We start from the raw sequence: 144179 nt of genomic DNA, 5'->3' as shown, positions 1-144179 counted from the left end.
TGGGCCGCTATGCTAGCCATGCTGGGCCGCTATGCTAGCCATGCTGGGCCGCTATGCTAGCCATGCTGGGCCGCTATGCTAGCCATGCTGGGCCGCTATGCTAGCCATGCTGGGCCGCTATGCTAGCCATGCTGGGCCGCTATGCTAGCCATGCTGGGCCGCTATGCTAGCCATGCTGGGCCGCTATGCTAGCCATGCTGGGCCGCTATGCTAGCCATGCTGGGCCGCTATGCTAGCCATGCTGGGCCGCTATGCTAGCCATGCTGGGCCGCTATGCTAGCCATGCTGGGCCGCTATGCTAGCCATGCTGGGCCGCTATGCTAGCCATGCTGGGCCGCTATACTAGCTATACTGGGCACTTTACTAGCTATACTGGGGGACTACCTACCCATATTGGGCACTATACTAGCGATACTGAGTCGCTACCTACCCATACTGGGACACTATACTAGCTATACTGGGCACTTTACTAGCTATACTTGGGGACTACCTACCCATACTGGGCACTATACTAGCTATACTGGGACACACTGGGGGGGGATCACGCGGCCAGCATTTCCTACCCCCGGCTTATATGGGGGTCAATCATTTTTTCCTGTTTTTTTCAGGTAAAAGTTGGGAGGTCGACTTACATGCGGGTCGGCTTGCTTGCGAGTATATACGGTATATACTGATGCAAGTGTTTCACCTTGCTTCATGAGAGAACCAGCCCTGGGTGACGCTATGTGCTCCCTGTAGTAAAATTTTGTGTCCCGGTGCCCAGCCGCAGCCCTCAGCCAGTTCCCTTCCTCCCTGATGTCCTTCCCTGTAGTCAGGTCTCCCGGTCCCCAGTATAGGCAATCCCTCCCTCTGCAGGCAAACTTATGGCATGCAGAGCATTTCCTCCTTTGTTCCCTGAAATGTCCCCCCTTTGCTCCTTCCCTCCCCCTGCAGACTGGCAAGCAGAGCATTACCGATACAGCAAAAGAAACTCACTGGCTTCCAACTTGCCAGTGTTAACATCTCTCCTCAGCAGCGCCCGGCTTCCTTTCCTTGACAATGGCAGCTCTTGTCATGTGATGCGCCAGGACGTGCACGCGCCACATGACAAGAGCAGCCATTGTCAAGGAGAGACCAGTGAGCTGCCCTCCTTGCAATAAGCTAGGTCTTATTTTGGGGGAGGGCTTACATTTCAAGCATGTTTGAAATATAAGCTAGGTCCTATTTTCAGGGAAAGACGGTAGCAGTCATCTATTAAATGTTTAATGTTAACATGTCATACACTCTTCCAGGAGCCATATCTGCGGTCAGTTATTACTGCTCTGAATATCCTGGAGAAGTATGGCAAGAACCTTCTCTCGTCACACAGGCCTAAGTTCTGGAGAAGTGTTAAGTTTAACAACCCTGTTTTCAAGACCACAGTGGATGCTATTGAGGTACCATATCTTCTAATAAATTACAATCAGTGTGTTTTTCAGTGGACATTTATTTAGAAGTATTACCATCATATTTATTTTAGAGTACACCTATTTTAGTCGAAACTTTGCCGATAAAATGCATCCCAAACTAAGCATCAGTGCTGCTCATCCGGATATCCAGGTAAACCGGATATCCGAACTTTTTGGGGCTATCTGACCGGATTCAGATTCCGGATACCTGGGCCCAAATCCGGATAGCTATCTGCGGATATTGCGGGTATCTGGATCCAAAATACTGTAACGAAGGAGATGACGTCCTGGATCCAATCAGAGGGCTCCCAGCAGAATCCCTAGCAACCAATCACAGAGGGGAACCTTGGCCAGCCCCACCTGACCTCATTGAGCCAATCAGAGGCCTCGCAGCCTAAGCCCTGGCACCCAATCACAGAAAGGAACACTGGCCAGCCCCCCTGTACAATAAGGAGGGCTGCCATGATGAGACAGATCGTCCTAGCTTGCTGAATGCTCACTGTGAGACATGCTCCAGTGCTGATGGCCTACAAAGGGCTGTACGCAGTGATAAACCTAAGCTGTTCAGTGATTAACCCCTTCACTACTATCACTACAATATTGTTAAATCGTTAATTAGCTTGATTGATGTCATAGTGTGGCAATTAGTGTGTGCTGCAGTGCTGCTAGCCTAGTAAGGGCTGTACCCAGTGATAAACCGAAAGCTGTTAAGTGATTAACCCCTTCACTATCACTTCACTATTGTTAAATCATTAATCAGCTTGATGTCATTTGTGTGACAGTCAGTGTGTGCTGCATGCAGCTGCTATGTGTCTGTGTGTGTGCTGTGCAGTGTGCACAGGCCAGCTGCTGCCTGCTGGCCAGCGATTAGCCTTAGGTATAGGTTAGTTTAGGGATTAGGGGATAGGATTACTGTGTTATTGTGTAGTTAGTACTGTAGTACAGCAGTCAGTGCTAGTAGTTGTTAGAGTAGTAGTACCGTGTTAGCTTTCTACAGAACTGCTGTACTGTGAGCAGTGCCAGTGTTGACAGTTAGTGTGCACTAGTGTCTTCTCCTCTGCTGTCTGACTGTCATTCGGCACTTGCCACGTGTCACGTGTTTAACATGGACACTAATTTTTACTTGGTAAAACTGCATCAGACCTCTGCACAACTGCTCTTCATATCTTACTGCTGATACTGGGAAAACTTTCACAACTACTTTCTTAAACTTGAAAGTGGTAAAATTGGCCAATCAAAATTGGATGTGTGTGCACTATAAAGCTTGTTCACAATACCACTTCTGCAAGATTATGCATGTTACCACCTCTATGTATTATGAGGGTTTTTCCTACACAATCAAATATATTTATTGACCTTCATACTAAATGGAGGTGGTAAAATTGGTCAGTGATTGGCCAGTGATTGATAGTTGAAAGTGTGTACCAGGCTTTATTCACTGTGCTGAAACTGTATTTAGAAAACCACAGATTGCAGTATACAATGTGGTCATGTGAACTGGCTCAAAGTAAACAGTAGGGATGGTCAATGAGATGCAAATCATTCCGAGCTGAAAAATTAGTATGCAAATAAAAAAAAAAATATATCCTGTCAAATTCCCCTTTGATTGGACTGGTCTATTTTCAAGTTGCATACATTTGCATAATCCCACATCAATTTAACCATTGTTGGACCACGTCACACTGATAGGCATGGCAGCCCAGGACCGCCTAATGCCGATCGGCGTAAAGTCCTGGGGCTGGCTTTTGCAGGAGATTGCACGCATCTCCTGCTTGGTAGGCAGAGCTCCGCTCTACCTTCAGTCTCCCAGCGGCGATCGCCATTAGGAGACTGTTAGACGGCGACCGCCGTCTATTTAGTACGCAGAGCACTGCGATATTAGGCAGCGCTGTACAGGGGACAGCCGTGTCACTCGGCTGTCCTCTTCAGAGGGACAAAAGCGATCCGCTGTGACAGGCTGAAGCCTATCACAGCCGATCGCACTGATTGGCTGGTGGAGGGAGGGGAAAAGGGGGGGGGGGGGAGGTAAAAAATATTACAAAAATAAATATTTGTAAAAACATACGTTGGGGGAGCAAAAGGAGGGGGGGGATTCACTTGTGTGCTGAGTTGTGCGGCCCTGCATTGAGCTCTTAAAGCTGCAGTGGCCATTTTTGTGAAAAATAGCCTGGTCTTTAGGGGGGGTAAAGCCTGTGGTCCTGAAGAGGTTAAGACGCTTTGCATCTCAGTTTCAATTCCTAGTAAACAATCATTTCTAACTGCATCGTATACTCTTAGGCGGGGAGCACACTTGCATTGATGATTTCACTGGCGCTTCCGGGAGTTTGTGGTGCTCTTCGTTTGCGATTTTTTCCTACTTACTTTTTTCATCATTGAGTCACAATTTTTCAGATTACAGACTCAACTTATCTGTCATAATTGTCAATATTTTGTCCCCAAATTTTTGGATACAGGGGCAGTCCCAGGTCATATGCTCAAATGTGCCCAGGCTTTGCCCACACCTCCATCAAATATCACTTACACCTCTCGAAAACTTAGAGATTTAAACAGGAGTATAATATCTGATGAAACCAGCGCAGATGAATCAGCTTATCTCGAGAGTTTGAGATATCTCACCATCCCGCAGCTTTTGAATTTTGAGTCGTGAAATGCCCCAACCATTGGTTACTAAGGGCATCCATCACAAATAATGTGATTTAGGAGAGGGCTGCCCAAACTGTGTCTTTAGGAACAAAAAAAATGGCTTTAGCACATTAATTGGACAGAAAACCTTAACAATATTACTTTACCTTTAAAGGTAAAATTATTTTAATTTATTTCATTTGTTGTGTTTTTAATTTAATAAACCACCTTTCTGTTCTGTCAGTCCTTGTATTTGCATATCTGTTCTTGTGTCATGAATTGTTGGTAACTCCTGATTTTTCCTTCTGCCTGTCTAGGGTGGTCGCCATGTGCTGTCACTATATGGATACACACATTCTCTTCCAGATGGACTTAGCTTTCCAGAATCTATGCAAGAGCCTGACAGTGCAAACGTTGCAGCTGTAACTGCTGATGTCATTATCCTTTATCGGGAGCTCAACCTTCTAGTCTCTGTGAGTATTGTGTATTAGTTAGGTGGGTACTTGTGTATTAGCCTGCCTACCTCATAATCCGCATGAATGCCTATTAATCAGAAGATCTAGTATTAGCCATCAAAGAATTGAGATTAGTGTTAGGCATATGAGAGGTGAAGTTGATGTTAGGTATAGGAGAGATGAGGTTAGTATTAGGAATTGGAGAGATGAGGTTAGTATTAGGAATTGGAGAGATGATGTTAGTTTTAGGCATTGGAGAGAGGAGGTTAGTAGGTCAGTTAGTTAGGCAGAGGAGATAGGAGGACAGTGTTTGGCACAGGAGAGGGTAGTGTTAGGCATTGGAGAGATGAGGTAAGTATTAGGCATTGGAGAGATAAGGTTAGTATTAGGAATTGGAGGGATGAGGTTAGTAAGGCATTGGAGAGAGGAGGTTGGTATTAGGAATTGGAGAGATGAGGTAAGTGTTAGGCAGTGGAGATAGGAAGACAGTGTTTGGCACAGGAGAAGGTAGTGTTAGGCATAGGAGAGATGAGGTTAGTGTTAGGCATAGGAGAGATGAGGTTAGTGTTAGGCGTTGGAGAGATGAGGTTAGTGTTAGGCGTTGGAGAGATGAGGTTAGTGTTAGGCGTTGGAGAGATGAGGTTAGTGTTAGGCGTTGGAGAGATGAGGTTAGTGTTTGGCGTTGGAGAGATGAGGTTAGTGTTAGGCATTGGAGAGATGAGGTTAGTATTAGGCATTAGAGAGATGTTAGTATTAGGCATTGGAGAGATGAGGTTAGGGTTAGGCAGAGGAGATAGGAGGTTAGTGTTTGGCTCAGGAGAGGGTAGTGTTTGGCGTTGGAGAGATGAGGTTAGTGTTAGGCGTTGGAGAGATGAGGTTAGTGTTAGGCGTTGGAGAGATGAGGTTAGTGTTAGGCGTTGGAGAGATGAGGTTAGTGTTAGGTGTTGGAGAGATGAGGTTAGTGTTAGGCGTTGGAGAGATGAGGTTAGTGTTAGGCGTTGGAGAGATGAGGTTAGTGTTAGGCGTTGGAGAGATGAGGTTAGTGTTAAGCGTTGGAGAGATGAGGTTAGTATTAGGCATTGGAGAGATGAGGTTAGTATTAGGCATTAGAGAGATGTTAGTATTAGGCATTGGAGAGATGAGGTTAGGGTTAGGCAGAGGAGATAGGTTAGTGTTTGGCACAGGAGAGGGTAGTGTTAGGCGTTGGAGAGATGAGGTTAGTGTCAGGCGTTGGAGAGATGAGGTTAGTGTCAGGCGTTGGAGAGATGAGGTTAGTGTTAGGTGTTGGAGAGATGAGGTTAGTGTTAGGCGTTGGAGAGATGAGGTTAGTGTTAGGCGTTGGAGAGATGAGGTTAGTGTTAGGCGTTGGAGAGATGAGGTTAGTGTTAGGCGTTGGAGAGATGAGGTTAGTGTTAGGCGTTGGAGAGATGAGGTTAGTGTTAGGCGTTGGAGAGATGAGGTTAGTGTTAGGCGTTGGAGAGATGAGGTTAGTGTTAGGCGTTGGAGAGATGAGGTTAGTGTTAGGCGTTGGAGAGATGAGGTTAGTGTTAGGCGTTGGAGAGATGAGGTTAGTGTTAGGCATTGGAGAGATGAGGTTAGTGTTAGGCGTTGGAGAGATGAGGTTAGTGTTAAGCGTTGGAGAGATGAGGTTAGTGTTAGGCATTGGAGAGAGGAGGTTAGTATTAGGAATTGGAGAGAGGAGGTAAGTATTAGGAATTGGAGAGATGAGGTAAGTGTATGGCACAGGAGAGTGTAGTGTTTGTCATAGGAGTGGAGAGGGGAGCGTAGTGTTGGGCATAGGAGAAAGGAGGTTAGTGTAAGTATTTGGAAAGGAAAGGTTAATGTCAGGCATCGGAGAGGTTAATGTTGGGCATCAGAGTGGAGAGGTTAGTGTTAGGCAGAGGAGAAGGGGGGGTTAGTGTTGGACAGGTGGCAACATGTTTAGTACTGGTAGGTTATCGCAGCAGAATGTTTGTTTGCTGAAAGATCTAATGCCAGTAAAAAAGGTCTCTGGTATCCCAGAATGCTCAGGAAGGGGGTGTAAAATTCTGCATAATAAAAAGCCTAGGCTAAGCCTCAGTGGGACGGTGGGCTACACACCAATATAGCTAACGGAAGTGTTTCTGATGTTGAAATATATTTGCTGGACTGGAAATCCAGTGATGTCCCCTTAATTGTCATGTACCAGCTCAATGCAGAGGCCATAGAGCAGTCAGGTGGGTTAAAATCTGGACTGCAGACAAATCACTACCTGTTCTTAGCAGTCTTTCTGGAAGCTCTGTACTCACTCAGGAAATGTCACTCAGCCTGTTATTCCATATATGGGTTGTGGGGAGAACGCACAGGAGGAGCCATGTTTTAGTGTCATATAAAACTGTACCACTAACTATGTTCTACGACAGCTATACTCACGGCTGGATTTCTGGAAAGGCCCTATAGGCCTGGGCCTTGAGCAGCTGCTGCCCAAGAGGGCTGCTGGACACGGAAAAGATATTGCTGCATATGGAAAAAGAAGCTGCTAATAGAGAGGGGAAGCTGCAATGAGAATGAACACACGGTAGGGGGCAGCTTTTTGTACCTATTTGCTAGACATGGAAGAGGGGGCTGCTACACGTGGAAAAGTCGCAAGAAGAAGAAGTTGGCCTAGGGGTGGAAATAGCATAAATTTGGCCACGTCTATACTCCTGCTATATTTTCAAATAAGGTGATTACAAACTATCATGTTGGGTGACTAAAATATAATGAATGTATACGGTTTTAACGTGGACATTAGCGATACAATTTGCCAAATGATAGTTCTTTTCTGATCATTCGTATCATCGATCTGAAACAATCGTTCAGGACCACGAACTGACGAATATCTCCTAATCAAACCCATCAGATTGGCGCGATTGATCCAAAAAAACTATTTCATTAATCCGATCGGATTTGTTAGATTTTTGTCCATTAGTGGACCGAACGGATCATTTTCAATCGATAAACCAATGATTGGAAAGAATGATCGCTTTGCCGAATTGTATCGTTCATGAAGAACAGCAGGTTTGGAAGCCTACAGTTTATTACTGGAATTATTACAGTGCTTTGCATAACTTTACTGGCACATTTACCATTTAAATTCAAGATACAGTAAGGATTTTTGTTGCCAATAGTTGATTTTCTTTACCAGAATGTACTAAATATTAGATTAAAAACTGTACATCATAACTGCATGATAAACAATGTTGCAAATAGTGCTATTACGCAAAGAATAAAAAAACTGTGTCACCATGGTGCATGTTAAATGAAAAATGATTCTGTTGACATAAAATCACTAAAATGCTGATGTACCTTTGCAATGAATTTCCCTTGCAGAATTCACACCCACATCAAGAAGAAGCTGTACGAGACCTGGGAGCAAAACTGCCACAGGTGAGATATAGGGCAGGAATAAAGCTAAAATTGTGGTAAATAATGGGAAACTCAAGTACAAGTAAAAGTACAAGTAAACAAAATTGTTTCCACTTTCATCATCCCTTACTTGTCAGTGCAATGTGTTTACATAGTTTTGATATTTTCTGTTTTGTGATAGACTGCATGAGGTGAATTTTTGTAAAAAATCCTTGGAAAAGTCATTTTCAGTGGCCAAAGTTGAAAAAAAAAAATACTTTACCACTTAATAAAGTTATGCAGTTCACCTACCTTTTCCTCTTTACAACCCCAGTGGAAGCCACTATCATAGTAGATCTAATATCATAGGTCCCAATGACAGTCCATGCTGCATGTTCTGCCCTTTTGCGATATCCTGCTGTCACAATTGCCTGACATCACTTGACTGACAGCTTATGCCACCTGGAAAGCTGCATGGTCACTTAATGATTTCATTTTAAAGTTTGCATCAGACTGTCACAGCTACTGCTTAGAATGCACATTCTGCCTTGTTAAGCTGAAAAAGAAGCAGAAATAATGACCCTTTGAACTTTCCTGCAGTAAAACCATATTGTCTGCCTTTTCCTTCACAAATAACAGGCTTTTGGCTTTCCTTTACTTTTCAGGGGACTTATTTCACAAGCTGTTCCACAATCTTTTTTTGCATGGATTACCTTCTTTTACTCTTCCTGTACTGGAAAACAGAAAAGGACTTCAGACAATTAGAACTAGCACTATATGTACCTATGGTTATCTCATCATGGGGTTGATTCACTAAAGAATATTAATCTTAACATATGCAAATAGTGCGTGTTAAGATAACCGACATTTATGCAATTAACATAGCGACTTGCGCAAATTTTTGTAAGTCAATAAGTACGTTGCATGAATGTCTGTAATCTTAACGTGCACTATCTGCACAAACTAAAATTAATGGTCTTTAGTGAATCAAACCATGTCACATGTCACTTCAGGAATGCTTTAAGAAATGATCTGCTATTAGGTGGCAAAACATTGCAAACCTTCCCTGAATCATCTTAGATCATACTGCAGAAAGGATTTAAAAGTTAGTCAAAGGTAGCCATTCTGTTAGTTAGACGCACGCATAAGAAATCAAAAAAACTGAATTTATCACAAAATGTTACCTCCACAGATGTATTCACTTAAATTAGATGTCACATCTGCTTTTTCACTACATTTTCAGTAGTCCTTGGTATGTCCCATGTGAGGATTGCAGTGTTATTATTGAACAGCACTTCACTGCTCTACAGCCTTGGAAAACCGTAGCAAGTCAAGTTTATTGTGCCCCGTTTTGTAGGACAGTAGGCGTATGCCAATGGTACAGGAATTCAGGTTTATTGATCAGTTGAAGATGTGTCCTACCTAGAAGATCACACGATTTTTCCATCGATAGCTTAGGTTTTGTAAATAATTTTTACGTTAAGACATGGTAATTTAAAATGTTTTGTGTTTGTCCAATAATACTATCTGTCTCCAATTAGATTTAAATGAGGTCTGGTAACTTATTAGGATATTTTCAGGCAGAAATGTATTGTGCATAATTATTCTCTGTATTTTGAATACACAAAAGATTGCAGAAGGAATGTTTTAAAACACAGCTATCTTCTTTAAAATGCTTTGTATTGTTTTCTGCCCTTCTAGCAGTCCTTGGTTACAGATTCCATTCCCATCTCACAACCTCACAAGTCAGGTAAAAAAGATACTTATTTACAGTGAATTTATAGTTAAAAATATCTAGTTAAAGAATAATGCATTTCTGCAGACTTTTTTAGTTAGCGGTGGCTGGATCGTGTACTGGTTAAGTAAGGGCTCTGCCTCTGACACACGAGACCAGGGTTCAAATCTCTGCTTTTCCTGTTCAGTAAGCCTGCACCTATACAGTGAGGAGACCTTGGGCAAGACTCCCTCACTCAACTTCCTTTAAAGCGAGCCCTACTGGCTGAAGCTCTTGTGCTTTGAGTCCACCAGGTGGAAAGCGCAATATACATGTGTCTTGTCTTTAGTTTCATTCTTCCCTTTCTCTTTAATTAAACTACCCACCAAGACCTCCATTACACTCAATGTTTGAGATCACGCTATTCCCACTCTGCATTGCACTTTAGCGTTTATTGCACTTTACTGGTTCTGCCCCTCCATAAGTCCCCTGCGCTGTGTCCCAGAACCTCCCATGCTGATCTAGCATCGTCCCCCCCCCCCCCCCCCCACCTAGACTGGAAGGGGATGATCACTGGCTGTAATAGCCACTCCTCTTTGGAATGACACAAGTGGCATGCCCCCACTCAGAAGTAACAGTAGAATGCTGGGCTGTAGCAATCATTTTGCAGCCTGGCTCCCAAGGCTGACAGAGACCTCAGTGTCACTACTTTGCTATTACATTGCAATTCTGCATCAGCATAACTGGGTTTTGTGGGTGGGGATATCATGCTGAGTGTTAGTGAGCATGTGAGGGTAGTAGGAATAGAAAATGAATACAGCTAGGCTGTAAGATACATTTTTATTGGTGTCACTTATTGCCTGCCCCTATTGTTACCAGTAAAGCAGTGGAGATCCCAAAAGAATGAGTGACGCCGTACCCTCTAATGGAGGATGTAGACAGCATGAACAACCCGACATGTTAAAACCTCTAACTACTCTATTTAAAACTAACACGAGTGATTTGAGCACTGTAATGCATTCATGTGTCAGATTACTTATGCTGCAAACAAAGCTATTGATTAGTTAATAATTTGTATTTCAAAAGGTGCCTCAGCTGGATGTAGCCTCTGTGGTATGAAGAATAATTGCATATTATGCTCTTCCTGTAATGAAACCCTCTGTGTGGCGTGTGATCAGAGAGTACACAGTCACCCCAACAGATCAAATCACCGGCGTTCACCGTGCACCATATCTACTACTCTCAGGTACTGTTTTCTTGCATGTTTGTCATTTTGCCTTTAGCTTAGTTATTTAAGATTGGCATGATATTATCTTGTTGGTTTTGTTTTTCCTTCAAGGCCCAAGGAGGAGGAGTTTATTTCCCACGTGTCTTCTCGTCCTCCCTGGTCATGCATGACTTGTCACACATTAAACAGAGGAGGCTCAGTATTATGCATGACATGTGAACGTCCCCGAGGGTGTAACAGCCAAATGTCTAGCATGGTATCAGACAGCTCCATACAGAAAGACATGTGGGAGTGCCAAGCATGCACCTTACAGAACCCCTCTTCTGCTGTACTCTGTGCAGTTTGTGACAGACCTCGATTAGCCCGAAAACCATCAAGAGAAATGCCTGAGCCCAGTACATCATCATTACCTTGGAAAACTGGCATAGAAACTAAAGATCACTACAAAACAATGCCAAGCCCTAGGAATACAAACTCACTGCTGTCGGAGAGCAAAACAGCAACACCGGTTGCACTTGGTGATAAATTGCATAGCATGGACCCAACTAACCTAAAGTCAGAGGTATACCCATCAGGAGATAGCCGTGCTTTACCAGTTAAGGACATCTTCAGCAGTGACTTTGACCTCTCTTTAAAAACCAGCTTGGCAGTTTGTGACGAATCTGCAAGAGAAAGCACTGAAAATGAAGAAAAACTGAGAAGATTGGAGGTAACAGTGTTGTGTGTATCCCAATTATATGGTATGTTATTATGTTCAGTAGAATGTATTTAACTACTGTCACATTATCTCTAGAGTTGGCAGTGCCCCCACTGCACCTTCTGCAATACACATAGTGGACATGTCTGTGAGATGTGTGCCCGCACCAGTGAAGTGGTTATTCCTGCTGGAGGGAAGAGCACTTTGGACTCACAGAGTCAATCTCAAAACCAGGAGTTGATGAGACAGAAGCAGCTGAAGGAGAGTGGAGCTAAATTAGTGGCCTTGATTAAGGTAGGTGTTAATCACTATGCTACACATCCTGAATTGCCTATTTATAACACTGACTGATGATTAGTTAATCACTTAGACCTAGTGCACACCGGAGCGTTTCCGCTGCGGTTTGCGATCTGCTTGCGGGTGCGGATCCGCTAGGGTAACGTATTTCAATGGGCTGGTGCACACCAGAGCGGGGGGCGTTTTGCAGAAACGCATACTCCCGGGCTGCTGCAGATTTTGGATTGCGGATGCGTTTCTGCCTCAATGTTAAGTATAGGAAAAACGCAAACCGCTCTGAAAAACGGCACTTCAGAGCGGTTTGCCAGGCGTTTTTTGTTACAGTAGCTGTTCAGTAACAGCTTTACTGTAACAATACATGAAATCTACTACACCAAAACCGCAAAACGCTAGCTGAAACGCTGCAGAAAAAGAAGAAAAAGCGTTTCAAAATCTGCTAGCATTTTGCGGATCTGCTAGCGGTTTTTGGTGTGCACCAGGCCTTACAGAACATTTAATACTCCCTATAAGTGTTAGTGGATGACTGGCTTTAGATATGTAAGGAAAGGGACCAAGACTGAACATTGTGACGTAAATTGCCTTTCACAACCTGAAATCTGAGTGGGATCAAGTGAGTGATCAGTAGATTGCAGGTTAAAGTGAACCAAACTCTTGCACAGTAAACAATGAAAAGTCTTTATTCCACATACACAGTAGTTGCTGAAGAAATCCACTGCTCTGTGATGTTTACCCAGATCAAAGTTTCTAATTAGTTCTGATCAGCAGTGGTGAATAGACTGCAGGAGCAAGCAGCTCTCTCTCCATACAGTAAACACAGAGCCTTAACCCATTCAGTGCTCCCTGCAAAGTGAAACCATGTTCTAAACTATTTTTTCAAGGATTTTCCATAGTGAAGAAATGTTTTTGTCCATAAAAGTTATCATGCTAATCTTTTTGAGCAGAGAGGAAGTTCTGAGTTTAGATTCACTTCAAGCAATTATTGGCTCATGTGGCTAGGTGTAGACAGAATTTGGACAGTAAGGGCTTGATTCACAAAAGAGTGCTAACTGTTAGCACAGCTGCTTTCGCGCGAATTTTCGAATTGCGCGCAATCGCGAATTTTCACGCTAAACGATAACGTTTTCGCGCGCAAACGATATAGATTTTGTGGTAAAAATTACGTTTGCGCGCGAAAACATTATCGTTTCGTGCGAAAATTCGCGATCACGCGCAATGCCAAAAACGGCCGTGCTAACAGTTAGCACTCTTTTGTGAATCAAGCCCCATAATTATTGAATGGAGTGATGAATCAAATAGTCTGTGGTTCAACTCTCCACCATGTTCCTTATATAAAATATCAGTTCTTTGCTGATCTAACCTTTGTATAAATCCTTCACATCACCCCAGAAAAAAGTCTGAAACTGAATATTTTACATTTAGGCTAGACTTGGTGTTTAATTTGCTTCTGTTCATGTCAATATTTTTTCCTGTGACCAACAGGAAGGGGAGGCAAATGGTGTTTCCCCTGAAGAGGTGTACAGCGCAGTTCGATATTCTGGGACTGAGGTGCCCTTACAGTGGCTGCAGACAGAACTCCCTTATGTCCTGGAACGAGTGATTGATGCAGCACAGAAAGTGGCGTCTGACCTGGGAGCTTTCACAGCAGAGGAAGCACGTAGTGCGTGGGTGGCAAGTGGTGGCGACCTGGAGGATGCTGTGCATTTATGTATTATTCAACGAAGGAATAAGGTATTATGAAGAAGATTGTTTTTGATTTTCGTTTTTCATTATAAAATAAGCCTGCCTCAGAATGCTCTATTTCTCCTTCTCCACAATGCTAGCTCTCACTACAATTCCTGAGCATACCATTCAGACTCCTGCATCAGACCACTGTGCATCCACAGACCCCCAACCATTGTACATAAATGTCTATACGTATTCCTTTTCCCCTCCACAACACTTGGCACTATATTGGTTTTAATTGTAAAGTCCCTGAAACTTGGTCTGCCTCAAAACCTGATTTTTGCACACAATGTTTTTCTGGCTCTGTGTAACAACTTATTTTCATCTGTGCATAGGCCTAAAGTCAAGTGAAATACTTTAAAGGACAACTGAAGTGAGAAGAATATAAAGGCTGCCATATTTATTTCCTTTTAAACAATACAAGTTGCCTGGGATTCCTGCTGATCTCTTTGGATGCAGTAGTGTCTGCATCCCACATCTGAAACATGCATGCAGCTAATCTTGTCAGATCTGACAATGTCAGAAACACCCGATCTACTGCATGCTTTTTCGGGGTCACGACGCTGAATTCACAGCTTGGTGCCCTGGGGAGGGGGGGGGGGGGTGCAGACAGTGGGTACATAGGGGGACACAGAGGCATGTAATGCCGCAGGGAACATGCCTCTTTCCCATCTGCTCCCCATGCGCAGCCTCGGTTACACTTTAAAAAGGAAATCAATATGGCAGCCTCCGTATCCCTTTTACTTCAGTTGTCCTTTAAAGAGAGTCTGAAGCGAGAATAGATCTCGCTTCAGACCTCATAGCTAGCAGGGGCATGTGTGCCCCTGCTAAAACGCCGCTATCCCGCGGCTTAACGGGGGTCCCTGTCCCCCCAAATCCCCTCCGTAATGCGGGGGAGTGCTTCCGCATTGGGGCAGGGCTAACCGCCGCAGCCCTGACCCACGCGCGTCTGTCAGCGCGTATCTCCGCCTCTCCCCCGCCCCTCTCAGTCTTCCTTCACTGAGAGGGGCGGGGGAGAGGCGGCGATGCGCGTCTGATAGACGCGCTGTGAGGCAGGGCTGCAGCCGTTAGCCCTGCCTCTAGGAAGGGCTAATCTGCGACCAAGAAGACGACCAAGGTTTGCAGGGGGTGGGTTGGGGGGGTCAGGGACCCTCGTTCAGCCGCGGGATAGCGGCGTTTTAGCAGGGGCACACATGCCCCTGCTATATATGAGAGCTGAAGCGAGATTTAGTCTCGCTTCAGTGTCTCTTTAAAGAGAACCCGAGGTGAGTTTGAAGAATATTACCTGCATACAGAGGCTGGATCTGCCTATACAGCCCAGCCTCTGCTGCTATCCCAAACCCCCCTAAGGTCCCCCTGCACTCTGCAATCCCTCATAAATCACAGCCACGCTGCTGACAAACAGCTTGTCAGAGCTGGCTGTGTTTATCTCTATAGTGTCAGTCTGCTGCTCTCCCCGCCTCCTGCAGAACTCCAGTCCCCACCTGCATCCCTTCCCTCCCTGCTGATTGGAGGGAAGGGACGGGGGCAGGGACCAGAGCTATGCAGGAGGCGGGGGAGCAGCAGAGACTGACACTACAGATGTAAACACAGCCTCACAGCACGGCTGTGATTTATGAGGGATTGCAGAGGGCAGGGGGACCTTAGTGGGGTTTGGGATAGCAACAGAGGCTGCGCTGTATAGGCAGATCCAGCCTCAGTATGCAGATAACATTCTTTAAATACACCTCGGGTTCTCTTTAAGGGCTTTTTTCCACTGCACCCAATTTTTTTATTGCAATCCCATTTTGACAATTGCAATGACCGTTGAGATCACTTTGCTTTGAGTATATATGCTGTTCATGACCCTGCTATACTAGTCAGTAGAAATTTGTACTCAAACTAAAGACAAGTAACCATGTACACTAGCAACTGAAGTCCGGTTCATACATAAAGGATGTTGAACTGTACCTGGCCAGTGAATCTGCACTGGGCTTTGCGGTAGCAAAGACTGAAGGCCACAATTTTCTCAGACATTCCTGTCTGTATCCCAGCCTACTGCAGTTTGTAGATGCAGACAAAGGCGCCAGAAGAATAAAATGTTCTAAAAATGGTAAAAACGAGAGGAGCCAGTGGTGGACTTACCTCCTCCAAGCAAACACACACGAGTGTTGTGTATATTCAAAACCACAAAGATTGTTTTCGCAGACAGAGGTTACTGAGCTTTGTACCAGACCTGTTTGAGTTTTATGCTCCTTTTCTATTGCCTGATGAAGTGGGAGATGCCTGCGAAACGGGCTGCATTTGCACTTTCTGGAATAAATAAATCTTTGTTGTTTTGAATATACACAATACACGTGTGTGCGCTTGGAGGAGGTAAGTCCACCACTGCCTCCTCTCGTTTTTAACATTTTTAGAACATTTTATTCTTCTGGCGCCATTGTCTGCATATACTGTACAGTTCCTGAGTCCACCCTTGGTGGAGAGGTGTTGCCCTTACTTCCTATCTACAGAGAGCAACTTCTTAATCCTGAGTGGGGACAGGTCTAATCTCCCCACTTGCTGATATAGTGGTTACCTGGAAAGTAACCCACATTTGTGAGTATAAATATGTACTTACCTGTCCTATCCATTTACCAGCACATACTACACTATATTGGGCTCTCCGTGTCTCCTATTTGTGTTCTTACTGCAGTTTGATCAGTGTGATGATTTAGAGGCAATACGTTTTTAAAATGGGATTTTAGCTGCAGTACCTTTTTTTTTTTTTTGGCTGGAAAAATATGGCAGTGTGTAGATGTTTTGGTAACTAAGTTTTCAGACTGTATGTGTGGAAGTCTAATCTCCATCCATTTGGCAGGTGGAAGAGCTATGTGCTATGGGATTTCAAGACATAGATAGGGTTGTTGCTGCCCTTTTTGAAGGTGCTGGAGATGTTGGAAGAGCACTCTGCGTATTACAAAGATGCCTTTTGGAGCCTTTTATGAGGCGAGTATGGGAAGATGTAGATGTTCCCTTGCAGCTGGATTCAGCAGACAGACAGGTAAATCTACAATAACTGTAACACTAACCTGTTGCCCACATAAAGTGTAGGGCACAGCCCATTCATTGAATGGAATAGTATATTGTATGTTTGTGTTTCCACAGGCACTTCTCCGCAGATTGCTAGCAGAGCACTCTCTACATAGCTGGGGCCGAGCTGAGCTGGCTTTATCCCTGCTTCTGGAAGGGGAAAATCGTTATAATGTACAGGATGTTGTTGAAGCTGTGAAAGAGTCACAGGACCGAGACTTTATAAAGAGAATGCTCACCCAGGAGTGTGCTGTCTGTGGATGGGAGCTTCCCCGCAACAAGGTGAGTACTCCTCCACACACTCCCATAACCTATTGCCACCTGTCACTCCTTTACTACGATACAATATTATAGACAGGAGACCATTAACACCACATAAAATCACGTCTCAGTGTAGACCATTGTCAAGCTCAAGTACAAATTGGGTCGACATGTAACCCTGGGACCAAGTCACAGGCCAACTTCAATGTCTAGTGGCAACCTCCCTCCCCTGTTAAGTTCCCAGGTGTCTAGTGCTCCCCTTCCATCACCTATACAGTTCCTTGGTGTCTAGAGGCCTCTTGCCTCTTTTCTACCGTTCCCTGGTGTCTAATGCCTTCATCCTCCCCTATACAGTTTCCTGGCATCTAATGACCCCCTTCCTCCCTTAAACAGCTCCCTGGTTTCTAGTGGCCCCCCTCCCACCCCTAAACAATTCCCCAGTGTCTAGTGCTCTCTCTCCCTCCTCCCCCCCCCCCCAATATGGCTTCCTTGGTGATCTAGGGCTTTGCCTCTAATATAGCTTCCCTGGTGGTCTAGAGTGGGCCAAACATGATGCAAAGATGCAAAGTGGGGAAATCACTTGTGGACCTGCAGCCAGAGTTTAACATGTATAGTATAGACCAGGGATCAGGAACCTTTTTGGCGAGAGGGCTATAAACGCCACATATTTTAAAATGCATTTCCCTGAGAGCCATACAATATGTTTCAAACTGGGACAGTGTGCATGCGCAGGAGAGGGCTTTCCCTGTTGCCATGGAGATGTGTATACAGTTGATTCGCCCGGCAGCAGAAGTGTCACACACGTCTTCAGCTTCTCTTGGATTTCAGCAACATCAGCAATTTCCCCGAGAGCCAGGCTGGAGAAATACCGATTAACAGCTTGTACATTTAGCTAGCTTTGATTCACTTTGTAGGACAAGATCCCCGCACTTTAGCCCAATAGGCTGCCTGTTAAATGACTTTGTAGAATGAGTATCTCGTTCTACAAAGTCACTGGACTTGACAGGGTCCAGGGTGGGACAATTGGACCGGCTGTTAGTTGGGGGGGGGGGGGGGAAGGAGCGAGTAAGTTCGTAGTACCTGTTACAGCAGTAGAGTGCCTACTTTGAAAATTTTACTTGTGCTGTCACACTAAGTTACGCTGCTTGAGCAGTGTAGCTTAGTGAATCAACCCCTAACTGTGAGCCAGGTGTAGCCATCAAAAGAGCCAAATCTGGCTTCCGAATCATAGGTTTCCTACCCTTGGTATAGACAACTTATTTTGACTAGGGTTTGAAAAGATATTTTATTTTGATTAAGGTATGAAAATTAACTCTTGTGATAAAAATCAGCTGAAAAGTGTATTAAACCAGGGCCCAGATACCATGGTAGTAAAATAAGTACCATTCACATTTTTTGCAACTGAGCTAGTTAAATAAAAATTAATTGAATTCAAAGAGAGAAACAGAAATATGGAGACTACCATCTATGTTCAAATAGTGTTCCCCGACTGCTCCGCTCGTCTGTTTAGATTCAGTAGTGTCTGACTAACGCCTGAATCCAGCATGCTGCCGCTAGAGTGAAACTTGCATCTAATCTTCATCCTTGTTCTGGGCTGTGGCTGGAAGTATTAGATGCAGAGGATTAGCAGGACAGCCAGGCAACTGGCATTTGAAATATAGCAGATTTCATAGTCCTCGTACTATGGCACTCCTGATTATCAGATGTCACAAGTTATTTTTCTTCAACCCAGGTATAATATAACCAAAGTTTCTGTATAATCTCTAATTTCATAAGGTAGTTTATATAAAAAGTGATAATGTTTCACTGAAATACACATTGGGTGAATAGTGCAAGGTGTTTTGAGCCTTTCCATTTTAATGCTTGTTTTTAAGTCCAACCATCCAAGAGCTAAAACCCCATAATGGACACTTTGTGGATAAATATATTAGCAAGTGAAAGCTTGTAGGACATCATCTCCTCTATGTTGGAACATAATATTCACATTCTAGGATGTGTCTCTACAGGTAGTCCCCGGTTAACGAACGAGATAGGGACTGTAGGTTCGTTCTTAACCTGAATCTGTTCTTAAGTCGGAACACTGTGCCATCACTGTCCCCTGTACTTCCTCTGTGCCTCCAGTGCCCCCCTCTGTGCCACATCTGCCCTCTGTACGTGCTTATACAAGTTTAAAAGCCATTTTTTCTTTGAATTTTTTAAAATCGATTTTCTCAAAAACTACAAGTCCAATTTGAAAAATTTTTTTTGGGGGGGGGCTTGTTCCCATGGAAAAACTGAATCCATGCCGTTCGTAAGTCGGGGACTACCTGTACTATGTCTTAAAAGCATGTGAGTCTATCTGCTTATTAATTGCAATTATGAACACAATGCTGTACACTCTTCCTAGTAACATGTTCGATTACAGGTTCCATGTACTGTTAAAATATTTTACTTGGAGGTACCGGTACATTTTATTTGTCAAGGTGTTTGCAGCGTGACCATTTGCCACAAGCATTCAGACAGTCTTGTCTTCAGATTTTCAGGGTACTAGTGTAATATAGAGCAACCAGGAAACACCATTTTGGGTGACTGCTTAGTGCAGTGGTTGTGTGCTCGTGCAAATGTGCATAATTACAGTCACTGATTTGTATATAGGATAAATTCAGAATCATATTGGCTGCTCTGGCCATCAAAACCATACACTTTGAAAAATAAGATCCGAAGGTCTTTTTTTTTTTTAGCGTTGCAAATAAAATAACATTATTATAAAGCTGGAGGCATCCTTACCATAATGCTCAGAAGGTTATGGCTTTTGAATACAATAGAAGCAATTTTCTGTGATCTGAATATCCATGCTGTCCTACAGAATAGGTCCAGTGACCAGACCCAGCTAACCTTCCTGCTTTCTTCTGTAGATGCGCTCTCTGACCTCGTGTGAATGTTGTATCTGCCCTGACTGTTTCCGGATGCACTTCACAGTTGCTTTGAAAGAGAAGCACATTAGAGACATGGTGTGCCCAGCATGCGAGGAGCCTGAAATCAGTGATGAGGGGGAACTCCTGCATTATTTTTCTACACTGGATATTCTGGTGAGTTTATTCAAACTGCTTTTCTTGTCCAGGTGACACCAATGCCCACATTCTGTGTGTAAAATGATTAGAATATATCTTCAACTAGGGAAGCTATCATTTAAAGCACAACTTAATCTAGAATTGAAGACCCATTGGGAAAACCTTTGTTGGGTATAGACTAGTGTTATTGCAGCTATAGCTATTTTTGCTGGATAATCTGTCATATTCTTATTAATGATTTATAAAGCGCCAACATGTTCCGTGATGCTGTACAGAGAAAGAAGCAAACATCGGGTACAAACAGTGTTGGACACAAAATATAGCCAATGGTAAATATTACAGATTTGGTAGCCATAGTAATTTCAGTGACAAATGTAACAGGATTATCAAAATGTATAGCAAATTCCAAGAAACAAAAGGATGCAAGAGCCCTGCCCTTGTATGCTTGCAATCTAAAGGCCACACTGACCAATACTGACTCTTTCACCATTACATTACAATAGCTGCATAGATGTTTTACAAGAGGGATTGGTTGGTTTTGCCATGTAAAGGTTTCATCACATGCGGAAATACAAGTAGTAACAGCTAATATCACAGCTTGCTGACTAATTTTGTGTAACAAGGGTGCACCTCTTGCTTTGCCAGTTTTGTTTTATTGATTTTGGTGGATTCTTTGCTGGTCAGTAAGAAGTGGATTAAACTAATATTTTATACTGCAATATCTTGGATTCTGCAATATCTTGGGGTTTCCAGAACTCACAGGTCACCAGTAGTGAATCAGCATCCTTTGCTATTGTCAGCAGGTACCAGGAGCAATGTAACCACATAACATAGCTGTGTCATGAGTGATTGTGGACTGTATCTTGAGGGACCACCCCTTTTCCAGCTTATACTCGTAATGTACTGCTAGTGTATGTTGAGGTGACTGCAAGTCATTGAACAAAATATAAATTCTAAAGACTGGCAAAATAGCATAGAGCCTAGTTTGTTTGTTTGTTTTTTTAGTTATGTCCCCTATCAGTGTTTTTATGCTGGCATTACACGGCTCTATTCTCAGCCATTTAGATGGCTCGATAGATAATTTCCGACACGTCCGATCTCCAGCCCGATTGTTTCGCTGCTCGATTCCGCATTGAGGACAATGTAAAAAGATAAGAAAAACGAGTGGAAGATAAGAGAATCGCCTGCGGAATCAAGCGGGGAATCAATCAAGTGCGAGAATCGAGCTGAAAAATCGAGCCGTGTATGCCCAGCATTAGACTCCTTAGTTTGTTGCAAAATTGGTGCATTATGGGAGCAAATGCCCAGAGGAAGGTTTCTAATTGGTCCATGTGGGCAATTGTTTCACGTATGCATTTTTTTTTTCACGAGTTTTGCTCCAATTTTCCTTGCACTGGTTTTGATAACTCTCCTTCACTGTTTTTTCATTTGCACACATTCCCAAAAAGCAGCTGGTTTTGAGTTTTAGGTATATTCAATCTGGGCAATCTGTAGAATCTTGTTATAGTAAACTCCGATATAGTAAACCTCTGACTATAGTAAACACAGGTCCCGACCATGTGCCTGTATGAATATGCAATGTATGACCAATTCTGATATAATAATCTACTGATCTAGTAAACTACAGCACTTGGTCAGGTCCCTTGAAGTTAACTATAAAGGGATTCGACTATACAGTAGTTTAAATGCTCTGTATACATCACAAGCATTAAGGGGTCCATACACTGGTCGATTTCAGCGATCGATTCTATAGAATTGATCGATCAGAAATCGATTCTTTCAAATCAGCAAATCGATCAATTTGCAGCCGATTTCGATCGATTTGATCTATCTTACAGGATGGAAAATCTGGGTCAATCTGCTGCTGGCAGCAGATCGATGGCCCATATAGTTGCATTGGATCTAATGGTGCATGTGCAATAATGCATTTAGATGGATTTTCAATAGATTTCATTCATTGGAAATCTGTTCATAGAGTGTGGCACACATCAGATAGATTCCTGTCAGATTTGACTTGACAGGCATCTGACAGAAATCTATCTTATGGTCGAATCTGCTGCAAATATAAGTGTATGGCCACCTTTAGCAGTTACACAGGAAGATAAGAATGTGCTGTAGTTGCTCCCTCAAAACAAATAATCACACACATTCCTGATGTAGCAATGTAAATTTTTTTTTTTGTCATTCTCTACCTGTTATTTGCACAATTGCTACCTGCTACATTTCAAATTATTTTTACTGACGAAGATGTAAAGATTTTTTTCAATTTACTTTTTTTTTTTACTGACAAACATGCGCCGTGCCAAAAAATGGTTGTGTTTATGTAACAGAACTGTCTCTGGTTACTTACACCACTCTCTCACATTGTTGTTGTTTATCTTTACTTTGTTGTCTAATCTTTACTGATATTTTACTATGTCTTAACCTAACCCTACTCTCACTCAGAACCCTCCCTCTATCCCTCTACCAATGCCTAACCCTAAGACCTCCCTCTTCCTATGCCTAACACTTCACCCCCAACCCCCTGTGGTTCATAACACTTGACCACCACCACCTCCTAACCGTAACCTACGTCCTGGGGGAGGGGGGGGGGTAAGGGGAGGGGAGTGGCCTGGCACTATTAGTGGCTACTGGCTCATCTCATGCTCTTCCTGTCCCCAGCAACTGGTAATGACAAACAACTCACTTGTCGGAGGCACTTGTGCGTTCACAACTCCGGGGCAGTGCTTCCTATATGTGGTGGGAAAGGGCGCTGGAGTTGGTGTCTGGGGGGTGGAGGGAAGTGGGACAGCGAAGGGCTGGCCTGGCACTAGCAGTGGCTACTGGCTGCAGCAGTATGAGCCGAGGGGTGGGATTAACTCGCGGCCACATCCCACCCCGGAAATTAGCAAAGTGCGCATGCGCGCAGTGCCAGTTTTGAAGCCAGCAAAGGCTGCCACTATGGCAGTTACAGATATCACGGACACAGACATTCAACAATATATTTAATACTCCGATAATCCGTAAATATATGGACGGTTGACAACACTGTTGCAGAGAAACTCTGATCCTCTGCTGGACATGTTTGAATAATGCAAGTCCGAGGATAATGCAGTGTTGCTTCCGTTTTGCAATCCACGATTGTACAGTGAGTATACCATTTCAAAAAATATTGGGTTTTCCAAGCTGTATTGCTATGGAAGAGGAAGCATGGCCGAACTGTCAGTCACCACCCTTCCAAAACAGGACAATGTAGGAGGTGTGGCCAACCCTCCACACATCCCCCTTTCCTTTCAGGTCTAGAGAGGGCTGTGGCCTTGAAAATTGGAGGAGGCATTTTACGAACAGACCAGCTTAGCCAGTCTGCTGAGAAAAGCTGTCTTGAGACTGGTGAACTACTAGGAACTATTCCAATTGACAGTTGAGGTGTTTGGGGTGCAGGGATATTATTACTTTCTCTTCTTATCACATTTTATTGAAAGGCATGTAGTGGCAGTTCCCATAAAACCCAAGTCTTCATACCAAGTAGTTGTATTTCTAGACCAGTCTCTTGCATGTCAAGACTTCCATGCACTTATCACATTTCTTATTATCACTCAATTGAAAGTGATGTTTATGTCCGGTGCTAATTTAATTAACCACGCAGGTTATCATTCATAAGTTCCAGATTTATTACGAAATTCTACCTTCGTAGTTCAGTTTTTAATTTCCTTATCCTGAATTTTAAAATGCCACAAGTTACATATTGTACTTATTCCTGAATGTACTGGTTCTAGTTTAGAAGTTAGTGAAGTGTTCTGTGAAGTTCTCTCCCCCTTTCTGGAGAAGTTACATTGTACCTGTGTCTTCTGCTTTTCTCCACAGTTGCGGGATACTCTGGAGGTGGACGCATACAATTTGTTCCATAAAAAGCTGACTGAGAGAACTCTCATGAAAGATCCAAAATTCCTTTGGTGCACCCATGTGAGTATTAAAGAGAATCTGTATTGTTAAAATCGCACAAAAGTAAACATACCAGTGCGTTAGGGGACATCTCCTATTCCCCTCTGTCACAATTTCGCCGCTCCCTGCCACATTAAAAGTAGTCAAAAACAAATTTAAAAAGTTTGTTTATAAACAAACAAAATGGCCACCAAAACAGGAAGTAGGTTGATGTACAGTATGTCAACACATAGAAAATACATCCATACACAAGCAGGCTGTATACAGCTTTCCTTTTGAATCTCAAGAGATCATTTGTGTGTTTACCTTCTGTCCCCCTGCAGCTCTCATGCACGGAAGAGTAACAGGCTTCCTGCAGACAGCTCTGCCTGTGCCTGTGTTTGTAATTCCTCAGTATGTGTCAGCCCAGCTCCTTTCACAGCCTTAAGGCCCATACACACGTCTGATTTTTCGGAACGACGGGTCGTTTCGACGTCCCGTCGTTCAGACGTCCGCCCGCTAAATCAAGCGTGTGTACAGACTGTCATTCGCGTGATAAGACTGAGTTTGAGCGATCCGCCCGGGCCTTAACAGAGTAGGATTTGTATCCAGCTCTCTTTCACTGATATCAGATAGCAGAGACGCTGCTGGCTTATGTAAATAACACACACTCTGGAGTGTGCATAGACGGGCCTGGAGAGGGTTGTGCATAGCAGATCAGCACGGAAGAGTTGGCAGCCTTCCAGACACAGGACGACAAGTCCGACAGGGGAAAGATACATTGATTTATTACAGAGACAGTGATAGTAGAAAGTGCTGCGGTAAGCCAGAGCACATTAGAATAGGTTTAGGAACTTGTAGCATGGTAGAACAAAGCATGACATTTTTGTTAGAGTCTCTTTAAGTATATGAATGTCTGGCCATGTATAGGTTAAAATAGATGCTTGCATATGATCTCCATAGCAAAGACTCTCCAAAGTGAGCAAAGGTTAAGTTGCATTTTCCTTTGTTCATCTGGCCTCTTATTCGCTGGCAGGGCTAGGTGCATGAAGCAGATAAGGGTGTGAGGACCTGAGAGGAAGGAATGTGGGGGGTATACAGAGAACTCTGCCTACTGTACTTGCCAGCTTTGCCATTCATCACTTTATCAGCCACCAAAGATACCAATTGTGTTTTGGCATCTTATCCTTTCTAACTACATGCCAAAGGTGGCAGGTTCATATGCCAGACCTTTATATTTGGAATTTTCAGCTGCCCTCATTGTATGATAGGAGACACAAAAGGCTCAGCATGAGCATCAGTTTATTTACAAAAATCCTCGAGGTAAGTGTGTATATCTGGCCAGACGTGGTATCACAAGCTCAAACTGTAACATGCACTGCACCTACTAAATATGAGTGTACTGCAAAACTAGTATCTGTACTAGGCATTTTAGTATTAGTACTAGTACTCTAAAGGTATAGAGGACTGCTTAGGCTCATATTATTATTACAGATGTGTTGTCCATCCTTGAGTAAAAGGTTGCTTTTTGCTGCGGTTGCTTGGTTGTTGACGGTGCCTATTTCTGTTAACCAGCCGGGCGGTATGGACGAGCTCAGCTCGTCCATCACCGCCGGAGGCTGCCGCTCAGGCCCTGCTGGGCCGATTTTCATCAAATAAAGAGCAGCACACGCAGCCGGCACTTTGCCAGCCGCGTGTGCTGCCTGATCGCCGCCGCTCTGCGGCGATCCGCCGCGAGCAGCGGCGAAAGAGGGTCCCCCCAGCCGCCTGAGCCCAGCGTAGCCGGAACAAAAAGTTCCGGCCAGCGCTTAGGGCTGGATCGGAGGCGGCTGACGTCAGGACGTCGGCTGACGTCCATGACGTCACTCCGCTCGTCGCTATGGCGACGATGTAAGCAAAACAAGGAAGGCCGCTCATTGCGGCCTTCCTTGTTTATTCTGGGCGCCGGAGGCGATCGGAAGAACGCCTCCGGAGCGCCCTCTAGTGGGCTTTCATGCAGCCAACTTTCAGTTGGCTGCATGAAATAGTTTTTTTTTTATTAAAAAAAACCCTCCCGCAGCCGCCCTGGCGATCTTAATAGAACGCCAGGGTGAAATCAAATGATTTTGTGTATGCCCAATATTTTTAATAGAAGTAGGCTACTATGCATAGGTAGTAGATTTTACATATGTGTTAACTATTTTATTAGTTGTTATCAGCAACTGCCAGTAGACTGCAGGATAACCCTGCCAAGGCAGCGTTCCACATAGTAAACACTGATGCTTAACCCTTTCAGTGCCTTCTGTAAAAGTGAAAACAAGTCAAGATTTTTTAGGATTTCCATAAATTATAATGAAGACTTGTTTTCCATACAGGTTCTTATACTGTGGCTAATAATTTAGAGCAGAGAGGAAGTTCTGAATTTAGCTCCACTTTTATCAGTTAAAGATATTGTGGCATGGAAAGTAAAGCACTGGTTGTTTTTCTGTTTTAGTGCTCATTTGGATTCATTTACGAACGAGATCAGCTAGATGTCCAATGTCCTCAGTGCAAATGTAGCTTCTGCAGGAGCTGTAAGAGAGCGGTAAGTCCTGGAGCCATTAATGTATAGTAGTGATCAAACTGTTAAAGCTTGAGTTTGAATTCTTCCCCTTTTGCCTGAGTTCTAATGGGCAAGCTAAGGATTGAATGAGGATGTGTTTAACCCAGCTCACTGTTCATCCTCCTTAGCGGTGTTCACTCAGCGTAATCCCTTCTCCTGATAAACGACTCATTAGTCTTTATCTAGTCCCCCCTGCAAAATTGTTTAGTTTTACAGGGTGCATCTGTTATGGAAGACGTACCCGACATTAACTCCACTGCTGCTGCCCCTTGGATGGGCGTCCTCCACTATTTCATAGTCCCAGGGCTGTTAATTCTGTGATTGTGAATTCTGAAAGGGAAATATAGTTGTATTTTCTGCACTTTTATAATTAAGCTCTTAAAAAGCCTATGGAAGCATGTTTTAGCATCCAGGAGGTTAATTTTGACTGATCAGCAAATGAAGCATCAGGGCTCAGAAGCTGCTTGTGAAATCATACAGTGTACAAAGACATTCCATAAACATAACCTGCATATTGTTTTGCCTTTGGAAGTTTTTTTTCCTGTGTCTGATTTCCAGTGCAGTGTCATAACTAACTCCTTCCTCTTTGTACATCTATCTCTTTTATTACGGTTATTCAGTGGGAGGAGCAGCACCGAGCTCTCAGCTGTGAAGATTTTCAGAACTGGAAGAGAGAGAATGATGCTGAATATCAGGCACAAGGCCTGGCTGTGTACCTGCAGGAGAATGGCATAAGTGAGTGCATCCTTTTCCAGTGCCTCTTCATCCTGCCTGCAATGGTTATAGATCTAATTTGTCTGTGTGTGCTTCATTTTTAGCTTGTCCACACTGCAAGTTTTCTTATGCCCTTGCACGAGGCGGTTGTATGCACTTTATTTGCTCTCAGTGTCGGCACCAGTTCTGCAGTGGATGCTACAATACATTTCACCTCAAGAATGTGAGTCATTTATGTAATGATATATTCCTATAACATTTTAGCAAAAGCTTCTCTGTTGCAGTTAAAGAGACACTGAAGCGAAAAACAAATGATGATATTATGATTTGTATGTGTAGTAGATACATCAGTCTAATTGTTTCCAGTGCAGGAAGAGTTGAGAAACTCCAGTTGTTATCTCTATGCAAAAAAGCTATTAAAGAAAACCTGTACTGAAAATTAATAGTCAAAATAAGCATACACAAGTCATTCTTGCCTGCTGTGTAGTCTACTCCTCAATCTCTTTCTCCTCTAATATGTCCTGTTTGTCCGCTGTGATCTATGGAATTCTCCGTCCTCCATTTTGAAAATGGCCATTACTCCATAACAGCTTTCTGGTCAGCACACAGTTAAACTGTAACATCGCCCACTTGAGCCATAGGGAAACATGGACACATCAGTTCTCCTCTCAGCTGTAACTGACAGCAACTGATATAAAACTGACAGCAACTGATATGTTTTAGTTCTGACAAAATGTTGTCAGAACTGGAAGGGATCACTGTAAGAAGAAAATGGTGAGCTTCTGAGAGAAACTGATGGCAAGGTAATTATGTAATGTTCATTTGAAGTTACCTCATGTGTTTATTTTAAATAATTTTACTCAGTACAGGTTCTCTTTAAGCTCTCCGACCAACTTAGTCCTGGAGAGGGCTGTTATCTGACTTTTATTATCTGAACTGTAATTGAACTGTTTACTTTTCCTCTAGCAGAGGAGAGTTTATTACTTGACAGACTGCTCTGAAAGACTCATTTTGAATGCTGAGTGTTGTGTAATCTGGACATATTATAGAGTGATGCAATGTTAGAAAAAACACTATATACCTGAAAATAAAAATATGAGAATATTTTCTTTGCTGCTAATCTTCTAGTAATTATTCATAGTACACAACCAATTCATTATATCATATATTTTTTTTCGCTTCAGTGTCTCTTTAAACTTGATAAACGGACTAGACTCTTGGGTGATGTTACCTCAAGGCCATTTCTGTCAAAATCAGCACATAGGACCTAAGATGCATTTGATCATTAGGGATGATCAGTGAGATGCAAGTAATTTCTCCTTTCCTTCTAATTTCATATAAAACTTATTCTGATTGGCCTAATTTCAAGCTGCATATAATTTACATGAAATTTGATTTCAAGGTAAAATCATTTACATCTCATTAATCATCAATACTAACTATAATTCAAACCAAGGTTTATAAGGGAAGAAAAAAAATCTAAATTGGGGGCGCAATCAGGGTGCTGGAGCACCTTCCTCCCCTCGCCCCGGAGCTATCAGGTCTCTATCAAAGGTCTCCAGCTGTCTTCTGGTCTGTCAGGTCTCCCGCCAGCCCTGCAGTGCCCAGAGTAGGTCACTATTAACTTTATAGAGGGCGGAAAAGGGCTTGGTTGGGGTAGACCTGGCTCACCCCTACTGTATATTTGGTTCATAAGATGCAGACATTATTCCACCCCCCCATTTTTGAGGGGAAAAGTCTGTCTTATGGAATGAAATGTACAGTGGTCAATCATCATGAGGGCAGCAAGCTACCAACTAATACATTGCAAGTATTAATTGGAAGTACTTTTAACATGTATCCCCATTGTTAGTGTACCAGAGCAGTCAAAAAACAAAGAATTGATACTTACCCTGGGCTTCCTCCAGCCTCATAAGCATGTGAGTCCCTGGTCCGCCCTCCCACGGTCTGGCACTCAGTCGCAGAGGTCCCGCCCATGCGCAGGAGACCACGACTGACGCAACTGAGCCAGTTACCAGGGCTGATCACAGCTGAACGGCAGACAGCGAGGGACTCACACGGGCTTATGGGGCTGGAGGTAGCCCCAGGTAAGTATTGATTCTATTTTTTTTTTTTTTTTTTACCGCTCTGGATTCCTTTAGGGCACGTTTCCACTATCGCGAATCTGCATGCGTTTTCTGCACGCAGATTCGCACAACCAATACAACTTAATTAGCCTGTTTCCACTTGTCAGGAAAACAGAGCGTTTTTCTGTGCAGGAAAAATCTGCACAGCAGAGCCATCAGAATTCTTACTTAAAAAAACGCAAAAACGTACGCGAATTTGCGGTAAAATTTGCATCCTTATTATTTAGTATTTATATAGCGCCATCATCCTTCTCAGCGCTGTACAGAGTGTGTGTGTGTGTGTGTATATATATATATATATATATATATATATATATATATATATATATATATATATATATATATATATATATATATATATATATATATATATATATATATATATATATATATATACACACACACATATATACACATATACACACACACACACACACACATTATATTGTCTTGTTAATAACTGTCCTTTAAAGGAGTTCACAATCTAATCTACACAATACGCATGCAAATTTGTTTTCGCATTTTCCGCAACGAATTTGCACCGCACAAGTGGAGACGGGCCCTAAAAATGGGTAAGAATGCTCAGGGTCACACAATGTCACAACCAAACACTTGTATAGGTTTACACTCCCACAGCTAATAAGCATATTTAGAAGGAAGGCGCTGGACGGCAATTGGCACATGCCAACCAGCATATGGAGGTACACTCCACCAGATAGCAGACATAAAATGACAACATCAGACCAGTAAAAGAATACATTGATTCCTTTATTTGCATTAGAGTAGTAATAGTAATAAGAATCATGCCTTATGTAATAGTTAATACATTTCTGTGACTGCACGTAACCTGCAGCTCTAGTACATAGTGTGTTTTAGTGTCAGCATTCCTCTTTGTCACACAGAAATGTACAGTCCAGTCTTGTGCAGTGAGGATGTCTCTTCATGCCCATCATCCCAGAGACTGCCTGTTCTATCTGCGGGACTGGGAAGTCTCTCGCCTGCAGAGACTTCTTACAGTAAGTAATCATTTACTTGCCTTTACTGGTCGCGTTACACGGAAAGTCTGTAATGTTCAGAAAGTGTTTATTCTTCACAAATCATGAGCAGCTTTGCGGAATCCATCGCTGCCATGTTTGGAGTGCCAGCACCATGCACATCACCTTGGCAGAATTATGTTCTCTCTCTTTCTCTGCACAGTGATTGGACTGGTTTATGTGAGTTATTTGTTACTCACAGCAAATGCTGAAAAGAGAGATTTTTTTTTTTCCAATTGAAACCTCTCACTGAAAATATTGTTAGCAGATTATTTTTGTATCTGCATTGCTTATCTTTGCATAACGTTTTCAGCAATATTAAGCTGAACATCTGTGTGTTTTAACTGATGTCTTATTAGAAATTATTTGCTAGTGAGAGGTGTACTTTTAATAGCCTCAAAAAGAAATTGAAAAGAAACTGGATTCACACTGTACCGGATCCGTTTAAATGGTTCCGTTTCTTACATTGTGCATCAGTCTTTCATCTGTTTTTTCCGATCCATTCCTTCCGCTACCCGCATTCTCCTCCTGCTGCCACTGGGGTCCCATTGGTTGCAACAGACCAATGGAAATTGTCCCTTCCCAAGAAAGAAAGATTTTCATTGGTCCACAATGAACCAATGAAAACTTCCATGGGGAGGGATGACTGATTGGTCTATTGCAACCAATGGGAGCCTGAGATGCTTTTGTTGGTGCCTCGGAATCAGCAGCGAAATGAGAACGGACACCATCTGCTCTCATAAGTTAGCATTGATTCCTTCAGCCTCCGCCACCATCCATCGATCTAGAAAAATTCTGCTGGACCCATCCTTGCTTTTCGCTGGATAGAACACACCAAACAGATCCCTTACAAAACGGACTGATGTGTACAGACCCTATTGCTTAAAGGGAACCAGAGACGAACGGTAATAAAAAATAGAACAAGCTTTTATACATACCTGGGGCTTCTTCCAGCCCCATAAGCCTGGATCGCTCCCACGCCGCCTTCCTCCGCTTCCTGTATCGGCGGTACCGGGTCCCGTCACTTCCGGCGGACGCGGCCAATTGTTCGCATCACAGGGGCTCCCTCTATACCCGTACGCATGAGCCTGCGCAGTAGGCAGCCTCATGCGTACGCATATGGAGGGAGCCCCGTGTGATGCGGACAATTGGCCGCGTCTGCCGGCCAACTGGCCTACTCGCGGCAATGACGGGACCCGGTACCGGCGGATCCAGGCAGCAGAGGTCGGCGGCGTGGGAGCGATCCGTGCGCATGGGGCTGGAGGAAGCCCCAGGTATGTATAAAAGCTTCAAACACGTCTCTGGTTCCCTTTAATGGGATCTATTTGCAGCTGTTTCGGTCCGTTGAAAGAGGAACAATTTGTATGCCAGTGTGAAAGGAGCCTTACAGGCTGTTGTCTGATCTGTAATCTGGTAATAAAACCGAGCCTCTAGAAAATGTCACTGAAAATAATGGATTGACTTTTCAAGAGAAAAAGTTATAAACATCGATAAATTGATGGTACCACGGGACAAAAAAAGAGACCACAACATTTTCTAAAATAACTTGAAGCTGATGAGTTATTGGCACCCATCATTGTTTCTTCTGTATATAACAAAAATCAGACTGCTTTAGAATTGGCACAACCTTAAAGAGAACCCGAGGTGTGTTTAAAGAATGTTATCTGCATACAGAGGCTGGATCTGCCTATACAGCCCAGCCTCTGTTGCTATCCCAAACCCCCCTAAGGTCCCCCTGCACTCTGCAATCCCTCATAAATCACAGCCGTGCTGTGAGGCTGTGTTTACATCTGTAGTGTCAGTCTCAGCTGCTCCCCCGCCTCCTGAATAGCTCCGGTCCCTGCCCCCGTCCCTTCCCTCCAATCAACAGGGAGGGAAGGAATGTAGGCGGGGACTGGAGTTCTGCAGGAGGCGGGGAGAGCAGCAGACTGACACTATACAGATAAACACAGCCAGCTCTGACAAGCTGTTTGTCAGCAGCGTGGCTGTGATTTATGAGGGATTGCAGAGTGCAGGAGGACCTTAGGGGGGTTTGGGATAGCAACAGAGGCTGGGCTGTATAGGCAGATCCAGCCTCTGTATGCAGACAATAATCTTCAAACCCACCTCGGGTTCTCAATACTATCGATGTATGCATTTATTTTTAAATGCTGTATGTTGTAGCACACATTAGGGCAAGTACTAGGAGCAATTTGATTCCTCACACAGCTGTTCCTCTCAGCTGTAAAATCCTCCCTCAGTTTTGGCGTCAGTGTTGGATACAAAATGTATCTAATACTGAGCTCCCAGAGGGCTAGACCATATCTCTGCACAGGGGAGTTGCTATCAACTCCTCAGTTTATAGTTTAATTATCACCTTGCTGAAAGAATCTTATTGATATGGTGGTAAGGGGTTAAAGATTCTAGCAATGTGTGTTTATTATCTTTGCTTCTCTTGACTGATAAAGATACTAATAATGCTAATTGTAGACAGTGGTCTGCCCCTCTCAGCAGCTTGTAAAGTGGATGCAGCCTGGAGTGAATGCCTCAAGCAGGCAGCCAGTCTGAGTGTAAACACAGACTATTGTTTATAGCTAGTTATATTCCAGCAATATTCCAGCTCATTTAGTTACCTGTTACCACCTCAGATCAGCCTATTTCTCCTCATGTCTGCTGCATGCTGTGAGTGACACAGTGAAATATATTTGTGAGCTGTGTGACAGAGTAACCAAGCAGCTCAGGGTGACCCAAACTACTATGAGCTGTGTGAGAAATGAATTTTTAAGCAGGGATAGTGAGAGAGAGACCTGGGTGAATAAATAAAGTGCCCCTAGCACTAGTGGTAATGTGTACACTAATATAGAGTATTAAAAAAAAAGTCGTTTCAATCGATAGTATTCCTTTAAGAGCAGGGATGCTCATCCGGATCCGGGTACCCGACCATTTTTACGATATCTGGGTCGGATCCAGATCCAGATACCTGGGCCAATATCTGGATAGCTCTATGCGGGTATCTAGCTGCATAATCCGGATACCCTTGGGTACCCGACGGATATCCGGATCTGGGTACTGTAACAAGGGAGATGATGTCATTGAGCCAATCAGAGGGCTCCCAGCCAATCAGAGGGCTCCCACCAGAAGTCCTAGCAACCAATCACATAGGGGAACTCTGGCCAGCCCCACCTGACCTCATTGAACCAATCAGAGGTCTCCCAGCCTAAGCCCTGGCACCCAATTAGAGAAGGGAACCCTGGCCAGCCCCCCTGTGTAATAAGTAGGGCTGGCATGATGAGACAGATCGTCCTTGCTTGTGTGGCTGGCTGGTCACTGACAGACTTGCTCCAGTGCTGTTGGCTTAGCATGTGCTGCCTGTATACAGTGATAAACCTAAAGCTTTGAGTGCTAAACACCTTCACTAGACTATTGTTGATTTCATTCACTCAGTTAGGTCCTGTCTGTGTCTGTGTGTGCTGTGCAGGCCAGCAGGACAGTATAGGTTAGGGCAGTGGTGCTCAACCTTTTTTGGCCCGAGGGCCGAACTTCAAATCAAGAAAAATCTTGAGGGCTGGAACACATGCATACAAAATTTCGATGTAAAACTTTTAACGTTTTTCTAGTAACATATAACATGGTGTTGGAAATGGAAAGAAAACGACAATCTAAGAATTGTTGTACTCTCCATTTGATGCACATTTTCTTAATGAGAAGTTTGCGGCTGTTTTTCAGAAACCAATTTCTGGATATTTGGCTCCAAATTTGTAACATTTATTCTTAATACAGATTAATGCAGCAATGGTATCCGAGTCCAGTACGGTACCTGGGTGTATGCAGTAATGAGCACGTGGCCTGTAGTGTGCTGGCTGAGGAGGCTGTCAGCTCTGCTGAGGAGGAACAGAGGCCTAATTACCCACACGTGGCCTGTAGTGTGCTGGCTGAGGAGGCTGTCAGCTCTGCTGAGGAGGCACGGAGGCCTAATTACCCGCGGCCTGTAGTATGCTGGCTAAGGAGGCTGTCAGCTCTGTGTGGGGCTGAGGGGGCTGTCACAGTGTGTGTCCCGGTGTCTGCCCGCGGTGTCCTGCGAAGTAGGAGAGGATCGGGTGGTATTGCGTACTATCGGCGCTCTGCAGGTATTGCGTCTCGCGCATACACCAGCGTGTGCTCCAAATTCAGCCCCGGGTAGCGCTGGGATAGTTAGAAAGCCTCGCTCATTGGTTACTGCAGGAACCTTCCTCCAATAGGAATTAGGCTGATTCCTATTGGAGGAAGGTTCCTGCAGTAACCAATGAGCGAGGCTTTCTAACTATCCCAGCGCTACCTGGGGCTGAATACGAGCACACGCTGGTGTATGCGCGGGACGCAACACCTGCCGAGTGCCGATACTACGCAATACCACCCGATCCTCTCTCCCTCCGCAGGACACCGCGGGCAGACACCGCGCGGGCCACAGAAACTGGCTTCGCGGGCCACGAATGGCCCGCGGGCCGTAGGTTGGGCACGGCTGGGTTAGGGAATAGGATTACTGTGTTATTGTATTGTATTATATAGTTAGTTAGTATTGCAGTTAGTTGTTAGAGAGAGTAGTACTGTGTTAGCTTTCTACAGATTACTGCAGTGCTGCTGTGCTGAGCATTGTCAGTGTGACAGTTAGACAGATAGTGTGCACTGTCTGTCCTCTACTGTGCGGTCTGTCTCTTCGTGCTGATTTGATTTAAAGGGAAGGTCCAAGCAAAATAAAAAAATGAGTTTCACTTACCTGGGGCTTCTACCAGCCCCATGCAGCCATCCTGTGCCCTCGTAGTCACTCACTGCTGCTCCAGTCCCCCGCTGGCAGCTTGCCGACCTCGGAGGTCAGCGGGGCGCATTGCGTACATTTTTACGCATTCCCGCTAGTGCAGGAACATTAACGCATACATTTTTACGCGTTACTGGCTCAATGCGTACAAATTTACGCATTGAACCAGTAATGCGTAAAAATGTATGGGTTAATGTTCCTGCACTAGCGAGAATGCGTAAAAATGTACGCAATGCGGCCTGCCGACCTCTGAGGTCGGCTAGCTGCCAGCAGGGGACTGGAGCAGCAGTGAGTGACTTCGAGGGCACAGGATGGCAGCATGGGGCTGGTAGAAGCCCCAGGTAAGTGAAACTCATTTTTTTATTTTGCTTGGACCTTCCCTTTAAAGTCTAACCCCGATTTCATTAAAGTAAAAGTATCCCACATCATCTGGTGACATTATCCCGTATAAGTTGTACTATGTCTGCTGGCACCGGCAGCCGGGGGAGGGGCAGCAAGGGCAAAAAGGACAGGGAGCAACATTACGGCCACCTCAGAAGGTCTGCCATGTCAGTGTCGACCCGAGCGGGCAGCCTACCCTCAGTAAGCGAGCTTTTCGCTCCAGGCGCCACGATTGAACTCGGGGCTGTTAGCCGCAAGGAGTTTGAGGAGGATGTTCTGGGTTTTGAGGAGGGGGGGTATGATGTTGATGATGGGATGAAGGACCGTGACTACCATCCACAAGATGGGGATGTCCGCTCTGACTCTGAGGAGGAGGATGCGTCGGTGAGTTTGGCACGGAGGATCAGCATTGCAGACAGTGGCCGTGGAATGCGGGACCCACATCCTTCTGCCGCTACCACCAGCCGCACCACTCAACCCCCAACCGCCACAGGGAGAAAAGCAGCAGCATCCCATTCAGGCCACAGGGGAATCTTCACCTCCCCAATCTGGCGGTTTTTCACTCTGCCCTCATTGGACATCAAGTTTGCCATATGCAATGTGTGCAAACTACAGATGAGCAGAGGTTGTGACCCCTGCAAGTATGGCACCTCCAGCTTCATCACCCTTCTGGCCAAAAAACGTGTTGTTGAGCATGAGGAGTTCAAGAGGCTGAAGCAAGCTGGCGCTGGCTCCCACCGCCACGGTGCCACAGGCCACTGCTGCTGATAGCACCACCTATATTCAACCCAAAACACAATTGCGGTGTAATTTTTTGGAGGTGTCTGGGCTGAAAACTGTCATGTCCCAGTTGTGCGATTGGACTTTAGACACAATGTGGGCTGCACGACCGCTGTCTGAAACCTAGTCGTGATGTTAATTGACAGCTTTTTTTTTTTTTTTTCGTTTTATGTTCACCAAATAATAGATTCGTGTTTTCATTTAAAAAAATATGATGCTACATGCATCATTTACCCTAAAAACCCTTTTTAAAGCTATTTAAAGGGCACTTCCGGTTTTTCTATCCAGATACCCGAATAGGTCAGGTATCCGCGGGTAATTTGGTCGGATACCTGAATTCACTCGGGTATCTGCAAGGTCGGATCCGGGTACCTGAATTGGATCCAGATATCTGGGTACCCGGATCCGGGCGGGTATTAAAAAGTACTACCCGAGCAACCCTGCTTAAGAGGCAATCGCTGCAAACATTCTATTCTACTTCACATATAGTAGCGCTCAGCTCAGAAGTTCCTTCTGGAGTTGGAATCCACCCTTAAAGTGAACCTGATAATGAAAAAATAAAATTTACTTACCTGAGGATTCTCCCAGCAATCTGCATTCGTCCTGTCCCACACTAATCCGCAAAGAACCTCCGGTCCCCGCCACTGCTCCATTTCTTCACCACCGACTTACAAGTCGACGGCCATTGTGCCTGCACAACCCTGGCCCCTTGCATCTTTGTTCGCGCTTCTGTGGCTGGGAGCGTCCTGTGCAGACGCAGTACGAGAAAATCTCGCCTGCGCAGGATGCTCCCGGGGATGGGAATGAGGACAATGCACGGACAGGGCTGTGCAGGTACAGTGGATGGCAACGGAACAAAGAGAAACGGAGCTGTGGCGGGGACCACAGGATTGTTGTGTACTGGCGTGGGACAGAACGGCTGCAGGGGGCTGGGTGAAGCTCCAGGTAAGTGAATCTCTTTTCTTGAAAACTTATTTCAGGTTTGCTTTAAGTAAACATAGCAAGACACAATAGTGCAGCCCATTTCAACCTGAAGAATCACCCTTTTTCTGACAGGCACACCTGATTTCCAGTGATAGGGCAAAGACATAAGAAGTTCCACCACCTCCCGGGTCATTCACTTCCCCCCCCCCCCCCCCCCTCGTTTCCCCTGCTCACCAGAACTAGTCTTTCACACAGGCCAATGTCCGCCACCATGGCTTACAAATAAGTTTGCTCTGCAGGTAAACTCAGACAGCTATCATGTGTAAAACCTCTTTTTAATAAAACATATAAAATAAGTAATTGTCCGTACATGGTAATAACCTATATGGCTCTAAATGTCACCATCCCCCTGTTGAGTAGATTGTAGCATCCCGCTTATCCTCTCCTTCGGACCCTGACTCCAGGGTCACACATCCTGAGCCAGCTTGACAGAGAGGAGCAGTAGAGGAAGAAAGATCCTCTCATGCTTGTCTCCTGAGCAATCTGCTCCTGCTCTATAAGGATTGAAGTGTGTCTGCATGGTTCAGTTCTTTTGGAGCTTATATTTTGATTATCATCCGTTCCTGGGTGCTTTTAGCTGTGTATTTTGGGTCATTATTCTTTTGGACTATGTCTTGAAACCTTTCTGACACTGGGCAGTGCATTTTGCTCTAGAATGTCTTCGTAGACTTGGCATTTAATTTTGTCCTGTACAGGCTGATGGCACACTCCGAAACAGTGAATTTGGGCGCTCAGCACACCTGGTAATTTTAGGCACCACCATATCCCACAATGTAATTAGGGGCTATGGCAGTGCTTGCAGGATAGTTTGGGCGAAGGGTACCAGATTTCTGCTATATAGCCGAACCCCAGGTTACGACAGGAATTTGCTGACTGCTTGTCCGCTATATCTTGTTTCATGACCTCTCGCTTCTTAAAACGTAATACCGAATGAGTAAAACAGAAATTATCCTTTTTCCACCGTCTCTGTCCACCTTTCCGCCTAATATAACAATAAATGTTAACAACTCCATAACTTCAGTTCCTAAAGCACGGTGCTTGGGGGTAATATTTGACTCCTCTCTCTTATTCCTCACATTCACTCCCTAACCAACTCCTATGTCCAACTTAAAAAGATATCTTGCATCTGACCTTTTGTCACTCAAGACACTACTAAAATGTTCTTATAATATCTAGTTTGGACTATTGTAATATACTGCTTTGTGGGCTACCAACTGACAGGCACCACTGCAATCTGTACCGAACCTCACTACTCGACTCATTCATCTTATTTCCTCTACTGCCCCTCTCTGGTTAATTGGCAGCCGATGAAGAGCTCAACAGAGGATCCATTTCAAACTTTTAACCCTAACCTACACAAGCCCTAGCTCTCTACAATTTCTCTCCTCTGTTCATCTCCTCACTAGTTTCCAGATACCAACCCAACTGCAATCTCAGATCTGGATATTACCTTTTTTTCTACTCAAGAATCACCTCCTCAAATTCACCTATACAAGATTTCTCACATGCTCTACCCCTCCTCTGGAATCGCCTTCCACAACACATTTGTCGCTCTACAACTTTTGAAATCTTTAAACGCTCCCTCAAAACACTCTTGTTCCTCCCCTATTCCTTTGGATTATAAGCTCACAAGGGCAGGTTTCTCTTTTGTGTCTTGGAATTTATTCATTCTGTGTCTTGAAATTTGTTAAACATTTTGTTCATCATGTTGCTTTTGTCACTGTTGTTAACAATTCTGTATTTTGTACCAATTCTGTATTATGTACCGTATCGTTCGGACTATAAGACATTCTGGACCATAAGATGCACCTAGGTTTAGAGGACAAAAACCAGGGGAAAAATGTATACTAAAACTGGTGCATCCATGGTGAAGGGGCAATCTTGTGTATTATGCCCCCTTTGTACCTCAGTCCCCCTTGCATTCTCCTTTGTCCGCCTTGTGTCCTCTATGCCCTCTGCATGGGCACAGTACAGGGAGTCCCCAACATTGCGGCGGGTTGTAGGTTCCTATTGGCAGGCGTTCACAAATCAGGAACTTTTTTGCATTTGAACTATAAGAAGCAGTGACTTTTTCCCCCACTTTTGTGGTGAAAAAGTGAGTCCAAGAAATACAGTATATTGATGTACGCTATTGTCTGTATTATTATGTACCCTATGTTTGTTTCTTTGTACAGCACCACAGAATATCTTGGTGCTTTATAAATCAATATTAGTATGGGTGCTGGAGTTCGAAGATCACTCTGTCTGCAGTGGATATATAGGCCATGGAGTTTGATTATTATATAGCTGGAGTCCAGGTAATGCGGTGGCGAATGAGGCATAGCAGCTGTGTTGCGGTATTCATGCTTGGATATACTGTAGCCAGGTGCCAGTTGTCTGATTTCAGCCCTGGAAATAGGGGTGTTGCTTAGTTGTAGTATAGTTGAGGGACGGAAATGCAGTAAATCTGCAGTTTGGGGGTACATAACTGGACACCTGAGTTTGGCTAGGTAAGGGAGGTTAGTGTTAGACATATGTAGGGGGAGATTAGTGAGATAATTAGGTTAGTTGAGGTAAGTTAGTCTCCTGGTTTCGCAGTAGGTATGGTGTACTTGCAGCTATGGAGCCCTGCTGGGTCTTCTTTCATTAAGCCTATTAAGGCCACTGTCAGTCAAACCGTGAAAGATACTGCCATAAGAATTGTTAGTATCTGTTCTTGCCATGTTGTATTTCATGCATATTGAAACAGAATAGACATGTTGTACTTTCTACTGAAATGGAACACTATACTTTATTTGGCTACAGTTTTTATATTAAACTGCATGTATACTTTAAGAATAGCAGTTCACTTGTATTTAGCAGAAAAGCTTATGGCCGGAGAAAGCCCATGATATGCTAATGATTTTGGTGTGCATGCAAATATAATACTAATTGGAAGTGTCTTGGAACTGGCCCAATACAATAGCACGTGCATTTGATTGGTTCAAGTCCAAGATGCAAACAGTTTGTATTAAACCTGCATGCAAGCTGGAAATATTAGAATACAATTAACCCTTTAGCATTCAATTTATTTAGAGGCTTGCAAATTCTTCAGGCAAATTTTATTTTAGCACATTTTTTTGTATTGGTTACATTTGCTTGCTACTAAATTGTACTGCTGTAATGTGTAGTTATGGTCACTTTCACTAGGGGTCAGTGTGAGACAATAACGGGACTTCTGCTTACAGTTTCAGTATTTTTTGCTAGTAGAGAGAGATAGAAGCATTCCAAGAATTTACAGCACTCGTTCTCCCGACTGAGGTCAAAAGCAGTGTACTTATCTCAAGCAAGATAACTCTATTGAAGCTGCTAATGGGTTAACCATCTTTACTTAGTGGCTGGATAGTGTAATGGCTCAGATCTCAGCTCTTCCTATTCAGTAAACCAGTACCTATTCAGTAAGGAGTTCTTGGGCATGGCTCCCTAACACTACTACTGCCTACTGAGCACACTCTAGGATAAAAGCACCATGCAAATGTTGGAATTACTTTTGACTATTAACACTGTGTATTTTCTTCTTTATTAAGATTTCTAATGTGCAGTTTAATACGGACCCTCCTGCTGGAACACAAGCTGGTCCTGGAGGTGAGCAATAAACAATGCATTGTAAAAGTTGTCTTGAAATGCTCAATGGGGTGATGGTGCATAGAAATACATATGCATTGTATACATAATATAGGAGGTGGGAAAGGAGCGATAAATTAGGTTTACTAATACTATACTATAGATGTTTTCCAATTGTATAGTCACCAGTAATTTCAACACCTAACCTGCCACCTAACTTAATCCCCGTAGTTTTGCCTTTGAATTACTGAAATTAACTTTTGCACAATATTCTAATTTTTTGAGTTTCACCTGTAGAGGGTGGTAGTGGGGTTGAGGCACTGGGGTGGGGGGGAGGGGGGGGGGGGTAACCAAAGGGGTCTAGATATAGCAAATAATTATGAGCTTGCCTGATATGTTGTGTCTTGAGGGCACAATTTCCAGGCTTGGAGCATGACGGATAGGCTGAGTTAGGAGAGTTGACACTTGTGAGAAGTCCTATTTGCCTAGCCCCATTATCCTAACCTTAGCTAATGAAACTAATGCTTCTCTACCCCATCCGATACTCTTTCCTTTTACCCCAACATTGAATCCAACCATGGGGAGCCATTATCTACAAAGATACTATTTCAGTTTTGCACCAGCTGAACACTGGTACCCATATCAATGTATGGTGTTTGGTTATGCAACATCTGAGCACTGATGCTGAAATTATGTGCAGTCTAAGGCTGCACTTCCACTTGTGCGGTGCGAATCGCCGCGGTAAAAATTTGCATGCGGATGCGAATTTCGCATGCAGGTCCATGCGAATTTTTATGCGAATTCGCATGGATGACGATTTATGCGAATTTAACCATGGCAATGCTGGTGTGCTTTTTCATTCTTTCTATGCGAATTCGCATGAAAATTCGCATACCCAAACCTCATGCGAATTTCCTATTAAATACATTGTATGCGATTTGCATAGCGGTATGCGAATTCTGATGGCTCTGCCATGCAAATTTTTTCTGCACAGAAAAACGCAAAGGAATCCTGACAAGTGGAAACAGTCCCATTCACTTGTATTGCTATGCGAATTTTGCGATAGTGGAAATGGGCCCTAAAAGTTGACACCAAACCAGCTGTTCAGCTACGCATGCACTATAATTATACACTTGGTGCTTCTGAGTCCGTCAACCCTGTTGTGTCTGTGGTGGTGCCGAATGCCGTGCACCTGGTTTAACTGTTTCCATGGGAAGAGGAAGAATGATAGAAAAGTTTTCTTACTACATTTCATCCTTTAATGTTTTTTGAGAAGTCACTCCCGATTTGTTATTATTTCTGTGTTAGGCACCCTGCACACTGCAAATCTGATTTGCGTTTCCCAAAAAAACGCAGCATGCAGTACTGATTCAAAATCGCAAATCAGTATTGCATGTAAAATTGCATCAAGAGTGCAGATCAGAATCGCATGTAGTGTGCAAGAGGCCTAATAATGCACTTTGCTTCCTAGGTGGGTGTCGTGTAATGGAGCAGAAAGAAACTCTTAATGGATTGAGCGATGAGGCTTGTGGAAAACAAACTGCACTGGGATATGCTGGATTGTGTGAGTGAGTATTCCACTCTTCCAGGTGTTAGTATAATAGCCTAGTGATCTATTCTACTGGATAGCACACTTACCTGGCAACACTAGGGCACTCTGGCTATATGATAAAATCAGCCCAAATTAGCCCCAGATCTCTCCAGATATTGGCATAAAAAGTCATTATACCAATCTAAACTCATGGAATTTGTTTTTAGTTGACAGAGCAGTAAAATGATATAACAAAAATGTTGACCTTTGGGGCCATTTCAAATATACTTGAGACCTTTCCTACTTACATTTTATGGTTAGAGGACCCCTGGTGAAGCCTTGGCATCAACATAGAGCTGTCCTTGCTTCCTAGCTAGTACCTTCCTATCTTTAGGCTAAAAAGCAGGTGAAAATTGTTCTCACAAATCAGAGTTGTATTGGAACTCTGCATTGCCACATTCTGAAACAGGTGGCCTGTCTGCTTAATCTAGCCTATACTTTGTAAGCATCTTCCATTTGACTTCAGCAATACCAGTTGCCTGGCTATCCTGCTGATCCTCTGCCTCTAATGCTGGGAATACACGGTTAGTTTTTTAGCTGTTTAGATGGTTCGATAGATAATTTCCGACATGTCCGATCTCCCTTTCGATTTATTTGACGCTCGATTTCTGGCAGAAGTCAATGGAAAAAGATAAGAAAAACGAGCAGAAGATAAGAAAATCGACTGCAGAATCAAGCGGCAAAAACGATCGAGAGCAGAAACGCATGGCAGAAACGAACTATGTATTCCCAGCATAATACTTTTAGCCACAGACCCTGAACAAACCTGCAGCAGATCAGGTGTTTCTGAAATTATTGGCAGATCTGAAAAGATTAGCTGAATGCTTGTTTCTGGTGTTGTTCAGACACTACTGCAGCCCAATAGATCAGCAGGGCTGCCAGACCACTGGCAATGTTCAAAAGGAAATAAATATGGCTGCCCCAATATTCTTCTCATTTTAATTGTCCTTTAAGATTGTTACATTGTGTACTGGAGTTATTTGATGTCCCAAGGTGCTAGGGAGACAACAGTAAAGTATGGTTTCCAGTTGAAGGAGGTTATGCAGAACAGTGCTGGAAAAAAACTTTATGAAAAACTGTGTGTGCAGCAGTCACATTTTTACTAAATTAAAATACCCAGACAATGGTGTGTTTATAAAGCATGCGTGTGGTTTCTCGCAAAAGGTGGTTATTCAAGTGTATTCAAGATTGATTTTTGAGACTGGCATATTTACAAATGAATTGTGTGACTTCGGCTTGCTTGTAGGTTTATTATAAATGCAGATGCATACAATATAGGAGCAACAGGTTCCAATGCGTTTCACACTATGACGTGCTTAGTCATGGAAACCATGAGTGCTTACTTATGAAACCATTAGTTTCCAGACATTTTTTTTATGGATATTGTTCAATGAACATTGCCAGAGACTATTTGTATTGCATCAGTGAGCAATATCACTGTATCTATATTCTACTTTGGTCAGCTACTGACATCGCTAGGACATCATCTCAAATCTCCCAGTAAGCTGGGAGCTAAATTCAGATGCTGATCAGTCTCAGGCTGTTTTTCTCTAGTATAAATCAGGTGTAATCTCCTGGAACTCTATTCCTGCACCATTGGTTACACCACACCATGTGGACTCCAATATGGGGAGTGTACCAATCAAACAGGGCAATCTTCCTGAATGTCTACATAGATATGTGTCCCACTTCAGTCACACAGTTCAGTCTCAAATTATCAATTTGCTATGACCAATTTGCAGTCATAGGTTCTAATGGTATGGATCCTGGTCACTGCTTCCTTGTCTGCATAAAGTAATCAGTCCAGTTCCATTGTGTTTCCCTCATAAAACAGAAAAGACATACATCCATAGCACAACCCTGCTTAGTGAATCAGAATCAGAATTAGTCAAGTCACCAGCACCCATTTTCATGCCATTCAAAAACCGTGATAACACGTGATAGTGAAAAGAGGTAACGCCTGACCCCCTTTGTAACATTCAAATCTGCTCACCGCTTTAATTGCTGTTTCATCACAAAACAGTAATATGATGCTCAGAGAGCTCTTGCTTCTGCAGAAAAGATGCACTAACTACAGTGCTAAATTATGTGCATTCCTCCTAGCCAAAGCCTATGTGGCAAAATTGTATCCGTACTAGGGATGGTCGGAATGCCAATTTCCGATTCCGCGGTAAATCCGCATTCCGTCATGCACCAATTACCGATTCCGCTTTCCGCTACCAATTTCCGCATTCCAATGCGGAATTTCCGCCGGAAATCGCGGAAATTCCGCCCGACTTTAACATCGATTTTCTCAAAAACTATAAGGTCTTTTTGAAAACTATTTTTTTGCATCTTGTTCAGAAGATTCTGTTTAATAAACCCTGAAAATTTGGTGTTTCTAGGACTTACGGGGGCTTTGCTATTAACTGCTAAAGTCGGCGGATTTTTACTGTAATGTAAATGCAGAAAATAGGCAGATGCAGACTTTCTGCATTTTACATTACAGTAAAAATCCGCCGACTTTAGCGGTTAATAGCAAAGCCCCCTTAAGTCCTAGAAACACCAAAAAAAAGTTTTCAAAAAGACCTTATAGTTTTTGAGAAAATCGATATTAAAGTCAGGTGGAATTTCCGCGATTTCCGGCGGAAATTTCCGCGATTTCCGGCGGAAATCCGCTTACGGCACTTGCATTACCGATTTCCGCATTCCGATGCGGAAATGCAATTTCCGATCAGAATTTCGGAAATTGCATTTCCGCGGAATCCGAATGAGCATCCCTAATCCGTACCATACTTGGCTGTGATAAAGGTGCACTAACAAAGGATATGGTTGACACCATGAAACAGTGTTTTAACTTGTTGTATCCACCGCACTCATTCTGATGACTTGGAACCAGGGAGATTCCAACATTTTTGCGAACAATATTTAGTGATCTGCTTTCTTGATCGTTTCTTGGTGGAGAAGGACACAGTTCATTTCTTGAGCTTTATCATTACTACTGGATTTATATCTATGGAGTTTCAGAAAGTGTTAAGGTGGGTACACACGTCAGATAAAAGTCTTTGGAAAATGAAAGATCACAGACCAATTTTACCCCCTTCCATGTAGTATGAGTGCATACTCTACACGTCTTTTCTATGGAGCTGAACTCTCCATTAGACAGAAATCTTTGCAAGATGCTGCACACTGTAACGGACAATTATCTGCAGATCAGATCCACCAGGATGGATCTTCAGATCGGCAGATAATTGGCTGATCTGCAGATGAATGTCAGTTAAACAAGGTGTGTATGAGATCTGCAGATATCATAGACTATCAATGCATTTCGCAGGAACTGATATTTTGCAGGAACAGATCTTTTGCAGATACTGATCTGTTGCATGTGTACAGCATCTTTGTGTGCAGCATCTTGCAAAGATTTTTATCTGATGGGGAGTTCAGCTCCATAGAATAGACTGTGTAGGTATGGCTCTTATACTACATGGAAGGGGGTAAAATTGGTCTGTGATCTTTCATTTTCCAAAGACTTTTATCTGATGTGTGTACCCACCTTTAGTGGTCTTGGATTGGCCACGGCCAGCCCCTACAGCTTCCTGGGAGTTTGAAAATTTCTGACATAAATTTTATAACTACTTTTTTAAACCGTTGTAACCCCCGAGCTTACTAGTTGTAATGTCTCCTTCCAATAGCCCCTCAAAGCTTAATCAGTACTTTACAGACTGAAAGCACTTTTTATTTTTTTTTTACTACAGCCTCTATTTTCTAGCATCCTGAAGATGATGCTAGCAGTTGTAAAAAAATAAATAAATAAATAAAAAAAGGTTGGTGCATCTGAATCCACAGTCAGTGCTGTCCCCTTTCAAAGATATGGCCCTAAGGACATTTAGCCTATGGCCTTCTCAGATAAGATGAACTCTGCAGAAAAGAATTACGATATTGTCAAAAGGAGGTCATTACTAAGATTTAGAACACTGGCACTACCTGCTGGAGACAGCTGCACACCAAGCACTCAGTCTTATAAATCATTCACTTTGAATATTCTTTAAGCCCCAACAACTATTACTCTGCTTTTTTCCTTGAGTTTCATGTAACGTACCATCCTGGAACATGAGCTAATCATGTCTTTTAAGTTGTAGAGCATGTTATAACAGCCTCTTACAAAACAAGTATGGTATAGTAAGCAGGGCTGTGGAGTCGGTCCAAAAATCCACCGACTCCGACTCCTCAGTTTAGGATTCCTCCGACTCCTCTAATTTGCATATTACAATTTTGTTGATTAAAAGTATGTTACATGAAATTCGTCTCTTAACTGCCAACGCTTAGGAATTTTACAAGACAACTGAAGTGAGAAGGATATGTAGACTACTATATTTATTCCCTTTAGACTAAAACTAGTCCTTGGTAAGAGTACTTGTAAAAGGTACAAACCGGAACAAAGAACATCTATCAGGCCCTAGGCAATGTAAGTGTGGGTACATGTAAGAATGATGTGCAGGTACTCTGCAGGGGAATGAGGAGGTTGTAAACAGACAACACCTCTGTGTTCAATGTGCACAGCATTCTCAGTGGATTCCCTGCAGCTCTGTGGGGAGTGCATATGTAGAGTATAGTGCTACTGTGTAACAAAGTAAACCTGAGACAGATGAAATTAAAGTTTTTTATACATACCTGGGGCTTCCTCCAGCCGCCTTCAGGATAATCAGTCCCTCGTTGTCCTCCTCCACCACCTGGATCTTCTGCTATGAGTCCAGGTACTTGAGCCAGTCAGGCGTAATGCGCATGCACACACTCCGCCGCCAGGAGCATTCTACACCTGTGCAGCACTATTGCGCAGGTGCAGAATGTTCCTGGCTGTGGGAGCGGCATGCGGCCGGACAGCGCTGACTGGCTGAATTACCAGGACTCATAGCAGAAGATCCGGATGGGGGAGGACAGCGAGGGACTGATTAGCCTGAAGGGGGCTGGAGGAAGCCCCAGGTATGTATAAAAAACTTTACTTTTCATCCGTCTCAGTTACCCTTTAATTTGTAGTCACCAAACCAAATTTTAATAACATATCAAATTATTTGATTTCATCAGCAAAGGGAGTGCATACATTTGCATAAATCTGCATCAATGCAGAATTATCATCTCGTTGACCATCTCTATTAGTGACACAGCTACACATCAGGCTTTATTCTTACAGCATAGATGTTATTTAGTATATATAAGAGATTCCTGTGTACACATTATATATACAGTCGCAATCAGATATGTATATCTGACCTTAAAAATACGGGGACTGCTTTATTTGTAACTAATTTTGATTGGTTTATTTCATTTTTGTGGACTAAGCACAGCTATTACTGTATATATACTGTATATATACATTATTTTTAATGACTATTATCTGAGAAATAGAACATTTTATCATATTTTCTATTTTAATTACAGTTACAAATTCATTAGGAGTCGGAGTCGGTGCATTTTTTCCCGACTCCGACTCCAGGCACCCAAAATTGCCCGACTCCACGACTCCGACTCCACAGCCCTGATAGTAAGCATTGACCAAGTTAAGCAGACACTGACTGCTACAATATATGAGAAAGTGGAGGACACGGATGGTTTTTATTAATGCATATTGTCAACAGGGCTTTCATTGAAGGAATGAGGTTGTGTGGATTTGTTTGTTTTTTTCTTTTACATGAAGTATATTGAGGGTTTTTTTTAACATCATTAGAATGTTCTTCTGAGAATTAATTAAAAATGTTTGAAATGAATTCCAGAAAATGTTCACTTATGCACCCGCACTGTACCATCTCTTCCAGGTCCCACTATAAGGAGTATCTGGTCAGTCGGATCAATGCCCACTTTCTGGACCCCTGTGTTCTGTATGACTTAGATGAGGCCATCACTGTGTGTAAGCGCTATTTACCTGTGTGCCCTCCTAGAGATGACAATGAAGATGATGGCAATTTCAGAAACCGCCTTTTACATGTATGATCGCATTTTATTTACTCTGGCATTATGTTTTACTGCTAAGTACTCAACTAATGTGTTTCTCTAATGGGTCTCTACCCTTAGGTATTGACGACTGAAATCCCACTGAATCTTCACGTCCAAAGAAGTCATCACTCTTAGCTGCCTTCTCTCTGTTCACATTATGTCACAAGAGCTTTAAAATTAACATGAGCTGAATTCTAAGAATTAAACTGGCAGAGAGCATTACCAGCCGCTTTACTCTCCCTTGCCTGGCACTTGTTAATATTTTCTCTCTGGAGTAGACTTATTATGACTGAGGCAATGAATTGAAAATCGTAGAAAACTCCTGAATAGAATGCTTGCTTTATCTATCAGCTGAGAGCAGATAGGTAACTCTAAGCAAATGTTCCAGTTTTCTTTGCACCTAATTTGGATGGCTGTCCCTCTCTGCACCCATGTAGTTGGTTATCTGTAAACAAAAAAAATCTTGATGATGCCAGTACATGTGATCACACTTTGGCCTCTATTGGTGCAGAGGTCAGCGCACTTTTGGGAAGGGCAGGCAGAAATAGGAACCCGCTGGTGCTCATAAAGTATCTTTACAAGCATTTGCCATACTTATGCAAGCTTACAGCTAATACAGTCTGGCTTTTTTTACTCATTCAATTCAGTTCTGGGTCAGGGTAAGAGTCTTGTATGCAGATATAATATCTATGCTCATTTATGTATAATCCAAAGAGCTTGAAAAATATTGTACAGAATAAAATTATCTTTACAAACTGATGTGTTATGCATTATTTTAATATTGTTCTCTAATGATGGACTATAACTGCTTGCACATTTGTAAATGGCACACACTATTTTACTATCTAAAACATATTAAAACCTAACTTTTAATAGATCAGATATCTCAATACAATTCTGGGGGAAGGGAATTAGGAATCCCCGAAAACCATGCATAGTCTTTATTTAGCGCTGATCAGCAATATGGTCTACCCCTTTTCCCCAGACTGATACAATTACTACATGCTATACACACCTCACCCCACCATAACCTGACATGTTTCACCACCTTTAAAGGAGGGGCTTCATCAGGGGCATATATAAAAGTGCAAGGTGCTACCAGTGTCAATACATAAAAAAAAAAACTTTAAGATTTACATTTGTAAATGGCAAAATAATTAGTGTTACCCAAAACATTACAAAAATATTACAGTGCATATTGAAGCAGGAGTGGCAATATGTAAGTGCCAGTGGAAGAGAAAGCCAACAGTGGACCCCTATGCAGAATAAATGTAGGGGACCCTGTGTGAGTGGGCGTGGTCATAGCAGTTCATGGGTGTATCCAAAAATTGGCAATAACATAAAAATATGTGAACTTGGGTTGCATTTGTTGGCACTGTATTCATGTAGCTCATATTTTCTACCTATTAATTATGTCTCATACTCATGCAGCAGTATCACCACTGGCGAACTGAGGGGGCTATTCCGGGTGTCTGGAACCTCCCCCCTGCACTGAGCTGTGTATTCAGCCAGGGAAGCCTGCATAATATAAACAGCCTCATTCTCCCTCCCTTCTTACTTCTGGTGCCTCCCTCCAGCTAATAGAATGAGAGAGGCAGCCCAGCTTCCCTCACAAGAAGATGCAGCCTGCAGTGAGAGAATGTTGATTATGGAGTCCTGGACTCTCCACAGCACAGAAGTGTCAGACATGATGAAATTAGAGTGCAGGCAAGCTGGTAAATATGCACACCATGATGCAGAGCTTGCCTGGACTCAGGGTCTGTGGGCAAACATCTGTCTGGTCTCTCCCCATTGTTATAATGACTGCATGTGTGGGTAAGGTGTTTAACAAGCTAAAAAAATTTTGACAGTCCCTAGACTCCAGGAGGGCTTCTTTCTGACTTGTGTGAGAGACTGACAGGGACAGGAGTCCGATTACAGGCAAGTAGCCTGTGTGATGTGGGACTGCAATACAGATAAGTTCTCTGCTCCATCTCAGGCTATTCTCAATTTCTCCACTCCTCTCTCTGGGCTAGTGCAACGCCAAAATGACAATAGCAATCGCTAGCAATTTGTGAGTGTGATTTTGTGAAGTGATTTTCAGAGCGATTTTTTAATGAATTGCTCAAAAACATGCTACATGCAGTATACCTGCGATTTTGAAAAAATCACAACGCTGCTGTGGGAACACCCACATAGGGTAACATTAGCCAAGCGCTTTTCAAATCACTGTTGATTTGAAAAACGCTCAGAAGCACTCTTGGTGTGCACCAGCCTCCTTCATTCACCTTTGTTTCCCTCTTCCCCTAGAGCTGGCTGGCTGTGTCTTCTTGTCATACAGGAAAGCTAAATAAAAGTGCAATCCTGGTGAGGCAAAATATTATTATTTAGTATTTATATAGCGCCGCCATCTTCCGCAGATGCATATATCCCTGCATCATATGGGTATCGCTTGCGCTATGTGACACTATGTAGCATATTCCACTGAATTGTCCAAACTAAGTCTATCTCCTGTTCCTCTCTTGGGGAGTTGTTCCAGCGCTGTACCCCGTTCAAATTTGCTGCTACCAGAAGCCCTCAGAAACACTCGTGTCCTTGAGTACTTCCAAAGATAGGCAGCTCCATAATACGCCAGCGCACTTTTGTGCATGGGCAGTATGGAGCCACCTGTATTCGGAAGCACTCGGGGACATACGTGCTTCTGGACCTTTCAGGAACCCCCCCCTTAAAAATCCTGCGTTTGCCCCTGATCACCCATGTTCCTTATAAAAAGATGAAAACTTGTAAAAATGTAATTGTTAAAACAGAAAATCTACCATTATTATTAACATTCTGTATCTATCTAGATTGATAGATATATATGTACAGGAAACAATGTAAGGGCTGGTTTCCACTTAGCAGGGCATATGCCAGAACTTCCTGTGAATACAATACAATACAATACAATACAATAACATTTGTAAAGCGCTTTTCTCCCATAGGACTCAACGCGCATAGTTGTGTCTCAGATTAATACAGGGTTGCAGGCTGGGTTGTGTTACAGAGGAGATAGTCAGATGTTCATGAATGCCAGACTGAAGAGGTAGGTTTTCAGTTTAGACTTTAATGCTTCCAGGGATGGAGCTGTCCTGATTGGGTGTGGCAGGGAGTTCCAAAGTGTAGGGGCAGCATGACAAAAGGCTCTGTCTTCAAAGGTTTTGAGGTGGGCTCTGGGGGTGACCAAGGTGTTACGTCCTTTTGATCTAAGATTGTGGGGGGTGTGATGCAGTTGCAACAAGTCCTTCAGGTATCCAGGGCCCAGATTGTGCAAGGATTTGAATGTCAGTAAGTCAATCTTAAACAGAATTCTCCATTTTATCGGTAGCCATTGGAGTGAGCACAGGGTTGGTGTTATGTGGCAATGGCGGGGTTGGCTCATTAACAGCCTTGCGGCGGCATTCTGTACTAATTGCAGGCGGCGTAAGTCTTTCTTATGCAGGCCTGTGTAGAGGACGTTGCAGTAAGGTATACAGCTGAATGGCTTAGCCGTGCCATACTCGTCTATAGGGATTCGGGCGCATGTTGCAGAAAACTGTAGCATGTCGTCCAGAATTGCACCAAAGTGCGTTTCGGGCTGCAAAGCATTGGAGGAATAGGCCGCCTGAGTCACCTGCAGGGAAATGCTGCAGGTTTGTGCCAGATTCAGCCCTAGTGGAAACAGGCCCTTAGATTTCTTCTCTATGTAACTGCAATGTAACTATAACCGGCTTCTCTATGTAACTGTAACTGGCTAGCAGATATCTAAAGCTTGCTAATGTTTCTAACGTGAGCAGACTCCTATTCAAGGTTGAAAAACAACTTGTTGCAAATGTAAGAACAATGGTTTAGCTGTGAGCAGCTGAACTGCGATTTATTATTGCCTGAATTGGGAGGCTAGACAATCAAGGTTGAAAAACAAGCGCAACACAATAACTGTAATTATCTGAGCTATAAAGCATTATAGTCTGAATAAAGGTGCCCATTAACGGTACAATTTTTTCCTTCAGATTCACTTTTTATGATCGAATAGTATAGAAAACTGCGCAGTTTGTGGCGCAAATCAACATGATATAATTGTTTGGCCGATCGGAAAAGGAAAAATTATCAATCCGAAAGTTGGATTTTCTGATCGAATTGGAATGAAAACCTTCTTAAATCCTTCCATTTATGGGAACAATCGATAATTGCCTTCCAATTAGTTATGATCGTTCAAATCATGTCGAAAGATCACATCTGATGAAAAAATTGTACCGTTTAAGGGCGCCTTTTGAAGGATCGGCCAATACAATTCATTATGGTCTGAATTAGAAGGTTCGGTCAAGTGCAATGGATTATGGTCTGAATCGGTCGGCTCAGCCTACTGCAAGGTATTAAACTGAGTTGATTGAGGTAAAGCATGCACAAGGGAGCTAACGTAATGTATCCATGTGCACCATGCACATACACCAGCATAAGCGGTGTGCACTGGTTTTAAACCCTGGCCACAAGGGTCAGTAACAAGAAAAAAAACACATATTCAGGCACATCGCCTCTAGTTAGGACACCTAAATTCCTTCCCCTGTTTGTGTTTTTTGTCAGCATGCACACAGCTTATGCTGATGTATGTGCATGGTGCGCATGTATACATTACGTTAGCTCCCTTGTGTGATTGGTAAGATGCACTATCTGTCCCAGGAGAGGACGTCAGGATGAATGTTTGCATGTCTGCACTATGCATGTTACAGGGCCAGAGTTAGGACACCTACGATTACCTGGGTACTTCTGCGCAGTGTAGGTGACTAAGCAAGAGAATGCATTCTTCTGTAAACTAAGACCCCGGCTTTAAAGGAGTTCTGTTAGGGGTTTCTGAGGAGGAAAACAGACACTTACCTTGGGCGTCTATCAGCCCCCTGCAGCGGTAATGTCCCACGGCGGCGTCCTCACATCTGCCGTTCTCCGCCACCGGCCCTGGTCTAGCGCGGCATGGGATCCAACTGCGGCTACGCTACAGTGGCCGCGCACCCGCTCGCTTCCGCCTGCGTCATCGGAAGCTTACTGCGCAAGCGCAGTACAAGGCTCCGTTGTACTGCGCCTGCGCAGTAAGCCTCAGATGACGCGAGCGGAGGCGCGGCAACGCGCATTATTCGTCTGTGACAGACGAATAATAGCCCAGTGCTGGCTGCGGGGAACGGCGGATGGGAGCAGGACGGTGTGGGACATTACCGCTGCAGGGGGCTGATAGAAGCCCCAGGTAAGTGGCAGTTTTTCTCCTCAGGAAGCCCCACAGAACCCCTTTAAACGTAGCTGTAGGGATAACAGTGGTGCCTGGATGAGTGAATCCGTGAATGCATTTGTTTGAACGTTTGCATGCGAGTGTGCGAAGGGCTAACTGTAAATAATTCTAAACTGAGGCAGGATTCTGCAAATTTTTTATGTAAATGTATGTAGCTTGAAAATAGGCAAATCAAATTAAGCCAAACAGTTCCATTTTCAAGATGCAAAAATTTGCATAAGCCTGTATGAACTACATGAATTATTTGCAACTCATTAACCATCCCTAAAAGGGAGGGAAATTTTCTATAGCTTGGACAGTGACAAATTAAGAAATCCAAACCCTTCATCCTACACCCCTGTAGCACCCTTAGGCTGGGTTCACACTGTACCTGATCTAAACCGTATCCATCAGAAACTGATCTGTTTTCCATTACGACTGATCCATTGACACGTTTACGTACGTTTTACATATGTTCCGTTCCACTATAATATGTTCCGCTATAATAAATGAAGGCAATCAATTATCTTTTTGTATGATACAGGTACGTTTTCAAGCCAGTCTGATCAGTATTGTCCGATTTCCATTAAGATACATTGCATACGTCAATCCTTCAGGACCGTGTCAGTTCTTTAAAAATGGTACAGGTCGGGAACATCTGATCAGTTTAGTGGAATGTAGAAAGCGGATCCGTTTTAAAATACCAATGTGAACTTTCCCATTTGAATTGCATTGCATCCATTTACAGATACGCTCTTACGCTCTGCTTAACGGTACGGTTTTAACCCAATGTGAACCAGCCCTAAAAGTATACCTGACCTGACAGACAGCAGTGGATGGACACAGCACATCTTACATAGAATCCACTGTCACCATCCACTTTGGGAATGTGGTGAAGTGTGGACCTAGCCTACGTGATTCCATAACCATGTGTGCATTATTAAAGTACACCTGAACCAAGACAAAGCTTCCTAATGGTGGCCATACACGGTACAATAAAAAACGTTCTATTTTACCGTTTATTCGATCTAAATGATCGAATTGAATGAAAGTTGAAAATAATTTTTTTTTCGATCAAGAAATTCGAACGATTATCCCGTTTTTTTTCGGGAAAAATGATCGGACATGCTGGAAAAATCTTTATATTCGATCTAACGGAATGATCGAACTAAATTATCTAATTGAAAAATTGTACCATGTATGGCCACCTTTAGGTAAGTACAGAGATATGCTCATGCTGGGTCCACATACCTCTTTTCTTTCTCTTATATGGCTAAAGTAACATTTTCAGACAGGAAGACATTGGCTTGCCATGATGATCCCTCCTATCACTCTCCCTTGAGGGGGGAGGGGGGGGGGGGCGCCTGTCTGGCTGTGGGAGGTGGGGCCACCGAGCTGGAGGGGGTAGCAGCCAGGAAGAGGGAGCAGTGGGGAGGGGGATCGAACCCCCGCTCCCTCACCTGTGGCTTAGTGATAGTGTAGAGTACGACCTGCCCAATAAGAGTCTACTTTAGCGTGGTGGCAGGCTTACAGGCTTTTGGCCAAAAATATTCAACAGAACTGGGTAGCTACAGCACCATAACAAAAGCCGGAAACACAACCAGATTCTGTTCTAAATTTGATCCAGTGTGAGGCTCTATCCAATCTAACTTATCTGGGCCACTGGACATTCTTCAGCCCAAAACTTGGGATCACATGAGCCAGAATTAACAGTTGGCATAACACCAGATGCCATATAACAGGCATGATTGAAGCAAATTTTTGGCCAATATGATTAACCAAAGGACTCTGTGATATGATGAACTGTAATAAAAGTGACCCTGAAAGCTGACGCAGATCTCTCTCCACCGCCCCCCCCCCCCTCCTTTTATTTTACTTCTTCTGAAAGTAGTATGTTGGTAGATGCAATGTGAAAATCAAAATATAAATGATAGTTGTGAAGAGAAACTTGTCAATGTATTAGGGGTTATGCAGTAAAATTGCATTTTATGAACACAGGTGATGGCTCCATGAAGCTCCGCATGAGTGAGGGAAAAGTGAAGAGTGAGATGTTTGTGATGTCAGTATGGTTCCAGTGTTGGGTCATCTTCTACAGAGGGAAGACTGGGCGGCCAACCTATAAAAGTGTAAACATGTGAACTTATGTTTTCCTTTTTGTTCTTTAGTATTTTTTCCACCAGATTCAATGTACATTGGGAAGGTTAGTGTTAGAACTGGAGAGGGAGAGGTTAGTGTTAAGAGTGGAGAAGGAGAGCGTGGTGTTAGGACTGGAGAGGGAGAGGTTAGTGTTAAGAGTGGAGAAGGAGAGAGTGGTGTTAGGACTGGAGAGGGAGAGGTTAGTGTTAGGAGTGGAGAGGGAAAGGTTAGCGTTAGGTGTGGAGAGGAGAAGTAAGTGTTAGACATCGGAGAGGAAATAAACATGGCAGCCTCCATATAACCCCAGTCCTTTAAAGAGACACTGAAGCGAAAAAAAATTATATCATCATGAATTGGTTGTGTAGTAGGGGTAATTACTAGAACATTGGTAGCAAAAAAAATATTCTCATATTTTTATTTTCAGTTATACAGCTTTTTTTTTATAACATTGCATCATTCTCTAATACTTGCAGTTTACACATTATTCAGCATTCTAAATGTTTTTGCATAACAGGCAGTGAACTTTTGACCTGTCCTGAACTGTTTTCTGCAAAAAGAAAACCACAATACTGCTGAGATAACCTAATCAGAAGTCAGAGCTCTCTACGACTTTCAAAGTCGCAGAGCTCAATGGCTTTTTGCATAGATAACAACTGGAGTTTCTTAAAGAAAATCTGTAACGAAAAAACCTCCCCTGGGGGGTACTCACCTCGGGTGGGGGAAGCCTCCAGATCCTATTGAGGCTTCCCCCATCCTCCTCGGTCCCATGGCGGCAGCGAAAAACCTCCTGGTGCATCGGCGATGTAAATATTTACCTCCGTGGCTCCAGCGCAGGCGCAGTATCCACTCTCTGCACGGAGATAGGCGAAAATAGCCGATCTCTGTCGGGCCGCTCTACTGCGCAGGCGCAAGGTGCCTGCGCAGCAGAGCGGACCCGACGGAGATCGTCTATTTTCGCCTATCTCCGTGGGAAGAGCCGCAACAGCGCCCCGGCTGAAGCCAGAAAAGGTAAATATTGCACAGTGTGACAAATTGTCACCTCTGCGTTCCGGGGGCAGCAGCGAGACCGCCGTGGGACACAGGAGGAAGGGGGAAGCCTCGATAGGGTCCAGAGGCTTCCCCCTACTGAGGTGAGTACCCCCCAGGGGAACTTTTTTTTCAGTACAGGTTTTCTTTAGCTCTTTCTGCACTGGAAACGAATATATTAGACTTATGTTTCTGCTCCTAATGCTTTCTTAGCTGTACTACACAACCAATCCATTATATCATCATTTTTTTCTGCTTCAGAGTATCTTTAATTACTTGTAAGTAGCATTGAGTGGTTTTTCTTTTCCTATCAGAAAGTCTGATTCTCAGACATTCCGTTAGGTTTTGCTTTTCAACCAGTCCAGATGGAAGGACAAAAAAAAAAAAAAAAGCAAAAAACATTGGTGATTGGCACTCCTGCCTGGCAGGATGGGGTTTGATTCCTTGCAATGTTTGTATGCTTGTTCTTCTGCCAGCATCTTCCATGTCTACCACCAATGCTCTTACCAGAAAGAATGGAAAAATAATGTGAATATTAATCCCTTTGTATTTGGTAAGCGGAGATATCATTCTGGGAAAGGTGTTTGGGGCAGGGCTATTTCAGACTATTCATTTACAGTATATTCTTTTATAGAATTCAAAATGCTACAGTCTGTATAACATGGGTGTGATAAGCAGGGGTGCTCGGATACCCCTTTTCAAAATCTGTATTGATCCGGATATCCGATTTAAAAAATTTCCAATCCGAATCGGATATCCGACCCTAGTATCCTGGATATCCGGATAGAAAAACCGGAAGTGGCCTTTAAATTGCTTTAAAAACGTTGTTTAGGGTAGATGAGGCATGTAGCATCATTATTTTTTAAAGGGGAACACTAATTGATGATGTGGGGACTTAAAATCCCCCCCCCCCCCCAAAAAAAAAAAGTCTGTCAATTAACATCAGGCCTAAGTTCCAGACAGCAGTCGTGCAGCCCGCATTGTGTCCAAAGTCCAACCGCACAACTGGGACATCACAGTTTTCAGCCAAGACACCTCCAAAAAATTACACAGCAATTGTGTTTTGGGTTAAATATAGGTGGTATAAGTGGCCTGTGGCACCCTGGCGGTGGGAGCTGCACAGGGAGCAGGGCAATGCAGCAGGTGTAACGTGTGCCAGGAGCATGCTGGACGTGGCAATTGGCACTTGTCACATGGCAAGTGCCGAGTGACAGTCAGACAGCAGAGGAGAAGACACTAGTGCACACTAACTGTCACCTTGGCACTGTTCACAGCACAGCAGTTCTGTAGTAGTACTACTACTCTAACAACTACTAGCACTGACTGCAGTACTACAGTACTAACTACACAATAACACAGTAATCCTATCCCCTAATCCCTAACCTTACTGTAGCTAGCTAAGGCTAATAGCTGGCCAGCAGGCAGCAACTGGTCTGTGCACAGCACACACACAAACACATAGCAGCTGCAGCAGCGCTGGAGCAACCACTCTGACTGTCACACTATGAAATCAAGCTAATGAACAATATAACAATAGTGTAGTGATAGTGAAGGGGTTAATCACTGAACATCTTTAGGTTTATAACTGTGTACAGCCCTTGCTAGGCCAGCAGCACTGAAGCATGTCTCTCAGTGAGCATTCACAAGCAAGGGACAATATGTCTCAACATGGCAGCCCTCATTATATGGGAAGGGGGGGGGGGGGGGCTGGCCAGTGTTCCTTTCTGTGATTAGGTGCCAGGGCTTAGGCTGGGAGCCCTCTGGCTCAATGAGGTCAGGTGGGGCTGGCCATGGTTCCCCTTTGTGATTGGTTGCTAGGGCTTCTGCTGGGAGCCCTCTGATTGGCTCCAGGACGTCATCTCCTTAGTTACAGTATTTCGGATCCGGATATCCGCGGATATCCACGTTATGCACCCAAATATCCGCAGATAGCTATCCGGATTTCTACAGAAATCTGGGATCTGGATCGGATAGCTGAAAAATGGTCGGATATCCGGGTTTCCCAGATATCCGGAATTCGGATGAGCACCACTGGTGATAAGTGCTGTACATTATGTTGTTTATTCACAAAACGTATCTCACAAATTATCTTGTCATTCTTATTTTTCAACTCATCTCACCTCAATTCATTAGATTAATCTGATAACTTCTAAGTTGTGTATGTGTTTACGTGTATTTTACATTTTTACAATTTTTGTGATAGTGGTCCTTTAAAGAATCCAATTTGCAATCATGTCTAACCTATTATTGATCATATGTATGAAAAAAAAAATCTTGTTGTGCAAATTGACCAATACAATTCTTCAGGATCGATTGGACCCACAAGTTCCTCTGTTTTCATTCAATACGATTTTAATACTCTGATTGAAAATAAGATCGTTCACTAAAAATTGTACCATTAACCACCTTAGCGGTATGGACGAGCTCAGCTCGTCCATTACCGCCAGAGGGTGCCGCTCAGGCCCTGCTGGGCCGATTTTGATCAAATAAAGAGCAGCACACGCAGCCGGCACTTTGCCAGCCGCGTGTGCTGCCCGATCGCCGCCGCTCTGCGGCGATCCGCCGCGAGCAGCGGCGAAAGAGGGTCCCCCCAGCCGCCTGAGCCCTGCGCAGCCGGAACAAATAGTTCCGGCCAGCGCTAAGGGCTGGATCGGAGGCGGCAGACGTCAGGACGTCGGCTGACGTCCATGACGTCACTCCGCTCGTCGCCATGGCGACGTAGTAAACAAAACACGGAGGGCCGCTCATTGCGGCCTTCCGTGTTAATTTTGGCCGCCGGAGGCGATCAGAAGAACGCCTCCGGAGCGCCATCTAGTGGGCTTTCATGCAGCCAACTTTCAGTTGGCTGCATGAAATAGTTTTTTTTTAATTTAAAAAAAACCCTCATGCAGCTGCCCTGGCGATCTTAATAGAACGCCAGGGTGGTTAATGGGCTCTTTTAGGGCTGGGTCACACTGCTAGCACACTTTTTAAAAGTTACATGAGAGAAAAGTAATAAATGCTGATTACTTACCTGGGGCTTCCTCCAGGTCCTTGAAGTCTCTGTGTCCATCACGCATCTCAGCTGGCAGCTGCTCTTCTGGGGCTCCCTCCTTAGCGGGCGCCAGCCAGTGGCGTAGCAATAGGGGGTGTAGAGGTAGCGACCGCATCGGGGCCCTTGGGCCAGAGGCCACACTCAACAACAGTATTAGCTCTCTATTGGTCCTATGCTGCTAATAATCACTTCTTAGATGTTTTTATTAGTAGTAATCATTAACAAACTGTTCCCCGCCCCTTCCTTGCGCTTCTGACACAGTAGTTATCTTTGGCAGGTTTTGGTGCACCGTATCAATTGTTATGTATAGAGCGCTGGGGGGGGAGGGGGTTGGCCAATGTAAACCTTGCATCAGGGCCCACAGCACAGCTCCTTTAGGGATGGTCGGAATGCCAATTTCCGATTCCGCGGTAAATCCGCATTCCGTCATGCACCAATTACCGATTCCGCTTTTTGCTACCAATTTCCGCATTCCAATGCGGAATTTCCGCCGGAAATCGCGGAAATTCCGCCCGACTTTAACATCGATTTTCTCAAAAACTATAAGGTCTCTTTGAAAACTATTTTTTTGCATCTTGTTCAGAAGATTCTGTTTAATAAACCCTGAAAATTTGGTGTTTCTAGGACTTACGGGGGCTTTGCTATTAACCGCTAAAGTCGGCGGATTTTTACTGTAATGTAAATGCAGAAAATAGGCAGATGCAGACTTTCTGCATTTTACATTACAGTCAGTGGCGTATCTAGGTAAGATGGCGCCCATGGCAAAAAATAACATTGCGCCCCCCCCCATCAACCGAACCCCAATCAACATCATCCTGCCTAAAGGCCCATCTACACGTTACAATTCCACGTGCGTTCGTTCAAATTCAATTGGATCGAATTCAATTGGTTCGATTCAATCACACCATCTATCGAGACCCGATCGAACATGTTGGATTTAATCGATCCAATTGAATTCGATCCAATCAAATACTATCGATCGCACGTGGAATTGTGACGTGTAGATTGGGCTCAACCTTGCTTGGCAGGGCAATCCCTTCACGCACTCAGGACACACATGCACACAGAGATACTAGAAATTAATAGCCACAATGCCCTTCAGATACATAAATTAAGTAGCCATATTCCCCAGGTACTAGAATTAAGTAGCCATATTCCCCAGGTACTAGAATTAAGTAGCCATGTTCCTCGAGATTAAAGAATTAAGTAGTCAGATGTCTCCCCAGATAAAAGAATCAAGTAGTCATATGCATCCAGGTTAATATATATAAAAAAAAAGTAGCCATGTGTCCCAAGGTAAAAGATTTCAGTAGTCACATACCCTCATCCCTGATAAAAATATTAAGCAGTCACAAGCAGCCAGAAAAAAATAATCAAATAGTTACACAACTCCAGATAAAATAAAGTAGTCAGCTGCCTCAATATACAATATTATTATAGTATTTATATAGCGCTGCCACCTTCCACAGCACTGTACAGAGATTATTGTTTTGACACTAACTGTCCCTCAGCGCTCACAATCTAATCCATACCAAAGTCCTATGTCTATATCATGTAGTATATGTATCATAGTTCACGGCCAATTTTTAGGGGGAAGCGAATTAATTTCTCTGTATGCTTTTGAGATGTGGGAGGAAATCCATGCAGACGCAGGGAGAATAGACAAAATCTGTACAGATAGTGCCCTGGCGGGGATTTGAACCAGGGACTCAGTGCTGCAAGGTGACAGCGCTATCCAGTATGCCACCTCACTGCCTAAATAAACAGCAGCTGCTTAAATAATAGCCAGGTGCCTCAAGATGAAATAAGTAATCAAATGCAGCCTATATACAAAAATTAAAAAGAACCTGAAGTGATAAATATGGCAGCCTCTTTATATTTATTTCCGGTTAAACAATACCAGTTACCTGGCAGCCATGCTGATCTATTTGGCTGCAGTAGTGTCTGAGAAACACAGCAGATACAAGCATGCACCTAATAGTGTCAGATTTGACAATAATGTAAAAAATACCCAATCTGCTGCATGCTTGTCATGGTATATGGCTGAAAGTATTGAGGCGGAGTATCAGCAGCACAGCCAGGCAATGTGAACTGCTTAAAAGGAAATAAACAAGGTAGCCTCCATATACTTCTCACTTCAGGTTTACTTTAGCAGTAATATGAGGCAGTAAAAGGTATGTCCCCCTCAGTATAGGTAGTGATCCCCCCCCCATGTTTACCCCAGGATAGTGAGAAATGCCCTACTCACAAAATAAAATACTAATATAGGCAACTAGAGGTACCACTGTACCCCTACTCAGTATAGGTAGTGATAAATCCACCCCCCCACAGACACACACACACACCAATGCAGACAGTAAGAGATTTCCCCCCCCCCCCCCCCATTAGTGTAATGGTAGATGTTCCCCCAATATATGTAGTGAGAGCTGCCTCCTCTCCCTCCCCTCCCCCCCTCACTGATAGCTGTCAGTCTCCAGTAGATAGAGAGAGAGGTAACAGCCCACCCCCTTCTCCTACCCCCGCAGAGATAGCCCCAGGGCCAGGCTAATATAAGAAAGGCAGTGAGGGACAATAGTGTCGCAGGCGGCAGGACAGGACACCCGCAGTGCATGAGTGAGTCATAACTGTGCAGTGACTCACTGAGCAGAGTGTCCGTTTCAGCTACTACCTCTCCGAGCACCAGCCCCCCTGTTGCTAGCTCGTCTGGGTCAGTCATGTCAGACAGTGTCACAAGTTTGAAAAGAGAGCCAGCAGCCCAGTGCACACACACACACACACCTACAGAGGCTCCGACAACTCTTCTTTGTCCGCTTATCCCGAACGGCTGCTACATTGAGCAGAGCACCGCGGCTGTAACAAACTTTACAGCAAAGACTGTGAAGTTGATGTGTCATCCATCCCGGAAGCTGACGTGAAGAGTGAAGCTGTAGTGGAGAGGCGGCGGTAGCTACGCAGCGCGACCTTCATGCACGCTGCTAGTACTAATGAACACATTCTGCTGCACTGCGCCCCACTGTTAGAAGGGGGGAGGGCGCCCAGGGCACGTGCCATGGCTGCACCCCAGTAGATACGCCCCTGATTACAGTAAAAATCCGCCGACTTTAGCGGTTAATAGCAAAGCCCCCTTAAGTCCTAGAAACACCAAAAAAAGTTTTCAAAAAGACTTTATAGTTTTTGAGAAAATCGATATTAAAGTCGGGTGGAATTTCCGCGATTACTTGCATTACCGATTTCCGCATTCCGATGCGGAAATGCAATTTCCGATCAGAATTTCGGAAATTGCATTTCCGCGGAATCCGAATGAGCATCCCTATTAGCTATGCCACTGCTCAGAGGTAAGTTGTAGTTGTATAGCTTTCCCATCCCCATGCAAGCCGAGGGTAACGATCTGGGTACCTGTGAGCTCATCAGTAGTTTTGATTTTTACATTGCAGGAAAAAAAATCCTTTTCTGCAGTGCAACTTTGCATGCATATTTTCTGTTGCATTCTTAGCAAGAAGCATAAACAATTTGAAAATGAGTTATGGCTTTAAGTATAGTTACTACTATTCCAACTTCGTATTTTAGCATGCTACTTGAGAAGAATGTGTTAAAAGTAGAAGTGTCAGTCTTTCGAGTGGATTACACATCTCTCTCCTCACCGCAGCATTGCCCTTTGAAGTCTAGCAGTATGGGACAGGCAAGCTGCTGTTGAGACTGTTGTGAGCTCAGAACAGATCACGTGGTTTCTGGGAAAAGGAGGAAGCATTAGAAGTAATACATAGCAGTGACAGGCATAGAAGAACTGTGGGCGGTGAGAGACGAGGGAGAATAGAAACTGAGAGGAGCAGATTCTAGAGTGGAAATCAACACTACACACAGGCGTAAGGTAGGTGCTGTGGTTTTTCTAATGTGTCTTGTTTCTATTAATCTGATTCCCAAGTGGTGCAGTAGCTGATGTGATGTAGTTCTGAAAAGGGTCTCCATGGACAGATAGAGGGGGAAGATCACCCACGTTCTGTTTATGCAAAAGGAAACTATAACAGGAAGCAACTGGGTTAAGGTTCAGATGAAATGCTACGAGAGCCCATAGCTTTATCTTATGTGCAGAAATGACTGTATCATGTGGCTACTGTATAAATATTATGTATTTATGTAGCACTGACTCTTACATTGTCCTTTACAGAGTACTGTACAGTCATGCCACTAGCTATCCCTGAGAGTGAGAGCAGCTAATAATCTAATGTTCCACACAAGCAAATGCTATGTACACACGGTGCAATTTCCAGTCAGATGGTCAGGTAATCTGACGGGAAGTTGCATCATGTGTACATGTCCAAACTTCTCCCAATCTGTAACGGGATACATTTTCAGAACTTAACTGCACAAAATCGATCCAGTTGTCGATCAGGAAAAGATAGGACAAGTTGGAAATGATCGGTGCAACCCATCGATCTGACAGGACATTGAACCGTGTGTACCTAGCACGAACCAGGGAGCACATGGCAAAGCGCACACTGCCACCCTGGAGGTTGAAGTCAATGGCCTGCTCGGGCCGCCTTCTGCCTTTTTCCACGTATGGCGTGTGGCCCAAAGTATAATGTATTTCATTGCAATCTGGAAAATTACAAGTAAATGTGGAAAATTGAGCATGGGAAACGCAAACGCGATCACAGCGCCAGAAACCCCCAAATCGACCGCAAAATGCTAGGGCAAGAATGCTTCCTGTTCATTTATAGTTAGCACATAGCGATGGCCATAACAGATTGTAATACAGTGCTACATGCATTTCTTTTATGGACTGCACATTGTAATGAAAATGATGACTATAAATGTAACATACAAACTCCATGCAGACAGTATCCTGGTTGAAATCCAAACATGAGACTAGCGCTGCAATTCGGGAGTGCTGTACACAATGTCACCATGCTGCTCCACACTACAGCACTTTTATGCTACAATTATAGAATTGTTGGCTGTGTTGCTGCTGTCCTTCCTATTCTAATACCTGTTGAAAAAAAGAGTCCACGAAACATAAAAGTATCCCCAAGTTATATCCCTTTTTGCAATTCACTTACTAACACCTCCCCCCCCCCCCCCCCCCTTTTGTAAAGTTAAGCTTGCCATACACTATTTGATTTTCTTATTAAAATACATGTTATATTCAATAACATTTGTATTCAATAACATTTGTTAAAAACAAAGGCCCTCTTGATGGATGGAGTGGGAAAGGCCTTTCTTATTAGTATTGAGTGGGGTGCGACTGATGGTGATACAACGGTGGTTGTGCTCTGATCAATATTCATCTAAATGTGATCAGTTACCTAGTGGTGCAGGGCAGTTATCCAGGTAAACAAGCTCTCCACTATCTCTATCCCCTGTACATCTTCTCACTAGTTTCCAGATAGCCACCCAACTGCAATCTTAGGTCTGCACTTGACCTTCTTTAGTCCTCCTGCAGAATTACCTCTTCGCATTCACATATACAAGATTTCGCACGTCCTTCACCCCTCCTCTAGGATGCCCTTCCACAGCACATGAATACCACCCGATAACATTGCGGTGAGTTAATAGTTACCAAAGCAGGGTTCCCTGCGGGCTCAAATTATTAAAATATTTACTCGCCCAATGGGGTTGCGTGGGCAGGGCCACAACCCAATGTGCTGACGTAGATGCATCAGGAAAGAAAAATTACCGGTAGGTAAGTATTCAATTTTCCGCTATCCAGTGGTTTACCATATTAGTAGTATTGTATACCCCAAACCTTCCCCCCCCCCCCTCCATTCCTTTAGATTGTAAGCTTGCAGGTGCAGGGCTCTCCTTTTGCATCTTGGAATTCGTTATATATTTTATTCATCATGTTAATTGTGTCGCTGTAATTACCAATTCTGTATTTTGTATATTGGTGTACACCATTGTCTGTATTATTATGTACCCCATGTTTGTTTCTTACTTTGTACAGCACCACGGAATATTATATTGGTGCTTTATAAATCAATAATAATAATATCAGGAAGGTTTCAATTGTTTAACAAAAATAAAGAATGGGAGGACCTAAGTAATCTTATTAATGGCAAGATCAACCTGCCATAACACAGTTACCAAACCATAAAAAGCTTGAGCAGGGAGTGCATGAAAATTAAATTAATAATTTATTAAATAATTGTAAGTTCTATCCACATATGACAGGGAAAACTATTCACAGCCTGATTGTGCATAAAGTGTAAATAAATAGTGCAAACAGGTAAAAACTAGTTGAGGCAACAAACAATATGCCTAATTTGTTCCATTCATGCAACAAGCACTTAGGCTGCTTTCACATTAAGTCGTTACAGGTGCACGTTAGTGCAGCCTGTAACGCAGCCCCACCGCACAATAATGAAAAATCAATGGGCTGTTCAAAGTGCCCACGTTGCATTACATTGTAACGCAGCACATCCGTTGAGAGTGCTGCATGCTGTGTGCGGCGATTGGCTGGGCGGGACCACGTGATGCCGCATGTGTCCAAGAGTACGCATCACGGACGCCAGAGTGAGCTGCGCAACGCGGCTCACCCTGACGTCCACATCAGCGAGCACCAGGCGTTGAGTTAGGGGCACGTTATGTGCCCTATAACGTCCCCTAAATGCAACGTCCTGGTGTGTAAGTAGCCTTAAAGTGAACTAGAGGTGGCTTTAAAAAAAAAAAAAAAAAGTTATAGCCCAAACCCACCTTGCGATGTTTCCAACGATTTTCCGGATGACAGGTGATTGTTTGAGCGGTGAGCGGTAGTTAGCGTGATCTCGCAATGTTGGTACAGGCGCTCAATCACGTGAACGTCGCTAAGCGTCGCGCAGCGATAACGGCTGTCAGGGCTAATAAGATCTTTAATATCCCCGATGACTCCCGCATAAAGTACCGCAATTGCTTGAAGTCTCGTTGCGCCCGTTGTGTAACATCACGCATACCCGCTGGCCGGAAGATGGATCGAGGGAGTGCTCATCGTCAGGGAGACGGCGCTGGATCCATCTCCCTGCGTCGTGAGACGTGTACTTAGCATTAGGTACTTCCCTAAGTAGATGGAAGCATTTGAATAGTCCAGAGGCTTCCCCTGACCACCTAGCCCCCCGAGTTTTGCCTCACACGAAACCATGTGGGCACGCTCCCAACTGTGTACCAATGCAGCTGTGCTGGGCCTGTGCGATTACGCCTGCATGCTCCCAACCGTGTACCAATGCAGCTGTACTGTGTATGTGCGAGTACGCCTGCACACCCCCAACCGTGTACCAATGCAGCTGTACTGTGCCTGTGCAATTACACCTGCATGCCCCCAACAGTGTAGCAATGCAGCTGTACTGTGCCTGTGCGAGTACACCTGCATGCTCCCAACCATGTACCAATGCAGCTGTACTGTTCCTGTGCGAGTACGCCTGCACACCCCCAACCGTGTACCAATGAAGCTGTACTGTGCCTGTGCGAGTACGCCTGCATGCTCCCAACCGTGTACCAATGCAGCTGTACTGTGCCTGTGCGAGTATGCCTGCATGCCCCTAACCGTGTACCAATGCAGCTGTACTGTGTATGTGCGAGTACGCCTGCACGCTCCCAACTGTGTACCAATGCAGCTGTACTGTGCCTGTGCGAGTACGCCTGCATGCCCCCAACAGTGTACCAATGCAGCTGTACTGTGCCTGTGCGAGTACACCTGCATGCTCCCAACCGTGTACCAATGCAGCTGTACTGTGCCTGTGCGATTACGCCTGCATGCTCCCAACCGTGTACCAATGCAGCTGTACTGTGTATGTGTGCGAGTACGCCTGCACACCCCCAACCGTGTACCAATGCAGCTGTACTGTGCCTGTGCGATTACGCCTGCATGCTCCCAACCGTGTACCAATGCAGCTGTACTGTGCCTGTGCGAGTACGCCTGCATGCCCCCAACCGTGTACCAATGCAGCTGTACTGTGCCTGTGCGAGTACACCTGCACACCCCCAACCATGTACCAATGCAGCTGTACTGTGTATGTGCGAGTACGCCTGCATGCCCCCAACCGTGTACCAGTGCAGCTGTACTGTGCCTGTGCGATTACGCCTGCATGCTCCCAACCGTGTACCAATGCAGCGGTACTGTGCCTGTGCGAGTACGCCTGCATGCCCCCAACCGTGTACCAGTGCAGCTGTACTGTGCCTGTGCGATTACGCCTGCATGCCCCCAACCGTGTAACAATGCAGCTGTACTGTGTATGTGCGAGTACGCCTGCATGCTCCCAACCGTGTACCAATGCAGCTGTACTGTGCCTGTGCAAGTATGCCTGCATGCCCCCAACCGTGTACCAATGCAGCTGTACTGTGTATGTGCAAGTACGCCTGCATGCCCCCAACCGTGTACCAGTGCAGCTGTACTGTGCCTGTGCGATTTACGCCTGCATGCCCCCAACCGTGTACCAGTGCAGCTGTACTGTGCCTGTGCGAGTATGCCTGCATGCTCCCAACCGTGTACCAATGCAGCTGTACTGTGCCTGTGCGATTACGCCTGCATGCTCCCAACCGTGTACCAATGCAGCTGTACTGTGCCTGTGCGAGTATGCCTGCATGCCCCTAACCGTGTACCAATGCAGCTGTACTGTGTATGTGCGAGTACGCCTGCACGTTCCCAACCGTGTACCAATGCAGCTGTACTGTGCCTGTGCGAGTACGCCTGCATGCCCCCAACAGTGTACCAATGCAGCTGTACTGTGCCTGTGTGAGTACACCTGCATGCTCCCAACCGTGTACCAATGCAGCTGTACTGTGCCTGTGCGATTACGCCTGCATGCTCCCAACCGTGTACCAATGCAGCTGTACTGTGTATGTGCGAGTACGCTTGCACACCCCCAACCGTGTACCAATGCAGCTGTACTGTGCCTGTGCGAGTACACCTGCACACCCCCAACAGTGTACCAATGCAGCTGTACTGTGTATGTGCGAGTACGCCTGCATGCCCCCAACCGTGTACCAATGCAGCTGTACTGTTCCTGTGCGATTACACCTGCATGCTCCCAACCATGTACCAATGCAGCGGTACTGTGCCTGTGCGAGTACGCCTGCATGCCCCTAACCGTGTACCAATGCAGCTGTACTGTGTATGTGCGAGTACGCCTGCACGCTCCCAACTGTGCACCAATGCAGCTGTACTGTGCCTGTGCGAGTACGCCTGCATGCCCCCAACAGTGTACCAATGCAGCTGTACTGTGCCTGTGCGAGTACACCTGCATGCTCCCAACCGTGTACCAATGCAGCTGTACTGTGCCTGTGCGATTACGCCTGCATGCTCCCAACCGTGTACCAATGCAGCTGTACTGTGCCTGTGCGAGTACGCCTGCATGCCCCCAACCGTGTACCAATGCAGCTGTACTGTGCCTGTGCGAGTACACCTGCACACACCCCAACCGTGTACCAATGCAGCTGTACTGTGTATGTGCGAGTACGCCTGCATGCCCCCAACCGTGTACCAGTGCAGCTGTACTGTGCCTGTGCGATTACGCCTGCATGCTCCCAACCGTGTACCAATGCAGCGGTACTGTGCCTGTGCGAGTACGCCTGCATGCCCCCAACCGTGTACCAGTGCAGCTGTACTGTGCCTGTGCGATTATGCCTGCATGCCCCCAACCGTGTACCAATGCAGCTGTACTGTGCCTGTGCGAAGACGCCTGCTCGCTCCCAACCGTGTACCAATGCAGCTGTACTGTGTATGTGCGAGTACGCCTGCACGCTCCCAACCGTGTACCAATGCAGCTATACTGTGCCTGTGTGAGTACACCTGCATGCTCCCAACCGTGTACCAATGCAGCTGTACTGTGCCTGTGCGATTACGCCTGCATGCTCCCAACCGTGTACCAATGCAGCTGTACTGTGTATGTGCGAGTACGCTTGCACACCCCCAACCGTGTACCAATGCAGCTGTACTGTGCCTGTGCAAGTACGCCTGCATGCCCCCAACCGTCTACCAATGCAGCTGTACTGTGTATGTGCGAGTACGCTTGCACACCCCCAACCGTGTACCAATGCAGCTGTACTGTGCCTGTGCAAATACGCCTGCATGCCCCCAACCGTCTACCAATGCGCAGCTGTACTGTGCCTGTGCGAGTACACCTGCACACCCCCAACAGTGTACCAATGCAGCTGTACTGTTTATGTGCGAGTACGCCTGCATGCCCCCAACTGTGTACCAATGCAGCTGTACTGTGCCTGTGCGAGTACGTCTGCATGCTCCCAACTGTGTACCAATGCAACGGTACTGTGCCTGTGCGAGTACGCCTGCATGCCCCCAACCGTGTACCAGTGCAGCTCTACTGTGCCTGTGCGATTACGCCTGCATGCCCCCAACCGTGTAACAATGCAGCTGTACTGTGTATGTGCGAGTACGCCTGCATGCTCCCAACCGTGTACCAATGCAGCTGTACTGTGCCTGTGCAAGTACGCCTGCATGCTCCCAACAGTGTACCAATGCAGCTGTATTGTGCCTGTGCGAGTACGCCTGCATGCTCCCACCCGTCTACCAGTGCAGCTGTACTGTGTATGTGCGAGTACGCCTGCATGCCCCCAACCGTCTACCAGTGCAGCTGTACTGTGCTTGTGCGAGTATGCCTGCATGCCCCCAACCGTGTACCAATGCAGCTGTACTGTGTATGTGCAAGTACACCTGCATGCTCCCAACCGTGTACCAATGCAGCTGTACTGTGCCTGTGCGAGTACGCCTGCATGCTCCCAAATGTGTACCAGTGCAGCTGTACTGTGCCTGTGCGAGTACGCCTGCATGCTCCCAACCGTCTACCAGTGCAGCTGTACTGTGCCTTTGCGAGTACGCCTGCATGCCCCCAACCGTGTACCAATGCAGCTGTACTGTGCCTGTGCGAGTACGCCTGCATGCCACCAACCGTCTACCAGTGCAGCTGTACTGTGCCTGTGCGAGTACGCCTGCATGCCCCCAACCGTGTACCAATGCAGCTGTACTGTGTATGTGCGAGTACGCCTGCCCACCCCCAACCGTGTACCAATGCAGCTGTACTGTGCCTGTGCGATTACGCCTGCATGCTCCCAACTGTGTACCAATGCAGCTGTACTGTGCCTGTGCGAGTACGCCTGCACGTCCCCAACCGTGTACCAGTGCAGCTGTACTGTGCCTGTGAGAATACGCCTGCACACCCCCAACCATGTACCAATGCAGCTGTACTGTGCGAATACGCCTGCACGCCTCCAACCATGTACCAATGCAGCTGTACTGTGCCTTTGCGAGTACGCCTGCATGCCCCCAACCGTGTACCAGTGCAACTGTACTGTGCCTGTGCGAGTATGCCTGCATGCCCCCAACCGTGTACCAATGCAGCTGTACTGTGCCTGTGCGATTATGCCTGCTTGCTCCCAACCGTGTACCCGTGCAGCTGTACTGTGCCTGTGCGAGTACGCCTGCATGCCCCCAACCGTGTACCAATGCAGTTGTACTGTGCCTGTGCGAGTACGCCTGCATGCCCCCAACCGTGTACCAATGCAGCTGTACTGTGCCTGTGCGAGTACGCCTGCATGCCCCCAACCATGTACCAGTGCAGCTGTACTGTGCCTGTGCGAGTATGCCTGCATGCCCCCAACCGTGTACCAATGCAGCTGTACTGTGCCTGTGCTAGTACACCTGCATGCCCCCAACCGTGTACCAGTGCAGCTGTACTGTGCCTGTGCGATTACGCCTGCATGCCACCAACCGTGTGCCTGTGCGAGTACACCTGCATGCTCCCAACCGTGTACCAGTGCAGCTGTACTGTGCCTGTGCGAGTACACCTGCATGCCCCCAACAGTGTACCAGTACAGCTGTACTGTGCCTGTGCGATTACGCCTGCATGCCCCCAACCGTCTACCAGTGCAGCTGTACTGTGCCTGTGCGAGTACGCCTGCATGCCCCCAATCGTCTACCAGTGCAGCTGTACTGTGCCTGTGCGAGTACACCTGCACACACCCCAACCGTGTACCAGTGCAGCTGTACTGTGCCTGTGCGAGTACGCCTGCATGCCCCCAACCGTGTACCATTGCAGCTGTACTATGCCTGTGCGAGTACGCCTGCATGCCCCCAACCGTGTACCAATGCAGCTGTACTGTGCCTGTGCGAGTACACCTGCATGCCCCCAACCGTGTACCAGTGCAGCTGTACTGTGCCTGTGCGAGTACACCTGCATGCCCCCAACCGTGTACCAGTGCAGCTGTACTGTGCCTGTGCGAGTACACCTGCATGCCCCCAACCGTGTACTAGTGCAGCTGTACTGTGCCTGTGCGAGTACACCTGCATGCCCCCAACCGTGTACCAATGCAGCTGTACTGTGCCTGTGCGAGTACACCTGCATGCCCCCAACCATGTACTAGTGCAGCTGTACTGTGCCTGTGCGAGTACACCTGCATGCCCCCAACCGTGTACCAGTGCAGCTGTACTGTGCCTGTGCGAGTACACCTGCATGCCCCCAACCGTGTACTAGTGCAGCTGTACTGTGCCTGTGCGAGTACACCTGCATGCCCCCAACCGTGTACCAGTGCAGCTGTACTGTGCCTGTGCGAGTACACCTGCATGCCCCCAACCGTGTACCAGTGCAGCTGTACTGTGCCTGTGCGAGTACACCTGCAACTGCGCAGTAAGCCGAAGCTGCTCATTCTATAATCAGTGGATGGATTTTAGAACTTACAATTATTGAACAAATCATGAATTTGAATGCACTCCTTGCTCTTTGATTTTTTGCTATGTTTCAGTTGTTTACTTGATCTACCAAATATCTAAAAGTCTATGACCAGCTATAGCATGTTTTTGCTTTGCACTTAACCCTTTGCAGTCCTATTTCCCAATCACCCACGTCTCCCCCCAGCACTTAAAGTGGACCCAAATTAAAAATACAAGATTTCAGAAATAAAATCTATTTTCTAAATTATAATAATAAATAGCAGCCTTTTTTAGCTGCATGATGACAAATACAAAATATTTTACATTTATTGGAGGAACCCCTCCCTTCCTTTCAAATTGCCGGGATTTTTCCGGCAAACTGGTGGAGTAGGTGGTGTCTGGCAAAGGAAGAATTGCTAATGGCTGCCACCTGTATAACCCTAGCTATGAAAAGAGAAGGGTGAAACGCATGCACTGAAATCCTCATAGGAGTGTTTATTTATCTTTGTATGTGTCAGAGTGGTGCAACTAAATATTTTTAATTAAAAAAATGTTTGGTTTGGGTCCGCTTTAAAGTAAACCTGTAGGGAAAACAAGGAACCTGGGGGGACTGACCTCAGAAGGAGGAAGCCTCTGGATCCTAATGAGGCTTCCCCGTCCTCCTGGGTATGCCCGATGTAGCGTAGGAAAAAAAAACAAAATAATAATAACATTCCTATTAACCACTGTGCGCACGCCCAGTAGCGGCTTCCCTCTCAGGCTCCAGCAGAAATAGCCGAGCCTAATCAGGTCCACTCTACTGCACAGGCGCGAGGTGCCGCCATTATTATGGGGGTCCTAGCGGTGGATCCCCCCTACTATGGAGGACTTCAAAATTCAGAGGCTTGCCCCTCCTGCGATAAGTGGTACTAGGGGTACTTTTTTCAGTACAGGTTTACTTTAACCACTTCCCGACCGCCTAACGCACAGAGGCGGCCGGGAAGTGGAGCCCTGAAGGACCGGCTCACCCACAGAGGCGGCGGTCCTTCTAAGGGCATGGGCGGAGCGATCGCGTCATCCGTGACGCGATCCTCCGCCGGCGCCTGTCACCGCTCGCCCGCCGCAACATCCCGCCGGCTATACGGAAGCGCCGGCGGGATGTTAACCCCGCGATCGCCGCATACAAAGTGTATTATACAGGATGCCTCCTGCCCTGGTGGTCCCAGTGTCCGAGGGACCACCAGGGCAGGCTGCAGCCACCCTAGTCTGCACCCAAGCACACTGATTTCTCCCCCCCCTGCCCCAGATCGCCCACAGCACCCATCAGACCCCCCCCTGCCCACCCCCCAGACCCCTGTTTGCACCCAATCACCCCCCTAATCACCCATCAATCACTCCCTGTCACTATCTGTCAACGCTATTTTTTTTTTACCCCCCCCCTGCTCCCTGCCCCCTCCTAATCACCCCCCACCCCTCAGATTCTCCCCAGACCCCCCCCCCCCTGTTTACTGTATGCATCTATCCCCCTGATCACCTGTCAATCACCTGTCAATCACCCGTCAATCACCCGTCAATCACCCCCTGTCACTGCCACCCATCAATCAGCCCCTGACCTGCCCCTTGCGGGCAATCTGATCACCCCCCCACACCAATAGATCGCCCACAGATCCGACATCAGATCACCTCCCAAATCCATTGTTTACATCTATTCTCTCCTCTAAACACCCACTAATTACCCATCAATCACCCATAAATCACCCCCTATCACCACCTGTCACTTTTACCTATCAGATCAGACCCTAATCTGCCCCTTGCGGGCACCCAATCACCCGCCCACACGCTCAGATTGCCCTCTGACCCCCCCTTATCAATTCACCAGTGCATTAATTACATCTGTTCTTCCCTGTAATAACCCACTGATCACCTGTCAATCACCTGCCAATCACCTATCACCCATCAATCACCCCCTGTCACCCCCTGTCACTGCCACCCATCAATCAGCCCCTAACCTGCCCCTTGCGGGCAATCTGATCACCCACCCACACCATTAGATCGCCCGCAAACCCGCCGTCAGATTACCTCCCAAATGTATCGTTTACATCTGTTATCTTCTCTAAACACCCACTAATTACCCATCAATCACCCATCAATCACCCCCTATCACCACCTGTCACTGTTACCTATCAGATCAGACCCTAATCTGCCCCTTGCGGGCACCCAATCACCCGCCCACACGCTCAGATTGCCCTCAGACCCCCCCCTTATCAATTCGCCAGTGCATTAATTACATCTGTCCTTCCCTGTAATAACCCACTGATCACCTGTCAATCACCTGCCAATCACCTATCACCCATCAATCACCCCCTGTCACTGCCACCCAACAATCAGCCCCTAACCTGCCCCTTGCGGGCAATCTGATCACCCACACCAATAGATCGCCCGCAGATCCGACATCAGATCACCACCCAAGCGCAGCGTTTACATCTATTCTCTCCTCTAAACACCCACTAATTACCCATCAATCACCCCCTATCACCACCTATCACTGTTACCCATCAGATCAGACCCTAATCTGCCCCTTGCGGGCACCCAATCACCCGCCTACACGCTCAGATTGCCCTCAGACCCCCCCTTATCAATTCGCCAGTGCAATATTTACATCTGTCCTTCCCTGTAATAACCCACTGATCACCTGTCAATCACCTGCCAATCACCTATCACCCATCAATCACCCCCTGTCACTGCCACCCATCAATCACCCCCTGTCACTGCCACCCATCAATCACCCGCTGTCACTGCCACCCATCAATCAGCCCCTAACCTGCCCCTTGCGGGCAAACTGATCACCCACCCACACCAATAGATCGCCTGCAGATCCGACATCAGATCACCACCCAAGCGCAGTGTTTCCATCTATTCTCTACCCTAAACACCCACTAATTACCCATCAATCACCCCCTGTCACTGCTACCTATCAGATTAGACCCCTATCTGCCCCTAGGGCACTCAATCACCCGCCCACACCCTCAGAATGCCCTCAGACCCCAGCCCTGATCACTTCGCCAGTGCATTGCTTGCATCTATTCCCCCCTCTAATCACACCTTGAGACACCCATCAATCACCTCCTGTCACCCCCTAGCACACCTACCCATCAGATCAGGCCCCAATTTGCCCCGTGTGGGCTCCTGATCACTCGGCCAAACCCTCAGATCCCCCTCAGACCCCCTTCCGATCACCTCCCTAGTGCATTGATTGCATCTATTTTCCCCTCTAACCACCCCCTGAGACACCCATCAATCACCTCCTGTCACCCCCCTAGCACTCCTATCCATCAGATCAGGCCCAATACAACCTATCATCTAAAAGGCCACCCTGCTTATGACCGGTTCCACAAAATTCGCCCCCTCATAGACCACCTGTCATCAAAATTTGCAGATGCTTATACCCCTGAACAGTCATTTTCAGACATTTGGTTTCCAGACTACTCACGGGCCTGTAAAATGCCAGGGCGGTATAGTAACCCCACAAGTGACCCCATTTTAGAAAAAAAGACACCCCAAGGTATTCTGTTAGGTGTATGACGAGTTCATAGAAGATTTTATTTTTTGTCAAAAGTTAGCGGAAATTAATTTTTATTGGTTTTTTTTCACAGTGTCATTTTTCACTAACTTGTGACAAAAAATAAAATCTTCTATGAACTCGCCATACACCTAACGGAATACCTTGGGGTGTCTTCTTTCTAAAATGGGGTCACTTGTGGGGTTCCTATACTGCCCTGGCATTTTAGGGGCCCTAAACCGCGAGGAGTAGTCTAGAAAACAAATGCTTCAAAATGATCTGTGAATAGGACGTTGGGCCCCTTAGCGCACCTAGGCTGAAAAAAAAGTGTCACACATGTGGTACCGCCGTACTCAGGAAAAGTAGTATAATGTGTTTTGGGGTGTATTTTTACACATACCCATGCTGGGTGGGAGAAATTTCTATGTAAATGGACAATTGTGTGTAAAAAAATCAAACAATTGTCATTTACAGAGATATTTCTCCCACTTAGCATGGGTATGTGTAAAAATACACCCCAAAACGCATTATACTACTTCTCCTGAGTACGGCGGTACCACATGTGTGGCACTTTTTTACACCCTAAGTACGCTAAGGGGCCCAAAGTCCAATGAGTACCTTTAGGATTTCACAGGTCATTTTGCGACATTTGGTTTCAAGACTACTCCTCACGGTTTAGGGCCCCTAAAATGCCAGGGCAGTATAGGAACCCCACAAATGACCCCATTCTAGAAAGAAGACACCCAAAGGTATTCCGTACGGAGTATGGTGAGTTCATAGAAGATTTTATTTTTTGTCACAAGTTAGCGGAAAATGACACTTTGTGAAAAAAAACTTTTAAAATCAATTTCCGCTAACTTGTGACAAAAAAATAAAAACTTCTATGAACTCACCATACTCCTAACGGAATACCTTGGGGTGTCTTCTTTCTAAAATGGGGTCATTAGTGGGGTTCCTATACTGCCCTGGCATTTTAGGGGCCCTAAACCGCGAGGAGTAGTCTTGAAACAAAAATGACCTGTGAAATCCTAAAGGTACTCATTGGACTTTGGGCCCCTTAGTGCAGTTAGGGTGCAAAAAAGTGCCACACATGTGGTATCGCCGTACTCGGGAGAAGTAGTATAATGTGTTTTGGGGTGTATTTTTACACATACCCATGCTGGGTGGGAGAAATACCTCTGTAAATGACAATCTTTTGATTTTTTTACACACAATTGTCCATTTACAGAGGTATTTCTCCCACCCAGCATGGGTATGTGTAAAAATACACCCCAAAACACATTGTACTACTTCTCCCGAGTATGGTGATACCACATGTGTGGCACTTTTTTGCACCCTAACTGCGCTAAAGGGCCCAAAGTCCAATGAGTACCTTTAGGATTTCACAGGTCATTTTGAGAAATTTCGTTTCAAGACTACTCCTCACGGTTTAGGGCCCCTAAAATGCCAGGGCAGTATAGGAACCCCACAAATGACCCCATTTTAGAAAAGACACCCCAAGGTATTCCGTTAGTAGTATGGCGAGTTCATAGAAGATTTAATTTTTTGTCACAAGTTAGCGGAAATTGATTTTAATTGTGTTTTTTCACAAAGTGTCATTTTCCGCTAACTTTTGACAAAAAATAAAATCTTCTATGAACTCACCATACTCCTAACGGAATACCTTGGGGTGTCTTCTTTCTAAAATGGGGTCATTTGTGGGGTTCCTATACTGCCCTGGCATTTTAGGGGCCCTAAACCGTGAGGAGTAGTCTTGAAATGAAATTTCTCAAAATGACCTGTGAAATCCTAAAGGTACTCATTGGACTTTGGGCCCTTTAGCGCAGTTAGGGTGCAAAAAAGTGCCACACATGTGGTATCGCCGTACTCAGGAGAAGTAGTATAATGTGTTTTGTGGTGTATTTTTACACATACCCATGCTGAGTGGGAGAAAGATGTCTGTAAATGGACAATTGTGTGTAAAAAAAATTAACAAATTGTCATTTACAGAGATATTTCTCCCACCCAGCATGGGTATGTGTAAAAATACACCCCAAAACACATTATACTACTTCTCCTGAGTACGGCAATACCACATGTGTGGCACTTTTTTGCAGCCTAACTGCGCTAAGGGGTCCAAAGTCCAATGAGCACCTTTAGGCTTTACAGGGGTGCTTACAATTTAGCACCCCCCAAAATGTCAGGACAGTAAACACACCCCACAAATGACCCCATTTTGGAAAGTAGACCCTTCAAGGTATTCAGAGAGGGGCATGGTGAGTCCGTGGCAGATTTCATTTTTTTTTGTTGCAAGTTAGAAGAAATGGAAACTTTTTTTTTTTTTTTTTTTTTCTCACAAAGTGTCATTTTCCGCTTACTTGTGACAAAAAATAATATCTTCTATAAACTCACTATGCCTCTCAGTGAATACTTTGGGATGTCTTCTTTCCAAAATGGGGTCATTTGGGGGGTATTTATACTATCCTGGAATTCTAGCCCCTCATGAAACATGACAGGGGGTCAGAAAAGGCAGAGATGCTGGAAAATGGGAAAATTCACTTTTTGCACCATAGTTTGTAAACGCTATAACTTTTACCCAAACCAATAAATATACACTGAATGGGGTTTTTTTTAATCAAAAACATGTTTGTCCACATTTTTCGCGCTGCATGTATACAGAAATTTTACTTTATTTGAAAACTGTCAGCACAGAAAGTAAAAAAAATCATTTTTTTGCCAAAATTCATGTCTTTTTTGATGAATATAATAAAAAGTAAAAATCGCAGGAGCAATCAAATAGCACCAAAAGAAAGCTTTATTAGTGACAAGAAAAGGAGCCAAAATTCATTTAGGTGGTAGGTTGTATGAGCGAGCAATAAACCGTGAAAGCTGCAGTGGTCTGAATGGAAAAAAAGTGGCCGGTCCTTAAGGGGTAGAAAGCCCTAGGTCCTCAAGTGGTTAAGTTTTTCCCAACTGTTCGTTGGAGATGTGGGTAATGGGGGTGTACTACTGCTCCAGGGATCCGGGTGGTCTGTGCCTCCTTGCACTAGAGCAAGGAGGTGACCTGGCATCAGAAGGGTGGGGCAGGACAGTGCCAGCACAAGTGCTGTAGCTCCACCCCCTTGCACGCACACCAGCGTAATTTTGTTTTTACATGGTGCTGGGGAGGATCTGTTGAACCACATAGGAAGATTCCGTTCCAGACTAGATCCAGCAACAGTGACCCCTAGTGATCAGCCCAAATGCGCCCACGTAATATCTATATTATTTGTTGCATTGGTGGGGGGCGGAGCTAGCGAGGACTTAGTCCGACACTTTGATCTGAAGGGGCTGACACCGTGGCCCTGTTTTACTGTGTCTATATTAGACATTGGACCTATAGATGGACCTGTAGATGAAAAAGTCCATGATATAATTTGACATACAAGTTTTTTTTTTCTTTTATTTATTAAAAGGTTATTCTTTCGTCAAAAGGTTGTTTGCGCTTTCTGTGCTAAGAAATATAGATAATTTCTCCCAACTTTCCAGGCAAGGTCTGTTGGTCTTCATGACTCTATTAACTCTGAAGCTATTTCTTAAAGTGACCCGAGGTGAGAGTAATATGGAGGCTGCCATATTTATTTCATTTTAAGCAATACCAGCTGCCTGGCAGACCTGCTGATCCTCTGCCTCTAATACTTTCAGCCATAGATCCTCAACAAGCATGGAGCATATCAGTTGTTTTAGCAGATCAGTTGTTTCTGATAATGTTGTCAGTAATGACAAAATTAGCTGCATGCTTGTTTCTGGTGTAATTCAGACACTACTGCAGCCAAGTACATCAGCAGGACAGCCAGGCGACTGGTAATGGTTAAAAATAAATAAATATTGCTGCCACCATATCCCTCTCACATCAGGTTCACTTTAATCTATCTCTGACTAAATTTGCAGGCATTGATCAAGTTTATTACTTAGACATATGTAATGAAAATGATATGGAGGCTGTCATATTTATTTGCGATTAAGCAATACCAGTTGCCTGGTTATCCTGCTGATCCCCTAGCCCTAAAACTTTTAGCCATAGACCCTGAACAAGCATGCAGCAGATCGGGTGTTTCTGACATTAATGTCAGATCTGACAAGATTATCTGCATGCTTGTTTCTGTTGCGAGTCTGACACTACTGCAGATAAATAGACCAGCAGGGCTGCCAGACAACAGCTACCGGTATTGTTTAAAAGGAAATAAATATGGCAGCCTCCATAACCCTCTCATTATAGTTATCTTTTAACGCTTTTCAGAATTTTTCCTTTAACATTTCAAAGAAAGAAAATGTATAGTTATAAATTAAAATGTAATTCTTTAGTTGAAGTCATATGTAATATGTAAACTTTCTTGTGGCAATTAAAATGTAATCTGCAGAATATGTTTGTGTGCTAGTTGCCAAAAGGGTTGACGTGCTTTAGTGCAATGTGTTGCGGTCTTTTCAACACTGGGCATGTTGTCACTTCCTCATTTCACAAGCAAGCCTGGTACTATAGGAATATGGCTGCTGCCTTTGCTGACTTTTCTTTTCCTTCTTTTAGGAGTTACTGTACTACTGGGCGTCATGCTTATCCTGTGGCTGAAGTAGTTAGGGGCATGTTCAGAAAGAGTCACATTTACTATTGAACAACTTTTTGGTGTTTGTAAGCTAGTCAAAAGAATTATAAAATCTTTATCAACTTACAGAAGGAAAGCTTCCAGTCTGCACCAGGCACAGCCCCCTCCCACACAGGGTTGGGTTGTAGTAAACACTATTTAGCACACTCAGCAGGAAGTTTTGAAACAGGATGATACCATTTATTGGCCAACTTTGAAAAAAAAGAAGAGTGAGCTTTTGGCTAATAAGCTCTCTTCAGACTCAGATGCCTTAAAGCGGCCCCGCACTCATACCTCCTCTCTGTTCTAAAAGATACACAACAGCATAATAACCTTTAGGGCTCGTTCACTCTCAGGCTCGGTTCACATTAGCTTTTGCCAACGGAACCGGTCATACGGTTCCGTTCCCCGTTCCGCTTAATGGACAAAAAAATGCAGCAGGACCCAATTTTCCGGACCATTTCTCTCAGCGGAATGGAAACGGAAGGTTTTGCAGCTACATAGGAACAAATAGAAGACCGGGCCTAAGGGCGTTTTGCCCTTTTTTTCAAGCGCAGGCGATTTTCAAAATCGCCCTAAAAACTCTTTTGCAATGATTCCCTATGAGAGAGTTCACAGCTGAGCGGTTCGTTTGCGATCCGCTCAGCAAAGCGGTGCCTGTACCATTTTGAGGCGATTTTGCCTCAATGGTATAGGAAAAACGCAAAACGCTTACAAAATCGCTTTGTGCAGCGATTGCATTAGTGTTTATAAGAATAAATACATTGTATTTAGAGTTCACTTCCTTACTTGTGTCAGGGAGTGAATTATAAAACCCCTCTGGAAAATTGCTTTTACCAGAAACGCAGCGTGCAGTGGAGAGCCAGGAGGGGAAAAAATGCACAAAATCATTCCAATTTTAGGTGTGAATGAGGCCTCAAACAAAAAAACATGTATTTGTTACACATGATACGAATCCTAAAATACATTTGCTCAGTTTCTACTTCCTGATTCATGGAAGCAGACATATTGTTTACCTCCTGTGCTTTCAAATGGGTTTATCTGCTTATTTGCCATAGGCAGTCATGTGACACAGGGGAGGATCAAATTGCAACTTATGATTAGACACAAATGAGGGGAAATTAAACAGGCTAAACTCTCTAAATACATACAGGGTGCATATCTCTACATTTTCCTTCTGTGCTGTGCAAGAGTTCAGGTCCACTTTAATTACAACAGGACATCAGAAAGGTTTTTGAAAGGACGTTTGCTAATTTATGACAAATAGATAAGACTCTTTATTTACTTAACCCTCACATAACCTATGACTCAGACCGACATAGAGAGATCATACATTCCAAATGCAGAAGTAAACTTGGAAAAATAGTAGGGGAAACAATATTTGCTATAGGCTAAAAAGAAATGTGCTATTTGAAAACCATCAACGTCATAAAAAATTTCTATCCTTGTTCAAGCCTCTTATACTGTACTTGTTTTCAACCAATGCATACATTTTGTTTCTCCCATTAGTCTTTCTTTATGTGACTAGAACCCTCCCATTAATACAGTAACCATAAAGTTTTTTAATCTGTGTCCCTGGAAACAAAAATGTGCATTCCTTAGGACACGGGTGTCAAATTTAAAGAGAAACTCCATTGAAAATAATGTAATGAAAAGTATTTTATTTTTACAATTATTATGTATAAATGATTTAGTCAGTGTTTGCCCATTGTAAAATCTTTTCTCTCTCTGATTTATGTTCTGGCATTTATCACATGGTGACATCTTTACTGCTGGCATATGATGTTACTGGAAGGAGATGCTGTTTGCTTTTTTGGCAGTTGGAAACAGCTGTACACAGTAAAACAGCTGTTATTTCCCACAATGCATCAAGGTTCACAGACAGGAAACTGCCAGGACCATGGTCCTGTGGGAGGGGTTTCACCACAATATCAGACATACAGAGCCCCCTGATGATCAGTTTGTGAAAAGGAATAGATCTCTCATGTAAAAGGGGGTATCAGCTACTGATTGGGATGAAGTTCAGTTCTCGGTCACAGATTCTCTTTAAGGCCCATGGGCTGAATTCGGCCTGCCATACCATTTTATGTGGGCCTCAAGAGCTTCAAATGTGTCAAGTTTTCCAAAAGTAAAAGTTAGATTGGATCTTTCAGGGTCATCCCTGCCTCACCTCTCTGTTCCAGCGCTGTTTCCTCCCAAAGCATGCAGCTGCGCTCGAGAACAAGGGTGGCCGCACTGCGCCTTCGCAGTAGCACGGACCAGCTCTGGCTTGCCAGTGGAGGACACAGTACTGTGACAGCCGGGGAAGGAAGATGGGTAAAGCCTCGGGATTAGGCAAAGGCTTCCCTTTATTGAGGTATGTACCCATTTGGGGCACTTTTTTTCCTACAGGTACACTTAATAAAAAGAGAGTAGGAAATTGAAAGCAGCAACTTGTGCTGTATACTTGTGCTTATACTGGTGGCGCCTGACGTTTCCATGGAGATGGCAGGCTATAGCACATCCACATGTAGTTTTTTGGCTTCGTACGTATGCATGCACCCTCACCATCTCACATTGGCATTGGTCATATAGAGTTAGGGGACAGATATACAGTTGGCCCCCATTCACAGCACGCAATTAAAAGCACAACGTTTTTGCACTTCCTGCCCATACCTCCAAAAGCTGCATGCAAGCCTTCTTTTTAAGTAAAACAGCTGTAAGTTGTTTAGAGCTGCTGCCCTTGTCATCCACTTGCTGTGAGCTCTAAAATAGCATGTGTTGTTGATTACTTTTCCACATCTCCTAACACTCATATCCCAAGAAGTCTTATTAATATGATCCAATTTCCTATCCTTCTTATTAGGCCTGAATGATTTTAGGAAAAAATTGAATTGAGCGATTTCTGTCTGAAATTGCGATTTCGATTCAATTCACGATTTCCTTCAAATCAAGCTTTGTTCCCCTTTTGTGTCTGTTTGTTTCCCCTGTCATCGTCTTTTTTTTGTGTCCCCTTTGCCTCTTTATGCCTCCTCTGGGTCTCTCTCTTGCCCCCTTTGTGTCTCTGTTCCCGCTCTGTTTCTCTCTGTGTCTCTCTTTGTACCCCCTCTGTCTCTGTGCCCACTCTGTGTCTCTCTGTGCTTCCTCTGTCTCCCAAGCTGCATCAGTTCTGGACATAGCTTCCAGCACGAGTCCAGCAATGCCAGTCTATCTACTTCGCCTCCTGCAGGCTCTAATGCACGGAATACTTCCTGTATGTCATGTGACATACAGGAACCTGGAGTTTTGCCAAGCACAAGAGTCGGCAGACGGCGACAGCGTTGGACTCATGCGGAAGGTATGTCCAAGGCTGCTGGCCGCACGGGCTGGGACTTTGTGGAAGTTTGAAGCCACTTCTTCAAACTTCCCCATATGGAAATGATGTGATCGCGATAATTGCCGCTTTGACGATTCCAAAATTGTGATCATGGTGATTGCGATTTCGGTTTAAATTCGATCTATCTTTCAGGCCTACTTCTTATTCTCATTGCTGGTGCTTTATAGAACATAAACCCAATACTCTACAATCTACATAGCTATGGACACTGTAAGTTGCTGCGAAAGATATCAGCCCAATATAAGTATACCATAATAATACAGTACACATGAAATATCTTGTTATCTCCAGTACCCTCACTTTCACTGGCAAGACAGAAAACTGCATGATATGGCAAGAAATCTATTAGTCCAATTAAGCAGTATTATCTTGCCCACTCACTCTCAAATTCTCATTCTAGTGTTAATATGGGTCTAAGCTCAGCCAGGCTCATGACGAGAACGTGATAATAAAAATGCACAAAGTTCAAATGCTTGCACGAACCTTGGTAAAAGAATGATCCGCACCAACCACCATAAGTGTGCTCAATGCCCGCAATGATGTAACAACTATACTCCCAAAGAATGGGCTCCACTTATGAGTCTGCATTCTTGTGAACTATGGTTGTTTTTTTATTATTATTATTATTTAGCATTTATATAGCGCTGATATCTTCTGCAAAACTTTTCAGAATACATAGCTAAGTCACTAACTGTCCCTCAGGGCTCACACTCACTAGCAGCCTTTTCTAAGCGCTAGTGATTTGAAAAACTCTTGCTAATGCATTGCTATGGAGGTTTTTTTTTATAAAATCACATTGCTCAAGTGGGATCACACCCATAGCATTACATTAGCAAGAGCTTTTCAAATCACAACTGCTTAGTAACTTAATGATAATGGGTTCCAGGCCTCAGAGGAGCTCCCAATCTAATCCCTACCATAGTATTTTGTAGTTGAGGGCCTTATTCAATTCAGATCCTTGGTAAGGCCTTTATTGTATTACAGCAGCAATAATGACAACAATAGTTCATGCGTTTCAAGCCAAAAGGTGTGTCTCAGTCATAATGCTAATAATAAAAAGGCTTAACAAAGATCTGGCTGGTGCTGGCCCTCATGCTTTGTGCATTGTGCATGCTCCCTGCGTAGGAGGGCAATTGCTGCATTGCCAAATGGTGCGTCCACAGGTTGAGCTGAACTTGTTTGCTTTTCACATGATAAATATGAAATTAAATGCACAACGGATAAATTAGCAAAAAGGATAAATTAATTATTATCATACATAAATAAAGCCCCATCTACACGATACAATTCTTTGTACGATTCGATTACGATTCTGTTTACGATCCGATTAAATCCGACATGTCCGATCGGGATTCGATCCGATTCAGTTCGATTTGCCATTATTTTGCAATGGCAAATTGAATCGAATCCCGATCGGACATGTCGGATTTAATCGGATCGTAAATAGAATCGTAATCGAATCGTATCATGTAGATAGGGCTTTATATAGTGCATCTATCATACTTATTCAGAAGCTGAGTTAAGAAAATGATACATACCGTAGTAATTATTATAAATTGATTAACAATTCTAGTTGATCTAGTACATTTTTTCAATGTATTTGTAAAAAAAAAAAAATGAAAAAAAAAAGAACAAAACAAAAACCAAACCTGTGACTTTGTATTACTTTGTAAGTAGAGTGTATAATTTGTCTACATATGGTTTTTACACACCAGTTCTTGATTTTGCTTTAAAATTATAACTCCAACTGAAGATATTAATATCCATTTATACCATCCTTATGCTTGGATACTGAAAGAGTCAAATAGTTGTTCCTAAATGGATCTAATCTGGCTCCTTAGATCAAGCAAAATGGTAAATTTGTAGTTATTCACTTACTGTACGTAATCATGTTCAACACAGTGTTACCTTTTATTGCTTTAGTTTCATTTACCAAAGCAACCACATGAAAAGTACTGTTGTTCTTATGAAAGCTGCACTGTGCAATGCTGTGTACAGGTAGTAAGTAGAAGAATTGGTTGGAGGATTCACGGTATGGTTATTTGCAGATGGCCAACGGCCGGGCTCGCAATACACGGAAGCTGAAAGACTGGTTAATAGAACAGATTGAAAGTGGAAAGTACCCTGGACTTGAGTGGGATGATGACCAGAAAACGTGTTTCCGAATCCCATGGAAACATGCAGGGAAACAGGACTTTCGGCATGATGAAGACGCTGCCATCTTTAAGGTGATTCTTTTACCACAGACATTTTTTTTTTACTTAGTGAATCTGAATAGATATTTCACGTTTTTAAAGTTTTATTAAATGTAATTTTATTTCCAAGTTCAGTAGTTGTTTAAAGCTCCTGTCCAGGAAAATATGTTATTAATCCTATGGCTACCCCCATTGCCATTAGACTAGCAATCTGTGTGTAAACGTCAGAAAAAGTCTGTACTGGACTTTATATTCTTGCTTGATAGTGTTGTGCTGCCTTTTGTGACAGGACGTTTTGCTAAGCTGTAGCCATTGTTTGGAAGGGTCTTCTAAAGAGAGTCATCCCCTTCATTTAAGGAACACAACAAATTATCTTTGTAGCATTTACATGATCACCACAATTTACTATTTTAAATAAATGTATTTACATGCATTTAAATATATTACTAGTATATTAAAGTGGAATATAACCCAGTATTTCTTCTTTGCTATATACTAACACAATGTTTTTTTTTTTTTAGTAAAACAGCATTTAAAGGGTTACATCATAGGACTGACTTTTTCTTCTGCAGGGGCTGCCGCATCGGAACTGGTGATTAGCTTATCTTCTGTATACATTCTTTACTTGATACAATTAAGTAAACATTCTCTGGCTGTGCAGAAACTTATGCTAGTGAGTCCTGGAGTGAAACACAGGTCAGAAATCACTGATGGCTGCATTTAAAGGGAAGGTACAAGCAAAATAAAAAATTGAGTTTCACTTACCTGGGGCTTCTACCAGCCCCATGCAGCCATCCTGTGCCCTCGTAGTCACTCACTGCTGCTCCGGTCCCCCACTGGCAGCTTGCCGACCTCGGAGGTCGGCGGGACGCATTGCGTACATTTTTACGCATTCCCGCTAGTGCAGGAACATCAACACATACATTTTTACGCCTTAGTGGTTCAATGCGTAAATTGTTACGCATTGAACCAGTAATGCGTAAAAATGTATGTGTTGATGTTCCTGCACTAGCGGGAATGCGTAAAAATGTACGCAATGCGTCCCGCCGACCTCCGAGGTCGGCAAGCTGCCAGCGGGGGACTGGAGCAGCAGTGAGTGACTACGAGGGCACATGATGGCTGCATGGGGCTGGTAGAAGCCCCAGGTAAGTGAAACTCATTTTTTTATTTTGCTTGGACGTTCCCTTTAAAACAGAATTACAGTTATACAGTTATACAGTTATGAATAAAATGCACCAGCAGCTTTCAAAGTAAATAAACTGAACTTTGGGAAGTTATAATTTATAAATGAATTATAATACTTGTGCACAAAAGCAAATATGATAATTGTATGGGTTATAAAAAGTAGGAAAACACAAATTTTTGTTGAATATTTTGTCAGAGTTTTAAACCGCTTTAAGAGGGAAGAAAAGTATTAGTCAAATTACATTTGTGCCTACATGCTGGGGCTTTAAGTGTTAATTTTCTGTGCACATGTCAGATTATAAACATAAAGGGCTCGATTCACTAAGCGTTTTCAGTGGTGATAATTATAATTTCTAGAGATATTTGCTTATTTGCACATGATTCATCACCGAGGTAAATTCAATAAGCTCTTTGTTGTTATTTTACCACATGCGGTGCTAAAATAAAGACTATTCTCAAAATACAGATAAAATTCATAAAATATAGACTAAATTCATAAATTACTGATGACATTAATAAAATAAAGCATGTATGTCTACCTTACCTATGGGGAAGCAGGAAATTTGGGCGCATGAGGCAGGTGGACAAAAAGGGCGCCGCCATTCACTCCCATAATAAATATCGTTTAATCGGCGCCCAACAGGAAAAAAGGGCGCCGGAGAAAAATAACGTTTTAAAAGCGGCGCCCGGAGACTTTTAATGTTTTATAACTGTTTCTCATGATTACACATTATCTAATGATTTATAATTTTTTAAACATTATTTTTAAACGAAAAACAGTACAATATTTTTTTAAAACATTACTTTTAAACGAAAAACCGTACTTACATTTTTTTTCCACATTTTTAAACGAAAAACCGCACCATATTTTTTTTAAAACGTTATTAATGCTTATCACAGGGGGGTCTTAGGTTTAGGCACCACCAGGGGGGTCTTAGGTTTAGGCACCAACAGGGGGGTCTTAGGGTTAGGCACCAACAGGGGGGTCTTAGGTTTAGGCACCAACAGGGGGGTCTTAGGTTTAGGCACCAACAGGGGGGTCTTAGGTTTAGGCACCACCAGGGGGGTCTTAGGGTTAGGCACCACCAGGGGGGTCTTAGGGTTAGGCACCAACAGGGGGGTCTTAGGTTTAGGCACCAACAGGGGGGTCTTAGGGTTAGGCACCAACAGGGGGGTCTAGGGGTTAGGGATAGGTACAGGGAGGGTTCTGTGTGAGAGTAGGGTTAGGTATAGCTTTAGTAAAATTCTTATTAATGTTTTATAAAACGTTATTATAAATTTCAATTCTTAAACAGGGAAGATTAACGTTTTTAAAATTGACGATTTTATACACATTATTTAATGATTTATAACTTTATAAAACATTATTTTTAAACGAAATATAACACAAATTTTTTTTAAATGTTATTCATGATTATCTTTTAAAACCCTGCGCCCTTTTTTCCCGGCGCCCTTTTTTAACGTACGCACCTATGGAGAGACAGAATAGTTATGTGGAAGTGAAGCCTTTTGAGCGTGTTTTGTACAGTATATTTTTAAAAGGCTACAGAGAAGGGGGCAGACAAGAAGGGTCTGTGAATAATATAAATTATTTTATTTGTTTTCTTATTATTTTATATTGATTCATTAGGGACCAGTCTTTTTCTATTAATTATATTACCAGTTATAAGAACAAATATTTTACCTTGACAATAGGAAGTTCTTATCCTTCACAGAACAAGTGTGCATTGTGAAAAGTCTCCCAGTGTTGTTGATCAAGTCTGTTAAAATGTGTGCTATTTGCTAAAGGAGATACCCATTGATCTTGTGACCACTAGAATGCATTGTTTCTATGAGTCTTTCTATTGTGTTAAAGTAGAAAGCATTGCTATTGGGTATGTAAATATAATGACAAACTAGCCAAACATGTATGCCATCCTATAAAAAGTATCTGATTGCTCTGTAAACACACTGAAATGTTTAAGCAGCTGATTGGACTGTAAAATCCTGCATTCACTGACTATCTATATATGCCCTCTTTTCAAATACATAAATCAGAGCAATATCGTTGTACTTAGGGTGTGCTTCGTTATTGTTCTCCTGCGCAGAAAGATCACACTCATGGGTAACTTGGGAATTTGAGGGTGGAGCTAAGAAAGGCGAGTTCTATCAGGGTCTGTGTCATTTTTGCAGCTCTTAAGATGGCCATTAACAATACAATTTGTCGAACTACCTTTTTACGATCAATTCTTCACATGAACGATCAGAAATTATTGTTTGGAACCACTAATGGATAACCAATCCGATCAGATTGACGGAATCAATACGAAAATGTGTATCACCCTGCATTAACATTAACAATTATTTGCATCTCACTGACCGTCCCTAAGAAATACAGTTTATAACAAATGTTAATTATATCGCAGCTGGTTTCCATTTTTTATGTACTGCAATAATGGAGTACTACCACTTGCATCCTCAATAAAGAATGAAATACCACATGAATTCTTATATGACACACCACATGTATTCTTGAAAGAAGAAATCCATCTTTAACCACTTGAGGACCGCAGTGTTAAACCCCACTAAAGACCAGGCCATTTTTCTGTTAATTGGCCACTGCAGCTTTAAGGCCTAGCTGCAGGGTCGTACAGCTCAGCACACTCGTTTCTCCCCACCAACAGAGCTTTCTGTTGGGTCTGATCCCTGCTAGGATGTTTATTATTTTTTTTTTATAAATATTCTATTTTTTAAAAATAAATGTCCAGAGGGGACAGCCGTGCCCCTGTACAGCGCTGCCTTAGATCGCAGCGCTGTACCCTGTTACAAGACGGTGATTTTTGCCATCTAACAGTCTCCTAGCGGCAATCGTTGCTGGGAGAATGAAGGCGGAGCTCGTTGAAGTGGAGATGCACGTGCATTAGTGAGCGTGATCCGCTACAAACTCCGCCCCCAAGACTGCACACCAATTGGTGTGGAGCGGTCTTCAAGTCGTTAAATTAAAGCATGAGGTGAAAGCCATTGCAAATTTATATGAAAAGTGTGCTATTTTGCTGTCTCTAAAATATCACCAGTGAGGAAATACAGGGAGTGCAGAATTATTAGGTAAGTGGTATTTTTAAGGAATAATTTTATTATTGAACAACAACCATGTTCTCAATGAACCCAAAAAACCCATTAATATCAAAGCTGAATATTTTTGAAAGTAGTTTTTAGTTTGTTTTTAGTTTTAGCTATTTTAGGGGGATATCTGTGTGTGCAGGTGACTATTACTGTGCATAATTATTAGGCAACTTAACAAAAAACAAATATATACCCATTTCAATTATTTATTTTTACCAGTGAAACCAATATAACATCTCAACATTCACAAATATATATTTCTGACATTCAAAAACAAAACAAAAACAAATCAATGACAAATATAGCCACCTTTCTTTGCAAGGACACTCAAAAGCCTGCCATCCATAGATTCTGTCAGTGTTTTGATCTGTTCACCATCAACATTGCGTGCAGCAGCAACCACAGCCTCCCAGACACTGTTCAGAGAGGTGTACTGTTTTCCCTCCTTGTAAATCTCACATTTTATGATGGACCACAGTTTCTCAATGGGGTTCAGATCAGGTGAACAAGGAGGCCATGTCATTAGTTTTTCTTATTTTATACCCTTTCTTGCCAGCCACGCTGTGGAGTACTTGGACGCGTGTGATGGAGCATTGTCCTGCATGAAAATCATGTTTTTCTTGAAGGATGCAGACCTCTTCCTGTACCACTGCTTGAAGAAGGTGTCTTCCAGAAACTGGCAGTAGAACTGGGAGTTGAGCTTGACTCCATCCTCAACCCGAAAAGGCCCCACAAGCTCATCTTTGATGGTACCAGCCCAAACCAGTACTCCACCTCCACCTTGCTGGCGTCTGAGTCGGACTGGAGCTCTCTGCCCTTTACCAATCCAGCCACGGGCCCATCCATCTGGCCCATCAGGACTCACTCTCATTTCATCAGTCCATAAAACCTTAGAAAAATCAGTCTTGAGATATTTCTTGGCCCAGTCTTGACATTTCAGCTTGTGTGTCTTGGTCAGTGGTGGTCGTCTTTCAGCCTTTCTTACCTTGGCCATGTCTCTGAGTATTGCACACCTTGTGCTTTTGGGCACTCCAGTGATGTTGCAGCTCTGAAATATGGCCAAACTGGTGGCAAGTGGCATCTTGGCAGCTGCACGCTTGACTTTTCTCAGTTCATGGGCAGTTATTTTGCGCCTTGGTTTTTCCACACGCTTCTTGCGACCCTGTTGACTATTTTGAATGAAAAGCTTGATTGTTCGATGATCACGCTTCAGAAGCTTTGCAATTTTAAGAGTGCTGCATCCCTTTGCAAAATATCTCACTATTTTTGACTTTTCTGAGCCTGTCAAGTCCTTCTTTTAAATCCATTTTGCCAAAGGAAAGGAAGTTGCCTAATAATTATGCACACCTGATATAGGGTGTTGATGTCATTAGACCACACCCCTTCTCATTACAGAGATGCACATCACCTAATATGCTTAATTGGTAGTAGGCTTTCGAGCCTATACAGCTTGGAGTAAGACAAGATGCATAAAGAGGATGATGTGGTCAAAATACTCATTTGCCTAATAATTCTGCACTCCCTGTAATATTACAGCCTTAGTGAATTGAGCCCAGCGTGTTTTCTACTTCCTTTCTGGATTCCACAGAAAAGTGCCTTTTTTTGCACTAGTTGAGTTTTGATGCTGTCACCATAAATCAGCATCCATCAGTTCATCATACCTGGAGACTTTCCTGCATGTCGGTGCAGGTAAATTAGGAGAGCAGCACCTGTAGCTGTCAGGCATGAAGTGGATTGCCTGGCTGCGGTCTTCTGTAACACTTCCTTCACTTACCAGGAACAAGTGCTAACATAGGGAATGTCAGAATGTTTATTCAATTAGTATGTTTATTCAATGCCAATGTCAGAATTTTTATTTAATTAGTTATGAAATGTTTCATCAAGGTCAGTTCCTGCATGTCCTTATCTTTTTGTATTTAAACAAATGTAAAATGCTTTATTATGAAAAGCACAGCATAGCTAAGCCCCCCCCCCCCCCCCAAAAAAAAATCAGTTTTACAAATATGAGCTTAGTTTATCAGGTTCAGATTATGATCACATACTGAACATTTCATATCTGGAACAAGATAAGCAACACCTGAAGTCTAAAAGTCCTGTCTTGCTTGCTTTTTCCAGATCAGTGAATCACTAGCTACCTGTGTTTCCCATGAAAAAAAAAGACAGTGTCTTATATTGATTTTTGCTCCAAAAGATGTGCTAGGGCTTATTTTCAGGGGATGCCTTATATTTCTATCAGGAAGTGTCTCTCAGCAGAACATTTCCTGTTCCTTTGTGCAGCGCTGTTCCTGTGTGTCCTCCTGCCTTCCTCACTGTGCCGCCTCTTCCTCTGCTGGTTCCAAAGGTATGCTACTGTACTGATTAGGCACCTGCCCTGTCATCCCTGCACACAGCTGATAACCTTGCTGCATGCTGGGATGACAGAATCGGTGACCGATCGGCACTGCACCACTGTGTCCCCGCTTGCTGACCGCCTCTTGTTCCTATGCAATATACTGATCAGGCACCTGCGCTGTCATCCTTGCACACAGCTGATAACCTTGCTGTGTGCTGGGATGACAGGACCACTGCCTGATGAGCATTGTACCGCTTTGTCCTCACTTGCTGGCCTCCTCTTTGAATGCCGCTATGGCTTATTTTTGGTGTAGGGCTTACAGTTTGAGCATGCTGGAAATTCCAGCTAGGATTTATTTTCAGGGTAGGGCTTATTTTCTGAGAAACAGGTTACGGAAGTAAAGCTAATAAATATCTCAATTCGGCATTATAAAAAAAGCATCCCTCAAGATATAATTTTCTTTGTAATGAGTACTTTAATTACTTTAAAGGGAACCAACAGTTTAAAGAGGATCTGTATTTAAAAAAAATACCCTCTGGGGGATACTTGCCTCAGGAGGGGGAGGCTAACGAGGCTTCCCCGTCATCCGTCCCTCCGTTGCTTTGCCAGGACCCCCAGCGAGGTAAGTATTTACCTACCGCCATCCTGCGCAGGTGCACTAGCCGCTCTTCATTCGGGTTAAGGCAGAAATAGCCGAATCCGATCTATCTGCTCTACTGCCCAGGAGCAAGTCCTATGCGCCTGCACAACAGAGCGAATCTGATCGGGCTCGGCTATTTCCGGCTAGCCTGAACGAAGAGCTGCTAGTGCACCTGCGCAGGATCTCGGAGAGGTAAATAAATCTCTGCTTGTCAAGCTCGTTGGAGGAGGTTTTGGGGGAGCCAGTGCTGGATTCCCTGAAGCTGCAGAGGAAGGGGAAGCCTCATTGGGACCCGAGGCTTCCCCTTCCCGAGGTAAGTATCCCCCAGAGGGCTTTTTTTTTTAATACAGAGTCTCTTTAAAGTCACAGCTGGTGGAATGAGCATCATCATCAGATGTGGACAACTGGTGCGCTGTTCTCCCTCAGATAGGTTGTGTGGACTTCACTAGTGGATAAGGATAGCTAATTATTGTCTGGTGCTGCCAGAATAGTAAACATTAGGTGAAAGCATTATGACTGACAACTAGAAACCGCATGGAGCCTTGTTTACTTTCAGGCTCGATTCACAGTGGTCAGTTGCATAATGCACGCATCAAAATGTGTGTGAACTGCATTGGAGACAGGACAAGCCTGCATGCAGTAAGTTGGAATAACGCAATTAGTTACAACGCAGTACTGTGAACAGCCTCATAGCATTGTATGGGCAGTGAGTTGACCTGCAGAAATAATCTGCAACCTAACTGAATGCAGTGAAATAGCCCTTAAAAGCATTTCTTAGTTGCTATTTATTTCTGTAGTACAGCCAGTTTCACTTTATTTATTTTGAAAACAGGCATGGGCTCAATACAAGAACAAATACAAGACTGGAGATAAGATTGAGGCAGCTGCTTGGAAGACAAGATTTCGGTGTGCGTTGAATAAAAGCCCAGAATTCCAAGAGCAACCAGGGAGATCTCAGCTGGATATATCGGAACCATACAAAGTTTACAGACTTGTTCCACCAGAGGAGCAAGGTGAGATTGATAGGACACGCCTGAAGCCCATTGCAGTATACCCTCATAATGCTAGGCTTTCACGCCTATTGTACTATTTCCACGCTCATTAATGATTCAATTCTAAGAAAAACAGCTTAAGTACATAAAGTCAGGAGAAAAAAAAATATTTTGAGTTTGCTAAAATTATTAACGCTGTAGTTTATGCATCAACAATGTATTTCTAATCTTGGATCCTTTAGGCCAGTTTTACAGCTAGCCAATGCGTTTGCCTCGTCCTCGTCGCTTCACACTGCAACACAGCAAAATGTCAATCATATGACCATGCGGCAGAGTGCGTAGACAGGGTCATATGCATAGCAAGAGAGTGGTGCCTGTTCCTGCTCCTCCATGACTACCTCCTGTGGCTGATGATGGGATAGAGCAGGGGCCGGAATCTGCGGCTCCTGAACTGCACGTGGCTCTTTAGCCACTTTAGTGCGGCTCTGCTAGCAGCGAGGGATAGTCTGGCATTATGCTCTGTCCCCCTCCGTGTAGTGGCCACTTGGTGCAGCCCTCCTGAGCCCTGCAAAATCCTCTGTCTCCTCCCCTCTTGGCCCGTGTGACTGTGAGTATGATGTCACCTGTGTAGCCGCCCCAGTGTAGCCCAGGCTGTACTGCATTGCGCAGACTTTGCAGTGCACAGCCTTATTCAGAGCCTCCTCCAGACTAGTCCCCGACTCTGCCAGCAAAATCAGCAGCAGCGAGTCATAACAGTATGCTACCCGGGCTGCTCCAGCCTGTAATTAAAGCTCTTAATGTGTTTGATGCGGGCCGGGCGCTACTAGGAGGCCACAGTTTCCATCTTAACTAGTAAACTGCTGAAAGCTCTACAGTTGGTCAGTCAACATTATTCAGCTTACATGGGACTACAGCAACCAGCAGGTTAGTTTCTATCAGTTCTTATTACATAAGTTGAAGGTGCACATCTGCACAGGACCATAACAAGTGCATTGCCAAAGATATATTGTGCAACACAACGCTGATATACAGTATACCATTACCATTGTCCTTTACTTGAAAGGCAAGGTTTTCTACACTTCCAAAGCAGTAGTAAGGGCTCGTGCACACTAAGGGCGTTTTTGCCCTTTTTTCAAGTACAGGCGATTTTTAAAATTGCCATAGAAACGCTTGTGCAATGATTCTCTATGAGAGAGTTCACAACTGAGCAGTTTGTTTCCGATCCGCTCAGAAAAGCGCTGCATGGACCATTTTCGGGGCGATTTTGCCTCAATGGAAGGAATAGGAAAAATGCAAAACACTCACAAAATCGCTTTGGGCAGCGATTGCGTGAGCATTTTAAAGAATAAATACATTGTATTTATTCTTTTCCAGTTCAAAGAGTTCACTTCCTGACTGACATCAGGAAGTGAAAAAACGCAATCGCTCTGCAAAAGCGATTAGAAAAGTGCTTTAACAAAAAATGCAGCCTGCAGGTAGGCGCCGGGAATCGCAAAAAAAAAAAATTGCGCCAAAAAACACCCAACGCTAATGCGATCAGAACGCAATGTGAACAAGGCCTAAGTGTGAGACTGAACTGCTGTACATTGATATTGTCATTCTGAAGGTGGCAATATCAATGCAAGTGAATGGGAGAAAGCAACCTGACAGTCTTCCCTGCTTGCATCCATTCTAATGCTCTTGAAAGGCTATATTTTCCTTCTTCATCACTGCAAGTCATTGCTGAACTATCCTGTATTGTGGGTTTATCGATACCATGATAAATGCTGGGAGAAGTACAGTGATATCACAGGAAATAGCAGTCACCTCCACATCAATGATTGCTTTAATAATGCCTTTTTGTTATGCATGGAGCCTTCCTGTACCTCCTCCCCTAATTATAGGAATGCTTCTGTGGGAGGCCCTGGGGATCCCATGGCACATTGTTTTTCTGTCTATAGAAATTATTGCTGAAGTAATTGTAGGCTACCATCCAACAAGGAACATGCCTGCTATAATTCGAGTTTGGCTCAGCTGGTTAAGGTTTTACTCTGCTTCAGACATTTCCATATCAGTCTCAGTTCACACTTCAGTAGGCATAATTGTGAAAATGATATAGGGGTTGATTCACCAACCTCTGGTAAAATTGCCATGGGCATAAAGTATTTATGGAAGTGACATAGTGTGTGTTGTACATACAGCACAACTTACTTTGGCTATCATTCATAAACCATTCCCGCATGCGGAAATGCTGAAAACAGCTGACTTTACCGAGCACATAGCAAAATGTCTATTCATAAAGGCAGTTTCCGCATGAAAAGCTGACATTCCCGAGCAGAGCGATAAATTACCGCCTTGTGCAGTGATTATCGTAACAAATGTAACAAAATGTTAATTCATAAAGATTAGAGCAAGCGGTATGAGGACGGGGAATACCGCTCCCTTGGAAGTAGCGATAAGCATGCGGATTACAGCAAGTCAATGGAGACAGACCTCCCAAGCAGCAGCAGTGAGAGCAGCGCACGGAAGGACTCAGGCAGCTTCTCCTGTTACGCCAGCCTACCGACAGCCTAGAGCCAGCCTAGTTCGGGAAATCAGCGCACTGCTATCGCAACTGCAAAAGATTTTATGAATGAGCACACAGAAGTCTAAAATACCGAAAGCGGTATTTTCCCGCATGGATTTTTGTTACCGAACTCACTTTTATGAATGATAGCCATTATGTAGGTAATGCATGTGTTGCTAGAATAATGTGCATAGAAGAGATGAGTATATTACCTACATATCATGAGTACCTACCTACATATCAAGCGCTGTGTTACTTGCGTGAATACCGGTAAGATTTGCCAATGCGCTCTCTGCACCCTGCAATTTTGAATCATCACAATAGTAAGGTATATTCCTCTCTTCTTCTGCTAATGTTGTTCCATAGACCTTGTTGAGGAGTGTTTGGATAATCCAAAGAAAAATCTGGATAATGAAGGTTGGATTAACCTTCATTATCCAGTAGCGATTACGATTTCAGGAAGTGCAGTGCCTGCAGCATTTTAGGAGCGTTTGTGTTTCAATACAAACTATAGGATCGCTCTTCAACCTTTATACAAAGCAATTTTGCAGCACTTTTACCACCAAACCTATGGAGATCCCAAATCACTATGGAAATCCCAATTCCCAACCGTTGTACAAATCACTTCCATTAAATTCAAAAACACCAGAGATTGCTCTGACAAAACGCTGCAAAAGCTGCCAGCAAAAGCGCTCAGTGATTGTTATAGCGATGTGCGCTTTCTAGTGTGTCCCAGCCCTAGATACAGAGCTGCTAATGCTAGGTACACACAATACCATTTTCTGGCGGATTTACCTGCCAGACCGATTATTTCCAACATGTCCGATCTGAATTTAGATTTTTTTGATTTTTCCAATTTTTTAAATCATTTTTTTATCGATTTTCATAGAACTGAACGGAAATCGATAAAAAAAAGATAAAAAAAAAATGACCAGAAAATTGAAAAATCGATTGAAATTTAGATCGGACATGTTGGAAATGATCGATCTGGCAGGGCAGGTAAATCTGCCAAAAAATTGTATAGTGTGTTCCTAGGGCTGTGAGATCAAGAATGAACAAGGCATTTGTATGAAATGTGTGAATGAGGGCTGGTGCACACTACAAGAGCTTTTTAAATGCTAGAAATATTAAAAGCTCTTGCTAATGCAATGCTATGAGGGATTTTTACACAATCACATCGCTCCAGTGTGAACGCCTCACATAGGATAACATTAGCAAGAGCTTTTAAAATCACAAAGTGCTCAGAAAAGCTCTTCTGGTGTGCACCAGCCCTGACTGAGATTCTGTCTTTCTTCTCCCTTTTCTATAGCTTCTCCCCTGTATATAGTGTCTCCCTTTTCTGCCTCGGTAACATATTAGAACTTGTTAGAAACTTACTGGCTGGTTGTAAGAGGAGACTCAAAGTGGCCACACACCATACAATTAAAAGATCCAATTTTACACCAATTCGATCAATATGATCGCTTGTCCTGAAAAGTCAAAAGCTTTTATTTGTTTTCGATCGAGAAATCCAATCAAATTTTCAGGTTTTTTTCCATTTTTTTGAAAATCAGATCAATTTTATTAGGAATTGTATGGTGTGTGATGGATTGGGAAATTGTATTCAACCAGAAAAAATTGTATGTAACTATTTAGGACATACTAAATTTTATGTATTCACCTTTTTCTCTTCATTTTTCTAACCAACCAATTTTTTCGGAGTTTACGATCTTTTATCCCGAAATTGCGTCAATCTTGAAAATATGTTTGTGGGACCTCAAAGATCCTGATCGAAACTTCTGATTAATCGAAAAATTGGATCGGGATGCTCAAATTGAATCGAAAAAAATAATTGTATAGTGTGTGGCCACTTTTGGCTTTTCTCCTGTCAGTCACTACAGACACCGAGCCCCATACCAATGCCTGGAGACATTCACCTCATCTGTTTCATATTTCTGATTTTCTCTCACTCCAGAGGTCCCATCTTCTACAAAACTATCCAAGAAGAGGAAGAGCACTGCAGAGGCAAAGGGCAGTTCATCCGATGAAGCAGATCTTATTGAAAAGAAACCACTTGTTAAACTGGTAAGACTGAAGTACCAGCGAGCTCTTTCCTCATCGTGTTTCCTTCTCTGCCTGAGGCCTCTTTCGCACTTTATTCTAAGAAGGTGGATGGAGACGCACATGCATGTATTTTACCCATTATTCCATTCGCTGCAGTGCATTTTGTGTATCATGATGTGATTTTGTGTGCGGATTACTATTTTTGGTGGCAGAAGGTTTTTTCTTTTCATGTCAAAGTTATAAAGTCATGCACAAATGGACAGGGGACATGTTCATGCATGGCTTAGATTGTGTGCAGTGCGTTGGAGATTTGAATTAGAATGTGCACCACACAACGCATTTTACAGCACTCGTGTGAACTATTATTTGAAAGTCTTCAGACTCTCATATATCCTTATAGTTTACACCACCACAGGATATTCAATAAAACCAATGACTTTGCACACCTAGTGCACAATACTTTTACTGGCATTTCTGCGACTCAAAAAAGTCCTGCATTTTCTCTTGCTAGCATCCGGTGAAAATTGGAATCAGAAATCGGATTCACAATTTGCAGTGTAAAAGAAGCCTCAATAACATAAATAACAGTAAAATTGTTGCATACTGTGTTCAAAGTGTTATTTTAATGGCACTCAGTAAATGTGCCCCTATATGCGCTGAGTTAAAAGTGACTGCAGCACACAGTGTGAATAGACCCTAACTGTTATTTTCTCCACTGCAGGAACTATCTTCTGATGCGTCGCTGGAAGCGCCTCGTTGTGCTTCTGCAGATTCTGGAAATGGGAGTGACAGCAGCAACACTGATGCACTTTGTGTAAATCCGCTCCAGGCCAGCCCTCACATCAATACACTAAGTGAGTCATAAAATAAATAATGAACATATCCTTTATAATTTTTCTTTTGTATAGTCTCATATAATCAAGATATTGGGCCATATGCAATTCCCTTTTTCTCCTGATTTATCTCCTAGGAGATAATTTTTATCTTCTCTTTAAAATAAAGTTTTCAGCATTCTACAATTGAAAAAGTACCAAAGAGTGGTGAAAATGTGATGTCAAAGTTATTTTGAGTAATTTCTTTCCTTCTGGTGGTTTAAAAGGCATTTTATCACAAGGTATAACAAATATCACCCAGGAGAAAACTCAGGTGAAAAGGTGAATTGCATATGGGCCATTGTGTTATGACAATATTAGTTGGACCTTATTGGGAGTGACATATAGGAGCTGACAGCTGCAACCTTGGTGACTGTATCCTGTCCTTTGTTGCTTACTTAGTAAGTCACTGACCACAGACAAACTGCTTACCTTGTTTTGTGTATACAGAGCACATACTGTACATCCCCAGTGTTACTGACAGAAACTGCAAACCAGCTGCTAATCAGCCAGTTAGTGGAAGTGTAAAAAACGAGTAATGTCCTGCTCTGTGCAGGTTATAAGCAGGGAAATGATAGCTGCCCATACTTCAGAGAGAGTACAGATTCTCTGCTGGCATAGAAGTGTAATTTGAGCTTACAATTGGTTTGGAAATTCAGAACGGGCTACAAATTGTTATGGAAAGATTAGCTTTTTTTTTGGAGGATGCCAATCTATATTGCAATAAGTGCTGTACAAACAACATTTGTAAAAAGTTGTCTGTGGGCACTCTATACAATGAACCCTTTGAACATAATAGCTCTTACTAAGAACTTCCCACAAGTTTTCAAAGCCCTCTAGAGAAAAGCAGCTGAGTTACAGAGCTAAGATCAATCCTCAGGATAGAAGCTTACCGGAATATACTCCGTAACTGTAATTAGCCAGGTAAACAGTCATGTTCACATGTGGTCACATGTGGATAACAAGCTGTTCTAGGAAAGAAGCAGGTGATGTTGCCCACAACAAGAAATCTGCTCTACCCTGTCTTTTTCTAGAGTGGATTTGAAAAGCAAATGAAAGAAATAATGACAAGTTATAAACCTAGAGACTTCAATTGTACCTTATTAGTAAAAAAATTAAGCATGTATAAATGATTTACATTAAAATTGCGGTAAAATCGCAATAGCACTAGAATCGTGCGATTTTACTGCAAATATAATTCCTTTAGCTCAAATCATTATCAGGAAAAAATAATAATTCAATAAATCATACCGACTTTCCTGAAAATATCATGCAAACTGTGTGCAGCTTGGGAATAGGCCAATCATAAGCACTTCCTGATAAATTTGAATGGCTTAAAGGGACCCTGAGTTGTCGCTTAAAAAAGAAAACCGGACTTACGGCAGCGGCACAATGACATGACAGCTACGTAGCGAGGACGAGCATGTGCAACTTCACCCAATGTCGGCGTGTTACCAGAGCCGCCAGCGGGACTGCGGAGGGGGCCAGGAGGATGCCGGGGACCACACGGGCTATGGTGGGCTGGAGCAAGCCTCAGGAAAGTCTGGTTTGCTTTTTTAAGTGACAACTCAGGGTCCCTTTAATATCATACTGCATAAAATTTGCATTACATCTCCATGCAAGCTTGAATTGTTTGCATTTCATTCACCATCTCCAGTGGGGAGATAGACAGCAATGCATGTGACAGCCGTTCTATCCCTGCTCACTCTATGCAAATCTAAAATGACAAAAAGGCTGGAATTCTACCAGCTATGAAAAGCGCAGGGAATATATTATTACTATTTAGTATTTATATAGCGCAGACATCTTCTGCAGCGCTGTCCAGAGTATATTGTCTTGTCCTTTAAAGGGGAACTTCAGCCTAAACAAACATACTGTCATTAAGTTACATTAGTGATGTTAATTAGAATAGATAGGCAATATAATCTCTTACCCACCCTGTTTTAAAAGAACAGGCAAATGTTTGTGATTCATGGGGGCTGCCATCTTTGTCATGGGGGCAGCCATCTTTTTGGTTGAAAGGAGGTGACAAGGAGCAGGAGACACAGTTCCAACTGTCCTGTGTCCTGATAACCCCTCCCAGCTGCACACGCTAGGCTTCAAATGCCAAATTCAAAATGTAAAAAAAAACAAAATCAGAAATCCCATCATGCTTTGCACAGCATCAGGGGAAAAAAGCCCGGGCAGTTTTCTTCTGTGCAGCTAAAAATGAGGCTTGTACAAGAGAAACAAAGTTCTGGTGCTGTGAAAGTGTTAAAGAAACACCAAGGCTTTTCAGTGCTGCTGAGTAGATTTTTAGTCCGGAGGTTCACTTTAACTGTCTCTCAGAGGGGACCACAATCTAATTGCTGCACTACCATAGCCATCCACAGTCATTTGTCTATATTGTATAGTGTACGTATTGTAGTCTAGGGCCAATTTAGGGGGATGCCAATTCACTTATCCGTATGTTTTGGGATGTGGGAGGAAACTGGAGTGCCTGAAGGAAACCCACACAGACACAGGGAGAACATACAAACACCCTGCAGATGGTGTCCTGGGATTTGAACTGGGGACCTAGTGCTGCAAGGCGAGAGTGCTCACCACTACACCACCATGCTGCCAATATTATGATAATTGATTGTTATATATTACTGAAAATCAACCTACCTTCCCTGGGGATAGTAACAGATTTTATTGTGAATGTAGGTTTATGCACAGGTTTATAAATACATTACTTCATCTCACTGGTTCTAGGGCACAGGAAGAGAGAAGGAAGAATGGACCAGTGCACACACACACTGATGGAAAACTAGTGCAGTACTACTCTACAGAAAGCATAAAGCAGGGGTGCCCATCAGGTAGATCGCGAAGGCCTTCATGGTAGATCCCGACCCCAGTACATTTTCCATTCTGTATATACAAGTGTGCTCCTAAAATTGTACATAGGTAGATCACTTTGACTTGCTAATTTTTAAAAGTAGCTCACGAGCCGGAAAAGTGTGGGCACCTCTGGCATAAAGGATGTAAAAGTTATTAAATGTACCCATGTATGGCAAATAAGGAATTTGACAGATATTAGTACACTCCCCCGTTTTAATAGGCTCTTGATAAATATTAAATGTATTTTTTTTCTACTTTTAAGAGTACATAAATTATAAATTACAGTTTGCTTTAAATTTAATAAGTTGCCAAGATACTGTGTATAAAATCACACATGATAAAATGTGATTTTCCCACCCCTAGGGTCCGTATTCAACATATGGTCTTGAAATCCCCGCCCTCAGTAAGAAATTGGGCCCTGGCATATTTTTTTCTTTCCAAACCATAGGTGCAAAGGATGCTGGGGGATTGATGTCATAACTCCACCCCTCATGTCCATGTGATCTAGTCTAGGCAGACAGACAGACATCTGAAATAAGAATTATTGCAAACAGACATGCTAAGACAGGCTACAGCAGTTCTCCTTTGTCTCCTCTCTGTTACACCCTGTGAAAAGAGAAGTAATTTGATCCAGGCAGGCAGAGAGCAGGGAAGGGAGGGGAGGGAACCAGACTGGAGGGGGAGACACAAAGCTTCAGCATTAGGAGAAATAAGGAAGTGCTGCTACAGATAAAAATGTGAGTCTGTTCTATCCACTGTGATGTACCAGATGTAAACTTTATATGTTCATCTAACTGTACACTGTGCCTAGACTATATACAGTATATGTATTGTCATTCAGACCTTTTTCTGGCTGGAGTTGGTCTTTAAATTTTACTTTTTAGCCACTGGATGGCACTATACACTCTCCTGGAAGTTACCAGGAAGCATACTATCTTTTTTTAACTACTTTTTTACTTTCACTTTTATGAGTCAACATGCCTCCTGAATCCAGGCATGTTCATTCATTCACAGGAGCTTCGGTTGGCTCAGGGGAACACTAATTCAGGTGTGCTTTAAGAATGATTTGTCTATGATCTGGACCATACACCACCAGGCCTACACAGTATCAGTAAATGCCAGAAGTAGAATGATGGTGTGCACCAAGCCATGATAACTATTACACATTTTTGTATGTTCCATAAGCACTATATAATGTTTGTACCTGCTATGTATGTATTCCTTCAAAAGATATGGGCTGTGCACATCCTCTATAATAATCCCTAAGTGTCTCTACGTCCCATGTCCGTGTGTGTGTCCCTTTTGAAAGGGAGTGACACGCGGCAATGGATGACAGGCCAAGGGGTGGACGAATGGGCATGCGCGCGGCGGACATGTGCGCGCACAGCGGGTGCATGCACAGTGACAGTCCTAGCCCATTTTTAAACGGGCTAAGGTCACTAGTTTTAAATACTTTGTATCCAGCTGGCCAACTTAGCTGTTTGGAAAGTCAGGTGATAAGCAGACAAGTAGTTTATTTTCCACTGCAGCTTCAGGGACCCATGTGGTTACAGCCATGCCAGATATCAGCAAAGCAGTGTAAAACTGTAGGAGGAGAACATATGACATAAAAACCTCACATGTAAATGAGTCAGATGCAAGCCAAAGAGTGCACCAGACATGTCTCTCCACTACTGGGTCATCCTTCCCCTCTCCAGCAATGTCTAGCAAGTGGTACAAGTTTCACTTTATGTAATACTGTGCTCTATACACCACAAGTGTCTGACAGCCAGCCTGTAGTCAGCAAAACAGAGCAATGCATAGACTGCCCCAAAAGGTATGAGTTCTAAAGCTCTAGGTTACCAGGCAACTCCTCCTTGGTTATGTGATCTGGCATTTCTGCTGCTTACAGGAAAATGTAAGAACAGGCTTTGTGCTTGTTAATTAATCCTTGTGATCCTATCCAGTCAGTGTGGATATTAAAGTGAAACACTGGTAAAACCACACTGGCTCATATGCAATTAACTTTTTCACCTGAGTTTTCTCCTAGCTGAAATTTTCAAACTTGTTTATAAAATGTCTTTGAAACCACCAGAAAGCAAAAAAATACTCAAAATAATTTTGATAGTACTTTCCCTCCTACTTTTTGGTACTTTTTCCATTGCAAAGTGATAAAAAGTTATTCTAAATCAAAGAAGAAAAATTATCTCCTGGGAGAAAAGTCAGGTGAAAAGTGAATTGCATACAGGCCACTGACTTTGAAGAGAAACTCCGACCAAGAATTGAACTTTATCCCAATCAGTAGCTGATACCCCCTTTTACATGAGAAATCTATTCCTTTTCACAAACAGACCATCAGGGGGCTCTGTATGACTGATATTGTGGTGAAACCCCTCCCGCAAGAAACTTTGAGGACTGTGATACTCCTGGCAGTTTCCTGTCTGCGAACCTTGTTGCATTGTGGGAAATAGCTGTTTACAGCTGTTTCCAACTGCCAAAAAAGCATGCAGCAGCTACATCACCTGCCAACAGTAAAAATGTCACCATGTGATAAATGTCAGAATGTAAATCAGGGATTTAAAAGATTTTACAATGGGCAAACACTGACTAAATAATTTATACATCATTATTGTAAAAATGAAGCACTTCTTTTATTACATTATTTTCACTGGAGTTCCTCTTTAACATTACAAGATTATACATAAGGGTACCAGGTATAATTTAAAATGTATACATTTCATTAAACGTTTGCCAGTACAACATGTCTGTGTTGAGGTGGCTATATGTAATACATAATCAGTGTTAAGCCTTGTATACACTTGCAGCTTAAGTCTTCCCTGTTCAATATATAATGACGCACATAGCCCTTCCCACATCCTCCTCAAAGTGTTTACAAAAGCCTTATGTACCTCTAATGACCCTGCCCTGCCTCTCACACCCTCTGATCCATTCTGGCTTCCCTTGTTGTATATCTGTTCTGTTTTCCCGTTGCTCTCTGTTCTGGTCCTTTGCCTGCCCTATTTCCATCATGCTTGTATCTTCTCTTTCAGCGTGACACAGCTCCTGGTACATTCTCCACTCTCTCTTTGGGTGCATGCGCAATATGGGTCACAGCTTAATGATGCAGGCAAGGAGCAAAGCCACAAGTTTGTGTGTCAAGCCAGGGCTATGTAAAACATAGTTACATACAGTGGTGTGAAAAACTATTTGCCCCCTTCCTGATTTCTTATTCTTTTGCATGTTTGTCACACTTAAATGTTTCTGCTCATCAAAAACCGTTAACTATTAGTCAAAGATAACATGATTGAACACAAAATGCAGTTTTAAATGATGGTTTTTATTATTTAGTGAGAAAAAAAACTCCAAATCTACATGGCCCTGTGTGAAAAAGTTATTGCCCCCCTTGTTAAAAAATAACTTAACCGTGGTTTATCACACCTGAGTTCAATTTCTGTAGTCACCCCCAGGCCTGATTACTGCCACACCTGTTTCAATCAAGAAATCACTTAAATAGGAGCTATCTGACACAGAGAAGTAGACCAAAAGCACCTCAAAAGCTAGACATCATGCCAAGATCCAAAGAAATTCTGGAACAAATGAGAACAATAGTACTGTAATTGAGATCTATCAGTCTGGTAAAGGTTATAAAGCCATTTCTAAAGCTTTGGGACTCCAGCGAACCACAGTGAGAGCCATTATCCACAAATGGCAAAAACATGAAACAGTGATGAACCTTCCCAGGAGTGGCCGGCCGGCCGACCAATATTACCCCAAGAGCGCAGAGAAAACTCATCCGAGAGGCCACAAAAGACCCCAGGACAACATCTAAAGAACTGCAGGCCTCACCTGCCTCAATTAAGGTCAGTGTTCACGACTCCACCATAAGAAAGAGACTGGGCAAAAACGGCCTGCATGGCAGATATCCAAGGCGCAAACCACTTTTAAGCAAAAACAACATTAAGGCTCGTCTCAAGTTTGCTAAAAAACATCTCAATGATTGCCAAGACTTTTAGGAAAATACCTTGTGGACCGATGAGATAAAAGTTGAACTTTTTGGAAGGTGCGTGTCCCGTTACATCTGGCATAGAAGTAACACAGCATTTCAGCAAAAGAACATTATTCCAACAGTAAAATATGGTGGTGGTAGTGTGATGGTCTGGGGTTGTTTTGCTGCTTCAGGACCTGGAAGGCTTGCTGTGATAGATGGAACCATGAATTCTACTGTCTACCAAAAAATCCTGAAGGAGACTGTCCGGCCATCTGTTCGTCAACTCAAGCTGAAGCGATCTTGGGTGCTGCAGCAGGACAATGACCAAAAACACACCAGCAAATCCACCTCTGAATGGCTGAAGAAAAACTAAATGAAGACTTTGGAGTGGCTAGTCAAAGTCCTGACCTGAATCCTATTGAGATGTTGTGGCATGACCTTAAAAAGGCGGTTCATGCTAGAAAACCCTCAAATAAAGCTGAATTCTGCAAAGATGAGTGGGCCAAAAGTCCTCCAGAGCACTGTAAAAGACTCGTTGCAAGTTATCGCAAACGCTTGATTGCAGTTATTGCTGCTAAGGGTGGCCCAACCAGTTATTAGGTTCAGGGGGCAATTTCTTTTTCACACAGGGCCATGTAGGTTTTGAGTTTTTTTTCTCACTAAATAATAAAAACCATCATTTAAAACTGCATTTTGTGTTCAATTATGTTATCTTTGACTAATAGTTAACGGTTTTTGATGAGCAGAAACATTTAAGTGTGACAAACATGCAAAAGAATAATACATCAGGAAGGGGGCAAATAGTTTTTCACACCACTGTAGTTACATAGTTATTTTGGTTGAAAAAAGACATACGTCCATCGAGTTCAACCAGAGAACAAAGTACAACACCAGCCTGCTCCCTCACATATCCCTGTTGATCCAGAGGAAGGCGAAAAAACCCTTACAAAAACCTACTGAAACAACACAGGGTGGTGTTTGAATTATATATATCTTGGCCTCCCCACTGCCTTCCTTCTCCACACTGCAGATTCACCCTTCTGTTCTTTTCAGCGGTTGAGTAACTCAGTGAGTCATATCCTGGTAGGACAATAGTCCACTGCTCACTAGGGGTAGCTGGTTATCAGCCACTGAACCCTTAAACACTAATCCTAAGGCTAGGTTCACAGTGCTCAGTTTCATTGCAGACAAAGTATTCATGTCAACTCACTGCCCATACATTTTGATGGGCCTGTTCACAGTAACGGATTGCGTTTTTCTAACTTGCCGCATGCACGCTTTGCATTAAAGTCTATGGCAGGTCTCCATTGCGGTTCCAAGTCATTATAACTCATGCGTTATGCAACTGACCACTGTGAATCCAACCTAAACATTCCTGAAATCTCACAAAGTACTGAATTCCCCCACCAAGTATAAGGTCCATTGTGAACAATAGACATTGTATCTCTGAGGAGGAGTTTGAGAAATATAATTGCTTTGTTTCTCATTAAACATATACAGTATCTATATATTTTTATAACTTTAATTTAAATGTTTATGTCTTCCAGTTTCCGCAGATTTCTTAGAAATGCCAGTGCAACAAATCACACACACAGGTATTTATTTAAACAACTGTAATTGTCAAATGGATGATATAATATGTGAATATATCACAGGCATACATTTCTGCAGGTCTGTGCTGATCCAGTTGATGTCATGGAGAGTGTGTGCAGTGTGTCATATATCTGATATCAGACTGCTTTCATTGGCTTCAAACGCAATAGACAAGATTAGCATTCCAAAGTTCATCTTAAAATGTGGGAACAAATAGGTGTGTCAGGATCTCTCCTGTAGCATGTTCTGTCGCTTGCAGCGGAGCTTCAACTGGGCAGTTCTGATTTGTCTGCTTGCATTCGGTTGTCTTATTGTCATTTGCAATCTCTCTGCAGTTCAGAGCAGTTCAGGATGCTGTCAGGATTCCTCCTATGGTTTGCTGCAGTTGAACTGCAGCCAGATAGCCCTGGATTTCCTGCATGCATGTTGTTGCATAGTACTGCATGTATTTGTTATGATAGTCTTTCAGCTTGCAAATGGTAATCAAGCCAGCTCAAGATTGAATGCTTACCATTCAGCTATGTGGAAATTTGCATACCTGCATCCATTGGCTGATGCCGGCATAAAAGTCTGCCTCCCATTTCAGACTCTGCCCGACATAACGGTCAGTACGCTGGTCTGCTGGGCGCTTTGTCACTCTGTAATAGATCTGTTATTGTAGTTCACTCCGACCTTATTACTTGTGCTTTAGCTAGTTCTTGATAAATATATATGCAGACTTGTTAATATATATTTATCCGTTAGTTGAGCCGTTTGTTATTTTTCTGTATTTTTGTGTATTGCCTTGTTTCCATGCCTGATGGACGTTCGCTGCATCCGCGGTGGGTCGGTAAAGTCTACTATCCTGATAGCTTGGATTCTGCCATCACCACCTTAGTGACTGGTAGTATTCCTGCTACTCTAGTTTCTGGGAATGTTACTATAGGCTGCGGTTGCTATTAGTTACGTTCTTTCCTGTAGCCTTCCCTGTGTGGATGCTTGCTGGTGACTGGTTGTTAACCTGCTTGCTCTGCTTCTGTGGATGTGACTGTGAGCTGCGGTTGCTACTAGTTACGCTTCAATCTATAGTCCTGTCTTGTACCTGTCTGAATGCTTGCTATCGCCAGTCTTGCAAGCGTTCTGTCTGTCTTTCTTGTATCTGTTTTGTTACTTAGCCAGAGGCTCAGATGGCATCCGCCCAGTCTGTGTGTTCCGTCTTTGGTTACTCAGACCGTAGGCAGCGCAAAATCGCACTGCGCTGCCATTGTGTCTTATTTATAGCAGTATCGGAAGGCCAGAGCTGCAGTTGCTCTGGGCAACCTGTGTAGCCTCTTCTATTATTCAGCTACTAGCCTTGTTGCTCTGGGTGGTCAGAAAGTATACCCCCCAGGCATTATATTATGTCAGGCCTAACACAAACCCACATAGAGGAGGGCTCTGACACAGTGAGTTATGATTCCTTGTTTTTTCAAAGATTTGAAAAGCTTGACTGTGAAACAGCAAGCAAATGTATGCCAGAATTGGTTAGATTTTTGTTAAACCCAGATTTTCAGGCCACAACTTTTTCTACTTGGGCTGATCAGATAGTTTACACTCTGTTCAAAGGTAAACTATTTGATTGGGCTGTTGATGTTTTGAATCACACTACTCTAGAATTTATAGCCTTTGTGGTCCATAACTGGTTAAGAATATCTCCACTACCTCATCCTCTCAATGAACTCCTAGCAGCTAGTCAGTCAGCTGCATCCAAAAACAATCAGGATGCAGGTGATTCCAATCAGCTTTCTCAAACTGCAGTGTCGTTGCCCATAGCAACCAGTCATTTGCGTAGTCATAATACCTTAAAGGGGTTCTTTCGCGAAAAAAGTAGGCAGTTAAAAAATGTGACAGATGACAGGTTTTGGGCCAGTCCATCTTTTTAAGGGGGATTCTCAGGGCTTTCTTTGTTTTCAACAGCATTTCCTGAACAGCAGTTTAACTGCCAAAATAGCAAGATACCAGCCGGCCTCCCTAATCACTTGCACACTATTATGTCAGTTAGATTTTGCAACTGTTGTTCAGGAAATGCTGTTGAAAACAAAGAAAGCCCTGAGAATCCCCCTTACAAAGATGGACTGGCCCAAAACCTGTCATCTGTCACATTTTTTAACTGCCTACTTTTTTCGCAAAATAACCCCTTTAAGATATTCCGTTTTTGATCCTGTGATGCTGAGAATCCCTAAGCAATTACCTTCTGTAAAGAAAAATGCTCATTCTGTTTTGTTATTGCCCTTAGCAACCATGCATCATGTTCCTAGTAATAATTCAGTTAGTCAAGTTGATTCTCTGTCAGAAGTAAACCAAGCCAAGTCCACTCCAGCTAGCTTCCTGCAGACTGTTCAAGCTGAAAATTATGCCCAGAATAATTGTTTAGTTCCTGACAAGAATGAATGGGATCCTCTGTTTGAAAAATGGGAAATTGAAGCTTTGATTTATGAATTGGACAATGATCGAGACTATTTCTATGAATTTTACACTGCTAAGAGTAGCATAACTTTGCATGCATGCATTGAGTCCACTTTTTCTTTGATTGAAATGAAGCTGTGTGTGCAAGACTTTGTGATTCCGTTAATTGATGCATGGAATGATATCTTGAATGATCGCTCTGGGAGTCAGTGTGAGCAACACTCAGTAACCAATATCAATTCTGTCTCTCCGTTGCCCCTAGCAACGACATCACCTGGTAGCCTTGTTCCAGATGCACACCTTACTTCTCTAGCCCGTTATAATGGCAGAAATAAGTATTTTTTTAATTTCTTGCAGAATTGCAAAATTTGTAATTTGTGTTCTTTCTTCAGATCAGCTACAGCATTTCAGCAGTCCAGGTTTATTGTGTCATACCTGTTTGATAGCCAGATGAGAACTTGGGCTGAGGAAGTTGCTGATAAAAATGAGGAGGTTTTTGATGACCCCCTGGAATTTGTTAAATTGATTGCAAACGTTTTGCGAAAAAATCCAAACAAATTCCTACTTATTTTTTTTCTGCATCCTGCAAGCCATATGATTCAGCAGACACCAATAGAGGCACTACATCAGTTCCTGAGTCTCATCAATCATGTTTAGTAACCTTAGAACCCCAGCATCTGAATTTTCCAACTTCACAGTTGAAGAACTGTGGTTCAGATTTGCAAACTCTGTATCCTGATCCTCCTGTTTCAGCACCTTGCTCTATTTCCGTAAATGGTTAAGAGCATCTGTTATGTGAACCTGAAATCACAGAATCATTGCCTTATCCAGAAAATGTTCCAGTAAATTCGCCCTGTACCATGAATTACTCAGTAGTTCTGTCCAGTGAAGCTCAGGTCACAGAATCATTATGCTGTCCAGCAGGTGCTTCCATGGTTCTGCCCTGCAACATGGATTGTTCAGTGATCCTGCCCAGTGACGCTGAGGTCGCAGAGTTATGCTTCACCCAGTTCTTTGGATGCTTCAAGATCTCTATCAGAAGACTCAGGCTCTACTTACTTCAGTTGGTGTTGCAGTAATATTCACCTGTTTAGCAGCTGTCTTAGAATTACAGTCTGCTCTAGTAAAACTTGATGAATCTCTGTCCAGTGAAGCAGAAGCCATTGAAGCATTGTCCTCATCAGCAAGTGTGTTAGATGCCTTACAACAGTGGTTCCCAACCTTTTCCGGCCCGGGGAACACTTTCTGACCATATTTTTCTCCGGGGAACGGCAGGGTGTGTGTGTGTGTGTGTGTGTGTGTGTGGGCACGCGGGTGTTTGCATGACCTAGTGGACAGTGCCGTGCTATGGGGGGGCTGGGGTGCGGCTGCATAGCTAACATAGTTGCCCCAGTATAGGGAGTTTAGTTGCCCCAGTATGGTTAGTATAGTTACCCCAGTATAGTGCCCCAGTATAGCTAGTATAGTGCCCCAGTATAGCTAGTATAGTCCCAGTATGGATAGGTAGTGCCCCAGTATAGCCAGTAAAGTGCCCAGGATAGCTAGTATAGTGCCCAATATAGCTAGTATAGTGCCCAGATAGCTAGTATAGTGCCCAGTATAGCTAGCATGGTGCCTAGTATAGCTAGCATAGTGCCCAGTATAGGTAGGTAGTGCCCAGTATAGGTAGGTAGTGCCCCAGTATAGTGCCCAGTATAGCTAGTATAGTTGCCCCCAGTATAGCTAGTTTAGTTGCCCCCAGTGTAGGTAGTTTAGTTGCCCCCAGTAGAGCTAGTTTAGTTGCCCCCGGTATAGCTAGTTTAGTTGCCCCCAGTGTAGGTAGTTTCGTTGCCCCCAGTATAGCTAGTTTAGTTGCCCCCAGTATAGCTAGTTTAGTTGCCCCCAGTATAGCTAGTTTAATTGCCCCCAGTATAGCTAGTACAGTTCCCCCCAGTATAGATGCCCAGGAGGGGGGAAGCAGCGCTAGAAGGAGGGGCAGTGGAGGCAGCGGTGGGGAGGGGGGAAATATCCCCCCCTCCCTCACCTGGGACCCCTCCTTCTGCCTCTCTCCCCCTCCATTTAGCAGTGGCAGGTGCGGGCTCGGCGGCGAGGAGACATGCGCAGAATTACTCACCACTTCCACGTTCCAAGCGCCGGCAACGTCATGTCGTCACACATCTCCGCCTTCAATGCCGCCCACTGTGCTTCCGCTAATCAGGAAGCACAGTGGACGGCATTGAAGGCGGAGATGTGTGACGACATGACGTTGCCGGCGCTTGGAACGCGGAAGTGGTGAGTAATTCTCCGCATGCCTCCCCGCCGCCGAGCCGCACTTGCCACCGCTAAATGGAGGGGGAGAGAGGCAGAAGGAGGGGTCCCAGGTGAGGGAGGGGGAGGATATTTTCCCCCTCCCCACCGCTGCCTCCACTGCCCCTCCTTCTAGCGCTGCTTCCCCCCTTCTGCACCCTACAGTAGGTACAGGTCTGGCGAGAGGCCAGACCTGTACGGCACACCAGGCAACATCCCGCGGCACACCGGTTGAAAAACGCTGCCTTACAAAGTACACAGTCCAATGTAGCTAATGTTGTTGAATCCCTGTCTGATGTTGTAGCAGCCAGGGAACTCCTGCTCTGTCCTCTGAATGTTTCAGAAGTCTTGCCCTGTAACATGGATAATTCTGACTCTCTGGTAAAAATAATATAAGTCTCAGAATTTCAGTCCTGTTTAGTGATTGTTACTGAAGTCCTGCCTTTTATCTTGGAAAATTCTGGTTCTCTGTCCAGTTTGGCAGAGGTTCCAGAGTCCCCTTCCTGTCTAGTGAGTTTATCAGTCTTGCCCAGTTCAGTGGGGGTTGCTGCAATACTGACTTGTTTTGCAGCTCTTTTGGAGCTCCAATCCAGTGTAGTAGGTAATGAGTGGTGATGAGTCTCTGTCCAGTTCAGAGGAAGTTGTGGAGACTATATCTAGTTCAGTGCATACATCAGAAGATTTGTCCTGTCCTGTTAATGCCCATGAACATGACTTGTTAATAACCTTGGTGGAATCAGTGACACCTAAGTCTGATTCTGCATTCTTTAATGAGAGTCCAGTAACTGTAAAGTCTAATCATGATGATTTTCTGCCCAGTCCTGGTTTCGGTCCTATTGTGACTGACTGAGGTCCGCAGTTCCTTGCCATGCCCAGAAGTTTCTCTTGTACCAGTGTGCCCAGATGTGCTCTGTGAGCCAGAATGCCCAAGTGTGTCTTGTGTGTCAGCGTACTCAGATGCTTCCTTAGTGGTGACATGTTCTGATATTGCCAGTCTGCCTGCATGCCCAGAGATGGTTCTGGTCCCTGAAAGCCCTGTGTTTGTCCTTGTAACCCTGACTCTGGAATTGCCCTAGGTTCCATAGGGGTTCTTGATAGTTTTCCATGTGAGCCTAAAGGGCGTTTTAACCTCTTGGGATCTCTATGGAGCTTCAAAGTGTTCTGGAAGATTTCTGAGGAAACTTGTCCTGGTGCCTTGGACTGGTTCGACAGTGGGTACTGTGTTGGAAAGGAGAGTTCCGGTGGGCATTGCATTAAAAGGTTTGGCATTTTTGGAAAGTCCCTGGAAGGTGGTGGGTATCGCTCAGAGAGTTTCGGGGGGCTTTTCCGGAAAATCACAGTTCTGATGGGTATCACACTGGGGCTTGTAGTACTGATGGGCATGGTTCTGGAGGTTCTGGTTCTGATTGGTTCAGTCTTGGTGTGACTGATTCTAGAATTTGGTCTTGTCTTTCTGTCCCGACCTTCATGAGTTATCAGTCAGATCAGTTTGCTGGATTTTCTGCATCTGATTTTCTGGTTTGGGTAGTTCAGGAGAATTATGCCAGATTCTATAGGCATCTGGAAGCCACCTTTAAAGCAGGGGGGTACTGTCAGAATCTCTCCTGTAGCATGTTCTGTCCCTTGCAGTGGAGCTACAACTGGGCAGTTCTGACTTGTCTGCTTGCATTCGGTTGCGCATTCGCAGTGAGTCTTATTGTCATTTGCAATCACTCTGCAGTTCAGAGCAGTTCAGGATGCTGTCAGGATTCCTCCTATGGTTTGCTGCAGTTGAACTGCAGCCATATAGCCCTGGATTTCCTGCATGCATGTTGTTGCATAGTACTGGATGTATTTGTTATGATAGTCTTTCAGCTAGCAAATGGTAATCAAGCAAGTTCAGGATTGAATGATTACCATTCAGGTGTGTGGAAATTTGCATACCTGCATCCATTGACTGATGCCGGCATAAAAGTCTGCCTCTCATTTCAGACTCTGCCCGACATAACGGTCAGTACGCTGGTCTGCTGGGCACTTTGTCACTCTGTAATAGATCTGGTATTGTAGTTCAATTAGACCTTATTACTTGTGCTTTAGATAGTTTTTGATAAATATATATGCAGACTTGCTAATATATATTTATCCGTTAGGCCCGGTTCACATTAGCGTTCGCTATCCGGATTTTCCGGATCTGATCCGGACCGCATACTGTACAAACGGAACGTACGTTCCGCATAGCAATGCAAAGGCTATGCGGACGTTCACATACGTACGTTCCGTACAGTACGGAGCTGAACCGGATCCGGACTCCGGACAGTTTTCCAACATGCGCTATTTTTTGGGTCCGGATCTCCAGCCCACGCACCCGGACCGGAGCCGGACCTGAGCCTGACAGCACCATCCGGAACACAGTAACCAATGGGGAACGGAAGGCACAGAACACACTGCCTACTAAAACCTGACGTTCTACCCCACTTCCTATGCGTATCCAAGCGGCCATTTCGGATGGGGACACATGGGCCAAGCATGTCTGGAGTGGAGCAGCAGTGACAGACGTGCTGGAGCTGTTTGGCAGAATGTCGGAGGTGGAGGTGAGGCCTACAGCGGAGGAACCTGATTCTACAGGTGCACCAGGTGCACCTTCTGCTGACCCCAACATTTTTTTCTAAAAATTTCGCTATTTTTTGCCCACGGATCCGGATGGCAGCCTGATGCATGCCTGATACAAACGGACTGGATCGGATCCGGATTGGAACCGTACGGTTCTGATCAGGATCAGGTCCTGATCCGATCAGGATCCGATCAGGATCCGTTCCGTTTACTTGCCAAAACGCAAGTGTGAACGGGGCCTTAGTTGAGTCATTTGTTATTTTTCTGTATTATTGTTTATTGCCTTGTTTCCATGCCTGATGGACGTTCGCTGCATCCGCGGTGGGTCAGTGAAGTCCACTATCCTGATAGCTTGTATTCTGCCATCACCACGTTAGTGACTGGTAGTATTCCTGCTACTCTAGTTTCTGGGAATGTTACTATAGGCTGCGGTTGCTATTAGTTACGTTCTTTCCTGTAGCCTTCCCTGTGTGGATGCTTGCTGGTGACTGGTTGTTAACCTGCTTGCTCTGCTTCTGTGGACGTGACTGTGAGTTTCGGTTGCTACTAGTTACGCTCCAATCTATAGTCCTGTTTTGTACCTGTCTAAATGCTTGCTATCGCCAGGGCAGCGCTTAGCTTAGTCTTGCAAGCGTTCTGTCTGTCTTTCTTGTATCTGTTTTGTTACTTAGCCAGAGGCTCAGATGGCATCCGCCCAGTCTGTCTGTTCCGTCTTTGGTTACTCAGACCGTAGGCAGCGCAAAATCGCACTGCGCTGCCATTGTGTCTTATTTGTAGCAGTATCGGAAGGCCAGAGCTGCAGTTGCTCTGGGCAACCTGTGTAGCCTCTTCCATTATTCAGCTATTCACCCTATTGCTAGGGCAGCGCTTAGTCTTGCAAGCATTCCGTCTTTCTTTCTTGTATCTGTTTTGTTACTTAGCCAGAGGCTCAGACGGCATCCGCCGTGGGCAACAGTCAGTCAGTCTGTCTGTTCGTTCTTTGTCTGGTTACTCAGACCATAGGCAGCGCAACATCACACCGTGCTGCCATTGTGTCTTATTTGTAGGAATATCGTAAGCCCAGAGCTGCAGTTGCTCTGGGCAACCTGTGTAGACTCTTCCATTATTCAGCTACTAGCCTTGTTGCGCTGGGTGGTCAGAAAGTATACCCCCCAGGCATTACAAGGTGTAACTGTACACCACACAAAGGGTTAATTTACAAAACTTATCTCATGAATGATATCCCTTACATATTTTTTACATTTTAAAATAACTATTCAGCATTTTCCAAACAAAAAAAACAAAACAAAAACAAACACTTAAAACAAATGGTTTCTGATTAATTTAAATTGTATATTGCTTTTCTTGCATTATTTTGATACATTTTTACTTGTTGAGTACTTAAAATTTTTTATATAGTTAAAGGACAACTGTAACAAAAGTAGTATGAAGGCTGCCATATTTATTTGCAAATACCAGTTGCCTGGCAGCCCTGCTGATCCTTGGCCTTCAATACTTTTAGCCATAGACCCTGAACAAGCATGCAGCAGATCAGGTGTTTCTGGCATTATTGTCAGATCTGACAAGATTAGCTGCATGCTTGTTTCTGGTGTTATCCAAACATGACTGCAGCCAAATAGATCAGCAGGGCTACCAGGCAACTGGTATTGTTTAAAAGGAAATAAATATGGCAGTCGTTTAAGGCGAGAAACAGATAAAGTGAGATAATTCATGAGAAAAAGCTTTGTGAATCATCCTCCTAAGGTGCCCATACATGACTTGATTTTCCATAGAGCGATTAAGAGATCGACACTATTTGGCAATTTACTAGTTACTAGTGGCCCACATGCTACATGCGGACCCTGTCGATTCTCCTTCACTAAACGATCAAACATGTCGCTTTTTTTGTATCAGTGTTACATGCGCTGAAACCAAGGCATTGATTCTGTGTTGGTCAAAACTATGTGAACCTCAGCCAATTTTCTTTGGGGTCGACCGATATGTTTCATTCTGCTTGATAGAGTAATTTGTTGGCGGTGCAGCATGCATGCATGCAATGACGTGAATACAACGGGGAATCCCAGTGATGTACGTCCTGTCCAGCAGGAAGTGCGTCAGTGGGCGAGGGCTGTGTGTGGGCGACGCTATGCATATGACCCTATCGGGGCACTCTGCTGTAGGGTCATATAAATGACCTTTTTTGTTATACGATGGGGGCGGACTTCGCAATGCAATGGCCAGGTGTAAAACTAGCCTAAAGAATACATAAAGCAAATAAATTAAAGTCAGATTTACTTACTTGGGGCTTCCTACAGCCCCTAGAAGCCTATGTGTCCCTCACTGCAGCTCTGCTCTCAGTCAGTCTCCTGGGGTCCCCTCTGTAGCAGGAGCCAACAGGCCGGCGTCTTCTGTGCATGCGTAGGACACTCCCGGCCGCGCATGCCCAGTAGTCGGCGGCCGCTATGTAGGTGATCCCAGGAGACTGGCTGAGAGTGAAGCTGTGGTGAGGGACACATAAGCTTCAAGGGCTGGAGAAAGCCCCAGGTAACTAAATCTGATTCATGTATCCTTTGGTAATTAGTTATATCCTAAGTGATATATGCACATCGGGTTCCCTTATCAGGAAAAAATTTGGAGTAATTGGCTTTCAGCTCATGATTATGCAGATCCTGATCTAATTGAAGATCAAATCCTCTCTGGCGTTGGCGCGTGTGGAAGAAATGTGGCTGCCCTTGTACCATAGCTTGCAAATACTCTGTCTTTTCCTTCTTATCAATTTTTGTATAAGCTTGAGGTTTAAAATCCTAATTAGCAAATAATTTCTGTATACTACCTTTACTAGTTTTCACCTGCGCTTATTTAATTTTCTAAAACAAGACATATTTTATGAAGGTTTTACTTAGCCCCTTGCCCAATAGTGAGTGTACAACTGATAGGTTTTGTTCAATTGTGAAAAATTGGCTCACTATATAGTATCATAGTATCAGTATAGTATCATAGTATAGTATCATAGCCCCCCGAGCAGCTATTAGTCATATGACCACGCTGCTGCTGGCCAAATTTCAGATATTTACATTTGTTGAAAGACATTTTCCTGTGTCTTAATCAGTGGCGTAGCTAAGGAGCTGTGGGCCCCGATGCGAGTTTTACAATGGGGCCCCCCCAAGCACTCTATACATAACAATTGCTATGGCGCACCAAAACCTGCCAATTGCAAGTACAGTGTCAGAGGTGCAAGAAGGGGATGGGGAACAGCTTGTTAATGATTACCACTATTCAAAGTATCTATAGAAGTGATTATTAGGCGCACAGGACCAATAGAGAGCTAATACTGTAGTTGAGGGAGGGCCCTTCGGGGCCCCGATGCGGTCGCTACCACTGCACCCCCTATTGCTACGCCCCTGGTCTTAATATACTATTGACTGGGTGGGGACTTTGTCATAACCATTGACTATAAAAGGGGGTTTTATGAATAAAATCAACTGCAACAGATTTGTGAGTGTCTGAACTATATTTTTATAGCAGCATATCCACTAGGTTAACCTAATGAACCTATGCATCTCTCGGAGGCTTTCTACTATTGCAGCATCACATCTTTTATTGGTCTTTATTATGTAAGGATTATATTTTAGTTTCAGACATGAAGATTACAGTGATGTACAGCGGGGTGGAGATATTACAGACCTTGGTACATAGTGGAGAATGTAAGCTGTCTGCTAAAGGTCCAACTCAGAACTCTGCTGGATCCATGGAGCATGTCCTTCTCCCACCACCACGTGAGCCACTTGGCACAGACATATGTAACAAGACAAAGAATCTTCTCTCATTCCTCCAAGCTGGAGTTATGTTGGCTAGCAATACTCACGGAATCTTTGCTCAGCGACAAAAAATGTGTTCTGGGCGCATTTTCTGGACCGGACCATGTGCAAATAATCAAGGAATTATTAACAAACTGGAAAGAGATGAACACGTTAAACTGTTTGACTTACAGAAATTCCTGCGAGGTAAGAGTAAGCAAAGTATGTGAAAAATATGTTGTCAGACAGGGCCGCCCATAATCAAGAATGACCTGTGCTATGCAGGAGGAGACCACATGCTATTGTTTTGGGATAGAATCCTTTATTTGCTATTGGTGTTGATTTATGAAAAGTTTGTAAAATAGCGTGTTACAGAAGTATTGCGCAGTGTGAAAATAATTGTGGTTCTGGGGAATGTTCAGCTGTTCTTTTCCGGAATAGTTTTCATATTTGTCCTGACTCCTGCACTTTTTTCTATCTTGCTGCTAATTAAAAAATGCACAAAAAGTCAAAGTAGGGCAGCATAAATAAGTTAATTTAGGAAAAAAAGGACATATGGGGTGTAGAATTGCTGAGGCTAGGTAAAAAAGTTATTAAAATTTGACTGCCCCTTGCTTAAAAATGGTTAATTTGCATATATTCAGCAGCGTTGCTCTGGGAGACATCTCAAGCTCACTCCAACCTGAATTATCGCAAATTCTTTCTGTTTTAGGAAAGCAAACTTTTGTTTTGCTTAAAAGATACTTACTCTCCTTTGGAAATCTACATAATGTTGGAAAGCCGAGAGTTTTGGCTTTCATTTGCACTGTGCCGTAACATATGCACTATGTTAGGGGGGTTTGAATGAGGGGTGTCTACTCCTTTTAAAGTGATATTCCCCGCTTTACTGGAATCATTGTCCCCTTACCCAAGTTCTTCACTCACTGGGCTGCAGGGGAAGGGGGAGATGGGAGGGCTTGGTCCTTCGTTTCACTTTTTTTTACTAACTCTTATGTCCACTTGGATATTGCACAGTGCACACCAGGACCCTCGCCCGATAACTGTGCTTCGAACTTGAAATAGGGATTGCCAAGTTATTGCTGCTGGCAGCCAGACGCAGTGGACACCCCTCATTCAACACCCCATAACTAGGGAAGAGTGCAGATATGGGTCATAGTGTAAATGAAAGCCAAGATGCTTGCCTTTCCAACAATATGTCGATTTCCAAAGGGGAGTAAATATCTTTTAAACAGGGGGCAGTCAAATTCTATGGACAGTATAAAACGTACGTACAAAGAAAAACTTTTTTGAAATACTAAAAATCTCCTAACTGTAAGGTACCAACACAATTATGTGATATCCGCCATTAAAAACATTAAAGCCAGTATATAGAGAACTAAAAAAAACAAACAGATACCTAAGGAGAGGGATGGAAGAAGCAGTGAAAAAGTAGCCCTGCAAGCACCACACTGGACAGATATATGAAAGCTCAATACAAAAACATTATACCATCAACAATTATTAAAAACATATAAAAACAACAACATGGGTCTGGGGTCCCAAATGAAAATCAACAAATATGTACTTGCACTGAAAATTCATAGGATGAGTACTAACACAGTGCATGATAATTACATAATAGATACGGACAATCTCTCAACAATTGCCAATGAGGTAGATAAAACAGGGTAAGAAAAGTGGACACAATGAATAATCCAATAAGCGGGCGTCCTCAGAAGCGGGCGTCTTTCCCGCGAGGTGCACTAAGGCTTTCATGTGAGCCTGGGGTCCCCTCCTTCTCTCTCCCTCTTGCCTTGTACCTTGTGAGTATTCCGTTTTTCCATACCACTTTGCGCTGCTTGATGCATTTTTGCACCTCCTACATCCCATCAACACGTGTTTTGTACACATTAATTGTTGCTACTTTTTGCACAGTGTACTTATTTTACTGTACACAGGTTTATTTGTTGCACATTGTCACTTTGTATGGTCATTGATGCTTTGCACGATATCTAATTTATATTTGTTCTACCTATATATATTTATTGGATTATTCATTTTAAACATGGCCATTACCCCATAACAGCTTCCTGGTCAGCACACTGTTAAACTGTAATATTGCCCTCTTGAGCCATAGGGAAACATGGACATTACCTTGCACATTCAGTTGTAACTGACAGCTGCTGACATATAACTGACAGCAACTGGTATATTTCAGTTCTGACAAAATATTGTCAGAACTGGAAGGGATCACTGTAAGAAGAAAATGGTGAGCCTCTGAGAGGAACTGACGGTGAGGTTAGTATGTAATATTCATTTGCAGCCACGTCATGTGTTTATTTTAAATAATTTTACTCGCTTCAGGTTCCCTTTAATTGATTTTTTTTGTTTTTTGGGACAGAGCTGGAAATATACAAAACACATGGTGGGACCCCTCCAGATTCTCATGTCACCTTATGTTTCGGAGAAGAGATCTTAGACCGGGACCCTACTGAAGATAAATTGATCACAGCAAAGGTACGTATTTTTCATATATACATACAGTATATTGTAAGTCACTACATTGCTCAGCTTAAAGGTTGGCTAAAGCCAAAACTGAAAGCAATTTTGACTAGTAGTCATATTGATTAGTGTGTACCGTAAGTATTAACTTTGGAACGGAACTTTTATGAAATCAACACACTTTTTCTCCCCCAAAAGTGTGTGTGTGTGGTGGGGGGGTGTCAGCACGTCTGATGGTCCGAATACTTCCTATTTGGCCCGGCTCCAATGCAGCTGTGCTGGTGAGCTGTCACTTACTCCCACCTCCCAGGTAAGCCCCTACCATACAGGGGAGTCCTGCACCTGACCCCGCGTTCTCTCCACCCCCTGTCTGGCATCGGTGCATTATGCACATTTCCCGGGTATCCCGGGCCTTTCTGTGCACACTCCTCATCATGCAGGCACAAGCAGCTCTCCTCCGGGGCTTTCAGCTAGCTATTGGTGATGTCTTGTGAGGGAAAGAATCCATCGACCCAATCCCCACTAGAAGACAGCGGCGCGAGCATGGTGGGATTCCAAAGCATTCTGCGGTCTCGCCCCTTTATGGCAGAGCTGAGCTTATGTGGGCAGAGTGCACAGTACACAGTGGAGCTGAAGAGAGGAAGCAAGTTATCTTTCACTTAGAGATTCGTGCTGTTCATATGAAATCTCATCAGCCAGATCATCTACTGCGTAGTAGTAGTTTGCCTTTCACAATTTTGGTACAATACCTAGGTACATCTTATGGTCTAGAGTGTCTTATGGTCCGAATAATACAGTATCCTTTGTGTTGCTGTGCTTGCTGAAGCTGTACACTTGTCCATACACGCTGAAGACCTCTCTTGCCTATTATTTCCTGTTAATGGAGTTAAGATGTCCATACACACACCCAACAAAAGTCATAAAAACCAGATGGCTGTTGTCTCGGGACTTTTTCAATAGATGTCAGGCTGAAATCTGTTGAAAATGTATGTGCACTGTGTGGTAGGAATCGATCTTTCTCTGATCAGAATCTAGATTTTCCATCCTGTCCAATCGATACTTTGGATTAATTTTGGAGCAAAATCAATCGAAATTGGATCCACCAGACATTTTGGGGGAATCGATTCCCAACAGCTTCAGTCAGTGTAATCGGGTCTGCCATTGAACTGGAAAATTAATGTGTGTATGGCCACCATAAAACTTGTGCAGCACACAAGGTTTGAAGGAGGAAAACGTTTTAGAAGGTATAAATGTGCAAATGTTATTCATGCAGAGTGCACTTCATAGAGTTCTCCTTTAACTATTTCAGCCATATGGACGTGAGTCTCACATCTGCGGCTGGTGCTGCTCTAGCTGCAGGGACGTTGCGGGGCTGTGCACAGGATCGTGCAGGCGGAAGCCCACAATTGCGATGCTCCTGGCGACAGGGGGCATTGGTGACAGGAGTCCCCTGAGCAAATCCGTACTGGTGCAGCGAGAATGATCACTGTTTTTGTTAATTCTCAGTTGTAGGAGCAATTGTGCCACCACGATCCCTCCCGCTCGTTCCCGCCACCTATTGTTAAACTAATGAATGGGAATTTTGTTCCCATTCATTCATCTCCCCTCAGGTCCCTGTGATAGCCAGCATCAATGAGACGCCTGCATCACTTCCGAAGTAACACAGCCACGCATGACTTCCTATTTGCGTACTTATTGTACGTAATAGAAAATAATGTGCGAGGACATCTTGTGGCCAAATAATAAAATTACATCTACAGACATAAGGGAATAATTTTTTTAAATATGTATGTAAAGAGGGTATATTACTATTAAATGATGTGCTTTAAATTAGTGATGGATGTAATATTGTCACCATACATTGTAGTAAGGATATAATTTAAATGTTGCAATAACCAGGACAAATGGGCAATTGAAATATGTGGCTTTTATCCACAGTTTTACTTTTATTTTAAAACTATAATGGCCGAAAATGGAGGAATATTTTTTTCCATTTTTTTCTAATTATTCCCATTAAAATTCATTTAGAATAAAATAATACTTAGCATAATGTACCACCCACAGAAAGCTTAATTGGTGGTGAATAAAACAAAGTATAGATTGTTGTGTTGTTAAGTAGTGATAAAGTTATTGGGGAAAGAAAGGGAGAAGCGCTGAAATGTGAAAATTCTTCTTGTCCAACACGGGTTGTGAAAACAACCCGTGGGCTGCAGTGGTTAAGCAAAGTCTGAACACCAGGTTTGTATAGTTTCTGTCAGATCAGTGAAGTAGCAAGTTACCTCTCACCAGGCTTTGAGTGTATTAAAGGACAACTGAAGTGAGAGGGATATAAAGGCTGCCATATTTATTTCCTTTTAACTGCTTGCTGACCGCGTCAGCCCCATCAGGGCATCCGCTCCGCCTTCAGTCTCCCAGCTAAACCACCATCTAATTACCTTGTACAGCACTGCGATCTGCAGCAGCGCTGTATTGGGGACAGCCGTGTGACACTGCTGTCCCCCTGGGACACTAGAGATCGATCGGCTCTCATAGGCAGCAGCCTATGACAGCTGATCGCCATGATTGGCCATCTGCGGGGAGGGAGGGGGAAAAAAAATAATAGCAACATTTATTTATAAAATAAACATAAAAATATTTTACAAATAAACACTGGGGAGCGATCAGACCCCACCAACAGAGAGCTGTTGGTGGGGAGAAAAGGGTGGGGGGAGTCATTTGTGTGCTGTGTTGTGCGGCCCTGCAGTGGCCTATTTAAAAAAAAAATGGCCTGATCTTTAGGGGGTTTTAACACTGTGGTCCTCAAGAGGTTAACCACTTGAAGACCGCAGTCTTTTCACCCCTTAAGACCAGACACTTTTTCTCCATTCAGACCACTGCAGCTTTAACGGTTTATTGCTCAGTCATACAACCTACTATCTAAATGAATTTGACCTTCTTTTCTTGTCACTAATACAGCTTTCTTTTAGTGCTATTTGATTGCTGCTGCGATTTTTAGTTTTTATTATATTCTTCAAAAAAAGACATGAATTTTGTCAAAAAAAATGATTTTTTTTTTACTTTCTGTGCTGACATTTTTCAAATAAAGTAAAATTTCTGCATACAAATCCACAGCGCTTGGTACTCAAATCGGCATCTGCAGTAACCCCACAGTGCTCAAAAGCATATTTCCACAGTGATCATCACAAAGCAAAATTTCTATATACATTTTTGTCCAAATTTATTATGCTACATGTCTTTGATTAAAAAAAAAACCCATTCAGTATATATTTATTGGTTTGGGTAAAAGTTATAGCGTTTACAAACTATTTATAACAGAAATATAGATCAATATACACAGATATGGATCCATATATTATATACTGTATACATACAGATATATAGATCTATATAAACAGATATATAGATATATATATTATATATGCACAGAAAATATATAGATCTATATACAGATATATAGATCTATTGTTCACAAAGAAAATATATAATTACATATACATATATATATATATATACATATATCACTAAGGGGTCACTGGGGAAGGGATCAGAGGGTTAATGAAACTGTTAAAAAGTGTTTCATTTCACATTTTTGCTCAGTGGAGCACAGCATGTCTATCCCTGTCAGGGAGAGACAGGCAGAGCAGCTGCTTATGTGAGTGATCGCTGTGACTGGCTCACAGCGATCACATGTACAGGAGCCAGGCTCCTGGTTGTTACTTAGTAACAAAGCTGTCTAATGCCCGCACTGCTTCTGAGGGCTCGACATAGAAGATACGTTGAGTCCGAACGCCTGCCACCTGCTGGACGTAGAATTAAACTACGTCGGTCCGTAGGTGGTTAAACAATACCAGTTGCCTGGCTATCCTGTTGATCCTCTGCCTCTATTACTTTTAGCCAGACCCTGAACAAACATGCAGCAGATCAGGTGTTTCTGACATTAATGTCAGATCTGACAAGATTAGCTACATGCTTGTTTCTGGTGTGATTCAGACACTACTGCAGCCAAATAGATCGGCAGGGCTGCCAGGCAAGTGGTATTGTTTAAAAATAAATAAATATGGCAGCCTCCATATTCTTCTCACTTCAGTTGTGCTTTAAGGATTTGCAAGCCTAGCCAAGAGAAAGTACTCTTATGCCCATGAGTCTGCTTTTTTTTACAGGAAACAAAGAAAAGTAGAACATATTTTCTGAAAGGTGGCATTTAATATTTTGATGTTGTAAATACTAATAGTTTTAATGTTTTGTTTCTATAGATAGAGCAAGTTGTAGCATCTGAATTGGTGCAACAAGCAACAGAATATTGTGTCCCGGAGGAAAATCCCTGTCTTATCACCCTCACACCTGTGGATACATCAGATGTTTTTTGACAAACTTTGGACAAAAGACTGAACATCGTTATGAGCTTCCCTTAACAAAGCACAAGCTCAGGTTACTTGTTCTTTATCAGGGGTGACCAAGGTCAGTTTTTCAAGTAAAGTCTCTCTGACTTTATAAAGTAAACCTATATATTTTACATTTAGCTGTTTGTGCATAGGTTAGCTATAGAATCTCTGAGGGACTAGTATAGCTTACAAATTCAATATGGGCATTCTTGTTCTACCTCCTGCACTACTCTCCTTACCCTGCTCTGTGAGCATTCACATGTACTGCAGTGTGTCAGTGCTGAATGCCAGACCAATTTTCTAAATGTATATTATTGGTTTACTAAAGCCTTTACTTCATTAGTAGAATTGCTGCTCCGTACGACTCTTCACCAAGCTTGGTATAGTTCAGCGTGGTTTGTGATATTCAATAACAAAGTCTATCTTGGTTAGTCATTGGCTGGCAAGAATGACTTATTATTTTGTTTAGTTTTTTTCTTCAGATTTTTTTAAGTCATATACATACATTAGATATTTTTACAGCATACATTACAGCTCATGTTACTTTGTCTGTTTTTTTTTTTGCACTCATTATTGGACTGTAGTTGTATTTGCATAGCCAGAAAGTGATAATGCTATCATACAGTACTATAGCCATGTCAGTGTGTTTTAGTTACAGTTATGTTCAGAGTTATTGAGCACAGTTGCATAATACAATTACATGTGTACCTTTTCCAATAATCGCGCACAAAGCTGAATATTGCTCAATATTTTTACATTAAAGTAGCGCTTCAACTTGCAGCATTCACAAAACAGGGGCATATATATATATGTATATAGTGCTCTGAAACACAGTGAATCTGCATCCAACTATTTATGAGGTGGGACTGGAGTCCTGATCTGTGCCTGCTTCTTACTCCCTCACTAAATCTAGGTACACGCTAAATCTGAATCTAGTGTGTTTACAGCCCCCCACCCAATGCTTACTGCAGATCCAACTGACCCCAAGAGCATAGTTCTCCTACTCAGCTAGTACTCCAGAAGCCTCTGCATTTTGCATCCACAGTAACAGTCACTAGCTTCTAGCTAGCATCTGTACAACACACAGCACCAAACTGTGACCAGAGGGATTGCATTCTAATCCCTGCGAGCGAAAGTGCTTGTACATATATATATATATATATATATATATATATATATATATATATATATATAAAAATATATATATATATATATATGAGGTTTAAGCTGTTCCCATTGGCCAACTGTAACTGTCTAGTATGTGATATTGGTGGCAGCATTGGTGGGTACCAGTCTAGTGACAGTGACAGTTGGCCAATGGTTACAGCTTGGTAAGAGGGAAGGAATGGCCACAAGTCCTGAGTCTCACTTCATATACAGTTAAACATGGGTTCACTTTAAATAGCATTACTAACTACAGTCCAACATGTACACAAAGTAAGGAGGATTATTGACCAAAGCAAGTTGCTTTATCATGTTTACTATTTTGGTCTCAAACAAACCCTGTGAACATTAACCAGTTCTAATATGCCTCTGTAAGGTTTATCTGTGGTTGCTCACATCCTTTTGAGAGAGATCTTGAGGCAGATAGACATAATTCTACAAGTGAATGTATGTCCTCTAAGCACATATATACACCATGGTAGACCACAGGGGTGCATATTCCTGTACACATGGGCAGAGGGGGGGGGGGGGGGGGGGGGGGGGCTGGGCGTGGAATGTTTCTCCCATCTGTCTTTTGAAAGTGATCTAACTAATTACTGATTTTTCATAGAAATCTGCTTGAAGTAAAGGAACTAGGGGTGTAAGCAGTCAATAAGAGTGTAATGCATTGCATATAATGTATTGCATTCTGCTCTTTATGTACATCATTCTGCTTAACTCAGCTTACTGCATACAACCCGCAGAGTCAGACTGGTACACTGTGATGAAGCATTTTGTTCCATTTGAGAGAAACAATAAGAGGGATTAAACTAAAAAATTGCTAACATTTTTGGTAACTGCACGCTGCTATTTGCACATTGCAGTGCTCGAATCATGTTTAAATGTGGAGAGGACTTATTCGGTTTGAAAATGTTTTGTGTGACATCGAAGCATCTACAGTAATAACAAATAGATTTTATTTGGATGGTGCGTATCTTTAGTGACACTAATGTCTTGGGATGTAGACTAGGTATCACTTTGCATTCAAATATGCAAACGGAATTATGTATCTGCTTTCAATATGTGGCAGATTTTCCACATAATAATGTGGAAATGAGCGAATCAGATACAACTGTATTATGCATGACAAGACATTATTTTAGTACTATGGCCCAAGTTCCCTACACCTCAGTGAGGCAATTTTACCATTACTTACACAGACTATAAAGTGTGCATTGCGCTATAAGCCCAACCTGCATTACCTTGATACCGCTCACATTGCTAGCGAAACACTTGCTAAGCAGGTAGCATAGCATATTTTACACTAGTAAAGCAAGTGTTATCCAGGTAACATGGTAGTGTAGCGCACATTACCCTAGAAACTCAAGCGTTATCCAGCGTAATGTGGGTTAAGCAATTGTGCAACACAAGCTTTGTAGTCTGTGTAAATAATACTTAAATTGCACTGTGCTGCCTGTGCATGGCAATCTTACTGAAGTTTAGTGAGTTATGTCCTGTAGTACTGGAATAATGTTTTGTCATGGTGGCCCTATGTCCTGTGAACAGCAGAGATATTACTCCCTACCTATGAAGTTAGCGAAAGTGTATCTGTTTGGCCTTGTGACAAAGCTGCTGATAACTTGTGAAGAAATTGAATCTCATGTACCTGGACAGTGGGGATGTTCAGGGCCGGTTCTACACTTGTTGCTGCCTAAGGTAGACTTGTGAGGATTATGCTGCATTTAATGTTCTCACATGACATGCTGCAGCTCAACACAATAGCTCACTGGCTGGCTGTGAGTCTGTGACAAACAAACTGCTCACCCTCAGCCACTCCTTTGCTCCTCAGTCAGGATGGCAATGCCACCTCCTTCCTTCTGCTGAGAAAACACTGCTGCTCTCCTGCCTCCCCTCCTCACTCACTGTCAGACACCTCACACAGCACTACAAGCTGCTTTTCCCTAATTATGACCTCTTCGCCTTGCTCTCCTCTCGCTTTTCCTCCTACTCTGACTGCATGCTGTAAGTGTAAACACACAGTACAAACATGCTGCCCCTGTCATCACTGCGCCTGATGCAAATGTTTCACCTTGCCTCATGAGAGAACCGGCCCTGGGGATGTTTAACCGTGGTGGAATATATAGATACACAGAGGTATATTGTGGTCTAGGGAGGAAAGCTATTTGCAGCAACAGAACATCCAGTGATGGAAAATGGATAGAATACATACAAAGGAGGGTCTTTTCCTGGCACAGGAAGTGGATGGACACAAGGGGTGGGTGTGACAGTGGCTGCATTACTGGGGGAAGAGCAGGGGGGCCAGTGGTATCAGCAGGAGGAGAAGCTTTAATGCCCTAGTTCTCCCTCCTGGCTTTTTCATTGATCATAAGGGTGAATAGGGGCTGGTCCCATTATTCACAGTTTACATATTCAGCTGTTACAGAGAGAATCCCTTGACCTACAGATCTGTGTATGTATAGAGCTGCCAGCAAAGCGGGAGTCACTTTCTCTGCACACGGCTACCACCTGACCCCAGGAGGGAACACAGGAAGGAGGTGGGGAGGCTGCATAAACTTGCATAATCCTGCATTAACTCAGATTTATTTGCATCTCATTGGCCATCCCTAGTAAAGAGGCAGAGAGGAAGCTGGAGCAGGTATTTGAGAAAATGATCAGGCGAATGAAGGAAATCTCTAGGTCGCTCCCATTTTTCTTATATCCAGCTGGGGGCGTCATTAACATAGTCAGGATTTTTGTTTTGTTTTGTTTTGTTTAGGTAGCAAACCTAAAGGCACACTATTTTTGACAGATGATGACAATGGGCTTGATTCATTAAGCAGCGCTGCAGTAATGTGAAGGAGCGCCCGCTGTGCATGCCTTACATAACTGCACTTGCTACTATGTAAGGAGCGTGCCTTCCTTAGTTACACGCTTTGTTTACATAGCAACGCGCATAACTTTAAATGCGGGGGGTCCTGTGAAGTATCGCTACAGCAATACTTCACTAGCGGCCATTACTATGTTAATTAATATAGTTACAGTAACTATGTAACATAGTAGCGGCCGCTAGTGAAGTATCGCCGTAACGATATTTCACAGGACCCCCCGCATTTAAAGTTATGCGCGTTGCTATGTAAACAAAGCGCGTAACTAAGGAAGGCACGCTCCTTACATAGCAGCGAGTGCTGTTATGTAAGACATGCATAGCAGGTGCTCCTTCACATTATAGAAGCGCTGCTTTAACAGTTCAGCTTAATGAATCAAGCCCAATGTGAGAGGATGGCTATAATATGTTAAAATCAGTACTACAGTCTTATTTAGTAGCAATATGCAAACATGAAAATGCTTTAATGCCACATAGATGTAGAATATGTTGTCCTCATTCTGGCAATATTATGTCTTTGAAACCACTAAAAGGTTAGTAAGGTTAGTAAGTTGCTACACTACTGGATAATGCTATTGATGTTTAAACGTAAAGCCTTAACTATTTCTTTATTACATTTTATCATGTTTTATCATGTTTATCATGTTGTATGTTTTACAAAATGTGTTAGTGTTTTGTAGCAATAAATATTACGTTTGCTTTTGGACCATTAATTTTGTCTGTGTGTTTTTTTAAATTTTTTTTATTATATTATTGTTGTTATTATTAATGATTGATATTGCACCAGCATTCTCCGTGATGCTGCATGCCGCCCCTATTTATATTTTGCACATGCTTGCCAGAGCCTATACTTTTAATGCCCTTTTGCTCTTAATGCAGTCCATTGCATCTCAAAATAACGCCACATCCCGTCACAGAAGCAGTGATAGCCCTATGGGGCTATTACATTGAAGGCGGCGCAACAGTTTCCATGATGATGCCGCAAGAGTAACTGTGCGTCATGCTTTATGAACCTAAGATTCAGGCATACGTTTATTGGAGAGTATGCCTCACAATATGGTCACATTACCACTGTTGCGACTGTCGTATAACAATCGCACTGCAATGAACCATATTAAGTGTGAAAGGGGCCTTAGGATGCCTTCTTTTTTCCATACACTTAAAGTGAACCTCCAGACTAAAATTCAACTCAGCAGAACTGAAAAGGCTTGGTGTTTCTTTAACCACTTGCCGACCGCCCACAGCCCATGGGCGGCGGCAAAGTGGACGCCTAAAGGACCGCAATACGCCTTCAGGCGGCGCGTCCTTTAGGCATGCCGGGGGAGCGATCGCGTCATTGATGACGCGCGCTTCCCCCGGCAACTGGCTCCGCCCACCCGCCGTAACATCCCGCCGGCCATACGGAAGCGCCGGCGGGATGTTAACCCCGCGATCGCCGCTACAAAGTGTATAATACACTTTGTAATGTATACAAAGTGTATTATACAGGCTGCCTCCTGCCCTGGTGGTCCCAGTGTCCGAGGGACCACCAGGGCAGGCTGCAGCCACCCTAGTCTGCACCCAAACACACTGATCTGCCCCCCCCGCCCACTGATCGCCCACAGCACCCCTCAGACCCCCCCCTGCCCACCCCCCAGACCCCTGTTTGCACCCAATCACCCCCCTAATAACCCATCAATCACTCCCTGTCACTATCTGTCAACGCTATTTTTTTTTACCCCCCCCCCCCTGCCCCCTGCCCCCTCCTGATCACCCCCCCACCCCTCAGATTCTCCCCAGACCCCCCCCCAGACCCCCCCCCCCCCTGTGTACTGTATGCATCTATCTTCCCTGATAACCTGTCAATCACCCGTCAATCACCCATCAATCACCCATCAATCACCCCCTGTCACTGCCACCCAACAATCAGCCCCTAACCTGCCCCTTGCGGGCAATCTGATCACCCACCCACACCAATAGATCGCCCGCAGATCCGACATCAGATCACCTCCCAAATCCATTGTTTACATCTATTCTCTCCTCTAAACACCCACTAATTACCCATCAATCACCCATCAATCACCCCCTATCACCACCTGTCACTTTTACCTATCAGATCAGACCCTAATCTGCCCCTTGCGGGCACCCAATCACCCGCCAACACGCTCAGATTGCCCTCTGACCCCCCCTTATCAATTCGCCAGTGCATTAATTACATCTGTTCTTCCCTGTAATAACCCACTGATCACCTGTCAATCACCTGCCAATCACCTATCACCCATCAATCACCCCCTGTCACTGCCACCCATCAATCAGCCCCTAACCTGCCCCTTGCGGGCAATCTGATCACCCACCCACACCATTAGATCGCCCGCAAACCCGCCGTCAGATTACCTCCCAAATGTATTGTTTACATCTGTTATCTTCTCTAAACACTCACTAATTACCCATCAATCACCCATCAATCACCCCCTATCACCACCTGTCACTGTTACCTATCAGATCAGACCCTAAGCTGCCCCTTGCGGGCACCCAATCACCCGCCCACACGCTCAGATTGCCCTCAGACCCCCCCCCCCCCCCCCTTATCAATTCACCAGTGCATTAATTACATCTGTCCTTCCCTGTAATAACCCACTGATCACCTGTCAATCACCTGCCAATCACCTATCACCCATCAATCACCCCCTGTCACTGCCGCCCAACAATCAGCCCCTAACCTGCCCCTTGCGGGCAAACTGATCACCCACCCACACCAATAGATCGCCCGCAGATCCAACATCAGATCACCACCCAAGCGCAGTGTTTCCATCTATTCTCTCCTCTAAACACTCACTAATTACCCATCAATCACCCCCTATCACCACCTGTCACTGTTACCCATCAGATCAGACCCTAATCTGCCCCTTGCGGGCACCCAATCACCCGCCTACACGCTCAGATTGCCCTCAGACCCCCCCTTATCAATTCGCCAGGGCATTATTTACATCTGTCCTTCCCTGTAATAACCCACTGATCACCTGTCAATCACCCATCAATCACCCCCTGTCACTGCCACCCATCAATCACCCCTGTCACTGCCACCCATCAATCAGCCCCTAACCTGCCCCTTGCGGGCAAACTGATCACCCACCCACACCAATAGATCGCCCGCAGATCCGACATCAGATCACCACCCAAGCGCAGTGTTTCCATCTATTCTCTCCTCTAAACACCCACTAATTACCCATCAATCACCCCCTATCACCACCTGTCACTGTTACCCATCAGATCAGACCCTAATCTGCCCCTTGCGGGCACCCAATCACCCGCCTACACGCTCAGATTGCCCTCAGACCCCCCCTTATCAATTCGCCAGGGCATTATTTACATCTGTCCTTCCCTGTAATAACCCACTGATCACCTGTCAATCACCTATCAATCACCCATCAATCACCCCCTGTCACTGCCACCCATCAATCACCCCCTGTCACTGCCACCCATCAATCAGCCCCTAACCTGCCCCTTGCGGGCAATCTGATCACCCACCCACACCAATAGATCGCCCGCAGATCCGACGTCCGATCACCTCCCAAGTGCAGTGTTCACATCTGTTCTCTACCCTAAACACCCACTAATTACTCATCAATCACCCCCTGTCACTGCTACCTATCAGATTAGACCCCTATCTGCCCCTAGGGCACTCAATCACCCGCCCACACCCTCAGAATGCCCTCAGACCCCAGCCCTGATCACCTCGCCAGTGCATTGCTTGCATCTATTCCCCCTTCTAATCACACCTTGAGACACCCATCAATCACCTCCTGTCACCCCCTAGCACACCTACCCATCAGATCAGGCCCTAATTTGCCCCGTGTGGGCTCCTGATCACTCGGCCAAACCCTCAGATCCCCCTCAGACCCCCTTCCGATCACCTCCCCAGTGCATTGATTGCATCTATTTTCCCCTCTAACCACCCCCTGAGACACCCATCAATCACCTCCTGTCACCCCCCTAGCACTCCTATCCATCAGATCAGGCCCAATACAACCTGTCATCTAAAAGGCCACCCTGCTTATGACCGGTTCCACAAAATTCGCCCCCTCATAGACCACCTGTCATCAAAATTTGCAGATGCTTATACCCCTGAACAGTCATTTTGAGACATTTGGTTTCCAGACTACTCACGGTTTTGGGCCCGTAAAATGCCAGGGCGGTATAGGAACCCCACAAGTGACCCCATTTTAGAAAAAAAGACACCCCAAGGTATTCTGTTAGGTGTATGACGAGTTCATAGAAGATTTTATTTTTTGTCAAAAGTTAGCGGAAATTGATTTTTATTGGGTTTTTTTCACAAAGTGTCATTTTTCACTAACTTGTGACAAAAAATAAAATCTTCTATGAACTCGCCATACACCTAATGGAATACCTTGGGGTGTCTTCTTTCTAAAATGGGGTCACTTGTGGGGTTCCTATACTGCCCTGGCATTTTAGGGGCCCTAAACCGCGAGGAGTAGTCTAGAAAACAAATGCCTCAAAATGACCCGTGAATAGGACGTTGGGCCCCTTAGCGCACCTAGGCTGCAAAAAAGTGTCACACATGTGGTACCGCCGTACTCAGGAAAAGTAGTATAATGTGTTTTGGGGTGTATTTTTACACATACCCATGCTGGGTGGGAGAAATTTCTATGTAAATGGTCAATTGTGTGTAAAACAAATCAAACAATTGTCATTTACAGAGATATTTCTCCCACTTAGCATGGGTATGTGTAAAAATACACCCCAAAACACATTATACTACTTCTCCTGAGTACGGCGGTACCACATGTGTGGCACTTTTTTACACCCTAAGTACGCTAAGGGGCCCAAAGTCCAATGAGTACCTTTAGGATTTCACAGGTCATTTTGCGACATTTGGTTTCAAGACTACTCCTCACGGTTTAGGGCCCCTAAAATGCCAGGGCAGTATAGTAACCTCACAAATGACCCCATTCTAGAAAGAAGACACCCAAAGGTATTCCGTTAGGAGTATGGTGAGTTCATAGAAGATTTTATTTTTTGTCAAAAGTTAGCGGAAAATTTATTTTTATTGTTTTTTTCACAAAGTGTCATTTTCCACTAACTTGTGACAAAAAATAAAATCCTCTATGAACTCACCATACTCCTAACGGAATACCTTTGGGTGTCTTCTTTCTAGAATGGGGTCATTTGTGAGGTTACTATACTGCCCTGGCATTTTAGGGGCCCTAAACCGTGAGGAGTAGTCTTGAAACCAAATGTCGCAAAATGACCTGTGAAATCCTAAAGGTACTCATTGGACTTTGGGCCCCTTAGCGTACTTAGGGTGCAAAAAAGTGCCACACATGTGGTATCGCCGTACTCGGGAGAAGTAGTACAATGTGTTTTGGGGTGTATTTTTACACATACCCATGCTGGGTGGGAGAAATACCTCTGTAAATGACAATCTTTTGATTTTTTTTACACACAATTGTCCATTTACAGAGTTATTTCTCCCACCCAGCATGGGTATGTGTAAAAATACACCCCAAAACACATTGTACTACTTCTCCCGAGTACGGCGATACCACATGTGTGGCACTTTTTTGCACCCTAACTGCGCTAAGGGGCCCAAAGTCCAATGAGTACCTTTAGGATTTCACAGGTCATTTTGCGGAATTTGATTTCCAGACTACTCCTCACGGTTTAGGGCCCCTAAAATGCCAGGGCAGTATAGGAACCCCACAAATGACCCCATTTTAGAAAGAAGACACCTCAAGGTATTCCGTTAGGAGTATGGTGAGTTCATAGAAGATTTTATTTTTTGTCACAAGTTAGTGGAAAATGACACTTTGTGAAAAAACAATAAAAATCAATTTTCCGCTAACTTTTGACAAAAAATAAAATCTTCTATGAACTCACCATACTCCTAACGGAATACCTTGGGGTGTCTTCTTTCTAAAATGGGGTCATTTGTGGGGTTCCTATACTGCCCTGGCATTTTAGGGGCCCTAAACCGTGAGGAGTAGTCTGGAAATCAAATTCCGCAAAATGACTTGTGAAATCCTAAAGGTACTCATTGGACTTTGGGCCCTTTAGCGCAGTTAGGGTGCAAAAAAGTGCCACACATGTGGTATCGCCGTACTCGGGAGAAGTAGTACAATGTGTTTTGGGGTGTATTTTTACACATACCCATGCTGGGTGGGAGAAATAACTCTGTAAATGGACAATTGTGTGTAAAACAAATGAAAAAATTGTCATTTACAGAGATATTTCTCCCACCCAGCATGGGTATGTGTAAAAATACACCCCAAAACACATTCTACTACTTCTCTTGAGTACGGCAATACCACATGTGTGGCACTTTTTTGCAGCCTAACTGCGCTAAGGGGCCCAAAGTCCAATGAGCACCTTTAGGCTTTACAGGGGTGCTTACAAATTAGCACCCCCCAAAATGCGAGGACAGTAAACACACCCCACAAATGACCCCATTTTGGAAAGTAGACACTTCAAGGTATTCAGAGAGGGGCATGGTGAGTCCGTGGCAGATTTCATTTTTTTTTGTCGCAAGTTAGAAGAAATGGATTCTTTTTTTTTTCTTTTTTTTTGTCACAAAGTGTCATTTTCCGCTTACTTGTGACAAAAAATAATATCTTCTATGAACTCACTATGCCTCTCAGTGAATACTTTGGGATGTCTTCTTTCCAAAATGGGGTCATTTGGGGGGTATTTATACTATCCTGGAATTCTAGCCCCTCATGAAACATGACGGGGGGTCAGAAAAGTCATAGATGCTTGAAAATGGCAAAATTCACTTTTTGCACCATAGTTTGTAAACGCTATAACTTTTACCCAAACCAATAAATATACACTGAATGTTTTTTTTTTTATCAAAAACATGTTTGTCCACATTTTTCGCGCTGCATGTATACAGAAATTTTACTTTATTTGAAAATTGTCAGCACAGAAAGTTAAAAAAATCATTTTTTTGCCAAAATTCATGTCTTTTTTGATGAATATAATAAAAAGTAAAATACGCAGGAGCAATCAAATAGCACCAAAAGAAAGCTTTATTAGTGACAAGAAAAGGAGCCAAAATTCATTTAGGTGGTAGGTTGTATGAGCGAGCAATAAACCGTGAAAGCTGCAGTGGTCTGAATGGAAAAAAAGTGGCCGGTCCTTAAGGGGTAGAAAGACTGTGGTCCTCAAGTGGTTAAAGAGTAACTGTCGGGCATAAAATCAAAAATCAATTCTATACTTTTATCTGGTAAACAAGTAATGAGGATGCTAATCAGGCAATCCAAAAGTTAAAATCTCTTTAACTTTTCTTGTTTATAAATGATCATTCCCCAGTTTACCTGATTCTTATTTGGTACGGTGCCGCACAAAGGAAGTTGCAGGGCATGCTTGGTTGTCCTTTTTTTTTGCTTCTGTGCATTAGTTAAGTCTGAGGGGAAATAAAGAAGCAAAAAAAAAAAAAAAAAAAAAACAACCCAGCATGCCCTGCAACTTCTTTGTGCAGCAATGTACCAAATAAGAATCAGGTAAACTGGGGAATGATCATTTATAAACAAGAAAAGTAATCGTGATTTTAACTTTTGGATTGCCTCATTAGCATCCGTATTACTTGTTTACCAGATAAAAATAAAGAATTAATTTTTAATTTTATGCCCGACAGTTACACTTTAACAGTTTCACAGCATCAGAACTTTGTTTTTCTTACGAAAGCATCATTTTTAGCTGCATTTTTATCTAAGCTCCACCCATCAAAGAAAAAAAGCCCAGGCTTTTTTTCCCTGATGCTGTGCAGAGCGGGATTGGATTGCCTATGTTGTTCACGTTGCCTAGCAACTGGGAGAGGTGCTCAGGACACAGGACAGTTGGAACTGTGTCTCATGCTCCCTGTCACCTCCTTTCAACCAAAAAGATGGCTGCCATCATGAAATCAAACATTTGCCTGTTTTTTTAAAACAGTGTGGGTAAGAGATTATATTACCTATCTATTTTAATTAACATAACTAATGTAACTTAATGACAGTAGGTTTGTTTAGGCTGGAGTTCCTCTTTAAGCCAAGTACACACATGCGACCAATGTTGCCTGGTAGTGATCGGGAATCGAGCCCCGGTGCGACAGTTTGGGGCTGATGCTGTACAGATGCAACACTAGCTCCCAGGCTAGCGACATGTTATTTTGGAGGTTGGCGGTGGTGCAACATGTGGTGGGCAGCCATTGGGCAGTGCTGGTTTAGCATGTAAAAACCTTACATGCTAAACCAGCGCTGCCCAATGGCTGCCCACCACATGTTGCACCACCGCCAACCTCCAAAATGCATTAAGGAGAAAGTGAATTAATTTTCCTTGCACCTCTGTTTTCCATACATCTCTCATGATACAACAGCCCCATTAACTGTGACTAATCATTAATATAAGTAATTTGTGCTGCAGTAGAGAAGGAGCAGCATTGCTACCTGTGGAAATAATTGCAGCACCTGGAGCGGACAGTATTTTGTGTTGGGCTGCAGGTGAGTGGGTTAGAGTAGTGCAGCGGTCCTGGCCACACCTGCGCCCACTACCCCAGCACCATGATGTTCTAAATGCAGCAGTGGCTGTGCCTAGGCAGCAGGTCAACACCACAGCTCACTAGCAACCTGAAGAATCCACTACAGTGGACAGGCCTGTGAGTTGCAGTAGCAGCTGGGAGCTGTGGGGTGGTGATGGGCTTCTGCCAAGGCACCGCCCCTGCCGCATTTAGAAGAGTTGGAATTGGTCATAGTGGTATCCAATCGAGATACCGGGTATAACTGTGGCCAGGACCGCTGCACTACTCTTTTTTTACTTTTATTTCATTCTTATTTTTAAATGTTGTGTCTGTGTCATTCTTACTAGTGTCCTGCAAGCATGGAGAGCGATTGCTTTGTTTCTTCTTCTCACTCCAGATGGGTCATGCAACCCGTGTCCACCTGTTCAGTAACAGCAGAACCAATCTCAGTGCATAACAATGGGCTTGATTCACTAATGATAGCGCAGTGTAACAGTGTGAGTTAGCTACTGTTACACGCGCTTCTGAATCACTGTGACCTAATAAAGGCTCCCTGCATGCTATTCATGCTAGTTGCAGAGTATCGTGCGTAATCAGGCGAGCGGGCACTCAGCGCACACTATGCTGCGTGTAGTGCAGCATAGCGAGAGCTATTAACTTACTCCCACTCCCTACAAATAACAAGCACCCCACTGGTCCTACCCTGAGCCCCTGCAGGTCCAATCACTTTAACGGACGCTATCCTTGCACTTTGATTGGCCCAATAGGCTGCCTGTTGACAGCATGTGCAGTTGGCTGATGGTGTAATGGTTAAGGGCTCTGCCTCTGACACAGGAGACCAGGGTTCGAATCTCGGCTCTGCCTGTTCAGTAAGCCAGCACTAATTCAGTAGGAGACCTTTGGCAAGTCTCCCTTACACTGCTACTGCCAATAGAGCGCGCCCTAGTGGCTGCTGCTCTGCTCTGGCGCTTTGAGTCCGCAAGGAGAAAAGCGCAATATAAATGTTATTTGTCTTGTCTTGTCATGTGCTGAGTGCCCGCTCCCCTGACTGAGCCTGATTACACATGCTCCGCTGCCACTAGCGTGGGTAGCGTGCAGGGAGCCTTCATGAAGTCGTGGTGATTCACTAGACTAGTGCACATAACAGTAGCTAACTAGCACTGTCACGCGGCGCTATCATTAGTGAATCAAGCCCAAAGTCATATAGGCGTCAGTTTTTGACCATCTCATGACTGACATGACAGCGCTGAGCCACAATGCAGCTTTTCGATCCCAATATCTTGCATTAAAATTGTGTTCGAGATTTATTTTTATTTTTTTTAAATCACGATCGTGGCTATTTTGAAGCAATTTTACCATGATTTTGATGCAAGTCAATAGGAGCATGTCTTTAAATATGAAAGCGGATTAAAAAGCACTCTGTGGTGTAGTGCAGCCCGGAGGGTATATTTAGTATCTTGGTAATGATAAAAACATTTTATCATCTTGTAATTACATTGAACTGCTAGAAAAATTGCATACTGTAATTACACCATCACCAAAAGAGCATGTGTATCTTTTTCCAAAGATGGATGCATTAAAAAAGGCACTATAAACATTGCTGAACACCTGTGTGTTACCTATAAAATGGTTTGAGCTACTTTTTTCTTGGGAAAATTGTTGTTATTTTATTCTTTATCTATTAAAACATGTTTTTACTTTTATGTATTATATTTATTTTTTATCATTTGTTATGTAAAATCAACACTCATTTTTCTTACATACTATTCTTCTTTGCTTATAAATGAACCAGAAAAGCATAAATCCTCAATGACAAGGCTGGGTCATATTTACATTATGAGCCTGTGTGACATGATTATAGAAGCCAACCAGAGAGCTCCTTTTATAGTGCTGCTCTGATTGGCTGTTTGCAGACACCCTGGGACTTGGCCTGCCCAGTGTAGAGGTGAATAATAGTAGGACATATACAGTATTTATGGAGTCCCATCACAAGGACTGCCTTGGTGGCAATTACTATAGGGTCTTGATAGGGTTAGAATATTTTTAAAATTACAGATTTATTTAGATATTCTTAGCCAGGGTTCACACTTTTAATTGTGAAAAACTGAACAATTTTTTGCATGTGTTTTTCACATTTGCATGCAAGTTCATATGCACAGCTAATGAAAATAATTAGGAATTTGCATGTGCTGTGCACAATAATGCTGCTAGATTAGTAAGTGGTTTTTGTTTTGTTTTTTTGCACATGTGAAAATGCTAACGTAATTTCATACATTTTTGGGCATTTACTTGTGGCTATTATGTTTCCTCACATTTGCACATGAATTATAAGTGTGATCCCTGCCTTTAAAGGACACCTGCAATGAGAAGTATATGGAGGCTACCATATTTTCTGCCATATTTACCATATTTCCTTATAACCAATTTCCAGTTGCCAGGCAGACCTGCTGATCTATTTGGCTGCAGTAATGTCTGAATAACACCAGGAGGCTGCCATATTTATTACCTTTTAAACAATACCAGTTGCCTGGCATCCCTGCTGATCTATTAGGCTGCAGTAGTGTCTGAATAACACCAGGAACAAGCATGCAACTAATCTTGTCAGATCTGACAATAATGTCAGAAATACCTGATCTGCTGCATGCTTGTTCAGGGTCTATGGTTAAAAGTATTAAAAGCAAAGGATGAGCAGGATAACCAGGCAACTAGTATTGCTTGAAGGATACATACAGGGACTTTAAAAATAAAATAAATCCACTTACCTGGGGCTTCCTCCAGCCCCTGCCAGCTGTCCTGTGCCCTCGCCGCAGCTCAGCTCACCGCCGATGGCCCGGCTTCCCCTCCGGCGCAGGATGTCCACTGCGCCTATGCGAGCGGCTCTCAGAGTCGCACTGACATCATCCCGACTGTACTACGCAGGCGCAGTAGTTCTGCGCCTGCGCTGTACAGTCCGGATGATGTCAGCGCGACCAGTGAGCCGCATGCTGGAGCGCAGAAGACCTGGCGAGGTCGGCATCTCCACCAGAGGGGACCAGGAGCCATCGGAGCTGCGGCGAGGGCACAGGACGGATGCAGGGGGCTGGAGGAAGCCCCAGGTAAGTGTTTTTTTGTTTTTTTAAAGTTGTTCGGACCTTCCCTTTAAAAAGAAATAAAAATGGCAGCCTCCATCCTACTCCTGCTTCAGTTTTTATTTAAGCAATAACAGTTGCCTGGCTAGCCTGCTGATTCTCCGTCTCTAATACTTTAATCCCTGGTACACACCATGCAATTTCCCGTCAGACCGATGGGTGGAATCGATAATTTCCAATTTGTTTTCCGATTGTTTTTTGGATTGATTTTCCAGTCACTTCTATTCAAAATCGATCAGAAACATTATCAGAAATCAGATCGGGCCTGTCACAAATTACCAATTTGACCTGTCGATCTGATGGGAAATTGCATGGTGTGTACCAGGCATTAGCGATAGACCCTAAACAAGCATGCAGCAGATAAGGCGTTTCTGGCATTTTTGTCAAATCTGGCAAGATTAGCTGCATGTTAGTTTCTGGTGTGATTCAGATGCTACTGCAGCCAAATAGATCAGCAGGACAGCCAGGCAACTGGTATTGTTTAAAAGGGGAAAAAATATGGCCTCCATATACTCCTTGCTTCAGGTTCACTTTAAGTCATTGGTAAGCATGTCAATCTCAGTCTCTATCCCCTGCTCCTCTTTCTGTCTCCCTCTGGTGGGTTGGTAGGATTCAGAAGGGTTTTACTAAGATAAAAATCACAGGTGTCTTAACTCAAAAAATTACCTGTAAAAAAATGGTGTTTACTCAAGGGAGATACTTTTACAAGTGATAAAAATGTTCAGAGAGGTCCCTAGAGCAGTGTACTTCTCTCTCTTCTATTGGGGGAACATTCATGCAGGAATCAATGTAACACAAGACCCAATATGAATACAACTGCAATTTTTTTTTAAAGAAAACAATAATAATATAAAGCTACCTAACAAACGTAAGTTTCCCATGATCACATAGTGTGTATTCAGTGTAGTAATCTTGGAATTGTATTTGGTATGAAATGAATCCCAAACGAGTGTATGTAACACAGCAGCAGAGCAGCCCAGCACCATCCATGAGGCATCCGACACAGAAGGACGCGGGAAACTACAGGTAGAAACAGCCCAGTAACTGCTTTCCTATTGGCTGATGAGATTACTGTCAAACTCCTCGGGGTCCTGGCGCTGCATAGAGAGACCGGCCTGTCACTGACTGAACCATGTCTAAAAATAGTACTAGAACGGAGGTGTCAACTTTACTACAGTTTGCTGCATTCTGATTGGCTGGAGTGCGGCAAGTAAATGACAGGGGATGACTGAAAGACATCACTATGAATGAGGAAAGCCGGCTGGAAGAGATCGCGCTGAGACTGTGACCGGGACCTGCTGCTTTACCGATTCCTGAAGTCCTCCCAGCAAGCCAACCGTTGTCACATACATACACACAGCACCGATCTCTGGACGATCTCTTATCAATATAGCCAGCTATCTTCACTTCTATACAGCACCGATCTCTGGACGATCTTTTACCGATGTAGGATCTGACAGGCACACCATCAGATCTCATATTCTAGATATACACTAGAGCTTATCTGCACAAATGTCTCATTAATTTCCACTTCCAGTATTCTATTTATTTTTTAATATATTTATATATATGGAAGTGTTTTACTCAACTTATTTATTGAATAATTTATCTTGCTATTTATTGTCACCTCTTTGAGCTCAGGCTTTCCTTTTTTAGTATAGCTTATCTACAATAGCTGCTTATCAGTTTATTCACTTGTATCACCAGAACGCTGAAAGGAAAAGTTTTGTGAATAGAGCAGGTGTCATTTTATTTTAGAGACCATGTTTTACTACCCAAACGTGCTTCAAAGACATACTGGCTGCTTCTCCACAATATGGTTAGTATTTGGTACATCTTATGCTCAGTAGTTTACAGCATGAACTGTTACACCGTTATTATCATTGATGTAAATAGAGGAATGTCTTCTGTGGTACTGTGTTCATAAATGGTATGTTTTACACCTCTGGAGAAACAACAGTAATGCAGATGAATGTCACCTCTTGTAACTGTACATAGATAGTGATGTGACAGTAAAGTACATTAAGAGATAGGAGTCCCAGGATCTACTCTGTTTCTCTGAAAGGGAACCCGAGGTGAAAGGAATATGGGTGTTGCCATATTTATTTCTTTGTAATCAATTCCAGTTGCCTGGCAGCCCTGATAATCTGGCATAAGTAGTGTCACAACCCTGGAACAAGTATATGGCTAATCCAGTAAAACCTGAGTCAGAGTACCTGATCTGCTGCATGCTTGTCCAGGGTCTGTGGCTAAAAGTATTAGAGACACAGGATCAGGAGGGTTGCAGGGCAACTGGTATTGTTTAAAAGGAAATAAATATTGCAGCCTCCATATCCCTCTCACTTTGGGTTCCCTTTAAGTCAAAGGACCAGGATAGCAAACTTTCTGGCATTCTGC

The 144179-nt window shown here is 43.7% G+C and overlaps 2 protein-coding genes across 4 annotated transcripts in view; both read left to right on the top strand.

Moving 5' to 3' along the window:
* Positions 1 to 49033, top strand: part of LOC137543813 (E3 ubiquitin-protein ligase RNF31-like) — a 60449-nt gene extending 11416 nt beyond the window's left edge. For 2 of the 3 annotated variants that reach the window (XM_068264894.1, XM_068264895.1), the window contains exons 3-22: positions 1272 to 1415; positions 4367 to 4522; positions 7856 to 7912; positions 9572 to 9620; positions 10671 to 10830; positions 10924 to 11521; positions 11606 to 11803; positions 13286 to 13534; positions 16368 to 16550; positions 16655 to 16861; positions 19735 to 19908; positions 23734 to 23832; positions 26264 to 26353; positions 26992 to 27106; positions 27190 to 27308; positions 30114 to 30227; positions 40707 to 40764; positions 42215 to 42311; positions 48124 to 48292; positions 48380 to 49033. In XM_068264894.1, the coding sequence (XP_068120995.1) occupies positions 1272 to 1415; positions 4367 to 4522; positions 7856 to 7912; positions 9572 to 9620; positions 10671 to 10830; positions 10924 to 11521; positions 11606 to 11803; positions 13286 to 13534; positions 16368 to 16550; positions 16655 to 16861; positions 19735 to 19908; positions 23734 to 23832; positions 26264 to 26353; positions 26992 to 27106; positions 27190 to 27308; positions 30114 to 30227; positions 40707 to 40764; positions 42215 to 42311; positions 48124 to 48292; positions 48380 to 48436 (3093 nt within the window). In that variant the 3' untranslated portion in view covers positions 48437 to 49033. The remainder of the gene's footprint in view (positions 1 to 1271; positions 1416 to 4366; positions 4523 to 7855; positions 7913 to 9571; positions 9621 to 10670; positions 10831 to 10923; positions 11522 to 11605; positions 11804 to 13285; positions 13535 to 16367; positions 16551 to 16654; positions 16862 to 19734; positions 19909 to 23733; positions 23833 to 26263; positions 26354 to 26991; positions 27107 to 27189; positions 27309 to 30113; positions 30228 to 40706; positions 40765 to 42214; positions 42312 to 48123; positions 48293 to 48379) is intronic. The other variant, XM_068264896.1, reaches the window with a different exon arrangement.
* A 14399-nt stretch (positions 49034 to 63432) lies between these two features.
* LOC137543812 (interferon regulatory factor 9-like) lies at positions 63433 to 127809 on the top strand. Its single transcript, XM_068264893.1, has 9 exons — positions 63433 to 63613; positions 85916 to 86095; positions 94154 to 94334; positions 98813 to 98922; positions 99623 to 99755; positions 108150 to 108197; positions 119106 to 119477; positions 121651 to 121766; positions 126005 to 127809. The coding sequence occupies exons 2-9, from the start codon at positions 85916 to 85918 to the stop codon at positions 126116 to 126118; spliced, it is 1254 nt and encodes a 417-aa protein (XP_068120994.1). The 5' UTR covers positions 63433 to 63613; the 3' UTR covers positions 126119 to 127809.
* Positions 127810 to 144179: the final 16370 nt, after the last annotated feature.

Source organism: Hyperolius riggenbachi, unplaced genomic scaffold (assembly GCF_040937935.1).
Source record: "Hyperolius riggenbachi isolate aHypRig1 unplaced genomic scaffold, aHypRig1.pri scaffold_208, whole genome shotgun sequence".
NCBI lineage: Eukaryota > Metazoa > Chordata > Amphibia > Anura > Hyperoliidae > Hyperolius > Hyperolius riggenbachi.
The sequence above is the reverse complement of the archived record's forward strand: the minus strand, read 5'-3'. Positions and strand labels throughout refer to the sequence as shown.

What these genes read in the sequence shown, in the direction of transcription:
- LOC137543812 (XM_068264893.1), top strand. Translation starts at nt 85,916, where the DNA reads ATGGCCAACGGCCGGGCTCGCAATACACGGAAGCTGAAAGACTGGTTA. An exon ending in CCCTCACATCAATACACTAA is followed by an intron (nt 99,756 to 108,149) that starts GTGAGTCATAAA and finishes TATGTCTTCCAG; the next exon opens with TTTCCGCAGATTTCTTAGAA. An exon ending in ATAAATTGATCACAGCAAAG is followed by an intron (nt 121,767 to 126,004) that starts GTACGTATTTTT and finishes TTGTTTCTATAG; the next exon opens with ATAGAGCAAGTTGTAGCATC.